The sequence below is a fragment of the Rhinopithecus roxellana genome, chromosome 19 (genome assembly GCF_007565055.1).
Source record: "Rhinopithecus roxellana isolate Shanxi Qingling chromosome 19, ASM756505v1, whole genome shotgun sequence".
Taxonomy (NCBI): Eukaryota; Metazoa; Chordata; class Mammalia; order Primates; family Cercopithecidae; genus Rhinopithecus; species Rhinopithecus roxellana.
In genome coordinates, this window is record NC_044567.1 from 46,007,027 (window position 1) to 46,145,007 (window position 137,981).

The window sequence follows — 137,981 nt, forward strand, 5'->3', positions numbered from 1 at the left end:
GCATATTTTTAGTCACTTTGCAGAATTTAAAATACACCTCGAAGGCGCCAAGAAACACCAGCTTGGGGATTAACTCCACTCACAAGAGACAGTGGGGGGGCGGGGGGTGCCTTGTGCTGCGTCACCTGTTGGCTGTGCCATGACTCACTGTGGCCGATAGTTTCATCAGATGCACCTGCCTGTGGACATGGGGTCCAGAAAAGCCTGTAGTGGGGAGTGAACTCCAGCCCTCGGGGATAATGCCAGAGCCCGGGGCAGCTCCGGCCCTGCCACAGGCTCACTGCCTGTTCGTAATGGGTCACATCTGTGCCCTAGGACTTGTCTGTGAAACACAGGGAATAATTAACTGGTTTCCGAGGGTCTGTCCAGTTCTAACATTCTGTCCTCTGCACTTTGTACAGGATTTTAATTTCAGTTAAAGCCCCAGGCAGGTGAATGGGGGAGGGAAGGGGAAGATCATCACAGGGCCACAGCCCCTGAGGAGGGGAGAAACCGTGATGAGACGTCAGGAACACAGAAGCTCCCCAACCACTCTCCGTAGGAGGCAGACCCCTGCCCCGTCCCACCAAGGGGAAGTGACCACCCATGGATTTCCAGACTGAATCCCATCCTGCCATCTGCCCCCAGATACAGAAACGGAGACCCAGAGAGTGGGTGTCATGTTCAGGCTCATGCCACACACCAGGGCACAGCTGAGCTGGGACTCAGCCTCCTGTCTGCCACTGGGGGCTTTGTACCCTCGCTAGCATGTACCTGGAAGTCTGAAGCTTGGAGATGTGGTCCCTCAGGAGAGAAGGGCACCTCTGAATATCCTGTTTCTTTTGGGCGCCGATCAGAGCCCTGGTTCTCCCTGGCAGGGGCTGCCGGCCACTCTGTGGGGCAAAGGTAGGGTCCTGGTGCCTACACAGGAATGGGTCGGGAGTAATTGGGGGCTGGATCTGGGTTGCCCTGGGGAGGTGGGCGACACAGCCCATCATGCCTGGTGGAGGTCTAGGTTCTGGGCCCTTCCTGAACTGTTTAAATCGGGACGTGTGAGCATCGGAGGAGCCACCGGCTCTCCAACCGGCGCCCCTGACTTTAGTTATCTGGGACTCCTCCCTCCAGTTCGCCCAAATACGCTAGGCTCAAGCCCTCAGCCCGGCTCCCAGAGCCTCCCCACGCAGTCCATGCCCGAGGCAGGGGTTGGTTGAAGGGTATTGAGTAGGTGCTGGGAGCCCCGTCACCAGCACCCCACCCTGCTCCCAGCTCCGTAGCCAGAGCAAACCTTCTCCCACTCCCCGCGCGCGTTCACGGCCGGGCGGCCCCGGCGTGACTGCGCCCCCGTTAGCGGGAGGGGCTCTGCCGCCCCAGCCTCTCGCCCCCGGGCCCCCATCCCTGGGGCAGCACGTGCAGGGCGGGGCTGTGGCCCGAGCCCGGAGCTGATTGGGCGCAGGCCCGGTGGGCGGGGCCGGGCCGCAGCTGTCAGAGCCGCGGCGGCGACGGCGGCGCATCGAGCTGAGCGGTGGCGGCGCCGCAGCCGGGGTCGGAGCGCAGGAGCCGACGGGGCCCGACCGGGATGGTGCAGCGGCGGCTCCGCGGCGCACACACGCGCTGAGCGGGCCCAAGCTGGGCCCCGCGCCCCCCGCGCCCCCCGCCGCCCCGATCCCGGCCGGCATGATGTGCCTGGAATGCTCCTCGGCGGCGGAGGGCGGCGCGGAGGAGGAGGAGGCAGACGCGGAGCGGCGGCGCCGGCGCCGGGGGGCGCAGCGAGGGGCTGGCGGTAGCGGTTGCTGCGGGGCGCGGGGCGCGGGCGGCGCTGGAGTCTCGGCCGCGGACGATGAGGTGCAGACGCTGTCGGGCAGCGTAAGGCGGGCCCCGACCGGACCCCCTGGCACCCCTGGCACCCCCGGCTGCGCAGCTGCTGCAAAGGGCCCCGGCGCACAGCAGCCCAAACCGGCCAGCTTGGGCCGCGGGCGGGGGGCAGCCGCCGCCATCCTCAGCTTGGGCAACGTGCTCAACTACCTGGACAGGTACACCGTGGCAGGTGAGCGAGGGCCCCACCCAGCCCGAGGACCAGGACCCCACCCCATCCCACCACCCGCCTCGAGGGAGGTACCCTAGAGAGCTTTTGGTCCCAGGCCTACTATCTCCAGGACCTACGTGAGGTTCCCTACGGACCCTGTGCTGAGGCACAACTGGGCAAGGAATGCCTCTGTGCCCCACGGGTACAATCCAGCTCCCCGCTCATACACACCCGGGGCCAAGGGTTAGAGGAGTCCCCACCCCTGAGCAGCCCGCGCGTCCTCGCCAGCCCTTGACGGCTCATCCGTTGTCCTCTTCTCCAACAGTCTCCTCTGCGTCTCTCTGCCTCCTTGTCTGTGCGCCCCCTCCGACCCCAGCTGCAGGTTCCCGGGCCTCCTTCCCTTCCCCCAGCCCAGGCCGTTTGTCCGTCCATGGCCCGTCAGTTCCTTCCTTTCTCTGCCGCCTCCACCCCGCTGTGTGCGTGCGGCGAGTGCGCGCGCCCCTTGCGGGTGTGGGCTAGGGAGACCGGGTGTGTGTGCGCGTGGCGGCGCGGTTGTGTGTGTGAGCGCGTGGCTGACAAAGGCTCCGGGCTGCGGGGAGCGGAGGGAGGGGCGGGGCGGGTCCGCGGCGCCTGGGGACCCAGGCTGCGGTTTGCAGCTGGCCCTGTACAGAGGCCTGAAGACGCCTCCCCCTGCTCTATGGTGCTTGGGGTGTAGGGTAGGGCGCAGGCCTCTGAAGCTAGAGACGTGGAGCCTCAACCTCAGGGAGCATCTCTGGGAATCAGCCTTGGGGACGGGATTGGGATCGATAGAACAACTGGGTTCTAGCCCCGGATTTGCTCCTAATGTGCTTGGTGTGTGACCTTGGGCCAGTCTTGGCGTGTGTTTAGGTCTGTTTGCTCGTTTGTGAGTTGATTGATCATTGGGCCTTTGGGGGACGCACGTGGTTCTGGAATTTCCTTCTGCTGTCTCCTCTCCCCAGCTCTTAGGGGTGGCTCTAGGGGTAAGAATTTGCCCTAGACTGAGCTGCTACTGGTTGGGAATGGTGGGGCCTTGAGAGGGAAAGACTTTGGCCAGACTGGCATAGGTAGGGGCTCCCTGCAGGAGGAGAGCAGTACTGTGTACCCGGCATGCTGGCCCAGAAACTGCCTAACTAGAGCTTAGTAAAATCTGGAGCTACCAAACACACACACAACAGGGAGAGAGAGAAGAGAGAGGGAAGGATTTATTTTGGACAGACTCTAAAGAGAACTTTGCCGCAGTTGAGAGAAGAGAGCCCGGGCATAAACCACACACCACCTGGTGCCTTTCTCCGGGCCTCAGTCTCCCCCTCTGTTGAATGGAGTTTTGTGTCAAATGGAAGGGAAGAATTCTGATGGGAGGGCAGAGGCTTCCCCCTTCCCCGATTCCTGCTTTCAAACCCCCTTGGCTCTCTGTCATTCCACTGGAGGAAGTTGGAAGTGGGTACCAGTGGCATCCGTTTCTGGGTCGAGCAGTCCCAAAGAGACACTTACTTTGGTCTAGAGAGCAGGAATATTGAGCACCTCCCAAGAACGCCAACTGCTGTTGTGCATACACCATGCTGCCAGGGACCTGGGAGCGTAAGTGCCACCCTTTGGGGGAGAAATCAGAGAATAGCTGGGACCTGTAGTCAATTCAAAAAAGGCTTCCAGGCCGGGCGCGGTGGCTCAAGCCTGTAATCCCAGCACTTTGGGAGGCCGAGACGGGCGGATCACGAGGTCAGGAGATCAAGACCATCCTGGCTAACATGGTGAAACCCCGTCTCTACTAAAAATACAAAAAAACTAGCCGGGCGACCTGGCGGGTGCCTGTAGTCCCAGCTACTTGGGAGGCTGAGGCAGGAGAATGGCGTGAACCCGGGAGGCGGAGCTTGCAGTGAGCTGAGATCCGGCCACTGCACTCCAGCCTGGGCGACAGAGCAAGACTGTCTCAAAAAAAAAAAAAAAAAAAAAAGGCTTCCATACATAGATGGGGGGACTAAGGTCCCTCTGTACAGCCCCCGTCCAAGATGGCCAGGAAAGTGACTGGCAAAGCTGGTGTTAGATCTAACAGAAAAGCTCTGCCTGGGAGGAGGTCTTCCCACCCTTTCTCAGCTGAAGAATGAATGGTACTACTTGTGGCACTGTAGCACTCTCCAACTTGTTTTTTTCCAGCCCCAGACCACCCCGTTTGACGTTCTTAGGGGAACTGCCTTTGCCAGGGGCAGAGCCAGAGAGGGTGGAATCAGGGCGGGCTGGCGCTTATCTGCTCCCACCTCTAAGCGGGTCTCAGAGTTAGATTGTCAGAACGGGGGAATGAGATAGGAAATTTGTGGTGAATTGGTAAAGGGAAGTGGGGAATGGTGGCTAAGAGGGGCGTGGGGCGGGCAGTTAGGGAGGAAGGCCCGGAAAGCCCTGTGCAAACACCGGCCTGGGCTGCGCCTCCCTCCCTCTCCTGGCCTGGGATGGGAGCTCACGCACCACCCCACCCCCAGCACACAACAGACACAGGCTTCCTCTCCGGATAAGCCTGGTTGCCCCTCTCTCTCTGGTAGATTTCCCCATCTCCACTTCCCCAAGTTCAGTTTTTAGGAATATTTATTATCTCTATGGTAACTACTATGGCTTGATGTGCTAGGGTCAGGGGAGTGCTCATCCCAGGCCTGAGTGCACCTGTTACTGGCTGGCCCGGCCAGAACAGAGGCGGGGATGTAGACACTCCATTGCTCGGTCTTTAATGTTTGTACCTACCTGGCCCCAGCTCCCCACCAGAGAATGAAGGGAGGTCCCACTCTCCTTCTTTAAATCTGTCCTTAAAATCTGTTTTTTCATAGTATAGATCAGCTTTGTCCAAAAGGAATATAATGTAAGCTACATATTCATGTCAAATTTTCTGGTAGCTGAATTAAAATAGTACAAGAAATAGGTGTGATTAATTCATAATATATTTTATTTAACTCAATATATCCAACATATTTCAACATGTAATCAATATAAAAGTTGTTAGGGCCGGGTGCCACCGGTGGCTCATGCCTGTAAACCCAGCACTTTGGGAGGCTGAGGCCGGTGGATCACCTGAGGTCGGAAGTTCGAGACCAGCCTGGTCAACATGGTGAAACCCCGTCTCTACTAAATACAAAAATTAGCTGGCATGGTGGTGCACACCTGTAGTCTCAGCTACTCAGGAGGCTGAGGCAGGAAAATCGCTTGAACCCAGGAGGTAGAGGTTGCAGTGAGCCAAGATCGCGCCCCTGCACTCCAGCCTGGGCAACAGAGTGAGACTCTGTCTCAAAAAAATAATATATATATGTGTATACACACACACACACACACACACATATGTGTTGTTAATGGGATATTTTGCCTCCTTTTTCATACTAAGTCTTTGAAACCCAGTATGTGTATTTTCCATTCACAGCACATGTCAATATCACGGTGGCCAGGGACCACTAGAGTGGACAGTGCAGGTCTAGAGTCTTTCCTGACCGAGTTCGAGGCAAGGCTCTTCAGCTTCCCAGCCGTGTGACCTTGAAGACATCACCTGAGCCTTCTGTGTGATCATTCCCCTCCCGCCCGCCTCCCGGGTTGCGTGGGATAAATGAGACTGTATCTCGAGCACCTGGGACGGGGCCAGGTTCCTAGGAGGGCTTCACGAGTGCCAGCTGCCTTCTCCTTCATGCCTCTGCTCAAGCTGGGCCCCTGGCCACGATGCCCTTCCTGTTTGATTTTTTGTTGTTGTTCTGTTTTTTTTGTTCTGTTTCTGACAGTCCTTTTCAGGACACCTTTGCGAACCCCTCCCTTCTCCACAGGGCTGGTTTCCGTCCTGGGAACTCTAGTAGCTTCTGCCTCTGCGCAAGCATTCCCAGCGCCACCCGGTGAATCTGCTAATTACGGCCTCTCCTCCTCCCCATGAGAACTCCCTGAGGGTAGCAGGCCTCAGCGGGTGAGAAGGGCCAGGCTCCTGTGCTTGCTCTTCTTACTGAGCGTTGCTTCAATTGGATGAAATCGAGGTAGCCCAGAAACCTCTTCTAATTCCTTCCTTGCACCTCCTTGTGCAGATGGGAACACAGCCGTCCAGAGAACAAAGACACTTAGCCAAGGTCACACGCGGGGTGGAGCCGGGCCATACCAGCCAGTGCAGCATCCTCTCCAGCCCCAGGAGCCCCGGGTGGAGGTAGGGGCATGACCCTTGCTTGTGGCCCGGGAACGCAGAGGCTCTGCTGGCTCAGGCAAGAGCCCTTTGGGTAGATGAATTTCAGTTTAATTGAGCCAAGGCAGTTTGAGCTACCCTAGGTCACATGGCTGCTGCTCCCATGGTCCCTACCAGCCTAGCAGCAACCCACTCTGCATTCTCAGCCCTCTCCTCACTGCCAGGTCAGGAGAAGGAAGTAGTCCCTCAGATGGGGGTCTCACGCCCCCTCTAACCAGCTCTGCTTCCTGGTGCCAGAGCCACCTCTGCCGCCCAGGCTGCCGTTCTTTCATCTGTGAAATGGAAGCAGAGCCGAGGGTGTAGGTGGCAGCATTTTGTTCCTAGAACCAGGCCCCGCAAGAGGGAGCTGGCCCCGGCCTTGTTTACGGTTGGTGAATGACTATTTGGGAACTGAGATCCTTCCCCAACTTCTGTGGGGTACCTGTTCTCTTCTCAAGACCTATTTTCTTTCCCTTTGATCCAGCCGGGGGCAGCCTGGGCACCTGGAGTTGGGTGGAGTGGGGGCTGTTGAGGAAAGGCAGAGCCTTGCCCTGGGGGAGTCCTTTTCTGCCAAAGAAGCTGAGACTGGTATCCATGGCAACTGCTCACTAACACAAACCCAGAAGGAGCGATGAGCATAGGGACCCAGCTGGGAACGCAAGCTGAGAGGGACTTGGGGGCTTTCCTGGAGCAGCTGAGCTGGGTGCAGGAGGAGGGGGCACCAGGCTGGGGCTCACTCTCCTATTGGCCTTCCCTTTTGGTCTGTCCTGTTAAGTCTATCCAGAATTGAAAGATGGGGAAACTGAGGCCCAGGGTCTTTTACAGGGTCACCTGGTGGGTAGCGTCTAAGCTAGGCCCTATCTTGTGGCTCTGTGGCTGTCTCTTTAGATAAGGATGGCTGCCTTAAGGATAAACGGTGCCCCTGCCTTGCCCTCTTAGGTGGCCCTGTCCTGGCCACTGCCACGTCTGCCCTGTGGGGAAACCCCAGCTAAGGTCTGAGGGGCAGGGCACCCGGAGTGTCTGACTGGCAGGCTCAGCACCCAGGTGAAGGGCCAGGTGGCCTAGAATACCAGCGCCCTTGTGACTCACTGCCTGCTGCCCACTTCCTTGCTCCTGCTTCCTCTTCAACGCACCTTCCAGCAGGCTCTGCCAGCCCCTCTGCTGTGTTGTTGATCGTCAGAGGAAGTGCCTTAAAACATAGTACCTTCATCTGGGGCCCTGGACCAGTGATGGCCCCGGCCTGTGCCTCTGTTTCTCATGGGGTGGACGAGGCAGGAAGGCTGCAGGTCTGCAGGTGACAGCCTGTTCTGCGAGGGAGGCTGCCCTGTTCAGAGCTGCCCAGAGGAGGAGCTCCTTGGTCCTTCCCGGGATCCTTCTGCAATAGGAAGTGGCTTTTGTTTCTGCCTGTAGGAGCCTGAAATCTTGAAGGTAGAAGGGGGATGAGAGGGAGGGAGGCCAGTAGGACACTGGCCTGACCCTTAGGCTTCTGAGGCTGGGCTCCCTGGTGGGTTCCAAATGTCTTCTGGGCTAAGCTTCCTGTTCCTGGCTCTGCCAGCCTTTGCCAGCTTTACTGTGTGACTGGAGGCAAATTCTGACTCTCTCTGATCCCTGAATCCATGAGAGATGATTTTTGTCCCTCTCTTGCTGTTGTCGGTGTCTTGCTCCCAAGGATGGTGTGGGGCACTTGGTCTCAGGAACTCTAGCCTGCTGGTCGCTGGCTCTGCCTGCGCCTTCCTTCTCCAGGACAACCAGATCTGCTTCCCAGGAGCTGCAGTAGCCAATCAAGCTTGCCCCTGGTGGGTCTCAGCAGTGTCCTCTTTCCAGGATGCCCTCTCCCGTGCTCTGGGCTGAACCGAGTGCCTAACTCCTGGTTTTGAACTGTAGTCTGCTCCGTCTCCATCATAGCACCTATCCCCATGGAGGCTCACCATCCCCCTCTAGCCATGAGGGGCAGAGCTGGGTCGCACCCGGGACCCCTGCATGCATAGGAGACTGCCCCAGGCTGGAACCCTGTTGACTGAGTCACAGACTCAGTTGACTGAGACTTGGGTTGACTCACACCTGCCTGACCCAAAGCACGTCCTTCTGGGCTGAAAGGGCACTGGTAGGTTTGGACAGATCAGGTGAGGGACCAGGCCCCTGTACTGACATCAGGGTTTCTCCGACAGTGGCTGGTGCTGTCTCTTTGTTCTGACCAGGGCTCACAATGAGCCTCAGGGCTTGAGTCTCCAGGAAGGAAATGGGAGGATGTAGTCAGCTGTAGTCCCTGTCTACCCAGTCCTCAGCCCTGACAATGAGGCCGCCCAACCCCCAAGCTGGGCAGAGCAGCTTTTCTACATTCAGGAGGGCACAGTGGCAGCTTTGCCCTGTCTCTTCTGCAGATAGGGCTGCCCCGGGTCACACAGTGAGGCCGTGTGAGGAAGGGCACCGGTCCGTTCTGGGCCTGGTCTTCGCCTGGTGGCTGGGAGGTTGGTGAGTAGGGCCATAAGGGAGGGAGATGAGGGTAGAGCATCGGCACTGGGGCAGGAAACAAACCTGGAAGGAGGCACTAGCCAGAGCTTGGAGGCTGGGGACAGGGTCCTGTCCTCCTGCCTCCGGCTTTCCTCTGCCTTCTTGGAGCACTTGCTAGGGTGTCCCCACTCCCACTCCTAGAGCCATGAGGTCTTCATGATTCCTTCACTGTCAGGCATGGGGTTCCTGAATGTGCTTCCGGGAGGCGAAGAGCAGGATGAGGCTTTGTAAACTGAAAAGGGCTGTGCCTGGGGAGGGGTGGGGCTACTTGGTCACACAGCTGTCTCTAGCACCCGTGTGAGGACAGCTGGTGTGGATGTTGAGGGGTGACTACTTGCAGCCTTTTTTTGGGGGGAGTTGTTGGGGTGCAGGTGGGGAACATAGGCCAGATGTGGGAGCCTGGGGCCCAGCTCGGCCTGGCTTCGGCAGCCTCTGTCCCATTCACCTTCTGCATCTCAGCTTCCATGTAAGGTGGGGAGCAGGAGTCCCTGGCCGCCTCGGCTACTGAAGCAGCACGTGGGGAGAAGGCTGAGGGTTTGTGGGCTTGAGGAGAACCATTCTGAGGTCTCTTATCTCTTCCCCACCCTCTTCCCCAGGCCCCTGCCTTATCCTGTGTCTGGCTGGCATATCGTGACCCACTGGCCACACCCCCTGTGGGTCATGATAAGGCTGTGGCCACCTTGTCCCTGGCCCCTGGTGGTCTTGGGAGCCCCTGGGCCAGGACAGGGCTGGGGAGGCTGAGTTGAGGAAGGAGTAGCTGTACAAAGCCCCCAAATTGCTAAGGCAGGGAGCCTGGTTCCAGTAAAGCTGGCCCCAAATGATAGACTAGAACCACAGGCCAGAGGCCCGGCAGCCCGGCCCCGCCCACTCTTGGCGTAGAGACACAGCAGGGAGGAGGGGCACGCTCTGGGCTCCGGGGTGGTGTCTCTCTAGGGCTAGCAGGGTCTGCTGGCAGAGGTCTTGAGTGGGGAGGGGTGTTTCTCTAAGGGGCCAAGGCTCTGGGCTGGGGGCCTCATCCTGCAGAGACGATCACTAAGCTGCTCTGCCATTAATGACCCAGATTTGCAGGGTGGCATGGGGGTAGGGGACCGGCACATGTAGAACAAACCCAGTTGAGATTCAGAAACGAACCCAGCAGGGATGTCTTGGGATTCTGGGCCACTTCTGCAATGGGCAGCCTGAGGCTCAGAGTAGGGGCGGGCTGCTCCTAAAGGTCACATAGCCTATCCCGGGCAGACAGGGCAGGATCTTGCCCTGTGGGATAAGTAGGATAAGTGATAAGTAGGAGTGAGTGTGCCTGAGTCCAGGGCACTGGCTCAGGGACTGCCTTGGCCCAGTCCCTCGGCTGGTGGGGTGCCGGCGGGGCTGGGCTGTGGGTTGCCAGCCTTAGCCATCCAGCGCCAGGCCAGCAGAGCCAGGTTCTCAGGGCCCTGTAATTACCGGGGTGGGAGCTTCAGCGGAGCCAGGGCAGGGGTAAGACTCCCAGCATAAGCCAGCCCTGAGGCCTCACATGGGGACCTGGATCCCTCTGAGAGGGACTGGTCAAGGGCATCAGGGCCCATCCTTTCAGATCCCTAGACCTTGTCTTTCCAGGCATCTGCCCCCATTTTGGATAAAAGAAAACCAAGGTGGGAATGCCCCATTGTTCTCAAGTCATAGCTGGGGCTGTGTCCTGTCCTACTAGTTAATGACCAATGATAACATTTATGACATTTGTTGAGTACCTACTATGTGCCAGGCACTGTTCTAAACACTGTATGTGGATTAACCTACTTAAACCTCACAACAACCATATGAAATGAAGCAGGTCTTCAAATTAAGCCGTATTACAGAGGAGGAAATTGGCACAGAGAGGTTATGCCATTTCCCCAAGGTCACACAGCAGAGAAAGTGGGAAAACCAGGATTTAAACCCAGATGCTCCAGTTCTGGAGCTCATGCTCTTGAGAATTTAAGCCGCCTGCTGCTCTGAGAGAGGCTCAGGCGAGGTGAACGTGGGCTGATACTGACTGTACTCGGGGAAAGCAGGGGGTATGTGGGGACAAGCTGGAGGTGCCCTGTCTGGGCTGCCTAGGAAGGAGGAGACCTCAGGACCACGCTGTTGGCATGTTGTATTTGAGGCTGGCCTGAGCTGAGGGCTCTCGAGGTCAGTGTGGGTTCTTCTTACACCTTGGCCTTTCGAGGATTCTGTGATGTCAGCAGATTGGGCCTGGCTGGAGGAAGGAGGAGGAGGCCAAGAGTCCTGGAATCGGGGCTTGAGTCCTCTGGGGTCTACTGAAGGACCAGCAGTGATGGGGAATCACTGTGAGTGTCTGGGACAAGCTGTTGAGTAAGTCAGGGCCAGAGTCCATCCAGTTCTGGGGGTGTCCTTGAGGTTATAGGCACCGCTCACCAAAAGCCTCAGAGGAGAGAGGCAGGCGTCCTGGTAGACGCGACCTTGGACCTGGGTCCTAGAGGTGAGGCCGGTCTTAATGGCTAGAAAGCGAGAGCCCAGGAAGAAGCACAGCGGTAACCAGGGCTGGGAGGCCTGCGGCCTGTGATGTGCGATTCCAGGGAGCTCGGAGCAGCCCGGCCAGTGGTTTCCAATCACCTGGGCACTGCGTTGATAGATTCTTGGGCCCCACATCTAGAAACGGTGACTCTGCAGGTTTGGGGAGGGCTCCAGGGAGCTGTATTTTAATAAGCACACCCTCCTTAAAGGTCATTGGGATTCTCAGGCGGGTTTGGGGACCGCTGATCTTCCCAGGAAGAAATCGGGGTCCAGGGAGGTGAAAAGTCAGGGCTGGCAGCATTCGCCTTTGCCTGGAGTCAGGGGCTGAATGTGTGTGTGGTGGGCACTGTGGTTGGGAGAAGAGCTGCCTTAGGGCCAGGTCATGGAGGCCTCAAATGCTAGAATTCTGGGCGGCAAAGGTGCCGCTAAGTGTGAGTGGGCAGCTGTACCCACCGGGCCGACACTCGTAGAACAGCGCCTGGCACAAAGTAGTTGGCCGATACATGTCAATAGGGGCACTGTCATTGTTGTTACTGGCACCATTACTGAGCCAGGGGTCTGGGCCAGTGGATCTTGAAGGACTGACGGACGATTCTCAGGCCAGAGGTAACCAGTGGGTCACAGCATTAGCTCCTTGAGTCCAGGAACTGTCTTGTGGTCTCTAGAGGCCCAGGCCAGGATCTAGAACTCAGTAGAAGATTCGTAAGAGCTTGTGAGATCAGGTAGCAGGAGGGATGCCAGCCGGCTGGCAGGGGCTGGAGGCAGGGAGCCCAGGGAGGAGGCTGGGCGATGAAGCAGATGGAGAATCACCGGGGCCCATTCATGAGGCAGAGGGAGCCGAAGGGGCATCCTGGCTGACTTCCAGGGTCCTGCAGTGTCCTGCAGGGTCCGCTCAGGGAATGGGGACCCAGTGGTGAGCTGAGGAATTGGAGTCAGGCGGCTGGAAAACAGGGATGAGAGTGTCTGGGAGTTGAGCCTCCAGCAGGTGGTTGGTTTCAGAGGAGGAAAGGAGGTGAGAATAGCGACTTGGGAAGGAAAAGAATTCTCAAGAACTTCTTAGCTGAGTGTGGTGGTACACGCCTGTGGTCCCAGCTGCTCAGGAGGCTGAGGCAGGAGGATGGCTGGAGCCCAAAAAGCTGAGGCTGCGGTGAGCTGTGCTTGTGGCACTGCACTTTAGCCTGGGTCAGAGAGCAAGACCCTGTCTCAAAACAACAAATGCTGTCACCTGTGAAAGGAGAGGAAAGAAGCAGCTGGTAGAGGGGACAAGTCAGAGCTGTCCTCACCACCAGGGTGAGTGAGGTGTGGGCGTGTTTGTGGGCTGCTGTCTGGGAGCTAGAAGCCAGGGAGAGGCTGAATGCACAGGCCCAAGCCAAGGACTGACCCAGCGCAGCCTCCCTGCCAGGCGAGAGACAGTTCGCCCAGAGGAGGGGATGGTGGCCTCAGACAAGAGGTGAGACCTCCCGGGTCTTGGAAGCTATGTAACTGTGTCAATGGATGTTGTTCCAGAATATTTTCTTGGGTGATGAGGACCCTGTGGCCAGGAGATGATTCTGGCTGTGGATTTGGGGCGCTGCCTGGAGAGGCCTGCATTGTGGCTGTGTTGGCTGGGGTCTGCATCTGGGGTAGGAACCCCACTTCGCATGTTCCAGGGCTGGTGGGGTGGGCTTGGCCCGAGCTGTGGGAGGCTGCTCCTGGGCGTGAGTCCCGTCCTGTGACCCACCAAACCTCAGCCTCCAGGAAAGAGGCTAAAAATAAGGCTGTGGTTAAGAAGGGAGGGCTGTGTGGGCCCGAGCCATGCTGGAGCCCAAAGGAAAATCTGAGGCGACCTGCCGAGCTGCTGTGACACACGCTTCCCGTGCCAGCGGCCAGTGGGATCTCGCCCTCCTGTGGCTGTGGCCGCTTCCAGGCCCGGAAGAGGGAAAGCAAGCCAGAAAGGCTCAGACAGGGTCCGACCTTGGGCCTCGCAGCCTGCAGGAAGCCCTGCTCCTTGGGAAGGTTCTCTCTGGTCTTATTCCTGGAGCTTGGCCTTGGACCCAAGGCTGAGCGCCGGGGGGTGGTGGGATGGGGGCAGGCCGTGTTATCCAAAGCTTCCTGTGTCCTGGGAACTGCCCAGGACTTCCCAGAGACCTTAGATGCCCAACTGGATGTGGAGGAGTGTTCTCCCTCTACCAGGAGCTCTATGTGGTAGGAAGTCAGGGAAGGCTTCCTGGAGGCAGAGGCAAATCCTGGACCTTGAAGTCATCGGAGGGGAAGTGTGCAGCTGGATGACTGGGATGTGCTGCCGGGAGGAAGCGAGAGTGCTTTGATTTGCCGTGAACACAGGATGTCATCATGATGGCTATTTTGATATGGTCTCCCTCCCAGAAACAGAACCTGCAGTTACTGCAGACCCATGTCCCTCCTCTGGACTATGGATGGGAACCTCCTGCCTCCTCCTGCCTCTGCCCATCCTCTTGTCCACCCAACACCAAAATCGCAACAGTCCCTGCTCTGGGTCCTGGAGATGACCCACCATGGCTCCTGCTTTGCTTGTGGTCTAGTGGAGGATGAAGCCACATTCGCCCACATATGAAGTCCCTGTGGGCCATGTGTGTGCTGCCCTGGAGGATACCAGCAAACCATGCAGAAGGCAGCGTGGCAGGAGAACAAGCTTTGGTTTTTGGCAATAGACCTGGTTTCAGATCTCACCTCCAAAACAGAATGTACTGTGTGACAAATTACTTCATGTCTCAGAGCCTGGGTTTCTTCCTATATAAAGTGGGATGAGAATCATAAATACCAGCACAGATAGTGAGGACAGCATCTGTACCATCTTCAAAGCATTCCTTGGAACTTAGCAGGAAGCAGTAACTAGTGACTCAGCTCAGGAGCTGCTCCCAGCTGGGCTTCTGTGTGCATTCCCTGTGCATTCCCACTCATCCTGGTGGGCCCAGCGTGAAACGAGTTTGGACGGGGGAGAGTGGGGACAACTAACTTACTGAGGGTGGTGGGAGGGGAGCAAGCGGGGGAGATATTCCAGAACAGGAGGCATCTGAACTGGCCTTGAAGAAGTGGCAGGAGTGAGCCTAGTTGACGAAGTCGTACCAGGATAGAAGAGGAAGTGTGAGGAGTCAGGGGGTCATGAGTAGCTTGGGGTGGCTAGTGGAGGGGTGGTGTCCTGAGAAGAGAGGCTGGAGGGCAGGGCTGGCAGGGCCAAACCTGCACCCTGTGGTCTCATGAAGGGCCTTGGATGTAGGGGAACCCCAGATGACTGACTATGCCACAGAGGGATAGGATCAAACCAACATGTCAGGAGGGGGAGCAGAGTCCTGACCCAGAAAGGAATGGGTTGTGGGGCTATGAGCCTCTGGGGCTGGGTCGGGGCACCTCAGAGGTCCCTCTTGCTGGCCCTGCCATTCACAGGCCTAGGACTGGCCCCGGCTTCTACCTCCAAGGCAAAGCCACAGCCTGCCTTGGTTATTAAGTCATTAACTGGGCCTCACACAGCCTCTTCATTACGGGTAATTATGGTCAGTCCACTCAGGACATTAACAAGGAGGAAGACAGCTTCTCTGGCTGTCAGGCTGCTAGGACATCCACCCGTCTGCTCCTGTATTCCGGGAAATTGCTCAGCATCCCAACCTGGGTCTCGGAAGGGATAGTGACATTCCAGACTCCCCACTCCTTCTGCACCCCCAGTCCCAGCTGCCAACGGGATCCTCATACAGGGCCTGGCGATTCCACTTTTTGCTACTTCCCCGTGGTGTGACTTGGAGCCCATGGCCTAACTTCCTATGCTCCAGTTTCCTCATCTGTCAACTTGGATCCTGGTACCAGCCTCCTAGGGCTGTGTGAGGATTAAACAGGCATTTAATGCTCAATTAGGCAAACCATCATCTGTTCAATGCTGCCATCATCATCGTCATCATGAAGAGCTCTGGAGTGCCCCAAAGGCCTCTGTCCTTGCCTATGGGGCCCCCAAAGGCAGGGTCATCTCCTCCTCCTCCTCCTCCCCCCCCAGTCCCTTCTCACTGCAGATGTGCTACGGTTGGGGGGCTCTGGCCTGTGGCCTGGGTCCTTCTGTCCTCAGAGATAATGCAGGCGGAGGCCCTGAGGCCTGAGGGGATGGGGGCTGTCTTTAATCAGGAACCCTGGCTGAGTGCTGCGAGGGGTAGAGGGTCCAAGATCCCGCCTGTCCCCCAGAAGCCATGGCTCTGCCAGTCTGCTGGAGCTGTGGGTGGTTTCTAGGTGGTCCGGCTGCTGCCCGCACCCCGCGACATGCAAAGCCCTAAAGTAGTTGGGCTTGGGAGCAGGTGCGGCCTCAAGAAATTCACTTCTCCCAAGAAAGCGGGCGGGCCTGGAGCCCTGCTTGCTTCCCTCTGTACCCCAGGCCTGAATCTGAAAATGGGGGGCCCAGTTATAATCCTGAGGGCAGCTGGGGTGAGCGCATGTGTGTGTGCGTGTGTGTGCGCACGTGTGTGGGTGTGCACGCGTGTGGGTATGTGTGTGCGCGTGTGTGTGCACGTGTGGGGGTGTGTGCGGATGTGTGTGCAGATTGTGTGTGTGCGAACGTGGTTGTGCACATGTGCAGGTGAACCAGAGTGAGTGTGGCTGCCCCTCCCAGGCCAGAGGGCTCCCTGCAGCTTTCAGGGCCCCCCACTGCTCTCTGGGACATGGGCTTTTGGTCCCCCTGAGGGAAAGGCCCATGTCTATTGCATTGCTCCATGGCCTGGGCCACAGGTAGGGAAGAGGCCCGAGCTGGCAGATAGGAGGGTGGTTGCCCATGGGGCAGAATGACCACAGAGGAGCCCTGCCTCTCCCTGCCCCTCAGGCCCTTGTGAGTGATGGGAACAGGCTGAGGACAGGAGGTCCCCGTGGAGGCAGGAGGGAAGCCTGGGAAACCTGGGCGGGGTAGAGGTCGCAGCAGAGCAGGAGTTCTGCAGATGCGGCCAGGCTGGGCCCTGCAAGGCGGGAAAGAGGCTGGTCTGGTCTGTGGGGACACCAGCATCGGACTGGGCCAGTGAGCACCCTCTGTCTTCCCTCCAGGCGTCCTCCTGGACATCCAGCAGCACTTTGGGGTCAAGGACCGAGGCGCCGGCCTGCTGCAGTCAGGTGAGGCCCACCTCCCACCTTCCCCCGCACCCAGGTGTTGGTGTCACGGGTCCTGTCCTGCTGCCCATCATCTGCCACCCGGTCTGTCTTCCCCTGTCCTGACTCCTGGAAAGAGAGTGGGCTTTGCATCCCTGTCCCACTACTGCAGCCCGCCGATGGCACTGCTTTTCTGAGCCTCTGCTGCTTTTCTTGTGTAACAAAATGAATAATACCTGCCCCGAGAGGCTATGGCAGGTAAAGGAGAGTGCAGGCAAAGGTTGCAGAGGTGACCTTTCTCTGGGTCCTGGGGCCTCGTCGGAACCCAGTGATGGATCCAGGTTTCTTCCTGAGGCTGGTGCAGGGAGCTTCTTAATTCAGTAAGTTGGGCAATGCCAACAGAGCCGTGGTGACCCTGTTTTTATCTCCTACCCTCCCCCACATTCCTTCTAATACCATCAACCCTGGGAATCACCTCTTAGGTGACAAGGCAGAAAACTCCACCTAGTCAGCCCCAGAGCGGTTCCCAAGCCTGGGGCAGGCGCCTGAGAATCTGGGCCCTGGACTGGATGTGGGCCTGAGGTTCCCTGGGGCCCAGGCTTCTGATGGGCTGCCAGAGCAGGGCCTGAGCCCCCAGGCTGCTGGAAGCTAGACTGGGCCAGTGTGGCAGGCTATTCACCACTTATGGCAGCCCACCAGCCCCTCCCTCAGGGGAACATGCCTCCCTTCTGCCTGCCCTCCCTGTGACATGGCCTTGTGGGAGCTGGGCCCTTGGCTCCCTGGCCTTCCCACTGGCTGAGGCCATATTGGCAATGCCCTTAGCAGCACCCCTCAGGCCCGGGCAGAGACTAAGGCCAGTGCTGCCACCCAGGGCTGGAGGCAGGAGTCCTGGTCCTGACTCTGCTCTAGTCGTGCTGTGTGGCCCCAGCCTGGGTTCTGCCTTTTCTGGGCCCTTAGCCCTGGAGTCCCTCTGGCTGTGAGCCCCAGTCAGATGCAGGATGAGGTCCCCATGGTCTGCATTCCATTCGGTGAACCCCTTCCCCTGCCTGGGCCCTCCTGGGAGGGAGGGGGTGGAGTGAGCTGGTTCTATCCAGGAACCTGCCTGACCTGTCTAAGTGGCATTCCAGTATGCACAATGCCTCCCAAGCTCGCAGAATGCCACAGCCCCTCCCCTCGCCCCCCTTCCTAGCTGTCTTTAGAGCCCAGACGGGGACTTTGGGGCTCAGAGAGAGGGGTTGCGATGGTTCTCGGGCTCAGGTGAGACTTGACTGTGCTAGGATGGGGCAAGGCTGTGTGGTCCAGTATCCCCTGTAGGTGGGCAGGTGCCTGCCCTGGCAGACATCATGCTTTCCCAGGCCATGAGTCCAACCCCTCCCCTACCCCTTCCTGGGTCTCCCTGGCTGGGCCAGAATAAGTCTGCCTGCCCTGCCACCTGAGACAGGTTCCTCTAGCCCCCTGGGCTGTGCGCACGCAGTGACCAAGCACTTCAGCCGGGAAATGGAGTTCCAGCCACATGGGCGCATGGGAAGGAGTGGGCTGCCAGGCTGGCAAGGAAAGGGTGGGAGAAGGCCTAGCTTCCCATCCCCCGCCCTGTGTGGCCCCTGACGCACTGGGGACCTGGCCTCAGCCTCATCCCCCTCCTGGTCCCGGCCTCACTGCCTCATCTGGAGCAAGGCTCTACCCCACACGTCCTCCATTTAGGGCCCACTGAGCATGGTCGGGGCCAGCACAGCCCAGGAAGAGGGGCAGGAGGTGCAGGGAATGGTGGGAGGGTCACGGGCCAGGCGGGGGGTTGGGGGTGGGGGGCTTGGCTCAAGGCAGGTGTGAAGGTTCCCTGGTTCTTTCCGCGGTTCTGTCCCAGGCTGGCTTCTGGAGCTCATGAAAGAGAAGTCACTCCATCCCTCCTCACCCTGGTGGCCTGGCTGGAGGCGGACAAAGCACAACAGGCACCATCTTGTTTGATTCTTCCAGCAACCCTACGGGCTCCGTTTGTCAGCTTCACTTACCAGATAGAGGGACGAAGGCCCAAGAGAGGGAAATGGCTTGCTGGAGGGCTGGCAGTGGAGAGTAGCTGGCCTGGAATAGGGACCTGGGCCTGGGTCTCTGCCTCTGCGGCCCATGGGCCTGGGAGGACCTAGATGCCTGGCATCTCAGTGTCCCCAGGGTGGGTGCCTCTGGGCCATGGTGAGAATTCCCAGCATTCTCAGGGACCCTCTAGTCTGTACACCATGGCCCTCACCTGTCACGTACCCCTGGCACAGCTGGGATGGCCCCCCTAGGGTGCCCTCACCCCCTTCGGCCACCTAAGCCAAGAAGCCAGGCGAGTAGACCAGGATGTGACTCAGTGGACAACTAGGAAAGTCACCTAATTGGCCTGTGTCCCAGGCACCTGTGCCTCCCCCAGGCCCGATAAGGTCGGAGCCAGGTGGAGGGCGCCAGCCAGGTGTTGGTGCCTGCCCAGATCAAAGGGCCGGGGCTGAGAGCTGGGCTGCCTGCTTATTTGTGGGCACCAGGGGCTGCTGGGCCGGGAGACAGGGAGTGGGGGGTGGCTGAGGGTTAGGCCTGGGCTTGCCCCTGCTGTTTCCCTCTTGGGACTGGCACAAAAACTGCTGAGGACGAGCCCACTTTCAGCAGCCCCTTTGCAGATTAGATGGCTGCTGGTTTGGACCTGGCCCCTGGCCCCCCGCAGGAGCCATCGCTCAGTCTCTGTGAAAGCCTACAGCAGAACTACAGCTCACAGGCCAGGCTCATGCCTGTAATCCCAGCACTTTGGGAGGCCGAGGTGGGTGGATCATCTGAGGTCAGGAGTTCGAGACCAGCCTGGTCAACATGGTGAAACCCCGTCTCTACTGAAAATACAAAAACTAGCCAGGTGTGGTGGCGGGCGCTTGTAATCCCTGCTACCCGGGAGGCTGAGGCAGGAGAATTGCTTGAAGCCAGGAGGTAGAGAGCAAGACTCTATCACACACACACACACACACACACACACACACACACAATTACAGCTCATAGGTTTTGCTGTTTTGGGAAATCAGGAACCCCCATGGCCTATACCTAAAGAAGCAGCTGCCACTGAACCTACTGCTTGGCAGGTTGTGTGCTGGGCTCTGCCCAGACTCAGTTCCTGTCCTCAGGTAGATTTGCTCTATCTATGGGGGCAGAAAATGTATCATCAAGTCATCACCCGGGTACACGGGGACTGTGGGAGCCTGGGTGGATGGCAGAGAGTGTGTACCTAGCTCTGGCTGGTGGCAGGTGGAGAGCACTTCCCTGAGGAGGAGGCGTTTGAATGGGGCTTTGAAGGATGAGTCAGAGTTTGTAGTCAGTGCATGAGATCGAGTAGATGTGTGAAGCCCTCCTCTCCCCTCCAAGCTAGATAAAATATGCCAAGAAAACATATTTAAATTACAAAGCTGAGCTTGACAGCTAAAGCTAGCAGGGAAATTCCCAGATGCCAGAAGTAGAGAGCTGAACTCAGAAACCGGAGTGGGAGCTAGAATTGAAGCCAAGTGATGCAGAGTGTTTAGGGACCAGATAAATGTCTTCGAAGCTTGTTACAGTATTTTTAATATAAACATTTTTATCATGAAAAATTTTAAACAGATATAAAAAGTAGTGAGAATAGCGCAGCAAACTTCCATGTAACACATCACCCAGATTCTTCAAAGGAACGCCCGCCTGGCTCAGTTTCCAGGCCTGGGGTTTCTTCATTCTAATCATGGGTGATTTTGTTTCCATTCAAGCTTCCTGATTCCAAGCTGTGTCCCCAGGCTGGTGGGTAGTTTTTCTGGTACAGTTCCATTTCAAGCATGGGCATTTCCCACGTGGCTCTGGCTTTATGCAGAAAGCCTAGTTCCAGCCCCTGCTCCGTACAGGCCTGGGGCTTCCACTGCCTTTCCCATAGAGGCCCCCTGTGTTTCCAGGGACCCCCAGCAGAAGCAAATCCCAAACCATTCCTTAGGGAATTCTTTTTTTTTTTTTTTTTTTTTTTTTGAAACAGAGTCTCGCTCAGTCACCCAGGCTGGAGTGCAGTGGCGCAATCTCGGCTCACCGCAAGCTCTGCCTCCCGGGTTCATGCCATTCTCCTGCCTCAGCCTCCCGAGTAGCTGGGACTACAGGCACCCACCACCACGCCCGGCTAATTTTTTGTAATTTTAGTAGAGACGGGGTTTCACCGTGTTAGCCAAGATGGTCTCGATCTCCTGACCTTGTGATCTGCCCTCCTCGGCCTCCCAAAGTGCTGGGATGACAGGCCTGAGCCACCGGGCCTGGCCAGTGAATTCTTCATGACCCAGAGCCTGCATGGGACACAGGGGACAATTTCCATTGAAGACAAACTCAAATTCAAAATTAATAGAGCAGGCCAGGCGCGGTGGCTCACACCTGTAATCCCAGCACTTTAGGAGGCCAAGGTGGGTGGATCACCTGAGGTCAGCAATTTGAGACCAGCCTGAACCAACATGGTGAACCCCGTCTCTACTAAAATACATAAGTTTTTTATGGCGTGGTGTGGGCACCTGTAATCTCAGCTACTCGGGAGGCTGAGGCAGGAGAATTGCTTGAACCCAAGAGGTGGAGGTTGCAGTGAACCAAGATCGCACCACTGCACTCCAGCCTGGGCGACAGAGCGAGACTCTGTCTCAAACCAAAACAAAACAAAAAGATGTGTGTCTCAGGATATTGATTCTGGGACCAAGTGTGGGAGGGGGCAGCAGAGGAAGCTGAAGGCTACTCCGGGCTGGGGTTTGTGGGCTCACGAGGAAGTGCCAGGATGGGGATGGGGGAACAGAGGGAGAGTGGGGACAGAGGAAGAGCCAGCTCAGACTGAAACCAGACAGTGCCTCTGCTTTGCGGGGTGAGTCTCCTTCTGGCCTTTCTCCCCTCCCCTCTTGAACCAGCCCAGTGGCTCCTGCTTCAGCAGACTTGGGTTCTGAAGGCACAGCTGGGCAGCCCCTGTGGCTGTTCCCCAAGGCCCTTCTATTTAAAGGGTAGCCCCAAAACCTCATTCACCCTGAGACCTGAGAGGCCAACACAGGGTTTACATCCTGAGCAGGGGATCGCGGAGCAGGTGGTTCCCGTCCTTCCACCGGGAAGTCTGAGTGTGGTGAGCTTTCAGGCGCTGACAGGGCCATCTGTCCTGAGCATTCTCCGTCAGCTTGGCCAGCCTAGGCCGTCCCTTGGATGGCAGAGCCTGGCCCCCGCCCCACCCATGCCTGCCTGAGCACCCTCCCTGCCCACAGGATGTGGAGGATGGCGAGTCTTCTCCAAATAACAGATCAGCCATGTAAAAATAGCCGTGGTTCAGCCCAGGCTGAGGCAAGGGCCGAATGCAGGCTCCAAGGCCGCAGAGTGGGGGCTCAGGGCTCCCCCAAGCCCAGACTTGCCCTCTCCTGCTCCAAAGCTGCCTTCTGGGGTCATACAGGCCATGTGTGCCATGGGGATGGCTCCCCTGACCATGGATAGGGGTCCTGGGGCTGCCCACCAGGACACCGAGTCCCCGTGGGGATTCTGAGCTCTGGGCTGCCATGAGAGGTGGACAGCACGCAGTCCACCCCTTCTGGCTTTCTGACGGCCTCCTGCCAGCCCGGCGAGGAGGAGGGAGTGAGGCCCTGGCCCAAGACCCCGAGGCAGGCGGGTTGCTCTAACTCCTCCCTCCCTGCTGTCATGGCCCTGCCCGCTCGGCCCTGGCTCCCTGCCCTGCCTCTCCATTGTCCCAGACCTGTGGGCTCAGCACACGTGAGCTGAGTGAGGGCTTCCCCACACCCTCCACAGGATGTCCCCGCGGGAGCTGCTGGGAAAGCCGCCCCTACCAAAACCAGGGGTGGGGCTGCCAGTCTGCCCAGAAAGCTCTCCTCAAACAAACAAAGACCACGGGATTGCGGGGTGGTGGGCAGGGGAAGCTTCTAGCTTGGAGGCCCAGCCCAGGCTGGTCTTTATTCTCAGCAGAGTTGCCTGCTGGCCTCTGTGTCCCCATCGGACACGGTTCACATGTGCAAGGCTTCGCCTATCCCGTCCCTTCTGCCAGGAACATTCTCTCAGCCCCCTCCCCGTCCCTACCCTGATCGCGTTCAGGCCCCTCCATAGCCTGTGACCTCCAGAGGGTCAGGAGGGGTCCTCCCTCCTGTCTGTCCTGAGCAGAGGGAGGGCGGCAGTGACGGATCTCACGTCCCTCCTGGCCCTGGACTGCCGTGTCCCAAGGGAAGGCACTGAGGGGCAGGCAGGTCCAGACCGTGCCTTCCTAATTTGGTCTGTCATCTCGGGCAACTTCCTCCACCTCTTGGGGCCTCAGTGACCCCAGCTGTAAGATGGGGGTGGACGTGGGGAGGATCAGGTGAGCTAAGGGCACGTAGGTGCTTGGGCAAGTTTATCAGACTGGGGCCGCTGGGTGGGGATGGGGCGTGCCAGCTTCTGCCAGGAGTCCACCCGCAGTCCTGGGGGCTTCTGCCCGTCTGAGTGAGCAGCCGGAAACCGAGGAGGGGTTGAAAGAGCTAGGAGGGGCCTGTGCTTCCTGCTCCACTGCGGGCAAGAGGGGAGAACGGAGCATGATGGCCGGGGTCTGGCGAAGGTCTGGGTCACGTCTCTCCAGCCCTTCTTCACCCCCCTGGGGAGGGGGTGTTTTCAAGGGTCCCGCCATAGTGTTGGGGGGCGGGGTGGAGAGAGCGCGCTGTGGTTCTCTTGTCACCTTCTAAACACCAAATCCTGTCCTGGTTTTGAGCCCAGTCTTCCCTCCACAGCCTGGTCTCTCGCTACTTCCTCTTCAGCATCCTCAGGCCATGGCCTGACCTGTCTCCTTGCTGTCCTCAACAGGCCCTGAACTTTCCCTGACCTTGGGAACATCAGCTGGGACCTTCCCCCTTCCCAGCATGGCAGTCTGTGGAGTGATTTAGAGCAAGGACTCTGGAGTCTGCCAAATTGGGGTTTAAATTCTGGCTCAGCCGCGCACTGGCTGTGTGACATCACTTCTTTTGGCCTCTATTGTCTCCTCTGTAAAATGAAGAGAACAGAATCCAATGAGATCATCTGTGCATATGTCAGGTTTGCATCCTGGGCCTTGCCTATAATAAGTGCTCCATGATACTAACTGCGGTTATTATGAACACTAAGCATCAGATGCCTCATGAGCCATTATATAATATTGCTGGTAAGATCCGAAGTTTGTATTTCAGTGTGTATTATTGATGTTAAGTATTATTGTAACAGTAAACTTCTATGCACGTTTCAGTGCCCAGCTTTGACGCCACCACCTCGAGGAAGCCTGTCTTCATTATCCTGGCAGGATCTGGAGCTCCTTGTTGGTTCCCTAGCATAGGTTGTCCTTTAAACAGAGCGACCTGTGAACAGGATCTGCCACTGACCGGACAGGGGGCAACTTCTCTTCTGATTCTTTCTGTCCACTCCCCACCTAGCACAGACAAGCACAGAGAAGACAATTCCTCCTCCTCCTAACGTGTCAGTCCGGATGCAACTGGAAATCTCCCTCCTGCCACGTTCTGATCTGATCTCGGGCAGGTCCTTGGAGGCAGGCCCAGCAGGAAACATTCCTTTTCTAGATGTGAGGAAATCATTTCTGCCTTGACTAATTGAAACAAGGACCCAGTGTTGACCAAGGCCGGCCCGCTCTGGGCAGGGTGTGGCGTTAAGCACCTTGCACGTGCTATCCAGCACCCAGACCCACCCGCCCTGGAGGGCTGCTATTTTTATCTTCATTTTACAGACGAGGATGTTGGCATGTTGGCGCTGGCTTGGGCCGGCTCATGAGAGTCCATTGTTAACATTTCAGGAATGGTGTGTGAGCTGGTCGTAAAATACAACCATTGTTAAAAACTAAATGATATCAGCTTACAATTAATCAGAAACAAAGGTAATAACTACTCAAAAGTCCTCACTTCCTAATTATTTTGCTGTGTTTAGGTATTATCTGTGTTCCTATGGTGAGTGGCGTCTATTCTATTTGTGTGGTAGAAACACTGGACAATGGCATGTTTCTGCACATCCCTTTCCAACGCCCAGCAGGGACATGATGTGGGCAGCTTGAACTCAGCCAGGGCGGAGTGTTTACACCACAGAAATGAGCAAACACAGCCGGACGCAGTGGCTCACGCCTGTCATCCCAGCACTTTGGGAGGCTGAGGCAGGAGGATCACCTGAGGTCAGGTGTTTGAGACCAGCCTGGCCAACATGGCAAAACCCCGTCTCTACTAAAAATACAAAAATTAGCCGGGTGTGGTGGCAGGCATCTATAATCCCAGCTACTCAGGAAGCTGAGGCAAGAGAATCGCTTGAACCCGGGAGGCAGAGGTTGCAGTGAGCCGAGATGGTGCCACGGCACTCCAGCCTGGCGACAAGAGCAGAACTCCATCTCAAAAAAAAAAAAAAGCAAACATGCCACATCAGGGCTCCCCTGGCCCCTTTTTCAGAGCCAGTTAAACATTTATCAGCACACCACTGAAGGTGAGACCCAGAAAGGTGGTGGCCTGACTGAGGTCACTGGCTGGGAGGGAGCAGAGGTGAATTTGAGCCCAGGGAGTGTGTCTCATGCCCGGATTTGTGCACCCGCATGCCGATTCTACCCAAGGCCTCTGGAATTAACAGGTCTGCTTGTACACCCACCACCCATGCACACTCACTGACCTGCTCTTGCTCGTGTAAGAGAGCGGTGGTCACTCCTCCAGCCAGGTTCAGGGGAGCTCTGCCCAGCCCTCTCACCTCTCCTTCACCTCTCTCTTTTCCTCCTCCCTCCCTCCCTCTTTCTCTTCTCTCAGGTCCCATCTCAGCCAGGGTCTCAGGCCCATGGAGGAGCAGCCGGGGCTACACACACATTCAGCCTGGCGGTCAGAGGCCAACTGGCTGCCATGTCTGCCACTCCCAGCCTTTGTCTGGCCATCTGCCCATCAGCTATGGGACTGCTTTCTAGGGGGAGGAATGGGGGGCCACCTCGCTGTGTGACCTAGGGTCTACCCTGCCTTCCTCTGGGCCTCTTCATCCCACCTGGGACCTCCAAGGCCCCTCCCATCCCTGGCAGTGGCCTCCCTGTGGAGTCTTCTAAACTCTCTTGTTCTGGAAGAACAAAGCCAGGTCACGGCCTTTGCTCAGCATCCTCTCATGTCTTCCTTTCTCACCCATGGACGTCACAGTCATCACAGTGGGCTCCAGGGCCCCACCCCAGCCTCTTTCCTGTTCCTCCGACATGCTAAGTAAGCTGCTGCCCCAGGGCATAGGCACTTGCTGTTCTTGCCCCAATAATTACATGATTTGTTTCCTTACCTCATCCAGGTCCTGGCTGAAATATCCCCTTCTCTGACTGCTCTATTTAAAATCGTGGTGGCCGCGTGCAGTGGCTCACGCCTGTAATCCCAGCACTTTGGGAGGCCGAGGCAGGTAGATCACTTGAGGTCAGGAGTTCGAGACCAGGCTGGCCAACATGGAGAAACCCTCTCTCTACTAAAAATACAAAAATTAGCTGGGCATGGTGGCAGGTGCCTGTAATCCCAGCTGCTCAAGAGGCTGAGGCAGGAGAATTGCTTGAACCTGGGAGGCAGAGGTTGCAGTGAGCGGAGATCGCACCACTGCACTCCAGCAGCCCGGGCAGCAGAGCAAGACGCCGTCTCACAAACAAAACACCAGCTAAGCTATCTATATCAATAAATTTCTCTCAGCCAGGCGCGGTGGCTCACACCTGTAGTCCCAGCACTTTGGGAGGTCGAGGCAGGCAGATCACCTGAGGTCAGGACTTGGAGACCAGCCTGGCCAACATGGTGAAACCCCATCTCTACTAAAAATACAGAAATTAGCAGAGCACGGTGGCACATGCCTGTAATCCCAGCTACTCGTGAGGCTGAGGCAGAAGAATCACTTGAATCCGGGAGGCGGAGGTTGCAGTGAGCTGAGATTGTGCCACTGCACTCCAGCCTGGGTGATAGAGTGAGACTCTTGTTTCAAAAAATGTAAAATTGTGGCATCCACTTGCTCTCACATACACCCTTCCAAGCTCCTGTTTCAGCCCCTCCCACCGTCCGACAAGCTGTGTTATTGATTTATTTCTTTATTGTCTGTTTCTCCTCACTCGAGTGAAAGCTCCATGGGGTAGGGGTTTTTGTCTCTTATTCATTGATGTATCCCAAACACCTAAAACGGTTCCTGGTGCCTTGTAGGTACAAAAAAATTGTTGTTGTTGAATGACAGGATGGAAGGATGGACGGATGGATGACGGTGTTTTCAGCCATTAGGAAAGGCCCTGCAGTGCGCTGGGAGCGAGGGCAGCTGTATGGTCTGGCAGGTGTGAAATCTGGAGTTCCGGGCCCAGTTCTGCCCTGATTTGCTGTGTGACCTTACGTAGATCCCTTCCCCTCTCTGACCTTTGTTCCCAAGTAGAATAAGAAGTGCAGTGTGGTCAAGTATAAGGAACACAGGCTCTGGAGTCAGGCAACTGGGGTCAGATCCCCACTGGAACATATTGCCTGGGGGGTCTTGGGCAAGTCGCTGTCCCTCTGAGTGTGTCTCCACATCTGTGAGGTGGGAGGGGGCTGGAAAGGTACGTGATACATGAGATATGGCCCGGCGCACGGGCTCACACCTGTAATCCCAGCACTTTGGGAGGCCGAAGTGGGTGGATCACTTGAGCCCAGGAGTTGGAGACCAGCCTGGCCAACATGGCAAAACCCCATCTCTAGTAAAATACAAAGATTAGCCAAGCGTGGTGGCCCATGTCTGTAATGCCAGCTACTCAGAAGGCTGAGATATAGGAATCGCTTGAACCCAGGAGATGGAGGTTGCAGTGAGCCAAGATTATGCTACTGCACTCCAGCCTGGGTGACACAGCAAGACCCTGTCTCAAAACAATACAAATTTAAAAAAATTTTTTTTAAAGGTAAGTGAGATATGACATGGTAAGTCCCTAGCATAGTGTCTGGCATGTAGAAAACATTCAATAAATAGATCTTTGCTCTTTTAAAAAGTACCCAGGCTGGGCGTGGTGGCTCAAGCCTGTAGTCCCAGCACTTTGGGAGGCCGAGATGGGCGGATCACGAGCTCAGGAGATCGAGACCATCCTGGCTAACACGGTGAAACCCCGTTTCTACTAAAAAAAATATACAAAAAACTAGCCGGGCGAGGTGGTGGGCGCCTGTAGTCCCAGCTACTCGGGAGGCTGAGGCAGGAGAATGGCATAAACCCGGGAGGCGGAGCTTGCAGTGAGCTGAGATCCGGCCACTGCACTCCAGCCCAGGCGACAGAGCGAGACTCCATCTCAAAAAAAAAAAAAAAAAGTACCCAAAGGGCTCACCCAAACCTGGACAAACTGGGCGAACTGGACCTACATGGGAGAGGATGGCGTCATGGATGTGACTGACCTCGTAAGGCCTTTCCCACCTTCCTGAGGTGCAGCTCGGGCTGGGGTTGCCTCTCTGGGCTGCTTCCTTGGTCCCTTTGCTGCACAGACTCTTGGCCTCGAGCTGGCGTGAAATGGGCCGGGAGGCTGGGGTGCAGGGACCTGGGCTGGCCCTCAAGCTCTCCTCTCCCTGCAGTGTTCATCTGTAGCTTCATGGTGGCTGCCCCCATCTTTGGCTACCTGGGCGACCGCTTCAACAGGAAGGTGATTCTCAGCTGTGGCATTTTCTTCTGGTCGGCCGTCACCTTCTCCAGCTCCTTCATTCCCCAGCAGGTGAGGCCCGCCCAGGCTTCTCCCCCCAACCGGTGTCCTGCTCCCTCCGGCGAGTGGCTAGTCTTACTGGCTTGTGTTAATCCAGCCCGGGGCTTCCAGCTCCTCTGCTTGAACCCCACTGACTTCCCGGTGCAGAAGGATGAGGTGGCCTTCGGGTACTTTGGTAAGCCAGCCCTGCAGCTGGGGCCTTCCCCACACTGGCCTCTGACCTGAGAGCCTTCCAGCCCACGTGGCCTCCTGACTCTTTCTGAATGGCCCTCTGATTTGGGATGGATGCAAAGAACAAGTCTGGCCTAGGAGTGAGGGCCTTGTGTCCTAGTCCTGGCTCTGCCATTACCTGGCTGTGTGACCCTGGGGGAGTCACTACCCCTCTCTGGTTCTTGCTTGGTTTGTACTTGGTCTGATGACCAGCTAACTTCTTGGGTCGACGTCCCAGAGGAGCAAACATCAATTCAACACAATCAAGAGTCTTCTCATTTAGCTCCCACAGGCCTGGGCTTGAATATCCCGACTTTGTTGCCTACTCAGCTTTGTGACCTGGAAGAATGTACTCTTAATCTCTCTGAGTCTCAGTTTCCTCATCTTTAAAATGGGGATAATACTTCCCAACTCGAAGGTTTCCCATGAGAAGCAGCTGAGCTGCGAAGGTCCAGACCCTGGAACAGGTCGAGTGCCCGGCGAGTCATTGTTTCTGTTCCTCCTTCCAGAGATGAGACTGTTGCCTTGTTAGGTAGTGAGTTTCCCATCTCGAGGCATATTCAAGCAGACAGTGGCAATCACATGATGACTGCTGTAGAGAAAGATGAAGGAAGAAGGGGAGAGCATGATCTGTTTTCAAGGAGCTTTCAGGATAGCCCTGTCCTTGGGAGCACCCAGGCTTTGAGGTAGGGAGATTTGATAGGAACACCTGTGCTCAGAGCCTTCAAGTGGTGCAGAAAAAGTGCTGAGAGTCCTCACTAAAGAGACAGCAGTCTCTTGAAATCCATGGGGTCAGGGAAGGCTTCCTGGAGGAGGTGGCATTTGCACTGGGCAGGCGGGACTGTGAGATTAGACCTTTTGGTGAAGGTTGCATGGGCAGAGGGAGTCAACCCACAGATGCAGAAATGGTGGAGTATGTTGAAAGGCTGAGGATTGGGCCAGGTGCAATGGCTCCTGCCTGTAATCCCAGCACTTTGGGAGGCCGAAGCGGGTGGATCCTCTGAGGTCAGGAGTTCGAGACCAGCCTGGCCAACGTGGAAAAACCCCATATCTATTAAAAATACAAAAATTAGCCAGGCATGGTGGTGCATGCCTATAATCCCAGCTACTTGGGAGGCTGAGGCAGGAGAATCGCTTGAACCCGGAAGGTGGAGGTTGCAGTGAGCAGAGATCGTGCCACTGCACTCCAGCCTGGGTGACAAGAGCAAAACTCCATCTCAAAAAAAAAAAAGAAAGATTGAGGATTGCATTCTCACTGGAAAGAAAGCAGGGACTGGGTCATGGAGAACCTTGAATGCCAGGCTAGAGGGCCTGGGCTTCCTTCTGTGGCAGTGCTGAGCTCTGGAAAAGTCTGAAGAACAATGGCGGGTTCAGATATGGGTTGATGGTAGGGACACTGGAGGGAGGGCAGAGAGAATCAGCAGGTTTGCCAAGGACATCCTTGCTTCATGGGCAGCTTCACGGAGGAGAGTCAGGTCAGGTAAAGCTCCAGGCCCAGGATGGCAAGCAGAGCCTGGCGGCCACAGTCAAAAGTCAGGACTGGACCAGAGGCCTCTAGGGCCCCTCAGGGCCTCATCTTGCTCCTGGCCAGGCCCCTGGTTACCAACCTCTGAGGCTGCTCCTGGGACTGACCAGTAAGTCTAGGACCAGTAAGTCTAGGACCACCATGCCAGGTCTGGGTCCATCTCTGGGTGTGTGGAAGGGGAGAGAAGATAAGCAAAGGCAGAGGGAGAAACAGGTCACCTCCAGTGACACCATAAATTCATTGCAATCACAGTTTGCATCCCATGGGGGTTTCTGGTAGACCTTGGCAATGTGATTCTGAAGTTAATTTGGCAGAGAAAATGCTCAGGAATAGCCAAGAACATTGTGGAAAAAATAACAGTGAAAGGGGATTTGCCTCTCAGTTATCAAAATACAGCGATTCTAACTAAAACAGCAGAGGGATGGACTAAGATCAGTGAGCCAGAGTCCTCATTTCTACGGGGACTTAGTATAGGATGAAAGTTGCATCTCAGATGAGTGGTTTGGGAAGAACTGTGTATCCAGCTGGATTGAAAGAAAAGTTTGGCCTGTGTTTCAAACCGTCCTGCAGAATAAAGTCCCAAAAGGCGAAAGTAAAGCAAAAAGCATGCTCTTAAAATCTAGAACTATAAACTGGGTGCGGTGGCTCATGCCTGTAATCCCAGCACTCTGGGAGGCTGAGACGGGTGGATCACGAGGTCAGGAGATCAAGACCATCCTGGCTAACAGGGTGAAATCCCATCTCTACTAAAAATCCAAAAAAAAAAAAAAAAAAAAAAAAGCCGGGTGTGGTGGTGGGAGCCTGTAATCCCAGCTACTCTGGAGGCTGAGGCAGGAGAATGGTGTGAACCCGGGAGGCGGAGCTTGCAGTGAGCCAAGATCATACCACTGCACTCCAGCCTGGGCGACAGAGCGAGACTCTGTCTCAAAAAAAAAAAAAATCTAGAACTATGAATCAACAAGAAAAAGACAAATAACTCAGTAGAAAAATGGGCAAGGGATAGCTACAGTTTCAGGAGAAAATACCCAAATGGCCAGTACATGTAAGAAGAAACAGTGCTCAGCTTCCCTAGTAATCAGGGAAATGCAAATGAGAACAACAATGAGATCCCATTTCACACCCGTCAGATTGGCAACAATTAAAAAGGCTGACAGTACCAAGTGTGATCAAAGCTGTGGGGAATCGGGGACTCCAGCCCTACTGGTGGGAGTGTAAATTGGTAGAACCTCTTTGGGGAGCGAAATGGCAGGATATTGTAAAACTCCATGTATCTCCCATGGCCCAGCCTTCTGCTTGGGGTATACACCCAAGAGAGAAACTCCAGCTTGTAGATACATGCATGTAAGAAGAACAGTAATAGAAAAAAAAAAAAAAAAAAAAAAAAGAAAAAGAAAGCAATCTAAACGACCATCACTGGTGTGCACAGTTTAATGGTATATATGACTCTTTCCAAGACAGAGTTTTGCTCTTGTTGCCCAGGCTGAAGTGCAATGGCACAATCTCGGCTCACTGCAACCTCCACCTCCCAGGTTCAAGCGATTCTCCTGCCTCAACCTCCCAAGTAGCTGGGATTACAGGCACCCACCACCACACCTGGCTAATTTTTGTATTTTTAACAGAGATGGGGTTTCACCATGTTGACCAGGCTAGTCTCGAACTCCTGACCTCAGGTGATCCTACCACCTCAGCCTCCTAAAATGCTGGAATTACAGGCGTGAGCCACTGTGCCCGGCCCTGTGAGACTCAATAGGAAAAGAATGAACTAGATCTTAATTAACCAGCATAAATGGATTTCAAAAAAATAAGAATGAGGGGGCAAAAGCAAGTTACAGGATAAGATGCGTGGAGGGTTTCCTTTCATGTTCATTTTATTTTTAAATGTTTTGAGACAGAGTTTCGCTCTTTTGCCCAGGATGGAGTGCGATGGCGCAATCTTGGCTCACTGCAACCTCTGCCACCTTCTCCCCCACCACCAGGTTCAAGCAATTCTCCTGCCTCAGCCTCCTGTGTAGCTGCGATTATAGGCACCTGCCACCATGCCTGGATAATTTTGTATTTTTAGTAGAGACGGGGTTTCGCCATGTTGACCAGGCTGGTCTCGAACTCCTGACCTCAGGTGATCCACTCGCCTTGATTTCCCAAACTGCTGGGATTACAGGTGTGAGCCCACCACACCCAGCCTTAAAGGTGTTTTTGAGACCAGGTCTCGCTCTGTCACCTAGGCTGGGATGCAGTGGTGTGATCATAACTCACTGCAGGCTTGACTTCCTGGGCTCAATTGATCCTCCTGTCTCAGTCTCCTAAGTAGCTAGGATGCACCATGATGTCCTGCTGACATACATATAAAAATACATATATTGAATATATATTTATATTATATATTTATATAATATATTGAAATGGAGTCTGTCACCCAGGCTGGAGTGTAGTGGTGCAATCTTGGCTCACTGCAACCTCTACCTCCTGGGTTCAAGCAACTCTCTGCCTCAGCCTCCCCAGTAGCTGGGATCACAGGTACCCGCCGCCACGCCCGGCTAATTTTTGTATTTTTAGTAGAGATGGGACTTCACCGTCTTGACCAGGCTGGTCTTGAACTCTTGGCCTTCCAAAGTACTGGGATTACAGGCGTGAGCCACCGTGCCTGGCCTGATTTTTATCTTATTTTCAATTTTTTTGTAGAGACAAGAGCTTGCTATGTTACCCAGGCTGGTCTCAAACTCCTGGCTTCAAGCAGTCCTCCTGCCGCAGCTTCCTAAAGTGCTGGGATTATAGGCATGAGCCACCGTGCCCAGCCTCATGTTTGTTCTTTAAAAGCACACAGAGGGCCGGATGTGGTGGCTCACGCCTGTAATCTCAGCACTTTGGGAGGCAGAGGCAGGCAGATCAAGAGCATCCTGGCCAACATGGCGAAACCCTGTCTCTACAAAAATTCAAACATTAGCTAGGTGTGGTGCTGGGTGCTTATAATCCCACCTCCTCAGGAGGCTGAGGCAAGAGAATCACTTGAACCTGGGGGACAGAGGTTGCAGTAAGTGAGATGGCGCCACTGCACTCCAGCCTGAGCGACAGAGCAAGACTCCGTCTCAAAAAAAAAAAAAAAAAAAAAAAAAAAAAAAAAAAAAAAAAATCAATGCAAAAGAGACAAATGACCCAACAGAAAAACAGGCCAAGGACTGTAGGCAGGTGATTGCCAGGAAGAGAAACAGAGGCAAGGAGCTAAGGGCGAATAGGGAGATGGGGAGAGGGAGGAGGAGGAGAGAAGCATGAAGGGGTCAGAGATGGGTCAACCCAGGCAGCACCTGCAGGCACAGTAGCCAGGAGCGAGGTGAGCAGATGGAGGGAAGTCAGGGAGACCCGGGGGAGGGCTGGACGTGGGCGATGCTGGCCAGATGGGTGGCCAGGGTGGGGCTGGGGAAAGATGACCAGGCTGGGTTCTCAGGCCCCGGGCAGCTGGGGCACGGAGGGAGCAGGTCCACATCAAAGGGGTCATGCTACCAGCAGCTGGCAGGGCCCCACCCTTCCCCGCTCAGCCAGGCTTTGCCCTTTGATGTGTTCAGGGGGAGGGGTTCTGGGTCCCCTGGGCTTCCCTGCCAACTCCCCACTCCCCACTGGGCCCTCAGTGCTGCCAGGGCTGGCCCAGCCACCCAGCTTGGGAGGGGGACAGAGTGGAGGGTAGTGGCTTGAGGCTCCCGAAGTGGAGTCAGAACCAGGGAGGAGGTCTCCCAGTTGGTGGAGTAGTGGAGACATAGGCTTGTGTCCCCAGTGCCTATGAGGACAGAGGGGCCTGCCAGGCTATCCCACTCTCAAGCTGGGATAGTCCTGGCCCCGTCAGACCCACTATACAGAGGGGCAAACTGAGGCCCAGAGTGGCCGGGGGAGGTGGTCTTCACGAGGTGCAGCCCACCAGCACCCTCACCCTTCTCTCTCCTGGCTCCTGGGCCCTGCAGGGGGAGAGAGCAAAGTGGGAACAAGGGATGAGAGGCAGACAATGGGTAGCTGGTCCCCCAGCATCCTCCACCCCTCCCCACAGTACTTCTGGCTGTTGGTCCTGTCCCGGGGACTGGTGGGCATCGGTGAGGCCAGCTACTCCACCATCGCCCCCACTATCATTGGCGACCTCTTCACCAAGAACACGCGTACGCTCATGCTGTCCGTCTTCTACTTCGCCATCCCACTGGGCAGGTGAGAGCCGGAGATGCCAGGGGCTGGGTGAGGATCTGGGCAAGGTTCCCTTGGACTTTTGAGTGCTCCCACTCCCTGGGGTTCTGGCCCAGGTGGGCGCCCTCAGAGAACTCAACATGTAGGTGATCAGCCTTTGAGAAATGCCTGGACCTGCTCCCTGGCCAGCTGGCTGGGTGGGGAGGGTGGGCAGCTTGCCTTGCAGACCAGCAGGCACTCCCTGTCCCCAGCCCCTGTCTCTGCTCAGCCTGACGTGTGTCTTTTCTCTGCAGTGGCCTGGGCTACATCACTGGCTCCAGCGTGAAGCAGGCAGCCGGAGACTGGCACTGGGCGTTGCGGGTAAGGCCTACGTCCCTTCCCACGAGGACACTCTTCAGTCCAGACCTCGCCCCAGGGTTGCCCAGAGTTGTATCCCAGGCTAGGACACAGGCTTCCAGGATTCCTCCCCCAGCTGCCTGGACTCTGAAATCCCTGCCCTTCCAGATGAGTCCAGATTGAGGTGTCAGAGCGCTCAGGTGTCCAGATTGAGGTGTCAGAGCCAGACACAGCCCTGCCACCCTCAAGGACCCCAGGCTGAGGGTTGGAATCTCCCGCCCGGGAGTCCCAGGTTGAGAGAATCAAGGATTCTCCCACCACGTCAGGAAATTCCAGGTCCATGGCGGAGCTTCCTGCTTCCAGCCCTGGCACTGTGCTAGGGTAAGGCTGGGACAAGACCTCTGTGTGGGGCCCCAGGATCTGGAGCCACTTCCTGTCTCGCTGGGTTTGGGGCAAGTTACCAAGGCCCCAGGACAGTGCAATCGGAGGAAACAGAGATCCCCAGTCTCTCGGAGGAGCGGAAGCTTAAGACAAAGTGTTTTTTCCTAAAAGCAGGAAGGAAGTGGCCTCCGTGGAATTTCTTAGTGTGGGTGGGGGACAGGTGGGGGGGAGGGCGAGAGGGAGGCGGCAGGCAGAGGAACTCCCCAACCCAGGGGCTCCCAGTCCCGGGGGCATGAGGGAGATTGTTCTGTGGGGCTGGTGAGATGGAATCCAGGCTGCCAGGATGTCACCCTCCCATCCGGAGAGAAGCCTGGGGCTTTGGAAGTTCTGTTCTGGAAAATGGGCTGGACACAGGGAAGATCCAAAAGGGTTTATGAGCCTCTGTGGGGCCTGCATGGGCCCCCCACCAAATGCCAGCCCACCTGATCTGTCAGACCAACATTTCATATCCAGACAGCACCTTCCCAGGGCCCCGCGACTGAGGAACCTACATGGGGAACTTTCTCCAGGAATTATCTCCTCCCTTGAAGTCATCATCCCATCTGGCTATCTACTTATCTCCCATTCGTCTGTCCATCCATCCGTCCGTCCCTCCCTCCCTCTCTCTGTCCATCTCTCCATCCACCTCTTTAGCCATCTCTTCTCCATCCATCCATCCACCGCTCCACTCACCCACCCCTCCTTCTTCCTTCAGTCTGCCCGGCTTCCCTGTACCCTCCCCATTCTGGTCCTGCCCCTGGTCTGGACAGTCCATCTCAAGCCTCCAGTCTCTTGACTGATCTCAGCCCCAGCTTTTCTCAGCAGCCCAGTTAGGAAGACTGGGCAGATACCAGCTCAGCGGGGAGACCCCTAGGGCCTAGAGAAGGCACGCCTTGCCTGAGTCCCTCCTTCTGCAGCAGGGATGAGGCTCACTGGGCCCTGGTGTCTTAACTTCCTGCTCCCTGGCAGGTGTCCCCTGTCCTGGGCATGATCACAGGAACACTCATCCTCATCCTGGTCCCAGCCACTAAAAGGGGCCATGCCGACCAACTCGGGGACCAGCTCAAGACCCGGACCTCATGGCTCCGAGATATGAAGGCCCTGATTCGAAAGTGAGGACCGTGGGAAGGGGTCTGGTGGGAAGAGGGAAGGGTGCTGATGAGAGGGCCTCTCCCTGCAGGGCACCCCACCATCTCTGCTGTCTCAGTGCTAGGAGGGACATTTTGGCCCCTAGAATCTATTATTCCTGCAGCCTGAACCCTCACCCCTGGAGCCTGTAAGACGAGGCATTTGGGGCCTCCTGTTCCCCAGTGCATGGGGCTGCTATGGGGGCTGAAGGAGGTCCCTGAGCTCAGTGTCACTGCCTGGCCTCTCCCCAGCCGCAGCTACGTCTTCTCCTCCCTGGCCACGTCGGCTGTCTCCTTCGCCACAGGGGCCCTGGGCATGTGGATCCCGCTCTACCTGCACCGTGCCCAAGTTGTGCAGAAGACAGCAGAGACGTGCAACAGCCCGCCCTGTGGAGCCAAGGACAGGTGGGGCCCCGTGGGGTGGGCCTGGAGCTGGTGAGGAACCTCGGAAGGGAGAGCCCCTCAGCCTCAGCCCCCTCAACTCATGCCCCACTGTCCTCTGTCCCCACAGTCTCATCTTTGGGGCCATCACCTGCTTTACGGGCTTTCTGGGTGTGGTCACGGGTGCGGGAGCCACACGCTGGTGCCGCCTGAAGACGCAGCGGGCTGACCCACTGGTGTGTGCCGTGGGCATGCTGGGCTCTGCCATCTTCATCTGCCTGATCTTCGTGGCTGCCAAGAGCAGCATCGTAGGGGCCTATGTGAGTGCAGTGGGGGTGGGGGCAAGGGTGCGGGGAAGCTGGACCTGGGCCACAGGAGGGTCTGGAACAGGACATTCAGTCTGACTTGCTGCACTTTCCCTTCCCTCGGGGAGGCTCCTGGTCTCTGGCTGCCCCTGCTCATCCTCAGCCTGGCCACAGCCTGTTCAGGGCCTCTGGGTGCCTCAGGGCCGTGGGGATGGCCTGAAGTCTCTGCTTAGCCCATGAATGGATGTGGGCCTGGGAGGGGTGAGGATTTGTGGGCTCCCTGCCAGCAGCCAGTGTGTAGGGAGCAGGCTGCAGCTGCTGTGGATGGAGGCACCCCTGATGGTGGCTTTGCATTCTCCTGGGCAGATCTGTATCTTCGTCGGGGAGACACTGCTGTTCTCTAACTGGGCCATCACTGCAGACATCCTCATGGTGAGCTAGGCAGGCCGAGGTCACCCTATGCTGTGGATCCAGGCCTCTTAACCTCACAGGGGTGGCTGGGGGGTGCCGGTGAAGGGGTGGGAGAGCTGGTAGGTGGTGGTGGGGAAGGCAGGCCTGCCAGGAATATGAACCCAGAGGCAAGGAGGGGATCAGAGTTTGGGGCCTGCCTCTGGACAGAGCAGAACAGGGTTGGGCAGGCAGGCAGAGCGAGATGCGGGGACCAAGTGGGAGAGGATGTCTGAAGGCTCAGGTTAGTGTCTGGGAGGCTGGCAGTGCCAGGCTGGCACTGAGGTGGTGCTGCCTACCAGCACTCCCCCCACCCCCTGGGTCTGAGCATCCATGGGCTCTGCCCTCCCTGCTCAGCCTGGCTCCCAGGCGTGCCTGCGGCTGGGGCCGGGTGGACAGAGGCTGTCTTCACAGGGCCAACAATGGGCTCTAGACCAGCCAGCCAGGGACAAAGGGCTGTCTGAGTAGCCAGCAGGGCCTTGGGTCCCTGGGTGGGGATGGGAGCACCCTGGGAGGAGCCAGGAGTGGGGCTAGGGATTTGTGGCCATCTGGGGGTGGCAGGGGTGTGACACTTGGTCCCGTGGCCAGGGGAGAGTATCTGGGAGGTGTCAGGGCAGGCTTTGGGGCAAAGAGGAAGGACTCAGCAGTGGACTCTCGGGGTGCTTGGGCTTGGGCACCCCAGCATGGGATAGCCCCAGAGATGAGTCTGCCAGGCACTGCGGCCCCTGCTGGCTCCTGCACTTCAGGAAGCCTGCCTCACCCCACCCCAAGCCTCCCAGCATATCCGCTACCCCCTGGGGTGTCACTCTGTGTCCTCCTGAGTGCATGGGCTGGGGCGGTGGCAGGGGTGTGCCAGGGTCACTGCACAGGCCCAGCATGAAGGGAAGAGTGAGTCTGCAGATCAGGTGCTGTTGGTGCTGGGCAGGACCCCTCCCCTGCCTCCACCACCAGGGAGCCCCTGACAACTGCCGGCAGGGTCAGGGTCCCAGGGATCATGTCACAGTTTATTCGGGGCCACACGTTTCATCAGGCTCAGACCTTTTTCTACCCGCCCCCAACTCCCGCAACAGGAATGCCCCGTGGGTGCTGGCTGCTTGCACACAATGCCCACTGAGGCTGGTGCTCCGAGGAGGCAAGGCAGCCGGAGTTCGGGGCACAGGGGCTGCCTGGGGACCCACAGAGCTGGCTATGCCTATTCTACCTCCACCCCAGCCCCTCCTGACTGACTCTGGCCTGCCCAGCTTTGAAGCAAAGCTCCTGTGGGTCGGGGCCTACTTTGTCTGATGAGGGTCTGGGGCCCACCACCGGCCTGGCATTCAGTGCTGAGGGTGCCCACGGGTGCGAGCAGAGGCTCTTCCAGGCAGGGGCCTGCCTCCCCAGCTCCCGTCCCAGGCCCGTCGAGGCCTCACTTGGTCTTCAGGAAGGGGAAGGAACCAAGATGGGTCTTTAGCTTGTTGGGAGGTGAGGACAAATGGCCATGGCTGGGGTTCGGGTTCCCTCAGGAACATGTGCCTCTCTGGACCTCAGTGTCCCCATGACCCAGGACCAAGGGCAGAAGCCAAGGCACGCCGGTCTCAGGAATGGAGCAGGAGCCACGTCAGGAAGGCGGCGGCATGGCCATTCCTGATGTCTCCAGTACTCCGAGGCTTGGAGGGCTCTGGGCTAATGGCCTCTAGTGACTGGCACCTGCACAACCCCCAAAGTATCCTCCCTTGACCGCATGTAGCTGGGAGGGGAGGGAGGTGAAGATGGTCATTTCTGAGGGGTGTCCTGGGGGCGCAGCAGGTTTGAGGCCAGTGATGCTTTCAGTCTGGGGCAGGCTGCAGTGGTCTGGGTTGGAGGTGTGGAAGGCCCTGGGGCTGAGGGGGTGACTGCAGCTGTGTGTGGGTGGGAGGGGCTCAAGGAGAAGAGGGGGTGACTGGGGGGAGAGGTGTGAAAACCCAGGACAGGAGTGAGTCTGAGGGTGTGGGAGCTTTAGAAGCGCCATGGCCCGGGGCTGGGGCCAGGCGGGTGGGCCTGGCTCCTCTGGCCACTGACCTGCCTGCCTGTTCTGCAGTACGTGGTCATCCCCACCCGGCGGGCCACTGCTGTGGCCTTGCAGAGCTTCACCTCCCACCTGCTGGGGGACGCCGGGAGCCCCTACCTCATTGGCTTTGTGAGTAACCCCGGGGTGGGGCTGGCCTGGGGAGGTTGGGGGGCTTCAGGAGGGCTCTACCCTGACATTCACCCCCAAATCCTCAGATCTCAGACCTAATCCGCCAGAGCACCAAGGACTCTCCGCTCTGGGAGTTCCTGAGCCTGGGCTACGCGCTCATGCTCTGCCCCTTCGTCGTGGTCCTGGGTGGCATGTTCTTCCTCGCCACTGCTCTCTTCTTCCTCAGCGACCGCGCCAAGGCTGAGCAGCAGTGAGTGGGGGTGAGGGAAGGCCTGCTGTGCCTGCTGGGAAGCAGGGACCATGATGGCCCCCATGAGCCCTGCCCGGGGATGGGTGGGGGAGGGTACAGACCTCCCATGCACCGGTGGGTGACCTGGTTGCTGGGGCCCAGCCCCTGGGCCTTCCTGTGCCTCTGGGTCATCCTGGAGCTGTGGGGGGGCCACAGGGGTGGCCGGTGGGTCCAGACTTGGGTTTGGCTGTGGACTTAGTGGTTTTCAAAGCTGGGACCCCCTCCCCTTCCTCTTCCTCTCACTTTCTGACTTTTCTCCTTTCCTCTTTACTCCTGTCTCTCTCTCCTCTCCCCACCCCTGGGCTCTCCCACCTCCCCCTGGGGCTGACGAGGTCCCTGCCCAGCGCCTCCGGTCAGCTGGCCCCCAGGACGCGATGTGCCAGAGCAGTGCCCGGGCCCGGCCCCCGCTGATGCGCCGCCCTGACCCCCGCCCGTCTCTCCCCCAGGGTGAACCAGCTGGTGATGCCGCCCGCATCTGTGAAAGTCTGAGGTGGTGAGTGCAGGCCGGGATGCTCGCGGGGGCTCCCTGCGGAAGGGGGAAGGCCAGGGTGAGGCAACAGGGAGCACTTTTCCTCCGGAGTCCTGCCCCAGCACATCCCACCAACCCCGGGCTTGGTCTCTGAAGATGTTGCCAGAATTTACTGATGGAGCCATGGGTGGGACAGCAGGCTCCTTCTTCCAGTAAATGAGCTCCCCTTTCCTTCCTTCCAAGGGCTGGGTGGGGCCTCACACAGGTCAGGGCCAGGACTGGCCAGGAACTGCCCACTCGGTCCGGACTTCTGTTCTCCCAGATTCTCCTCCATGTACCAGGGCCTGACTCCTTGGACCTTCCCTCTGGGAGCTATAGCTTCCCAGCAGCACCAGACCCAGGGTCACAGCCCCAAGTCCAGGGGAAGGCCTGCGTCTCCAAACAGCAAGAAAAGGGAAGGAGGGAGGGCAGCCGTGGAATGGGCCTCACTAAGCCCCACTTCTGACCTAACACCCCTTTCCCCAGGTGCCATTGGGACAATGAAGAACTCACATTCCCACCTCGTCTGGGAGATGTCCTACAGCGTCCGGGACCGGCTGGGCTGCCCCAAAGCTTTCTGTGTGATCCACGGCTAGGCATCCACCCTCTCTGGCCTGGGCCTGCTGAGTGGCCCTGGCATCAAGAAGAGGCTGTGTCCTCAGTTACCCTGGAAGGATGTGTGTGTTGGAGCCACATGGTTGGACAGATTCCCAGCCCTAGGTTTGGGCTGCAGGGCCCCTGGGGCCAAGGAAGAAGACAGCCCCAAGTGGGTGTCCGGGGAGAGCCTGGCCTGCCACCAGCTTATGTGATCTTGGGCAAGTCCCTGCCCTCCCTAGAACGAAGGGCCAGGGGGCTGGACTTTCCCACACAACTTGCTGGGCAAAGCAGGATCTGCAGCTTTGAACATTCAACAGACCCTGGACCTTACAGAGAGCAGGTGGCCCAGGCCTCAGGGCGGCAGTCCCGGCTTTGAGGCTCACGTGAGGGCCTGGTGTGCAGGGACCACTGCTTCTCAGCTGGGCCTCGGACCTTGGGGGTATTGGACTCAACCTGGCAACTGAAGCTGGGCACCCAAGTCGCTGGGTACTCCCTGGCCTGGCTGGTCTCTCTGGAGGACACTGACTATCTCGGGTTGGCTCCTAGCCTGGAGGTCCCAGATGGGGACTGTTCGGACAAGCTGGCATCACCAGGGGTGAAGGCCCTGGCTGCAGCTGTACACCACCTGTGCCCCCAGGCTCGAGGTCTCTAGGAGGTACACACCAGCCCACCTCTGCAGGGCTCCTCTCCCTGCCACCACCCCCCAAGCCAGGAACCCACTCCCTCCCTGAGGCTGAGCCAAGCCTTTTCCAGGGGCAGGGCCCAGGAGACCATTCCCAGAATCCATGGGGCAGTAGCCAGGGCTCTGGCTGCTGGAGGAAGCAGCTATCCACAGAGCTTCCTGCCCCAGAGCTGAGGCCGAGGCCCCTGGGAGACGCCAGCCCCTACCCGCTGGTATTCCACCAAATGACCCCGGGGGCCAGGCCTTCGATCACCCATGTCCCATCCGTGCACACACCAGGATGCAGCTGCCGCCACCACACCAGCCCCAACCCGCTTTGGGGGAGCTTACCTCCTGCGTCACACACTCCCTGCACATCTGCTGCAATCAAGGTGGTTCTGGTGCGGGGGGCCCTTGTGGCCAACAGGAGACCCCAAGAGCCGGCTTGGACAATGCTCTTCTTGCCCCTTCGTTACTGGCTGGCTGTGGCTTCAGTGGTGTGTAAGCTAGTGGAATACCCACCCACCAAGCACTGGGGTACCCTGGGGGTCTGACAGGAGGATGGGGTGGGGGTGGTATCCCCCAAAGACCAGCCTCCACCCCCACTCCAGCCTCAGCCTCAGCGGGGCCCCAGCGATGTTTTCTTGTTGTACAAGAACCAGGTCCGAGTGTTGCCTCCTCTTCCTTCCGGAAGCCAAACTGCTCCTTTATTTTTTAGGGCTGCTGATTGTGAATCTCAGAGTCTTAAGAGAGAAGCCAAATATATTCCTCTTGTAAATGAAGAAATAAACCTATTTAAATCACCCCCTGGTGGCTCCCTCCCAGCAGAAAGGCCTGGGGGCAGGGGGGTGGCAGGCAGGAGTGATGGTCACCCCCATACCTAGCCTGCAGCCAGTGCATCGACCTGCACCCACCCAGGCGAACACCAGAGCCCTGGACATGGCCCCGGAGCCAAGGTCCCAGCCCAGAACCGGGGGTGGGGAGGTCTCTGCACCCTGGGACCCCTGCAGGAATCCCAGTGCTGTGGAATGGCTTCGGCTGTGCTTGCCTAGGCAGGTGGCAACAGACACCCTCCCCAGTGGCAGAGCCAGTGCCATAGAAGCAGCTTGCCTATTAAATCATGGTTTAAAAAAAAAAAGAGTCTCAGACAGATGGAGGCAGGGGCCGAGGGTGGCCTGTGCCTGTGCTCAGGACTTCCCCGCCTTCCTCAGCTGCGCTTTCTTCTTCTTGGCCCCACTCTGAAGCAAGCTGGGACTCCTGATGACCAAAGACAGCCTTGCCTTTTTCCGCGCCAGTGCAGACCGTGGTGATTTGCCCAAGACCCCCTTTTTGGGAAGAGCCTTCTGAGGCTGCTTTTGGCCTGCAGGTTCCACGGGGGACCTGGGAGCTCCATTCACCTGGGACGGCTTCTGGTTTTTCTTCTGCAGTTCTGGGGATTTGGCAGGGGTGCTGGGGCTCAGGGTGGGGGTTCCAGGGGCTGGACTCTTGGCGGCAGGCGTCCCGTTTGCCTGGGCCGGGACCTTGGCCTTTGTCCTTTTCCTCTTCTTCCTTCCCATGCTGGGGGGCTGGCTCCCGCCGGTGGCTGCAGGCGTGCCATCCTCTGCTAACGTGCCATCCTCTGACTTGCGTTTCTTGCGCTTCTTTGTCTCTGGCAAGAATCCCTTTTTCTTCCGCTTCTTGCTGATGGGGCTCTGGGTGGCACTGGGGACCTCCTTGGCACCCTTCTTTTCCAACTTGGGGCGCCTGAAGGGAAGTGAGCAAGGGAAGAAGGTGCCCAGTGAGGGCAGCAGCCACCGCCACCTGGGTCCTGTGGGGCCCGAGAGGCCTACGGCTCCCGCATCTGAGCATGCGCTTGAGCGAGTACATGTGCAGCAGCGTGAGGGTGTTCCCAGCCCCCGCCCCAGGTATGCGTCCCCCTCCCAGAACCTACTGGACTCCCAGGGTTTTCATGGCCTGCCAGTAGAGGTCGTGTAGGCGGCTGGAGCCGGTGGAGTGTGCCCCCTGCTGTAGGCTCTGCTGCTGCCCCTGCAGCACGCCCAGGAGCACCGTCAGGTCTAAGGTCAGCTTCTGCAGAGGGTGGGAAGGCAGAGCTATGGGCAGGGCCTCTCCCGGGCTCCCAGTCTTCCCACCTTTGCCCTGCTGCTGCCTCACCAGTGACCCCTGCCCCTTTCCGGACCTTAGCCTCTCCTTCTGCCTGTTAAGTCGTCCGTGTCTCTCTCCCAGGGAGGAAACACGCACCCCAGGTGTTGGTTCTCCTCCTTCCCAGAGCCGAAGGCCTGGTCTCAGAGTCTGTGTCCTCCCCTCCAGCAGTGGCCCTAGCCCGCCCACCTCCAAGAGGGCCACTCCCCATCACTCCATCACTACAGGGCTGCCAAAGCCCTTCCCCACCCACCCCTGCCACCTTCCTGCACATCCTGAATGGGTTATTGTTGGAATCCGCTGGCTTCCAGGAGCCCTGCCCTCCCCACTTCCTCACCGTCACCCAGTGTTGTAAGTCCCCGTCCTGGGCCCCGCCTCTGCCTGCCGGCACACCGTTGGCAAGCTCTCCCTCCACAAGGGCTGACTCGCACCGATGCTTAAGACTCCCAAACCCTGCCCTCTGGGCCAGACCAGGGGACCCAGATGGCCACCTCCAGCTGCCTCCTGGCCCTGCCCTCATGGCCACCCACACCCCTGTGCCAGGCCTGGAAACCTGGCTGCCCACCCTGGATGTTCTCCAACCCTTCCACAGTCTCCAGCCCTACCAGCCCCTTCTCAGCTTTCTCAATGGATGTGACAGCACCACACCCTCTCACCCCGCCCTGCAGGAGGAGGACAGGGTGGCACAGTCCCTTCCCAAGCCACTCACCCATCCATGGTTCGGTAACTGCCCAAATGACAATCCAGAGCCCTGGCCCAGGCGTTCCGAAGTTTCCCCACATGACCCCCATCCCCACAGTCCAGCCTGGGCATGGCACTGCTGCCCAGGAGGCCCCGAGGCCCCCAAGAGGAACCCCAACACGATCCCAGACTGGGCTCCTGCCTCACCTCCTGTTTGCAAGTCCTGAAGAGAACGTTGAGCAGCTCCAGGGAGGACAGTGCCTGCTGGTGTTCCGCCTTGGTCTGCGCCTCCCCCAGCACGCGCAGGTTCTAGGGGAGGGTGGCCAGGCTGAGGCACTCTGGAGAGCTGCTCAAAGCCTGTTTCCCAGCCGGGACTAGGGCCCAGAGGCAGGGACCGTCTCCTGGGACAACCCCAGTTCCCCCCACTCCGGACTCGGGCTCCAATCCTCACTTCTCTCCCAGAGATCGGAGAACTCTCTCAGAGAACTGATTCTGAGGGGGTAGGGAAAGGGGCGCCCCCCGGCTGTTACCTCGGTGACCTTTGCTAGGACCTGGCCCATCAGCTGCTTCCACTCGGGGTCCTCAAAGCACGACCTCACCTCCCGCATGGACAGGGTCTTCTGGAGCAGCAGGCAGGCCTATGGTTGGGCAAAGGTGGGTGGCCGGAGCCTCGGCACATTGGGCGCACACAGCTCAGGATGCATGAGGGCTCGGGGGCCTGCCGGGCGCTGCCATGGGCAGTGTGCGAGGCTGCCTGCTGCTCTGGGCTCTGTGGCCACCTGCTCCCATGCCTTCGTGTGCAGGTGGGGACCCCAAGACCTCCCAGCTGGACAGAGGTGGGACCTCAGGTTGGGACAATTCCTGCCCATTACTGGCTTAATGCCATCTTCCTCCAGCCTGCCCCCGACAGCCCTGGCACCTGAGCAGATGCTACCAAGGACGTCCTCTGTGTGGCAGGACGGGCAGCAGTGGCTGCGGGAATGAGGTCGGCCCTGCCCCCTCTGCTCCTCTGTGTTCAAGGTGTGGCAGGGGCCAGGGCATGGCCACCCCCATCAGAGAGCGTGTACCACAGTCAAGCCAGTGGGGCAGGGACGGCTGTGCCCGTGCTCACCAGGGCAGCGCTCTGGGGCCTCACAATATCCAGTCAGAAGAGGGTTAAGCGGGTTAATTCAGACAGGCCCGGGGCTGGGAGCTGGGAAGTCTCTTACCTGATGGCGGGGCCGTACTGGGCCTGTGACATGCTGGACCAGGATGGGGAGAAGGCTCTTACAGAGAAGCTGGTGGGGAGTGACAAGGGCTGTAAGGTGCAGGCTGGGCTGAGCAGGGACCCCGAGTAAGCAGGGCAGGCCCCAACACTCACCGGGTGCCGGGAGAAGAGGCTGAGAAACATGGGAACTGTGAGGGGACTGTTGCGCTTGGTCAGGAAGGAGCTCAGCGCTGATGAGTACACCCGGGTCACCAGGTTCAAGTCCAAGCAGCTGGCAGCCTAGGCCAGGCGAGAGAGGGCTGGGTGAGGCCAGGAGAGGGGTCCTTGGGACGGGACCAGAGCCTGGCCTCCCTCCAGAAGGCTGAGGGTTGGGTCCTGGGAAAGTCCCGGCCTCCCCTCCCTGGCTGTGAAATGCCTGCGGCTGCTCCTGGGCCAGGCCCTGCTCACCTGCGGGCCCGTGGGCATGGCGCTGGGGTCAGTGCCGGCTTTCTGCTTCTCCCGTGTCTCACGCACGCAGCCCTCGGCAGTGTTGCCCTTCAAGACCCGGAGCAGGTAGAGAGAGGCGTTGAAGTGGTAGAGGGCGGTGGGGGAGTCGGGCTGGCGGCCAGCCTGCTGCACCAACCGCTCTACCTGGGCATGCAGTGCCTCTGCGCGCTCACCCAAGTCGTGGCAGTAGCGCCGGGCACGGCACAGGTGGTGCCTGTGGGTGGTGAGGACGAGAGCTGGTCACAACATTCTCGGTCCACCCTGCTCCACCAAGCAGAGGCAGCCTAAGTCCCACTTTACAGGTGGGGAAACAGGCCTAGAAGACAGAGGCGACCCAGGCCACAGAGAAAGGCCCAGGGCCGCCTGCAGGCTGCTTGGAAGCTGTGTGGGCTCAGCGTGCTTGGGTGAGCGGAGCACCCCAGGGGAGAACAGAACAGCTCCCTGGGCGGAGGCTGCACCAAGGGCCACCCACCCGCCTGGGGCACCCCTCCCGCCCACACTTGTCTCTCGTGGGGCCGTGGCCTCCAGGCCTTGTGTAAAGACAGACAAGGGTTCATGTGCTCAGAACCCTATGTGGCCCTGCAGGGCTGGGGACACAATGGGGCAAGAGGCAGGATGGTCAACGAACACTGTCCACGCACACTGGCAGAACTATCTGAGAAGGCGTGGCCTGGGCGGGCCTGGGGCTGTGAAGAATGCACTGCCAGTCACACTCCCCGCCCTCCAGACTATCCATGCAGCGCCCAGGTCCCAGGCCTTCACCTCCCCAGCACCTGAGCTCTGAAGGCAGGTCTACCTGGCACCTGCCTGTCTCCCCCATGCCTGCCCCTGCCTCCAGCACGGCACCTCCCAAACCCTTCTCTGCGCTGCCAGCCATTTCTGAAAAGGGAAACCAGACCCAGACCCTTCCCCACACCAATGTTCTTGCTGATAATGCCTCCACGGCCCCCAGCACCGCTAGGGTCAGGGCCTGCGAGGGTGCAGGGGCCCGTGGCCTCGCTGCTCACCTGACCTTCCAGCTGCGTGTCTGACCGGCTCCCGTCAGGATGCTCTTCCTCCCTTTCTGCCCTGCCCAAGGCCTCCCAGCCTGCCAAACTGTCACCCACGCTACACCTCTGACGACTGGGTTGGGTGTCCCCTGCCACAGGTGCTCTCACTGTCCCCCTCCGACCCCAGCACCGCCCCACTCGAGACTGTCAAGGGTAGGGATGGCCCCCAGCTCCAGGGCACTGCTGGCACTGTGTCGGGAGAATGCGGGGATGAAGCGAGGACTGCGATTCACTGAGTGACGTGTGCCTCTAGGGCTGAGCGGGGAGCCTGCAAGCTGAGGGCCCAGGCTGGAAGCTTGGCTCTCTCCTTCCTGTGCAGATAGCAAGCCTAGAGCTCTGGCCCTCCTGTGCCTGGAGGCTGCCGGCCGCACCTGCCCGCCCTGCCCCACTGTGCTCACGTGAAGATGCGCGCCGTCTTGTGCAGCAGGTCCTGCTCCTGTTTGGAGCTGCTGCTGCGCAGGCTGCGCCGGATGATGCTCAGCAGCGGCTCCAGCAGCTCCAGGACCAGGGCATTCTCAGGCTGCTTGGTCACTAGCACCTCCACCAGGTCCAGCACCTGTGGCCGGCAGGGCAGGTCAGCAACACGGGGGCGGGTGCCTGGGGAGGCGGGGGCCGGTAAACGGGGAGGCAGCGGGGCGCGGTCCGCCCCAGGCTCACCCGGATCTGGAAGTCGCGCCGAAGCGCCTTCTCCTTCTGCAGCTTGTTCTTCTCATCTCGCCGGGCCTGGACACGCAGCTTCTGCTCGGCAAAGAGGCTGGCAAGGCTCTGGTCCAGGGCCATCATGGCCTCGTCCCCCAGCTCCTCCTCATCCTCACTGTCCTCTCCACCCTGAGGGACAGGCCCAGCGGTCAGCCTGGCCTCGGGCGGGCACACAACACAGGGACACCTGAGCCCTTCTCGGCCCCCCGCTCACCAGTGCCTTCCCAGCCTGCAGCACGGACATCAGCTGCTCCCGGAAGCCCTGGTCCACGTCGCCATCGCGCTCCTCCTCCTCGCTCTCCTCCCCCTCACTCTCCTCTTCACTCTCCGAGCTTCTGTTGTCCTTGCCGTCCTCGCTCTTGTCCTGGGTGGTAGGGGCAGGCACATCACACACCTCTCCGACTGTCCCACTCCCTGCTGCCCCCACCCGGCCCACGCTGGCAGCACCTCTGCACCCTTCAGCCGCCGCTCATCAGAATCGTCTGTCACCACCACGTGGTCCTCATCCTCACTGGTCTCGGGGTTCAGCACCTAGGGAGGGGTCCCAGCCGCTGACCCATCTGCGGCCCCCAGCCCTCCCCTCGAGGCCCGGCCCAGCATTGGCCAAAGGCCCCCATTTCCCAGAAGAAAACGGAGCCTAGGAGAGGTGGCCAGGCCAGAGCCTCACCGAGACCTCTCCCACCGGCCGCAGGCTCCCAGCGGGGAGGCGGGGACACGGGAGGCTGGAGCAGCGACCCCGGTGCAGCTCGCTGCTCGGTGAGCCCACGGTCCATTCCCAAAGATCCGAACTCACATCCAGAATTAGCTGCAGGGCACGCGGGGTCAGGTGGGAGCAGATGTGGCCAAACACGCTCCGGGCCATCTGGCGCATGAGGTGGCTGGGCTGGGCCAACAGGGCCAGCAGGATCTCCACCAGCACCTCTACCCATGGGGGCTCCTGGGGGTCTGCAAGAGGGAGGGGTTGAGCCCGGGCAGGGGACCACTGGCCCCGCTGCACCACTCCAGCCCCTCTCGTGACCAAGGACCCACCGATGGCCTTGGTGCGGCTCCGGCGGGGCTTCTCTCCCAGGCTCTTCCTGATGCAGGTCTGGATGTCGCCCAGCAGGTCACAGCTCTCTGCAGGGGACTGTGGGCAGGACAGGACACACACTGGGGCCAGGCCCTGTCCCTAGCCCTTCTAAGCCAGGCGAGGGGCTGGCCAAATGGGAGCAGTGGCATCAGAAGCCTTCAACACCCCAACCCCTGGCCCGCCCTAGCCAGTCACCCCTACAATCCAGGATGGAAGCCTCCAGCTGGACCCCAGGACACCCCGAAAGCTGAGGGCTTTTTTTTTTGAGATGGGGTCTTGCTCTATTGCCCAGGCTGGAGTGCAGTGGTGTGATCACCACAACCCCCGCCTCCCGGGTTCAAGTGATTCTCCTGCCTCAGCCTCCCAAGTAGCTGGGATTACAGGCATGTGCCACCCCGCCCGGCTAATTTTTATATTTTGGGGTTTCACCATGTTGGCCAGGCTGGTCTTGAACTCCTAACTTCGCAATCCACTCGCCTCCACCTCCCAAAGTCCTAGGATTACAGGCGTGAGCCACCACGCCTGGCTAGTTAAGGGCCTTTTTACACCTAATATGCAGTTACGGGATCCAAAAGCCTGCAGGGGACAAGGCGTCCAACTCCTGCTCTGACACTCGAGAGAGGCAGAGCCTGACAAGGATGGTCAGGGTCCCAGAGAAGCCAGCAAGCCCCAGCCCCCAGTTCATAATTCTAGATTATTCCCTCCATGCTTGGCTTGGCATGAGAGACTGAATTGAAAGTCATTCGTTTTAACTAATTACGTTGAACTCATCTGACTGCGGATAACCCTGGACTCGAGTGAGGAGGTGTGGTGTGCGCATGTGCATGTGCAGTAGGCACTCTTGAAAACCGTGTGATCTTTGGCACCTAAAAGACAGACGTGCCCCTCATAATGCAGTGGGCAGTTTGAACATTCAGGCCAGGGTGGGACAAAGCAGCCCAAAGCCCCTGTCATTGCTCTCCGGCTCCCAGGCTGTGTGCCCAGGCAGGGCCCTGTCCTTCTCTGGGCTGCGCCTTTTTATTTTTTTCTAAGACAGAATCTTGCTCTGTCACCCAGGCTGGAGTGCGGTGGCGCCATCTCAGTTCACTGCAACCTATGCCTCCCAGGTTCAAGCAATTCTCCCGCCTCACCCTCCCGAGTAGCTGGGATTACAGGCACCTGCTACCACGCCCGGCTAATTTTTGTAATTACCCGCCTCGGCCTCCCAAAGTGCTGGGATTACAGGTGTAAGCCACCACACCCAGCCAGAGCTGCACATTTTATCTAAAGGTCCGACACAGCAAACTGCAGCCTCCTCTGTCCAAGTCAAGTTCAGAGACCCCAAGGTTGAGGACAGGCTGCACATGTCTCCCAGAATCACCAGGATTCTGCTGCTATCAAAGGCCTGACGCCAAGAATCAGAAGGGGCATCGTGGCCAACCTTTCCCCAAACAGCTCATCCACATGCTGGGCTCAGAATAACCAAAGCTGGCAAGTAAGACAACCACAGTCAAGTGGCCAGACGGGAGCGAGTGAGAGACCCACCTACTCAGGCTACAGAAGACGCGAAACAGCCCCGGGAAGAGCCTCCTATGTTATGAGAAGAAAACTCTCAAAAGAAATCAGGGTACTAAGCCTCGAATGTGGTCAGGGCTTCCTGATGGGAAGAACCGAGAGGGAGACTCCGTGGTTCTAGAGAGCCCGTCGCCAGAAAGTGTTCCCACAGCTGGGGGTACAGGGCAAGTGACTTTGCCTCTGAGTCAGAGTCTCAGTTTCTCCACGTCGAACATGGAGAGGAGGTGGCCGCCTCAAAGCTGTGGGGATGACAAGAGATCCTGCGTGGAGAGCCTAGGACACCGGCTAATGCCGCTAAATGGCCAGAGGGAGGTTTCCCCCTGTGACGAGGCTGGCTTCAAACACCTCCCAACTTAACTCCCCCAGAGCCTTTCCTGGCCACCCCCACAGCCCTCAGGCCTCTCATTAGGGGGCCCATTGCGCCACAGAACCCCAGGCTCACGGCCCCTCCCTCCCAGGCCCCGGTACCTTGAGAAGGTGGATGCCCACGAGGAGCAGAAGGTGCTGGAAGGCAGCAGCCCTGGCCTCTGAGGAGTGGGCCTCCAGCTCCTTCAGAGTCTGCAGCATCCTGTGGGGAGACAGGCGGATTCCCAGGCTCCTGCGCCAGACTCCAGCGTCCTGCCCATCCCCTGGAAATCCCGCGTGCTCACCGGTCCCAGGCCTGGCGCTGCTGCGCACTGAAGGGTGTCACGGTGGTCACGTTGTGGCTGTGATTCAACAGCAGGTCTGCGAACTGCACCAGGTGGTAGGTCCAGGGCTGCCCACCCCGAGTCTGGTCCGGTGCCTGCTTCAACTGCGTGCTGAGGGTCTGCAGCAGACTGGGCGAGGGGTGGGGCTTGGGGTCACCAGACCGGACAAGTGAATGTAGCTGCCTCCCTCCGCCCTCCCCAGGGCTCAGTCTCCCACCTCTACAGGACCTACTAGAACTCCTGAGACCTCTGCTGTTGTTCCCAGCTTGGGGGACCTGGAGGGAGCAGGCGCCCTCAAGGCCTTCCCATCCTCGGGCCTCTCCTGGGCTGCCCAAGACTCACCTGAAGAAGGCACTGCTGGCAGCCTCTCGGGCCTGGCTTTCCAAAGGGAAGGAGAATGGCTGCTTTGTCTCGGGGATCTGGGATGTGGGCTTCTTCGTGACAAAGAATGCGTGGAACAAACAAAACCTAAGGAGGGTGGGAGAGCGGCCGTCACCATTCACTGCCATTGGTTTTACAGGCTCCCCTCCTTGGATGGCACCCCCGAGCGTACAAGGCCAGGAGGAGGAGGGGGAGCCCTTCTGCTCTGGGTACAGCCCTCAGGGGCCTGACAGGCAAGGCTGGAGGGGGCTGGGCTAGGATGGGAAGGGGCCGTTTCTCTGGTCTGGATCCCCAGCTGAACGCGGCTTAACCCAAGCTGGAGAGAGAGAATCAGTGCCCCTCCCAAGAAACCAAGCGATGGGAGGCTGTGTGGTCATGGCCAAGTCACATCACTGCTCCCACAGACACGGGGCCGGTGCAGCCCCCTCTTGCAACCGTGAATGTTGAGGGTGACATGAACACCCGGCTCTGCACAGGCACAGACGAGGCAGGTGTGGGCAGAGGCGTCCCTGACAGCTCCCACGTGCAAAAGCTGCCTGCAGGGCGCGCAGAGCACACCTGAACCTTTTAGGCCCTTGCAGCTGGGATGCCTCCTGGGCCCCTTCCCTTCACGGGTTCCTAAGGAATTCCCAAGTCCCCTTGCGCCTGTTCCCCACTGATGACTCAACCCAAAGGCTTCTGGCTCCAGGGGATGCAAACTAGGATGAGTTAAGGGGCCCCATTCCTTGGCCACACGCCCATGGGAAGCTGGGGCTCCAGCACATCTCGTACGTACCTGGCTACCTGTGCAGTCAAGGCCTCCTCCATCTCCAGGTGCAGGCTGTCCACGATGCTCACCAATCGAAAGATGATCCATTTCCTCAGCCGGGACACAGCTCGCTCAGGCCTAGCAGGGCAGGAGGTGAGGTCATGAGAGCCACTTAGAACTGGCAAAAACAGGCTGGGACCAGTGGCTCACACCTACAATCCCAGTACTTTGGGAGGCCAAGGCAGGTGGATCACTTGAGGTCAGGAGTTCGAGACCAGCCTGGCCAACACGGTGAAACCCCGTCTCTACTAAAAATAGAAAAATGAGCTGGGTGTGGTGGCGGGTGCCTGTAGTCCCAGCTACCGGAGGCTGCGGCAGAGAATCACTTGATCACTTGAACCTGGGAGGCAGAAATTGCAGTGAGCTGAGATCACATGCCACTGCATTCCAGCTTGGGCCACACAGTGAGACTCTGTCTCAAAAGAACTGGCAAAAACAGGACATTCCTTTGCCTGATCTCAGGAATCCAAGATCTCCCCATCCCAATCACCAGTGTGCGACCACACAAGCAAACTGAAGCCTCACATGAGAGCTAAGGCTCTTCCCCTCTCTCCTTTCACAGTTTAGAGCCAGGACACTGTGGAGGGAGGGCTCGGGTTGCTGGGCTCTGCAGGCCTAGGAAGCTAACTCCTAAATTAGGGGTCCTTCCCCAAGGTCCACTCACACGTGGAGTGACGCATCCTGGGCTTTCTTCTGGTTGTTGGTGCTGAAGTCAACCAAGGAGTCCAGGTCTGGCTGGAGAAACATGTCCCGCAGCCAGGCCACATAGCCCTGCAGGGCCAGAGGGCTCAGGAACCGCACGACCCGCCAGAAAGTAGGCGCGACAGGGAGGCCTTGGTTGGTGACGGATGAGAAGGCCACTAGCACGGCCAGCTGCCGCTCAGGGTCATCCTGGCACCCCTCTAGGAAGGTGCCCACGTAATCCTCCATCTCTGGGGCAAACTTGAACTGCTTTGGGAGCTGCAAGAAGTTAAGCATGGAGCTGAGCCCACCAGCCCAGAGGGCAGGCAGTCAATAACCCAACAGCCCACCAGGCTTGCACCCGCTACGGGTTAAACCAAGGCCCGGAAACCTTGCATCGTACACAGCTAGGCTGAGCCTGAACTTGCAACAGTTCCCTGTCACCCCAGTGCTTCTGTCTGGCGTCAAGGGCTCTCTGGGTCTGACTGCCCCAGCTTCACCACCTCCGGCCCCAGAAGGCCCCTTTATCTGCCTTGCTGGATGGGGATGGTCTGTTTTCCTGGCTTGACGCAGGGCAGAGTGGTAGTTGAGGTGAGACTGACCGGGGTTCAAAGGCCATGCTGCTAATTCCATGCCATGTTCGGTTTTGGTCATCTTCGGGACCAAAAACCAGCACCTCATGCGCTTCCTCAGCGCCAGGACCCCCACACCCCGCGTTTTTGTGTGGCAGCTTAGCATTTTAGCAACCCTTTGCAGTCGACCAATATTATCATTGTGTAGGTGAATAAAGTGAGACACAAAAACACCTAGAAGGAACTTCTCAGGGTCAGAGGCTCCCAGTGGGTAATGTCTGGCTTTACGGCCCAAGCTGTTTTCAGTTTTTTAGAATTGTGCCCCCCACAAAGTGTGGTGCCACGATCAGGGCTCACTGCAGCCTCAAAATCCTGGGTTCAAGGGATCCTCCCACCTCAGCTTCCCGAGTAACTGGGATTCCAGGTGTGCACCACCGTCCAACCCAAACTCTTAACCACTGCCTGATACTTCAAGTCTGCCCCCTCACCCAGAATGACAGCTCTCTGAAACTTGTTGCAAATGAGCTGGTGAGAACAGTGAACCCAGTAGCACTTACTGGGCACCAGGCTCACTGGTGCCCAAACACTGTCATGACGACTGTTCTCATCACTGCAGCATGGGTTGGAGCGGAGGAGGGCTGAACAGCCCACTGGCTATCCACGCCCATGAGGGGCCTGACCCTATCAAAACCGTCAGAAGGAAGCCGGGCGTGGCGGCTCACGTCTGTCATCCCAGCACTTTGGGAGGCCGAGGCGAGTGGATCACCTAAGGTCAGGAGTTCAAGACCAGCCTGGCCAACATGGCAAAACCCCGTCTCTACCGAAAATACAAAAATTAGCTGGGCGTGGTAGTGGGCATCTGTAATCCCAGCTACTCAGGAGGCTGTCAGGAGAAACGCTTGAACCTGGGAGGCAGAGGTTGCAGTGAGCCCAGATCACACCACTGCACTCCAGCATGGCCGACAAGAGCGAAACTCCAACTCAAAAAATCAAATCTGTCCGAGGGGAAGGGGTTCAGGCAGCTCACTAACCAGACGGAGGGGACACCCGTGGCCAAGCGCCCGAGGTGCCCTGCTCCCCTTCTTGGCAAGGAGAGCTCCCTGTCTAGCCTTTCTGGCAGTGTCGAGCTGCACGGGCGTTACCCACCTTCGCAGTGCACACGTGCTCCCCATAATGGCGGATCACGTCTCCCCGCAACACCAGCTGCAGCTGCTCCTTGGTCAGCAGGGGCAGGGCTGCGCCCAGCAGGCGGAAACACAGGTAGCTAAGGGGGTGCGGGACAGAGCCTGGTCAGAGCCCTTGGGACCCCTGGCGGGGACCTCAGGACTGGTGGCCCAGACCCACTTCACAGACAGGGAAGGTGGCCGAGAGAGGACACGCCCCGCAAGCACCTGGCTGGCCAGAACTGCATCTTCAGCAACCCTTGTTCCACCACCTCCTTCCAGAACTGTGGGAACTTGTCTTCCTTGAGCGCTAGGCGGAGCAGGTCCAGAGCAATGGCGGGCAGCTTGCGGTCCTTCTTCACGGAGGAGGCAGCCATCTTCAGCACGTTCACCAGCCTGCGGAGAGCAAGGGACTGAGAGAACACTCGCCTCACGGGCAAGGGCCAGGGTGCCAAGAGCAGCCGGGACACCCCCAGGCCACATGGCAAATCTGGGCCTGGCCAGATGCAGCCCCACAGCCCCAGGGAGGGCAAATCCGCCCACCTCCGTCACACCTGGGAACATTCTCATTCGAGAATAGGTTCACGGATCCCACCAGCTTCTTGAGCTTGGAGGGCACCTTCTGCTGGGCCAGGAGGAAGAGCTCCAGCTGTTCGGGGGAGCTGAGTATTGTATTCAAGTCGGCTTTAAGGACCTCTGGCAGGATCTCCTGCAATGTAGCCACTGAGACCTAAGGATGGAGAGATAAGAAATTGTGGCTTCCTCTGCGTGGTGAGCCCGGGTGGCTCCTGTTCTACCTGCCAGGCTCCTGACACAGGGCCACCTGGTGAGGCACCAGAGTCATCAGAGGGTATTTGCTAACAAAACTCAAATTCCCGGGCAGCTGGGTTTTTGACAAGCATCCCACTGATGCTAACTGGCCCGGAGGTAGCTGCTTTTTTCTTTTTTTTTTTTTTTTTGCGACAGAGTCTTGCTTTGCCGCCCAGGCTGAGTGCAGTGGTGTGATCTTGGCTCACTGCAACCTCCTCCTCCCAGGTTCAAGCAATTCTCTTGCCTCAGCTGGGATTAAAGGTGTGCACCATCACACCGAGCTAATTCTTGTATTTTTAGTAGAGATGGGATTTCACCATGTTGGCCAGGCTGGTCTCGAACTCCTGACCTCAAGTGATCTGCCCACCTTGGCCTCCCAAAGTTCTGCGATTACAGGCATGGTCAGGGCTACCCTTTTAATTATTCCTTTTTTTTTTTTGGTATTTCAGAGGACTAGCTCATTTCATACACAAGGAGCCCTGGGTGGAGAGCTGGGATTCAAATTCAGGTCCTTCTGGCTCTGAGGTCAAGACTGCACAGAAAGCCCTGGCCTGGGACCTGCCAGCCCCTGCCTTTCTCTTCAGTGGCAAAAGGGCCTAGGTGCTACCTTCTCAAGTCGGGAGGTGGAGGCCCACAAGGGGCCAGCCTTGACCAGGATAACAAGGCAAACGTTTTCTATATTCGCGACGTGCCAGGCACAGTTCTAGAGTTGCACTGCCCAATACAGTAGTCACAGCCACACAGGGCTGCTGAGCGCTTCAAAGGTGGCCAATCTGAACAGGGATGTGCCTAAGTGTAAAATACATACTGGATTTTGGAGACGACCTGACAAAAAGTGTGTAATAGGCCGGGCGCGGTGGCTCAAGCCTGTAATCCCAGCACTTTGGAAGGCCGAGACGGGCGGATCACGAGGTCAGGAGATCGAGACCATCCTGGCTAACACGGTGAAACCCTGTCTCTACTAAAATACAAAAAAAATTAGCCGGGCGAGGTGGCGGGAGCCTGTAGTCCCAGCTACTCGGGAGGCTGAGGCAGGAGAATGGCGTGAACCTGGGAGGCGGAGCTTGCAGTGAGCTGAGATCCGGCCACTGCACTCCAGCCTGGGTGACAGAGTGAGACTCTGTCTCAAAAAAAAAAACGCGTGTAAGATACCTCAACAGTTTAGACCAATGCATATTTCAATAATATTTTAGATATACCAGACGAAGTAAAATGTTACTAAATGACACCTGTTTCTTTTTACCTTTTCGACAGTCACTGAAACACTTCAAATTATATATCTCTGTATTTCTATGGAACAGTGCTGTTCCAGATTTTCATTCAAGCCCCCTTGATGTCTCTGTAACGGGAAGTGTTGGCCGAGCCCACACAGCTGGTGAGCTCATACCTCGGAGAGGATGTCCACCAGGGCCTTCCGGGGCTGCTCCTGCAAGTGGTTTTGGTATTGGGCCAGGGCCTGCAGCAGTTTCACCGACTTCATTAGTGCCTCCTGGTCCTGGTCCCCACAGAAGGACAGAGGGTATGAGCAGGGCACACTACTGTCCCCTACCCATTCCAAGCCAGCCCACATTCCCCCAGTCCCTCCAAAGTTCTTACCTTCACCAGCCGGCCTGACTGAAAGAGGGCGAGTACTCCGAACAGGTTTGCAAAGAGAGCAGGTCTCAGCATTGTCTAGAGAAGGATTCCAGGCACAGGCATGAGGGACCCTGGGACTCCCTGTTTCCCAAGCCTCCCACCCCTGGAGCTGCTGACGTCCCCAGATCCACTCTTACCTTCTTCACCTGATGCAGGTCATATTTTTCTTGTATCTGCTGCAGGATGCTGCACAAGGGGAGGTCTTCAAAAGACTGTAACAGCTGCCAGCAGTTGTGTGGCAGGAGGAAGAGGGGTTCAGGAGAGTGGCCCAGCTACATCTTCACAAACCTTAACCTCCTTTCCCCTTTCAACTTCTCCCAAGAAGCCTCAGGTCCCTAGTCCCACCCCAAGGACGCCTCTGGAGCTGCTCACATGGAACCAAATCTCATTCCCCTGCTCTGTCTCCACCAGGGCTTCTGAAAGTACTTTATGAGATGAAGTCTCGCTGTCGCCCAGGCTGGAGTGCAGTGGTGCGATCTCGGTTCACTGCAACCTCCACCTCCTGGGTTCAAGCAATTCTGTTTCAGCCTCCTGAGTAGCTGGGATTACAGACACCCACCACTACGCCCAGCTAATTTTTGTTTTTTTTTCTTTTTTTTTTTTTTTGAGATGGAGTGTTGCCCTGTCGCCCAGGCTGGAGTACGGTGGCGTGATCTGGGCTCACTGCAGCCTCTGCCTCCTGGGTTCCAGTGATTCTGCTACCTCAGCCTCCTGGATAGCTGGGCTTACAGGCGCCCGCCACCACGTCCAGCTAATTTTTGTATTTGTAGTAGAGACGGGGCTTCACCATGTTGGCCAGGCTGGTCTTGTACTCCTGACCTCAGGTGATCCGCTCACCTCGGCCTCCCAAAGTGCTGAGATTACAAGCATGAGCCACAATGCCCAGCACAAAAGTACCTTCTATAGCCCCTAGATTGCTCGTCTGAAATTCTCCGCCACTCAGTCTTCTCTCCACACCTGGTCTGAGCTCCCCTCAGGCTGATCCTGCAGGCCTGGGTCTTTATTGCTCTTCCCCTTGTCAAGGTTCCTCAGAGAGTGGTCTACTGCAATCAGCTGAATGCCTTTGCAGGCCTAAGGGAGCCCACCCAGCGCGCACCGCTCCCAGCAAGCGTACCTAAGCGGCCGGGCAACCCAAGCACCAAAGAGAAAACCTGGCCAGGCCTTGCTCACACTTTCTCCACCTTCATGTGAGGTAGACCTCCCTCAGGTTGGCCTCCAATCAACTCTGCCACTCCCTACCTCTCTCTCGGGCTGCCCCTCCGCCGCAGCTGACGCACCACACCTGCCCTCCTCACACCCCACCGTTGACCTGGATGGCTGGGATCCTGCCAGGAGCACCACCTCACCTGTGCCAGGGCCAAACTGTAGCAAGGCCGGGCTGTTTCTCGCGCAACCCCGAGTCCCGTGATTAGGCGCTTCAGGGCATATTTCATCTCGGACCCCTGCAGAACCAAGCGCACCCTCGTGTTCAATGGTGAAACAAGGTGCACGCCCCCGCGCACCTTGGCATCCAGGTTCGCGACCACGTGCCCCCCGTCCCAAATCCCTGGCCCGCCGCCGCTTCCTTGCCGGGATATGCGCGGCCCCTGCCCCAGACCCCGCCACTCCACCTTCGGCCTGCCGCGCAGATACTCCAGCAGCTTCTCCGTGGCCGCAAGTCGCGTCTCCTGCTCAGGCTTCGCAATGTCCCAGAAGAAGTCTAAGAACTCGCGGCTGTGCTTCAATAGGCCATGGCGGTCGGCAGGCCGGGCGCCACTCTGCGTCGCCTCTCCAGGAGACATCCGCTCGGCGAGTTCCCTGCTCCCCATCTCCGCCACACTCACCGAAACACAAAACACGTGTGCCCCGGGCCCAGCAGCTTCCAGGTCAGGGCATGGCGCATGCGCACCGGTAGTGTCGGCGCGGAGGCGGAAGAACCTGGAGGGGCGGGGGAACCAATAGGGGCGGGGCCGGGCCGATGCCCCCCCAGGAAGGCGGGGCAGGGGCGGGGCCAGGGAAAGCCGCATTTCCGCCTTAGCTCTGAGCGGAAGTACCTAGCTGAGCGGCGCCGGTCTTTCCCCGCCTTCTGCTCACACCCGTAGTTCCCTGGCGGCTGTGACATGTACCCCTTTGGAGCCCCGTGGGGGCATTTCTGAGGGCCCATCTCGGAAACAAACCGAGGTGTAGCACATCGAGCCGCCTCGTCCCAGATCGGCCCCTGCGCTCCGAACGTTGAGCCATTCAACAATTACTGGGCTCCTGCTGCGTTCCGTGCTAGGCGATTGGAACAAAGCCGCTGCTCTCGTGGAGGAACACGGAGCCAAATGCATTAAAAAGAAGCATAATTATGAAGAGAATTAGAAATGCAATTCTAATTGCAGAAGGAGCTTTTTAAACGCTGGAACGTGAATACATCACCCGTTAAAAACACAGCTAATTACTATTAAATAGGGTCTACAATAATGATTTGAGGGATTAGTCAAGGGAGGCCTCTGTGAGGAAGGGTGGCATTTGGGATGAGAGCTGAGTGACAAGAAGGGCCCCCCTTCCCCGCACTCCTGCAAGGATCTAAGGGGATGAAATCCCAAGCCTTGCGACTTAACAAAGGTCCAGGGCTGGAGGGGCTGAGGCTGGCCAGAAGCAAGCTTGCATGAGCCCCGGGCTAGGATTTCATTCTGAGGGTGATGGGAAATCACTGGTGAGTTTAATGCAGGGTCAGGCCTGGATCCGATTTACATGTTAACAAGATGATGCTGGCTGCTGTGTGGGGGATGGACTGTAGGTCTGCGTAGGTGGAAGCACGGGAAGACCATTTAGAAACTGGTGAACTGGACCCAGGGAAAATGAGAACAGGTCAGATTTGGGCTGATGTGGAGCAGATGGGGTGGGTGATGCATTTGGTGGGTGATGTCGGGGAAGAGGAAATGAGAGGGATGCCAGGTTTGGGACCTAAATAACTGGGTACATTGTGGTGCCGTTATGGAGAAGAATTTTCTTGGGAGTGGGTGGTGGAGGTGGTGGGACCAAACGGTCTATTAAATCAGAGAAGCCTTTTACAATGGCAAGGGAGGGGAAGTGCTACTGGTCACCGTTGCTTCTTGGTTTGAGAAGCTGTGTATAGAGGGCTGTGGTCCAGAGAGGACCTAACCCTGGGGGCAGGTCAGGGCTAACCTTCACCTTGAATTTCCACATGCTCAACTCCAACCCCTTTGTACCCAAGCCCCTGGGGCACCTTCTCACCCTCTCAACCGCTTCTCTGCTTTGCTGTCTGTTCTAGAAAGTGAAATGAAAACATTCATCTTGCACATCTGGTGCCCCAGGAGGCAGGAGGTGAACGGAGCAGGGGGAAGCTGAACGATGTCAACCCAGGCTCTCCCCTCTCTGGTTGTTGGTCACCTGTGCTGCCCATCAGGGAAGCCCTGACTCCAGTTGGTTCAAAAGCTGATGGAAAATTAACCAAGAAGCAGGAATGGCGCTTGATTTCCAGGAGACTTGATCTTTATTTTGTACCCAGTCTGGTTGAGGAAGATAGGTAAGGGGTGTCCTGAAGGGAAGGACAGAGATGCCAACAGTACCCTGGGCTCTGCCTGTCCTGCTCCGTGGGGCCCAGAGCCTAGGCAGAGGCTCTGCACTCTCCACTGTCCTCCTGAAAGCTGGATCTGAACTCAGTGCTACCCCCAGGCCCTACTGCTTTTTCCTTATTACCCTGATGTTCTTAGCTGATAAAACAGCTAGAGATTCCATCCAGTGTGGGTGATCTGAAGAATGATTGTGTTAGCTCTGGATGCCAGAACTCAAGTCTAGGTAACTGAAAAGGCCAGAGGTTGGGGCCTGAGCCAGCAGTGAGCACATAATAGATACACACTCTTTTTTTTAGACAGGGTTTCGCTCTTGTTGCCCAGGTGGGGTTGCAATGGTGCGATCTCGGCTCACTGCAACCTCCACCTCCCGGGTTCAAGTGATTCTCCTGCCTCAGCCTCCCAAGTAGCTGGGATTACAAGTGCACGCCACCTCACCCAGCTAATTTTTTGTATTTTTAGTAGAGACGGGGTTTCACCATGTTGCCCAGGCCTGGTCTCGAACTCCTAGCCTCAGGTGATCCACCTGCCTCGGCCTCCCGAAGTGCTGCGATTACAGGCGTGAGCCACTGCATCCAGCTATTATTATTATTATTATTACTATTATTATTATTATTATTAAAGACAGGGTCTCACTCTGTTGTCCAGGCTGGAATGCAGTGGTGTGACCCTAGCTTTCTATAGCCTTGAACTCCTGAGCTCAAGCAAGCTTCCTGCCTCAGCCTCCCAAGCAGCTAGGACAACAGGCATGTGCCACCGCCCCGGCAAATTTTTAAATTTTTAGTACAGACGAAAGTTCTTGCTCTGTTGTTTAGGCTGGTTTCAAACTCCTGGCCTCAAGGCGTCTTCCTGCCTTGTCTACCCAAAGAGCTGAGATTACAGATGTGAGCCACCACACCCTGTGGGTGCACACTCGACTGCTGCTGGATCTGCTCTGCTCCTGCCCCCCTGCTTCAGATAACTCTGTCTTCTGCCAGACCCACTTCCATCCTGTTAGAACCCCTGGAAGGGGCAGCAGTCATGGGGGACACTGGAGACATGGGCGTGCTCTGCGTGGGCTGCCACCTGGAGCAGGGTCCCTCGGCCACAAGTGTTGGGATGCTGTGTTGGTTCCTGCTGCCCCTGGTGCTGGGCCTGGGTTGGGGGTCCTGCCGCCAGATGCCTGAGTATGGTGTGAGTCATGGCCCTGGCCACATCAGGGGTCCCTGAAGCCACGAGCCCCAACACATCGGCCTCTGTGTCATCCAGGCTGCCACGGAGGATGAGGGGGCAGGCCCAGGCACTAGCAGTAGACTTGGCCACCAGGTTGCTGAGCAGAACCCCAGTGCTTGGGGACAGGTGTGCAGAGCCAAAGGAGCAGTTGAGCGAGGAGGTGAGAAGGAGCACAGAGCCGCTGCTGTCCACGGCAGCCAGGGCGCTGCTCTCGGGGCTCACAGCAGTCTGCAGGAATGGTGGGCAGGGGTCAGGGATGGGCACCCCGGAGTGCAGGGCTGCCTCCAACAGTGCCAGCAGTTCTGGGCCAGCTGAGGGACTGGGGGTGGTGAACAGGATGCCCTGGGGCACAGGTAGCTGCTGTGCTGGTTCCAAAGTGGGCCTGGGTCCAGCTGAGGGCACCTGCAGCCCCAGGTCTCCCGCCAGCCGACTCAGTAGAGCATCCCCAGCAAGGTCTGAGGTGGGAGCAAGGGATGCCCTGCGAAGCACAGCTGCCAGTTGTGGGTTGGTGGCTCGGGCCCCAGCGTCCAGGGGCGTCCCATCAGCATGGCAAAGTAGTGGACAGAGGCCTTCTGTGCCCCGGGCCGCCAGAGCCCTTGCCAGGGCTGTGTCCACCAGGAAGCCCTCCTGAGCCAGCGTGGTGGGGCCCACTAGCAGGCGCGGCCAGGGCAGGCGACCAAAGCGTGCATGCAGTAGGTGCAGGGTGGGCAGAGCCGTGGGCAGCCCCAGGCCGGGGGCCAGGGTCTGTGCTGGGCCTGATGTCAGGGCCGTGGAATTGCCCGAGGAGCTATCGTGGAAGAGGCCCCAAAACGTGGCACCTGCAGGAGACAGAGGGGTCACTCAGCAGCCGCAGGTCAAGATTCACTGACTTGTTTCAGTCAAAATCCCTTGACTGAGCCTGGGATCAGAAGTTACTGACCAGGCCTGAGGTCAAGGTTTCACGGACCTGAGCTCAAGGGTCATAGCCTGGGGTTGGGACTGCCGCCCAAACCCTAGGTCCTGTTCAGTAAGCAGCCTTGAGGTCAGGGCTACTGACTCCCTAAGTTCCAGGTCACTGATCAGGCTGTGGGTTGGGTTGCAGTCTGGGGTCAGGGGTCACTGACCTAGCCCTGTGGCGTGAGGATGCACCACTGCCAGGCACAATGCGGCTGCAACTCCAGCATCCACGACGTTGCCCCCGGCAACAAGCAGCTCTCGGCCTAGGTGGGAGCATGTGACTGCAGCAAGGAAGGCACTGTCATGCAGCAAGGAGGGGAGCTGGGCTGGTGACCCCCGACCCTCCCCTCCCCCAAGCTGCCCCCAGTACTGACTGACCTGCAGGGCTGATGATGGCACCGTGGTGGTATACGCCAGGGCCGTGGGAGTGTCCGCCGGGTGGAGGGGCCACAGAGCCCAAGCTTCCTGTCGAGCTGCCCGGATTCTGGAGCTGCCTCACAGCCAGGGAGCAGCCAACAGCCAGCAGCAGCAGGGCCGCCATTACACGGGCCCACGTTCCAGACAGCCCACCAGCCTTGTTCCTGTGGCGGGGGGTGTCCTGAGCCAGGACTGGGACAGAGGGATGCCCACGAACCCCAAGAGACCCCAGGGAATGTTTCCCAAAAGGTTTGATTTAACAAGAGGAGTACAAGTCTGCCAAGGAGAAAGGGCGTCTTGGTAGTTGGCACAGCTTGGGCAAAGCCATGGAGGTGGGAAAGCACTTGGGGAAACAGGCTAGCTGGGGAGGGATCCTCTGGAGGGGAGATTGGAGGGGCAGAGTCCAATCAGGTGGGAGGGAGGCCCAGTGGGGTGTGGCAGGCAGGAGAGAAGCGGCTGGGGAGCAGGCCCAGCCAGGCATAGCCAGGCCCCAACCTGCCCAGCAGGTGCCTCCTGCACCAGGGCTTGCGGGCTGGGGACCTTTGACAGAGCAGCAGATGGGACAGAAGCCGGCTTGGAACAAATGTCCCTCCAGGTACATAGACTTTTGATTGGGTCAGGCCAAGTCTGGGGCTACAGCCTAGGTTTTCCCCCAAATCCATCGGACAGTGCCTAGAGCTAAGCCCAGCGGGGAGTTGCCTGGTCCTCCTGAGGGGCTCAGAGACAGAGACTTGCCAACCTCAAGCCTGGGGAGCCTGGTGCTCAGACCCCTCCCTTACCTACCTGGAAGAGTCCTGGTGCCTCCAGGGGTTTGGAACCAGCACTTCTGATGTCTCCTCCTCCTCCTCTTCCTCCTCCTCCAACTCCAAGCTTGGCTCCCAGGGCAGCAGCTTCTGATAGACTACAGGCTCTGCTGCCAGCTCCATGGCCCCCCAGTGCTCACCCCAGCCCTCCTGCCTGCCAGCCTTCCCGGCTGTGTCTCAGAGGCCCTGCCCAAGCCTGGCAGGTGGGAGGTGGCAGCGACCTTGGGGAAGGGTGGGGGTGGAATCCAGAACAGGTCTGGGCAGGGCACGGAGCCAAGGAGGCTGCATCAGAGCCTGCCCCATTAGGACACAAGGCCCGAGGAGCTCTAGCGACAGGGCTCCCAGGTGACTGCCTGTAAGGGGTCACAGCTCAGTGAGGTCGACGAGGAGTTCACCCCTAATGCCACAACCTTGACACCCAGGCACCTGCTGGGCTCCTCCCCTTGGAGGATGTAGCCCATGGATGCCCCCAGGACTGTAGTTTAGGGACTGTGGACTTGAATTAGAGCTACAGTTACATGGTGGCTTGGGTCGGAGCTCCCATGTGCTTGAGTCAGCACGTGACTAGGTTCTGGCGTAGGGGTGTCTGGTCTCTGGCTGGGGTCAAGGCTCAGCCTGTGGCTACTCTGGGTCTGGGTTTCTTTGGGGAGCAACTTGGTTCATAACTCCCTGTGCGTGTTTTGCGACTTTTGTCCAGAAGGTAGCGCCACAGCCTGGAAACCAACATTTCTAAGTTCATTTTGGGATTCCCATCAAGGACTTGTTGCAAAACAGTGCTGTTTGTAACGGCCCCAAATTGGAAAGTGCCCAAATGCCCATTATCGCTAGAATGAATGATGTAAGTCACAACGGACCACTCTGCAGCAATGAGAATGAGCAATCTGCAATCATATGCAATAGTGTACACAAGTCTGACAAACATAAGGACGAAGGAAAGCAGCCAGGCAGGAGACAGCACGCGCTACATGCTTTCATTTACACAAAGTACACACACAGGCAACAACAGTCTGCCCTTAGAAGTTAGATAGTGACTGGAGCAGGGACCGGGGGGCTTCTGGGATGCTGGAGATGTCCTTTCTTTCCTCTCTTTTCCTTCCTTTCCTTTCCTTTCTTTTCTTCCCTTTCTTTTCTTTCTTTCTTGACAGAATTTTCGTTCTTGCTGCCCAGGCTGGAGTGCAATGGTGCAATCTCAGCTCACTGCAACTTCCACCTCCCGAGTTCAAGCAATTCTCCTGCCTCAGCCTCCCAAGTGGCTGGGATTACAGGCACGTGCCACCATGCCTGGCTAATTTTTTGTGTTTTTAGTAGAGACATGTTGGCCAGGCTGGTCTTGAACTCTTGACCTCGGGTAATCCACCCGCCTCGGCCTCCCAAAGTACTGGAATTACAGGTGTGAGCCACCACGCCCAGCCAAGATGTTGCTTCTTAATCTGAGTGCTGGTGACACAAGTGCCCTGAGTGTGAAAATGTATCAAGTTGGGCAATGATGACGTGTACTTTTCTGTATGAATATTGTCTTTCAATAAAAAAGTAAAAATGAAAAAGCTCATGTATTTTCTACATTAAAACAACCACCATGAAAATCATCCTTCAAATCATCCATCATCCCATCTGGTTCTCCAGCTGCTTCCCTTTCTCGCGGCCTCTTCACAAGCAAGTACAGGGGTTCTTTAAGGCTGGTGTGCGTCACGATCACCTGGGCAGCTTGTTAAGTCAGATCGCTGGGCTCCCCTCCCAGAAAGTCTGGCTCCAGGTGTAGGGTCTAGAACATGCTTTCCTAACTGCCAGTCCTGGAACCACACCTCCAATCTAAAACAAAAGTGTACACCTGCTGTCTTCACCTCTTTCTCTCCTGTTTCTTCCCTGAGCTGGTTTCTGTCTCTCATTCCCCAGAGAAACCTTTGGTTTCCTTTTTTTTTTTTTTCTTGGACCAATAAAAAACCAACCAACCAACCAAACAGAGCAGCCTAGGGTTGCCACCTTCTTATTTTGCCAGTGGTTGGGAGATGGGAATCAAAATGACCATTTTTATGATTTTATGACATGTATGTCATAAAATAATTCAGTTTCACTTTCTGTTAACATGGTGTAAGAAGGTTAGAATTTCAGAATGAAGGTCCGTCCTTCCTTCCTGAGAAAAGGCATCTGAGAGCCTTACGGCTCTGTGCTGCCCACATCTCCTGCCCCAGCCTCAGTCTGGCCTTTGGACTCCTAGCATTGCTCCTTTTGTCCAGCAGGCAGAATTATTTTTGGCCCCCACCCTGCCCAGCCAACATTCCTCTGCTCTTAGAGCTAGGTCCTGACAAGCTCTTTGGGACAAGACCTCCACTGGTTGGGTTCTGGGAACATTTCTTAGTGTGGCCTTTCTCATTCCTGTAGCTCTGGACCTATCAGCTAAGCTCCAATTAGATGCAGATGGGTTCTGGGGATAAAATGCTCAGGCCAAAGTAGCTCCAGGGGTAGATGGACTCGGTCATTTTAGGGCTCAGGGTAGGGGTGGGTGTTGACAATGGCTTCAGGAGAACTGGGTCTAGTCCTATGTCTGCTAATAACTGAATATATGACTGCAGGAGAGACATTTAACCTCTGGGAGTCTTGATTTCACTTCTGTAAAATGAGGATAACAATATTTATCTTCCTAGGGCTGTTTTGAGGATTACACAAAATATATTTAAAGTGGCCAGGCGTGGGGGCTCATGCCTGTAATCCCAGCACTTTGGGAGGCCAAGACAGGTGGATCACGAGGTCAGTAGATCGAGACCATCCTGGCTAACATGGTGAAACCCCCGTCTCTACTAAAAATACAAAAATATTAGCTGGGTGTGGTGGTGGGCACCTGTAGTCCCAGCTACTCGGGAGGCTGAGGCAGGAGAATGGCGTGAACCCAGGAGGTAGAGCTTGTAGTTAACTGAGATCGTGCCACAACACTCCAGCCTGGGCGACAGAGCAAGAAAAAAAAAAAAAGAAAATATATTTAAAGCATCTAGACCAGTGCTTAGTACAGAGCAGTCCCTCCAAAAGCATGAATTCCTTTCTCTCTGCTCTGTGAGCCTCAGTCTCCCCAGTGATTATTACGGATAATCTACATACGCATGTGTGCGTGCACACACACAAAGGGTGGCTTGAAGTCTGAAGCGTAAGACTGTAGATTCATTAATTTCTCCATTCATTTCCTCATTTGTCCTCTTATCCTAATGGTTCTCAACCTTGGATACATGTTACAATTACCTGGCAAGCTTTGGAAAATTCTAATACCTATGCAGACCAGTTAAATAACGAAATCAGGATCTCTAGATTGTAGCTTCATCAGTTTTTTTTTTTTTTTTTTGAGACGGAGCCTCGCTCTGTCGCCCGGGCTGGAGTGCAGTGGCCGGATCTCAGCTCACTGCAAGCTCCACCTCCCGGGTTTACGCCATTCTCCTGCCTCAGCCTCCCGAGTAGCTGGGACTACAGGCGCCCGCCACCGCGCCTGGCTAATTTTTTGTATTTTTTTTAGTAGAGACAGGGTTTCACCATGTTAGCCAGGATGGTCTCGATCTCCTGACCTCGTGATCCGCCCGTCTCAGCCTCCCAAAGTGCTGGGATTACAGGCTTGAGCCACCGCGCCCGGCCGCTTCATCAGTTTTTGAAGCTTCCCAGGTGTTTTCAATGTGCAGGCAAGGTTGAGAACCACCGCTTTAGCTAGTGATTTCTGCAATTCGAATCACCTGTAGCAATTGGACGACACCCAAACACCAATATCCTCGCCCTTCCCTTTCTCCCACTCCCACGCCAATTGAATCAGCTTCTCTGAAAGTGAGTCTCAGTCATGATGATGTTTTTTGTTTTGTTTTGTTTTTTAAGATGGAGTTTCGTTCTTGTTGCCCAGGCTGGAGTGCAATGGCACGATCTCAGCTCATCGCAACCTCTGCCTCCCAGGTTCAAGTGATTCTCCTGCCTCAGCCTCCCAAGTAGCTGGGATTACAGGCACCCACCACCACAACCGGCTAATTTTTATATTTTTTAGTAGAGACAGGGTTTCACCATGTTGACCAGGTTGGTCTCAAACTCCTGGCCTCAGATTGATCTGTCTGCCTTGGCCTCCCAAAGTACTGGGATTGCAGGCTTGAGCCACTACACCTGGCCTCTGGCTGCCCCTTCTAACCAAGAAAGGACCCTGAGACGAGAAACAAGGAAGAGTATGGGCCCCATGCGTGTGTAAGCCTTTCCCCAGATTGACTTTATAATCGGCCCTCTTGGACATGCTGGGATTTGACTCTATAGAATAGAGACAATGAAGTATGTGTATGTGGCAGGGTTGGGGGTGGGGATGAAAGTGGCTTTTCCTTGCAAGATAGCTCTCTCTGTGCAATGTGACCAAAATACCAGAATATCGTTAAAGTACTTTAAAAAATTGTTCCAGGTGATTCCTGTTGCAATACAATGGCATTCAGAAATTCTTAACTCAGAGTCAGCATCCAATAGTCCGTGAAAGACGTAGGTATTCCCATTTCCTGAGTTTACAATTACCCTGGTAAATGGCAAATCCTCATTCTTTTTTTTTTCCAGATGGAGTCTTGCTCTGTTGCCCAGGCTGGAGTGCAGTAGCGCGATCTCGCCTCACTGCGACCTCCACCTGCTGGGTTCAAGAGGGAAGAAGAGGGAAACTCTGTCTCAAAAAAAAAAAAAGATAGTGATTCCTATCATACTTGAGTTTAATTTAGGGGCTTGTACAAGGCAGAAGACAGATGGGCCTTGGAAAATAACAGTAGATATAGTTAAAAAAAAAAAAAAAAAAAAGAGTCACTCAAATTGTAGCTGCTGTTCTAGGTGTTTCTTTCTTTTTTTTTTTTTTTTTTTTTTTTTGAGACAGAGTCTTGCTCTGTTGCCCAGGCTGGATTGCAGTGGTGCGATCTCGACTCACTGCAACCTCCGTCTCCTGGGTTCAAGCAATTCTTCTACCTCAGCCTCCCAACTAGCTGGGATTACAGGTGCCTGCCATCACACCTGGCTAATTTTTGCATTTTTAGTAGAGACAGGGTTTCACCATGTTGGCCAGGCTGGTCTTGAACTCCTGACCTTAGGTGATCTACCCATGTCAGCCTCCCAAAGGGCTGGGATTACAGGCATGAGCCACCATGCCCAGCCTTTACGTGTTTCTTTATGGGGAAAATCAACATAGCTCCTGGAAAATGCTTTCTTCTTTTGTTTTGTTTTTTTGTTTTTTTTTGAGATGGAGTTTATCTCTGTCACCCCGGCTGGAGCACAGTGGCGTAATCTCAGCTCACTGCAAACTCCACCACCCAGGTTCAAGCAATTCTCCTGTCTCAGCCTCCTGAGCAGCTGGGATTACAGGTGCCCACCACCACACCCAGCTAATTTTTGCATTTTTAGTAGAGACAGGGTTTCGCCACATTGGCTGAGCTGGTCTTGAACTCCTGACCTCAGGTGACCCACCCGCCTCGGCCTCCCAAAGTGCTGGGATTACAGGCGTGAGCCACCATGCCCAGCCTCTAGGTGTTTCTTTACGGGGAAAATCAACATAGCTCCTGGAAAATGCTTTCTTCTTTTTTTATTTTATTTTTTATTTTATTTATTTATTTATGTTTTGAGATGAAGTTCGTCTCTGTCACCCAGGCTAGAGCATAGTGGCACAATCTCGGCTCACTGCAACCTCTACCTCCTAGGTTCAAGCGATTCTCCTGTCTCAGCCTCCCGAGTAGCTGGGATTACAGGCGTGTGCCACCATGCCTGGGTAATTTTTGTATTTTTAGTAGAGATGGGGTTTTACCACGTTGGCCAGGCTGATCTCGAGCTCCTGACCTCAGGTGATCTGCCTGCCTTGGCCTCCCAAAGTGCTGCGATTACAGGCATGAGCCACTGCCCCTGGCCAAATGTTTTGTTCTTTATTCCAATAACCAAAGAATCCCGAAGTCATTTGCTTTTACCTGGTAGGGACAGCAGTGCACCTTTACAATCTTGCCTCAGAGTTGTGGCAACACAGTATCTAATGGTCAAGGTCAGGGATATAAACCATGGCAGCTGGTGCTCAAATGAGGTGGAGACAGTGGTGCCTTCCCCAGACATTTCTGCAACGTGATTTTGAGCATTGGTCTTGGCTGCATAGCCTCTGAGCTAGCTCTCCAACATCTCTACCCCCCATCCACTTTCTGTGCCCACCGATTTTTCATAAATTTATTTTCTATTTAACTCAGGCAGAAGTATGTCTTTCGTTTACAATTAATAACACTGACTGATGCATATCCTTCTAGGAGTCCCTAGAGGGCAGCAAACAGCATCTGCAGCTTGAAGCGGGAGCCGGGAGGCAGAAGCAGCACTGGATCACATTGGACCCTGGCTCAAAGACTCTGCAAAGGTAAAGAGGGCATTTGTGCTTTCCTGACCTGTTGGCTCTCAGGAAGAGTGTGTCTTAGACCTGGACTAAGGAGGAAGACTCAGACTAAGGAAGTTCAATTCCAGTAGGAGGCCATTGCTTTGTAAATTTTTTTTCTTAATATTTCTAAAGCAGAAGGGATGAATTATGAGGCGCTTGGGGTGTCTCTTTCCTGGTTGCATCTACTTCTTTATTCACTGCTTTTACAGCTTGTCAAAAGTATTCTAGCTGCCTTTCGGCCTCAGCCTTTGTCTTGTGCCGAGAGTCTTGTTTATCTTAGACATTACCTGCGTGCCACCACAACCAGGTTCCTGGCTGCCTACCCTCTATTCTTCTCCTTAATAGCATCCAGATTTTCTTTTTCTTTTTCTTTCTTTCTTTTTTTTTTTTTTGAGACAGAGTCTCGCTCTGTGTGCAGTGGCATGATCTCAGCTCACTGCAATCTCTGTGTCCCAGGTTCAAGCGATTCTCCTGCCTCAGCCTCCCAAGTAGCTGGGATTACAGGCATGCACCACCACGCCTGGCTCATTTTTGTATTTTTTTAGTAGAGACAGGGTTTCTCCATACTGGTCACGCTGGTCTTGAACTCCCAACCTCAGGTGATCTGCCCACCTTGACCTCCCAAAGAGCTGGGATTACAGATGTGAGCCACCACGCCTAGTCCAGATTTTTCTTTTTTTTTTCTTTTTCTTTCTTTCTTTTTTTCTTTCTTTCTTTCTTTCTTTCTTTCTTTCTTTCTTTCTTTCTTTCTTTCTTTCCTTCTTTCTTTTCTTTTCTTTTCTTTTCTTTTCTATTCTTTTTTTTTTTGACAGAGTTTTCCTCTCCCAAGTTGCTGGGATTACAAGCATGCCCCACCATGCCCAGTAACTTTGTATTTTTTTTTAGTAGAGATGGGGTTTCTCCGTGTTGGTCAGGCTGGTTTCAAACTCCCGACTTCAGGTGATCCGCCCACCTTGGCCTCCCAAAGTGCTGGGATTACAGGCGTGAGCCACCGTGCCCAGCCCAGATTTTCTAATAGGGAATTATTCCTTGCTACTGTGTGTTGAATCCTGGGGAGAGAAGTTGAGGTCATTAACAGTCCTAGGGTTTGGGGCTGACCTAGAGGAAAATGACCACGAGATGGCAGTAGCATGCAATGAGCTTTACTGGGGCGGCTCTGAGACAGGGTTACTTGTGAGGGGAAGTCCCCCATAGCGGGAGTCCTTCTAAGGATAGTGATGTGGGGCCACCATCCAGAAAGAGAAGACAAGAGAGCTTCTGGGGAGAGGGGTATCAGGGAGGCGGTTTACATGTCTAGATGAGGAGGGGTGTCTCTGGGTCAGAGAACTGCAAAGGGCAGCCCTGGCTTGGGCTCTGTTGTAACCCCAGGGTTTATCCTCTCTATGGCCAGCACTTGTGGGGTGCAGTCTGGCAGGGTACATAAAGCAAGCAGGCTCTAAGTGGCTAGAAATACATTTATTTGGGCTATTTAATTAAAAGCAACTGGATGTGTAAAAAACTGAGTTTAGCTCTTATGGGTTTTTGTGCTAGCAGTCCTGTCCTGAAGAAGTAAACAGCGTAGAGCTCAAGGTTCGGCTCATTTATTTAACAGGGTGAATAACAGTGCCTGCCTCCCCCACTCTCTTCCACTACAGAAGCTGAGGGAGCAGATCCTTCCTCAATCTTCCCTGCTCGTATAGCCAAGGGCAAACATGGTGCCTAAGCTCAGCCAGTTCGAGAATTGTCTCCAGGTCTTTAAAATTTTATTTATTTATGTATTTATTTTTGACACAGGGTCTTGCTCTGTTACCCACGCTGGAGTGCAGTGGTGCAATCGTGGCTCACTGCAGCCTTGATTTTCTAGGTTCAAGTGGTCCTCCTGCCTCAGCCTTTTGAGTAGCTGGGATCACAGGTATGTACCACCAGGCCCAGCTAATGTTTAAATTTTCTGTAGAGATAGGATCTTGCTGTGTTGCCCAGGCTGGTCTCAAACTCCTGGCTTCAAAAGATCCTCCTTCCTTCCAAAGTGTTAAGATTACAGGTGTGAGCCCACCCCATACCTCTCACTTTTTTTTCGTGAGACAGCATGTTACTCTGTCTCCCAGGCTGGAGGGCAGTGGTTCAATCTCAGCTCACTGCAACGTCTGCCTCCTGGGTTCACGTGATCCTCCCACCTCAGCCTCCCAAGTAGTTGGGACTACTGGCCTGAGCTACCATGTCCAACCTTTTTTTTTTTTTTTTTTTTTAGTAGAGATGAGTTTTCACTATGTTGCCTAGACTGGTCTCAAACTCCTGGGCTCAACCAATCTGCCCACCACCTCCCAAAGCATCTAGATTTTCTTTTTCCTTTTTTCTTTTCTTTTCTTTTCTTTCTTTCTTTTTTTTTTTTTTTTTTTTTTTGAGATAAAGTCTTACTCTGTTACCCAGGCTGGAATGCAGTGGTGCGATCTGGGCTCACTGCAACCTCTCCCTCCCAGGTTCAAGCGATTCTCCCACCTTAGCCTCCCGAGTAGCTGGGACTACAAGTGTGTACCACCACACCTAGCTAATGATTTTTTTTGTATTTTAGTAGAGATGGGGTTTCACCATGTTGCCCAGGCTGGCCTCGAACTCCTGAGCTCAGGCACTCCGCCCACCTTGGCCTCCCAAAGTGCTAAGATTACAGGTGTGAGCCGCCGCGCCTGGCCGAGATTTTCTAACTGGGAATTATTAAATAGGCTGGGTTTCAGCCACTGCATCCAGCCCTCCCCAGGCCTTTTCATACGTGTGTATGACTTCAGTATTCGGAGATTTGGAGATGAGAATCATTGGCCAGTCTGGCCCTATCGAGAGACTCTGCCGTGCCGCTTCTCTATTTATTTATTTATTTATTTATTTATTTATTTATTTATTTATTTATTTATTTTAAGACGGAGTCTAACTCTGTCATCCAGGCTGGAATGCAGTGGCACGATCTCAGCTCACTGCAACCCCCACCTCCTGGGTTCAAGCGATTCTCCTGCCTCGGCCTCCTGAGTAGCTGGGATTACAGGAGCGTGCCACCACAAGCAGCTGATTTTTGCATTTTTTAGTAGAGACAGGTTTCACCAAGTTGGCCAGGCTGGTTTCAAACTCCTGACCTCAGGTGACCCACCCGTCTCGGCCTCCCAAAGTGCTGGGATGAACGCGTGAGCTACTGAGCCCACCACTTCTCGTTTCTTGATCCTTTCGAGCAGGCTTTGTCAACCAGGTCCCTCCTCTGAACCACAGAACACAGGAATGATTTCCCCAATTCTCCAAAGAACCTTTGCCCTTTCCCTTTCTTCCTGCTGGAATTCCGACTCTAGTCCTGGGCCCTGGGGACAGCACGGCTGCGCTAAGGACCGTGCGGCAGGCAGCTAAACGGAGGCTGGGCCTTACTCACCTCTCAACCAGTGATTTCTGCCCTGGACTCTAGATCTTTACATTTCTTGTCACACGGGCGAAATAAATCTCTCCTTTGTGTAGCTGTGAGGTTGAACAAATAGGACTCGCAGTCTGCCTTTATTTTAATCTCCTAATCTCCATTCAAATCTGTTTTGTGGGGATGGCCCCTCACCGTTCTTTTGAATGGAACATAGAGCAGGCCCATGTCTTTTTGGGACACTCTCCTTTGGTAAAAAGTTTTTGGGTCACTTCAAGTTATAAAAGTTTCATTTCAGCCAGGCGCAGTGGCTCACGCCTGTAATCCCAGCACTTTGGGAGGCCGAGGTGGGTGGACCGCCTGAGGTCAGGAGTTTGAGACCAGCCTGGCCAACATGGTGAAACCCCATCTCTACTAAAAATACAAAATTAGCCAGTTATGGGGGCGGGCGCCTGTAATCCCAGCTACTCGGGAGGCTGAGGCAGGAGAATCGCTTGAACCTGGGAGGCAGAGGTTGCAATGAGCTGAGATCGCACCACTGTACTCTGGCCTGGGTGACAGAGTGAGACCCTGTCTCAAAAAAAAAAAGTTTCATTTCAATAATTGCGATTAAAAAAATAAGTGTGGTCCCTTTCATGGAGCTGGAGGGTAGAGCAGTGGTTGCCAGGGGCGGGGGGAGGTGAGCTGGGATTGTTGTTTAGTGTGTGGGGTTCCGTCTGGGATGATGAACAGCTTCTGCAGATGGCTGCGCAATAGCCTGAGCACATTTGGGGCCACTGAAATGATTCATATACATGTAAATTGGTTAAAATGGTAAATTTTGTGTTGTGTATATTGTATCACAATGAAAAAATGCAAAAAAGGTATAAGCCAAAAAACCCCAAAACACCCCACAGCCCCTCCCCCAAATGTGAAAGTCCATTTAAAGTTAAAAACTCCCTTGCACCTTCTCGGTCTGTTTTGGGCAAGCAGCATGCAAGAGGAAAAGTGTGTGTGTGTGTGTGTGTGTGTGTGTGTGTGTGTGTGTGTGTGTGTAAGAAAGGGTATGGTGAGGAGAGAGACTCTAATGAACTTCTCAATGTACCCCCAACCCCTACCTGCTCCTATGCCCTGGGATTCTCCTCCTCACTCACTTGGCTGCTTTTGTACCCCCGGGGTTGACATGGCCAGGGAAGAGGAAGAAAGGGGCAGGAAATATCTGATTTTGTATTGTACCAGCTGGTATAGAAGCTTTTTGGACTTTGTGTATAGCTGACTCTTTATCTATTGGGGGACTTCTTTAAGTCCTTCCAAGACCTCCAGCCGACCCCATTATTGGGGTCTCACCTCCAGTTCCCTGGGTATAGCTGAACTCTTCTTGGCTCACATGCGGCTCAGGCCTCAGTTTCTTGCTGCTGGGGCCGCATCTTTCTCTCCAGGTGGCGCTCCTGGGCAGGTTTTATTCCTTGTGTTTTGTTTTGTTTTGCTTTGTTTTTAATAGCTCTTGCTCAAGGTTAGGCAGGTTTCAATGTGGCATGATGCTGGTTCTCCCTCCTGCATAGCTCACATCTGGCCCATAGGAAACAATCACACATCCTTTTCCTGCGATAGATTTCAGGGGTACCAGTTTCCAATGCAGCTAACTCTCTTCAATGTATGATCAAAACCACTATCAGCTACCACATCTCTCATGCACTGAATTAATCATTTTTTTGTGTGATTGCTTCGGCAGCACATATACTAATTTTTTTTTTTTTTTTTTTTTTTTTGTAGAGATGGGGTCTTGTCATGTTCACTAGGCTGGTTTTGAACTCCTAGGCTTGAGCAATCTTCCCACTTCGGCCTTCCAAAATGCTGGGATTACAGGCATAGCCACTGTTTCAGGACTTGGATTTTAAAAATCAGTTTTATTGAGGTATATATATATATATACATATATATATATATATATTTTTTTTTTTTTTTTTTTTTTTTTTGAGACGGGGTCTTGCTCTGTCACCCAGGCTGGAGTGCAGTGGCACGATCTCGGCTCACCGCAACCTCTGCCTCCCAGGTTCAAGCGATTCTCCTGCCTCAGCCTCCCAGGTAGCTGAGAATACAGGCGCCCACTGCCAAGCCCGCTCCCAGGTAGCTGGGACTACAGGTACCCGCTGCCAAGCCCAGGTAACTTTTGTATTTTTAGTAGAGATGGGATTTCACCATATTGGTCAGGCTGGTCTCGAACTCCTGACCTCGTGATCCACCCACCTCAGCCTCCCAAAGTACTGAGATTACAGGCATGAGCCGCCGTGCCCAGCTGAGGTATAATTTACATAAAGTAAAAGTCACCAATTTTTGTGTATATTGCCAGCAACTGACACCACAATTAAGACAACAAAGGAACCGATCACTCCCGCAGCCAACACTATAGTTCACCGTGGAGGACCCCGTGGACAGCTCCAAGCCTCCCTCTGCATGACCATTTCCTGGGCGGAAGTCCTTTGAGCTAAGTGGGAAATTTGGACAGTACCCAACCTATGTGGAGGAACCATGTCCTGGCACTGGGGAAGTGGGAGAGTTAGAGCACCAAATCGAGGCTCGATCCAACCCATTGATCACACCTCACCCCATCACAGCAAGTTAGGTGTTTCCCTGCTTTTGGTTTGAGGCGTTACGTGAGAATCTCTTATCTCTGTAGGACTCTCCAGGGAGTGGTGTGTTGCGATTCCAGTAGTGGAAAGAACAAAATCAAAACACTGTATGGTGAAATCCTCAAAGGGAAGGACCCGGAACTCACATCCTTCGAGATATCATCTGTACCTCGGCACTGTTGTGACCGGGTGGGCAACGTAGCAGCAGAGTCAAGGGACACAATGTGTGTTAATAGTCTCCAGGCTCAAAAATGATTCAAGACCCTGATGGTGTCTCTCCAAAGACCAACACACGGGGATGGTACCAACCTGTCACTCAATTACAACGCAGGGCTGGCGACTAACTGGTTTAATTAATTCGAGACCGTGGGTGGGATCACTGGTCTTTGCTTTGACAACAGAATTCGAGTCCCCGGAGAAAGAGCTACTCGACCAGGTTATAGACTAGTGGCTGGTAGAGTGCGAATGACAACATGTTGTACCATCAGGATGTTCTTAGATCAGTGTATGGACCGATCTATTGCACTGCCGTCGGTGTAACCAAGATTGTTGTATTCGAGGAGAAAGAGACGCTTGCCCGGAAAACACATGGACAGTTTTTTGAGTATGGGGGAGCCCTGCACCAACCCATTATGATTTGAGGTCTCTCCTTGGATGCTCCCAAATCTGGCAATGGTGGCAAACTATTGGGCTAAAAGACTCAATCCAGCAAATTCTGGATTTAAGGCTCCTGATATAATACCTGGAGCAAATGTCACACTTCCACTTACTCAGATGGCTGCTCACTGAGTGTCAAGAGGAACAGGGACAGGCATGTGGTCACTCCAACTTTGAACATCCTAAAGAATTATGGGGTAACAGGCTACAAATGAAAACGGTCATTTCCTATTTAAAAAGAAAAAAAAAAAAAGACAGCCGCTCATCAGACCTCAGCAGCCAAGATGGTGAAGCAGGTCAAGAGCGAGGCTGCTTTTTAGGAAGCCTTGGATGCCGCAGGCGATAAACTTGTAGTAGATGACTTCTCAGCCACGTGGTATGGGCCTTGCAGAATGATCAAGCCTTTCTTTATCCCCTCTCTGGAAAGTATTTCAATGTGGTATTCCTTGAAGCAGATGTGGATGACTGTCAGGATGTTGCTTCAGAGTGTGAAGTCAAATGCATGCCAACATTCCAGTTTTTTTAAGAAGGGACACAAAGTGGGTGAACTTTCTGGAGCTCATAAGGAAAAACTTGAAGCCACCATGAATGAATTAGTCTAATCGTGTTTTCTGAAAACATCACCAGCCATTGGCTATTTAAAACTTGTAATTTTTTTTTTTTTTTTTTTTTTTTTTGAGACGGAGTCTCGCTCTGCCGCCCAGGCTGGAGTGCAGTGGCCGGATCTCAGCTCACTGCAAGCTCCGCCTCCCGGGTTTATGCCATTCTCCTGCCTCAGCCTCCTGAGTAGCTGGGACTACAAGCGCCCGCCACCTGGCCCGGCTAGTTTTTTGTATTTTTTAGTAGAGACGGGGTTTCACCGTGTTAGCCAGGATGGTCTCAATCTCCTGACCTCGTGATCCGCCCGTCTCGGCCTCCCAAAGTGGTGGGATTACAGGCTTGAGCCACCATGCCCGGCCAATTTTTTTAATTTACAAAAAAAAAACAAACAAACAAAGTATGAAGACTATAAACCCAAATGCCATCTGGATGACAATAAAACATTCATTCTAACACCTGAAAAAAAAAAAAGACAAAGAACATTTCCAACAACTGAGCATTTTCCTAGTCCCCCTTTGCTCCACCCCTTACCTCTGCTCCTTGACAACCACTCATCTGATTTTGATCCGTATATGTTGGTCTTTACCTAAGAAATCATGTTTTGAGGACTTATATATTGTAAATGGAATCATACAAGATGTACTTGTTCATTTCTTCTTTCACTTAGCATGAAGCCTTTGAGAAGCATCCATGTCATTCCGTGCATCTGTTTTTTCTTTTGATTGCTGAGTAGTGTTTATTGTATCTATGTACCACAATGTATCGATTCACCCGTTAATGTAGACTGGATTGTTTCCAATTGTTTACTATAGTGAATATAGGCATTATAAGCATTTGTGTACAAGCCTTTTTGGGGACGTATGTTTTCATTCTTCTTGGATAAATATCTGAGTGAGATTGCCGGGTCATATGGTAAGTATATGGTTAACTCAGCAAGAAATCCACCAATTTATTTTCCAAAATAACTCTACCATTTTGCTTTCCCACCAGCATGGGATGAACATTCCAGTTGCTCTGTATTCTTGGCAACACTTAAGTATTGTCGGTTTTTTTTTTTTTTTTTTTTTTGAGACGGAGTCTCGCTCTGTCGCCCAGGCTGGAGTGCAGTGGCGCGATCTCGGCTCACTGCAAGCTCCGCCTCCCGGGTTCACGCCATTCTCCTGCCTCAGCCTCCTGAGTAGCTGGGACTACAGGCGCCCGCCACCGCGCCCGGCTAATTTTTTGTATTTTTAGTAGAGACGGGGTTTCACCATGGTCTCGATCTCCTGACCTTGTGATCCGCCCGTCTCGGCCTCCCAAAGTGCTGGGATTACAGGCGTGAGCCACCGCGCCCAGCCTGTATTGTCGGTTTTTAAGGTATGTGTGTGTGTGTGTGTGTGTGTGTGTGTGTGTGTGTAGTGGTATCTCATTATAGTTTTAATTTCCATTTCCCTCATGTCTAATGATATTGGACATCATTTTATTCATTTATTGCTACTCATATATCTTCTTTGCTGAAATGTCTGTTGAAATCTTTTTCCCATTAAAAAAATCAGGTGATTTTATTTTATTACTGAGGTGGTGGTGGTGTTTTTTGACAGAGTCTCACTCTTGTCACCCAGATTGGAGTGCATTGGTGCAACCTCGGCTCACTGCAGCCTCTGCCTCCCAGGTTCAAGCGATTCTCCTGCTTCAGCCTCCCGAGTAGCTGGGATTACAGGTGCCTGCCACCATGCCCAGCTAATTTTTATATTTTTAGTAGAGATGGGTTTTCACCATGTTGGCCAGGTTGGTCTTGAACTCCTGACCTCAGGTGATCCACCCACCTCAGCCTCCCAAAGTTCTGTGATTGCAGGCATAACCCACTGTGCCCGGCCTACTACTGAATTTTAAGAGTTCCCTGCACATGCTGGATACAAGTCCTTTATCAGATAAATTATTATTTTTTAAATTTATTTTTAAAATTTATTTTTAGCAACCCTGTTAACTGTATAGTTAAACAAATTTTCCGTGTATGTTTTCTCTCAATCTGCGGTTTGCCTTTTCATGTTCTTAAAAGCATCTTTAAAGGTCAGAACTTTAAAATTTTGGTAACGTTCTATTTATCATTTTGCTTTTGTTTCCCATTGAAGGAATCTTTGCCTAACTCAAGATCACAAAGATTTTGTCCTGTGTTTTATTCTAGAAGTATTATGGTTTTAGCTCTTATATTTAGGTCTATGATTTATTTCAAATTCATTTTAGGGTATGGAGTCTCACTCTGTCACCCAGGCTGGAGTGCAGTGGCCGGATCTCAGCTTACTGCAAGCTCCGCCTCCTGGGTTTACGCCATTCTCCTGCCTCAGCCTCCAGAGTAGCTGGGACTACAGGCGCCCGCCACCTCGCCGGCTAGTTTTTTGTATTTTTTTTTTTTTTAAGTAGAGACGGGGTTTCACCGTGTTAGCCAGGATGGTCTCGATCTCCTGACCTCATGATCTGCCCATCTCGGCCTCCCAAAGTGCTGGGATTATAGGCTTGAGCCACCGTGCCCGGCAAGGTCAAGGTTTTTTAAATTTAATTTTGGCATACAGGTAATCTAATTATTCTGGCACTATGTATATGAAATACTATCCTTTTCCCACTGAGTTACCATTGGATAAAATCAGCTGACTGTTTGTGAGCCTATTTCTGGACTCTATTCTGTTCCATTGATATCCCTGTTTATCCTTCCAGTGAGAGAACACTATCTGCTTTATAATACATCTCAAAATTGAATAGTTTTGTCCTCCTTTTTTCTTTCTGCTCTTTTTTTTTTTTTTTTTTAGACAGAGTCTTGCTCTGTCACCCAGTCTGGAGTGTAGTGCCACAATCTCAGCTCACTGCAACCTCCACCTCCTGGGTTCAAGCAATTCTCCTGTCTCAGCCTCCCAAGGAGCAGGGATTACAGGCACCTGCCACCATGAATGGCTAACTTTTTGTATTTTTAGTATAGATGGGGTTTCACCACATTGGCCAGGCTGGTCTTGAACTCCTGACCTCCAGACCTCAAGTGATCCACCCTCCTCGGCCTCCCAAAGTGCTGGGATTACGGGTATAAACCAACACGCCTGGCCCATATTTCTTATTTAAAAAAATTTTTAGGTAAATTTTAGCATTAACTAGTCTGTTTTTAAGAATGAGTGCCTACAGAAATTTTGATTGGGATAGTGATACTCTATAGATAAATTTGAGGAGAACTGGCAATGTTGAGTCTTAAGGTCCATGAATATGGTATATCTCCCCATTTCTTTAGGTCTTCTTTAATTTATCTCAGCAGTATTTTGCAGTCTTCCTGCTCCCTTTCTCTTTTCCTCATATCAGGACCACCCATAATTTTTTTTTTTTTTTTTGAGATGGAGTCTCACTCTGTCACCCAAGCTGGAGTGCTGTGGCCGGATCTCAGCTCACTGCAAGCTCCGCCTCCCGGGTTCACGCCATTCTCCTGCCTCAGCCTCCCGAGTAGCTGGGACTACAGGCGCCGCCACCTCACCCGGCTAGTTTTTTGTATTTTTTAGTAGAGACAGGGTTTCACCGTGTTAGCCAGGATGGTCTCGATCTCCTGACCTCGTGATCCACCCGTCTCGGCCTCCCAAAGTGGTGGGATTACAGGCTTGAGCCACCGCGCCCGGCCTTTTTTTTTTTTTGAAGTGGAGTCTTGCTCTGTTGCATAGGCTGGAGTGCTGTGGCATGATCTCGGCTTACTGCAACCTCCACCTCACCTCCTGGGTTCAAGTGATTCTCCTGCCTCAGCCTCCCAAGTAGCTGGGATTGCAAGTGTGTGCCACTGTGCCCAGCTAATTTTTGTATTTTTAGTACAGATGGGGTTTCACCATGTTAGCCAGGTTGGTCTTGAACTCCTGACCTCCAGTGATCCACCTGCCTCGGCCTCCCAAAGTGCTGGGATTACAGGTGTGAGTCACTGCACCGGGCCCATATTTTCTATCTTTTAGTGCTGGATTATGTTTTCCCCCATCTGTATTTGATCAGATATTCAACCTGCCTTTTAAGGTTTAATTTTACTGTAATTTTAATTCTCTAGATTTCTAATGGAATCTTTGTCATTTGTCCTATTCTTATTTCATGACTACCTTTTTTTAAGCAGTTTATTTATTATTTATTTATTTATTTATTATTATATGTTAAGTTCTAGGGTACATGTGCACAGCGTGCAGGTTTGTTACATATGTATACATGTGCCATGTTGGTGAGCTGCACCCGTTAACTCGTCACTTACATTAGGTATATCTCCTAATGCTATCCCTCCCCTCTGCCCCCTCCCCACAATAGGCCCCGGTGTGTGATGTTCCCCACCCTGTGTCCAAGTGATCTCATTGTTCAATTCCCACCTACGAGTGAGCCTGACTTCCTTTTCTTGTTTCATGGTTGCTGCACCCTTTTTATTTCTCTGAGGACTTTAAAGATACTTTCTTAAGGCCAGGCGTGGTGGCTCATGCCTGTAAACCTAGCATTTTGAGAGGCCATGGCGGGTGGATCACTTGAGGTCCAGAGTTTGAGACCAACCTGACCAACATGGCGAAACCCCACCTCTACTAAAAATACAAAAATTAGTCAGGTGTGGTGGCACACACCTTTAGTCCCAGCTGCTTGGGAGGCTGAGGCAGGAGAATCACTTAAATCTGGGAGGCAGAGGTTGCAGTGAGCTGAGATCTTGCCATTGCACTCCAGCAGCAATAAGAATGAAACCTCATCTCAAAATAAAATAAAATGTAAAAAAAGATACTTTCTTTAAAGTGGTTTTAAGGAAGCTCCAAAACCATTTTCTCAGTGATCAGTTCCCCTGTTTGCTGAGTTTGTTTGCTTTCATGAGGTTGGTCTTCCTTAGTGCTCTCAGGTTGTGAGGTTATCTGGAGAGTCTGTAAAAACCAAGGCCATCTGTTAGTGGCCTCAGCTTGGTTGATATTGGGCTGGGCTCCAGACAGAGGTTTCCTCAGAAATGTCTGCTGTGGGTCTCCACTTCATGTGAGTGATGCATTTCTGGGAAAGTCCCTGGGAGCTTGGTGGCTCTGCTGAGCCACAGGCACATGGCTTGGTCTTTGCCATGACCTTGGAGAGGAGGTGTAGCCACTCTGGCTGATGCTCACTAACTGGCAGCGTGGGTCCCAGTGCCAGCCAGGCTCAGGACCCAGTCCTGCTGGGCATCTACACCGTGGCCCATCCCCTCCAACTTCAGCCCTGCTGTCGTCCCCGCCCCCAGAGACTGCCAGTCTCCCCTGCCGGCTCCTGTCTCCTTTCTCTTAAGGAGAAGTCTCCATTTTTGGTTTACAAAACTGTCTATCTTTTGTTATTGATCATGTTTGTGTCATTAGGAGAAGTCTCCATTTTTGGTCTACAAAACTGTCTTTTGTTATTGATCGTGTTTGTGTCATTATTAACTTTTTTTTTTCTTTTTTTTTTTTTTTTTTTTTTTTTTTGAGACGGAGTCTTGCTCTGTCGCCCGGGCTGGAGTGCAGTGGCCGGTTCTCAGCTCACTGCAAGCTCCGCCTCCTGGGTTTATGCCATTCTCCTGCCTCAGCCTCCGAGTAGCTGGGACTACAGGCGCCCGCCACCTCACCCGGCTAGTTTTTTGTATTTTTTAGTAGAGACGGGGGTTTCACCGTGTTAGCCAGGATGGTCTCGATCTCCTGACCTCGTGATCCGCCCGTCTCGGCCTCCCAAAGTGCTGGGATTACAGGCTTGAGCCACCGCGCCCGGCCCATTATTAACTTTTTAAGAGATCACGTGTCTATATGTTTGAAGCAGAAGGAAATGGTTTCCACGATCTCAATCAGAAGCATTGTGACTTATCTACGTGTGTGATACAGCTGCTGTTAACTAAATTTTGTTCCACAAGCAGATCTGCAGAAATGCACATACCCTAGAGCTGTGTGTTATTCTTCAGCTTGCATAACAACGACTCACATCAAGCCTGTTTGGACCTGTTGGTGATCAAGGTCCAGCTCAGCCTGGGGCAACAGGACAAAGGTGAAAGCAACCTCTAGTTTTTATTAAAAGTCCATTTTAAACATATATGCATATTCATTAATTTTCATGTGTGTGTGTATGTGTGTGATCACTATGTATCAGACATAAGGGCCTTTGTAAGGGACTTACAAACATGAACTGATTTATGATGCCCATTTTACAGATAAGGAAACTGAGGCCCAAAGAGTGGTGAGCCGTGACTGGGATCCAGAGTCCTGCGGATCTCTCTGCTGTGTGTGCTCAAGCGTGCCCTCGTGCCTGAGCTTGCACACAAGGGTGGGGGGCATGAAGTCCATGCTCCCTCTGACAGTGGCGTGCTTTTCCACAGCCAAGAGTGGAAGGGGAAAGGACCGGAGAGTGGCAGACTCAGGGCCTTGCTTGGGGACACCAGCCCTCTGACCCAGACATGCTCTGCCCACTTCCCCCCTGCCTACTCACTAGACTCAGACGCAAGAGTCTGAGACTGCCAAGGAGGCCTGGCTGCAGCAGGGGCAATGGGGTCTCTCTCCCACTCTCTCCCATCCCCAGCCCACCATCAGGAGCGATCTGTTCCCTGCAGGCTGTAGGGACCAGGGCCTGGAGAGGAGGGAGATACGTGAAGACAGCTACCTCCTTAGAGGAGAGGGCTACCATGCCACCTCACTGCAGTTCTTTCTGTCTAGAGACATAGCAAGATAGAGAGAGAGAACAAGGGATACAGGACCCAGGAGAGAACAAATAATTCAGAGGAATACAGAAATACCGGCTGGGCGTGGTGGCTCACGCCTGTAATCCCAGCAGTTTGGGAAGCCGAGGTGGGTGGATCACTTGAGGTCAGAAGTTCAAGACCAGCCTGGCCAACATGGCGAAACTCATCTCTACAAAAAACACATGGAAAGAAGAGAGAAAAGAAGAGAAGAGAAAAGAAAAAGAAAGAAAAATTAGCCAGGTGGGATGGTGGGCACTTGTAGTCCCAAGCTACTCAGGAGGCTGATTCAGGAGAACTGCTTGAACCCGGGAGGCGGAGGTTGCAGCGAGCAGAGATTGTGCCACTACACTCCAGCCCAGGCGACAGAGCGAGACTCTGTCTTCAAAAAAATAAAAATAAAGAAAGTGAAAAAAGAAATACGGAGAGCCAAGACAGAGAGGCGCAAAGACAGAGAAACAGAGACTGGGAGGTGGAGGGAATACCTGGAGGGCATCTGAAAGTGAGGCTTCAGGAGGTGGAGTTGGGGTGAGTCAACGTTGGTACAGGAGGTGGCAGGAGGTGGCCGTGCAGGGAACGAGTCCCGGGCCATGGGGGATCAGAGCTCTGGGGAGTCCATGTCAAAAAGACCTGGAGCCAGGGGTTCCTCCCACTACCCGTGCGGCCCTGTATTGGCTGGGACTGGGCTGGGGCTGGAGTAAGCGTGCCTATTGTATCCAGTCCCTCCTGGCTGCTGGCCTGGTGTCCCTGGATCTGGGGACAGGCGCCCGGCCTCACGGTGCCCTCCTCCTGCATGGGCCAGTTGGCTCCACCCTCCCGGTGCCAGTGTCAGGTTCCAGGCTGTTCCCTGGGGGAACTTTGATCTGGAAAGAATGAGGGTGACCGATCTGGCTGCTGCCCAGGGCCGAGCCATGTCACCGAGACCTGGCCTGAGCTGCCCCTGCCGCCTTCCCGCCCACTGGGACACCACGCGGTTACCCTGGGCTCAGGAGACACAAACGGGGTCTTTCCTGCTTCCCTTCCCTCCCTTCTCCTCTTCGTCATCCATTGTTTATTCAGTAGTTCACTCATTCACTCCTTCATCAAGCATTGGCTGATGCAGTGCGGGTGAGGGATGGGGACAGACGGACAAGGAGGTGGGTCCTGCCCTTTAGGGAGCCCCTCGCCTGATGGGGGGCAGGTGGCCCACACAGACACACGCTAAACAGAGACCACTGCTTGAGAAACACAAGCTCTGTTTTGGAGGAGGAAGACGGGGAGTGCGAGGACGGATGTGTCCTCGTGGACACCATGCGGGGTTAGTGGAGGTAAAGAGGTAAGGACAGGCTTTATCAGGGAGGGCTTCCCAGAGGAGGGAGTGGTTAAGCTGGACCCTGATCTGGAGAATGAGCAGGAATGTGTCCATTTGAGAAGTACAAGGCCAGGCACAATCACAGAAGTGCGAAAGAGTTTTGTGTTTGTGCGTTTGTGGGCGGCAGCGGCTGAGAAAGGGGGATTGGAGAGGTGGGTGGGGGGCTGGTTAGGAAGGGCCTTGAATGGCCCCTTCAGGCATTACCCTGTTGGCGAGGGGACCCATGAGTCAGGGTTAGGGGTCCTAGCTGGAACAGATTATCAAATCAAGATACAGCTGGGGGCTATAGGGGAAGCGGCAGTTTGATGGCACCTCCAGGCCTTGCTGAGGAGGGGTTGGTGCCTCCGAGACCTCCCCTGCCAGCCCCAGCCCCAGTTAGTCTCCACAATGCTTTTGAGGAAGCCCAGCTGGTCTATGGGCTGCAGCGGCTCCAGTGGGCTCCAGGCCCAGGGCTCAGCCCAGCCCCCTGCCTTGGCCTGGCCTCCCCACCCCCACTGCCCACTGTGACTGACGCAGCCTTTTGCTGAGCTGAAAGCGGACACTGCCTGGCCTGTGAGGCCCCTGGGGAAGGCCCAGGGAGCAGAGCCCTGGAGCTCGGGCTCCTCTTGTCCTGAAGGCTGCTGAGCCAGGGCCTATAAATAACCCCTCTCCCGGCCCCGTCTCTGGGAAGGGGGAGGGGAGGAAGGCCCAGGCCAGACTGAAGGCACCAGGTCTTTTGGTGGGAAGCCGTGGAGGGGGTGAGGGAAGAAGGGGACAGGGCCCACGGTTGGAGGCCCAGTTCTGTCCCCGGACAATGACGGCTTGTCCCTGGAGTCTCGGGGTCCTCTGGCCTGGAGCAGCCAAGCTCCACAGGGAAAGAGTGCGTGCAGGGACTGTTGTTGTAAGAGGAGCGGCCAGTCCTCTTTCCTCCCATCTCTGGGTGGGTTTCCGGAGGTCCAAGAGTCCGGATATGAGCTCCGAGGGCCACCCAGGCTGGGCCTGGCCTGCCCCAGGGACCCCTTCTTCAATTCCCAATGGCCCGGGACAAACGTGTCCCTGCTTGCCTGAGACCTTAAACATGTGCCTGTTCTTCCTGGAGTCAGTCTCCCCTCCTGGCTCTGCAGTTTTCGGGGTAGGGGTAAGGAGCTGAGTGAGTCAGTGTAGAGCCCTCTCCAGGCCATGGGGCCAGGGCTTAGGGGCTGGGACCCAAGGGGGAGGATCCTGGAAATGGAAAATCTGAGCCCGACAGCCTTATCTGGGCTGGAAGCAGCTGTCTTCACCCCACACCCTGCGCAGCCCCCGCCTCTTAGGGGAGGACAGCGGCCCCTCTGTGCAGGAATACGTGGTGTTTGCTCTCCGGGTAGCCTGGGCCTCCACAGAGGCCTATGGGAAATTCTTCCTTATTGGGGTCAGGAGGGCCCAAGGTTGGCGCAGGAGGGCAAGAAACTCTGCTCGCTCTCTTCTTTCCCCACATCACAGCCACCCTGATTTTTTTTTTTTTTTTTTTTTTTTTTTTGAGATGGAGTCTGGATCTGTCATCCAGGCTGGAGTGCACTGCAACCTCCACTTCCCCAGTTCAAACAATTCACGTGCCTCAGCCTCCTGAGTAGCTGGGATTGCAGGCACATGCCACCACGCCCAGCTAATTTTTTGCATTTTTAGTAGAGATGGAGTTTCTTTTCTTTCTTTTTTTTTTTTGAGATGGAGTTTTGCTCTGTTGCCCAGGCTGGAGTGCAGTGGCGTGATCTCTGCTCACTGCAACCTCTGCTTCCTGGGTTCAAGCTATTTTCCTGTCTTAGCCTCCTGAGTAGCTGGGATTACAGGCACATGCCACCATGCCTGGCTAAATTTTGAATTTTTAGCAGAGACAGGGTTTCAGCATGTTGGCCAAGCTGGTCTCAAGCTCCTGACCTCAGGTGATCCACCTGCCTCGGCCTCCCAAAGTGCTAGGATTACAGGCATGAGCCACCGCGCCCGGCCATACGCTTAGAATTTTAGCAGACCCCACAGCAGCCAGGATCTGCATCTTCTAGAGACCTACTTCTGATTAGAGTGAGCCAGAACTGGGGCATGTGATATACATGTTCAAACTCATGCTCATACACATTATACATGCAAACATTTAATACATGGAAGCATGTGTACACATGTGACACATGTACAAGCACGTGGACAGTAAAGGCTGCATAGGACACATCCTGATGTCTACATTGACACATGTACTGGAGGCATACATATGTATGTGTGTATATAAACACATTCCTCACCTACAAGCAAGAGCATTGAAAACCCTCCTGTAAACATGGGTGCTTACAAATGTGCACATACCCCACACACCACCTATCCGTGCCAGTAAGGAGTATAGATGCCTGAACTCCCAGCGCTTTCCTCTACTCAGACACACTCACACATGCACATGCAAGCACCATGCATACCCAGACGCATCCTCAGATACACAGGAAAGAGATGAACATTTAAAAGTACACGTGTGTCTGGCAGAATGTCTGCTGGGACGGAGGGATGACGTTTAAAGGAGGGTTTGGTGGAGCAGAGTTGAAGTTATCCAGAGGGCAGGAGGGTCCCAGGATCAGCCCCTATGGCTCCGCTTCAGGCAGGCAGAGCTGTGGGACTAGGGCAGAGACCCATGCGTCCCTCTCCTGGGCACTGCCCTGGGACCCAGCTGAAGATAAGACTTGGAGGCTCCAAGACGTGCCCAGCATGGGGCCCCCACTCCTGCACAGCCTTCACCAAGTTTTCTACCTCCCTCTTTATCACTCTTCTTGGCTCCTGAATCTAGCAACCTGGCAGGAAAAGATAAATCTAAGCCCTGTGTTCCCACCCCTATGGATCTCATAACAAGGCAACAGTTTCCAGGGCAGAGGCTGGATTTCAGGATTTGGGAGGAGGAGGGGGAATGGCGTGTTTGCCAGGGGTGGTGGGGTCCAGTCCCGGAGTGCACGTCTCCTCTGAGGCCTCATTAGCTTGCTCCCTGTGGGTGCCTGCAGCTGCAGACCATGACGAGTCAGAGGGTACGGCAGGATGCACACACCTTTCTGACTGTGACCCTGATGGCCAGGCCGGCTAGCTGCCCCAGCCAGCGAGACCTCTGTGGGGGTGTGGCAGGGCCAAGAAGGGCCCGACCCTCCAACCTGAGTCCTTCCTGGTGGAGGGGCTTGGAGGAATCCCCAGTGAGGTGTGCAGCTGCCTTTGACCCAGTGAGGAGGCTGATGTGAGCTTGTAGACAGGCCGAGGAGACCCACAGATCGCTATCCCACTAACACACCTTCTATGTGACCCATTTTATTTTATTATTTTATTTTATTTTGAGACGGAGTCTCACTCTGTCACCAGGCTGGAGTGCAGTGGCATGATCTCAGCTCACTGCAACCTCTGCCTCCCGGGTTCAAGCAGTTCTCCTGCCTCAGCCTCCTGAGTAGCTGTGACTACAGGCACCTGCCACCATGCCCAGCTAATTTTTATATTTTTAGTAGAAACGGGGTTTTGCCATGTTGGCCAGGCTGGTCTCAAACTCCTGACCTCAGGTGATCCGCCTGCCTCGGCCTCCCAAAAGACGGATCCACGCCTGGGATTACAGGTGTGAGCCACTACATCCGGCCTCTGTGACCCATTCTGATGAATGGTACCCCCATAACTCCAAGTCAGAATTTGGGAGCCATCCTTGCCTCTCTCCCCCTTCCCTCATTCTCCATTGTCCATGTATATAGCATCCTATTGGTTCCACTGACTCTCCAATGATTCCCCTTTTCCCAGAGGACCCAACCACCACGTTTATTGAGCCATTAGTAAAGCCAGCGGCTGCCCCAGGTGTGGGGACAGCCTAACGGCTGAGACAGCTCCTGTGATCCAGGGATGGAGTCCAATGTGTGACCACGTGTGTGTGTGTGCACACCATGCATGTGGACCTGGGTGCAGAGGGCTGGAGGGGTGGCACCAGGCAGGTGGACAGAGCCCACTCCCACCTCAGGTGGGGGATTCAGCCGTCCCACTCCTTCTGTCCTTTCCCCACGCTATAAGCCCTACTTGTGTTCCCTCAGGATGTGAGGGGTCTGGAGAGCGTGTGAGACCTTCAGGGGAGAGGCTCGGGCAGGCAGAGAAATGGCAGTCCTCAGCACTGAGGTGGCAAGCACCCCGCAGGTGTGGGGGTGAGTGAGGTCACTCAGGCAGGTGTGCAGGTGACAGGGAGGAGGCCCATCTCAGAGCCCTGGGGACCACCTCGGTGAAGGGATGAGCAGAAGCACAGTCAGGAAGGTCGCTGGGGAGGGAAAGAGGAGAATCAGGTGAGTGAGGAGGAGGAGAGGAGTGGTCCTGGGGGGTCCCAAGGGCCATGGGGGGCACTGGAGACCTCTGAGGAGCAATTTCAGGGGAGTGGGGCCTGCGGCCAATCCGGGGAGCAGAGAGGAGCTGCCCTGACCTTGTGGAACGTGACTACTGTCCTGGGAGGTGAGCTGGGACTGGCGTGCAGGAAAGAGGGCATTGCACCTCAGGTCTGGGGGCAGGGCCCGGGTTCCAGTCCTGTCTCCGCATGCCTTGCTGTGTGGCCTTGGACCAGGCCCTGCCCCTCTTAGGGCCTCGGTTTCCCCGTCTCAGGCCCAAAGATGCTAACTTCCCTAACTTTGTGGTTTTGGCCTGGCGAGGATTTGATTTTGTGAGACATTGGCAAGGACGCTGGGGAAAGCTTGTCCTGCATCCTGCATCCAGCCCAGAGCCAGAGCAGAGCAGGAGGCCGGCGGGCAGCAGTGGGGCAGAGCCAGGAGACTGGAGCGGGAAGGGCAGGCGCCAGGGCCCCCAGGCCTTGGTGGGAGTTTAGCCTCCACTTGCTTGCTGACATCAGGGCTGGTGAATGTGCAGGGAGTTCAGCCAGGTTCACGGGCCCTCACCTCCCTCACAGCCTGGTACTGGGCAGGAGCAGAGTTGGAGGAGAGTGGGGGAGGGGCCTGCAGGGAAGGCTCACAGGAGCCCCTGGGCCTGGGAGCAGAGCTGCAGCCTCAGTCCATCTGTCACGAAGCCAGGTCGGAGGGTGGTGCTGACCCTCCGTCCCGTCCCCTTCCTGCCCCAGAATCACTCTCTTTCTTGTGCTCCTGGCTCTTCTCTCCTCTCCTAGGTGTATGTCCAGCTACTGACTCGGGGGGTCTGACTGCTGAGAAAAAGGAGCCAACGAGAACAAGACCAAGGAACAAGGTCTTGTTCCATCTGCCTTCCCAGAACCCACAGTGAACCCCCATCTCTGCCCTTGACAGAGTCCCTCCTTCGGCCCCAGAAACAGCCATGCTCCGTCCCCAAGAAGTTCCTCCTAGATATTCCCATGTGGCTCAGGAGGGGCCAGATAACTAACCTGAGGTTGGAGAGTGTAGATGGATCCCAGGCAGCCGGGCTCTACAATCTGTCACCTCCTCCTCCCTGCCAGGCTTCCCACCCATGGCCCAGCCAGCCTGCCTTCTCCTGGAGGATGGAGAGAAGGCTGGAGACCAACCTGTCCAGTCCCTCTCAAGGCTTCTCCACACGGTCCTTCCTTGGATCTTACAAGGGAAGGGACTGGGCTTCTGTGGCTGAGACCAGGGTTTTTGAACTCCAGGTTCTTGTACTGAGACCTGGAGGGGCTATGAGTGCTGTCTGCGGCGAGAGCAGCCGCAGCGTCTCTGGAGGCTGCTATTGAAGATTGCACCTGGAGAAAGCATTCGGGGAGCAGTTTGGCTTACCCCGTCCAGATGGCTACTTGAAACGCACACACATGCTCACACATACATGCAGCATGCATGCCTTTTGGCATTTGACTTTTTCATGAAATAATTGCTGGAAGGCTCCTTGGATTAGGTAACCCAGCGTTTCTTCCTGTCCCCTTGGGGCTGGAGGCGGGGGAGGGAACCAGCATTTAGCATCTGTCAGGCTGCTCCAGTTCCTTTGGGGCAATGATGGCCAGTCCAGGAGGGTTTGTGGGCTCCAAACATCCTTGGGAGCTGAACACGATATGAACAAGCCTTTCAGACTTCTCCTTCCTGCAGGTCAGCTGGCTGTGCCTGCCCAGCCTCTGGGCCTCTTTCAGGCAGGCCAGGCTTGGGAAAAAGGCCAATTAGGAAGGGTTTTTTGCACAAAGGAGCATATGTTCCCATTTTTATTTTAAATCAGCTTTATGGTACAGTGAAAACTTAGAGTTAGCTTTGCCCATCATCCCATCGTCCTAAAGCAACACCTGTTTCCCTTCTTCCATTTCTGGTGATGGTTGGGGGTGTGCATTTGGCAGGGGGAACTATCTGGGTTCAGCCATGAAGAGTATTGACAAGGAATAGGGGTAGGACCCCTGGCCTGCGGGTAGACGCTAGTGACTGAGACTCTCATTGAGGGAGGGGGCGATTAGGGGGCGATTAGTCGCAAAGCCGCCCATTCCAGGATTTGGAGATTCAGCTGCAGCACACCTTTCTTTCCCTGTCTGCCCTTAGCCTCTCCAGGATTTCCTAACGGAGGTCCCTTGGTGGGGCGGGAGCCTCTACTGACCACTAGTGGGAAGGCCACGAAGATCTTGCTATACAGAGTAGGACTGGGAGGGGAGAGCGCATAGTTGCAGAGTCGCGGGGAGGGGGGGGGGAGACCTCACCACCTGTCTCCTCCCTGACGTCTTAGAACAGGTGCAAGAAATTCCAGGCGAAGGTCCCACAGGTGAGCGTGTGCCTGCGAGAGAGCCTTGCCCGCTGCGTAGGGAGGGCACCGCGGGGGAGGGCGGCAGCTCTGGAAGGTGCAGGTGTCCCCAGCAGCGGGAATCTTGGCTCCCGGCAGAATCTGGGCCTTGCGGGTGACAGCTACGAGCGAACGCGTCAGCCCGGGTGTGCTCTCCCGGGTCCACGGGGGACCAGGGCCTTCTTAAGGTGGGCCCGCCGCCCCTCCCGCAGGCCGCACGCCGCTCCTGTGGGGTCACAGGGCTCAGTCAGGAGCCGGGGAGAGGGGAGGCTGGGCGAGCTCTCCCTCCGCACCGTCCTGCGGGTCTCCAGGGCTGGGGGGGTGTCCCCGAGTCAGCCCCGGCCCCGCCCCCGAGGCCCCGCCCCGCGCCCGCCTCCCCGGCCGCCCCTCGGAAGAAGCCAGCAGCGGACGGCCAGTCGCGGCCATCAGGCTGATCCTCTCCCCGCCCGGCCCGCTCTCGACCCACGCGCTCCTCTGGGCCATGGAGCCGGCCCCCGACGCCCAGGAGGCGCGCACTGTGCGCGAGGCGCTGGGCCGCTACGAGGCGGCGCTGGAGGGAGCGGTGCGCGCGCTGCACGAGGACATGCAGGGGCTGCAGCGCGGCGTGGAGCGGCGGGTGGCAGAGGCGGTGCGCCTGGCCGGCCCCCTGGCGCGCACGGTGGCCGACCTGCAGCGGGACAACCAGCGGCTGCAGGCGCAGCTCGAGCGCCTGACGCGCCAGGTGGATGCGCTGGGCTTGGCCAGCGGGATGTCCCCGGCGCCCGGCACTCCCTGCACGCCCAGCCCCCCGCCCGCGCCCGGGGTTCCCGACCGCGCGCCCCGCCTGGGCAGCGCACGCTTCGCCAGCCACGCCACCTTCTCGCTGTCCGGCCGCGGCCAGGTGAGCCCGGGGGAGCGCGCGCCCTGGCGCCAGGGAGTGGGGCTCCCAGCCGGGTGCTGCTCCTTCGCCCCAGCTGCCTGTGTCCGTCCGCGTCTGCGGGGTTGGGTCCTTTACGGGCCGCTCGGACTAGGTGATGGGGTCCTGCCGGCCCTCCGGAGTTGGAGAGGGCGGGGGGAGGACCACTTAGCCTGTCAGCTGCACCTGTCTTGGTCCCCCTCCCTTTTTTGGAGCCAGACTCTGTTTGCTCAGAGTCCTGTCTCCCTCTCTCCTCTGTCCCATGACACCAAGGGCTTGGGCTCCGAAGTCCGGCCCCTGACTGTTCGGCACTGCCTGGGGCCACGCGGGGCGTGTTGGAATGGTCAACACCCCTGCCTGCCCCCCACCCTCCATTCACGCTCCTGCTCCCCTGCGTTGCCGCTTCACTGAGGCCTGACGGCTCCGGTTATTGATTAACCCAGACTGAAAACTCAGGCCCCTGGATGGGTGGGGAGGGGAGCCGAGGGGGAAGCGATCAGCAGCGGTGTTTAGGAACTCTGCATCGCAGGGGGCAAATCCCTTACCGTAAGGGAGAGAGGTGGAAACCAGCCTTGAGCCGTGCTAGATTCCTGGGGTCAGTGACTAGCCAGAGGCCCACACCAAGTGGGGATGGGGCGGAGGCCGACGTGGACCAGTCACCACCTTGCGCACGGGCCACCCAGAGCGGTTAGAATGTTTCCATGGTGTGTGCAGTGGCCCTTGGGTGAGATTTTCCATCCTGATCAGACATGTGCTCTGGGATTGGGTTCCCAGGATCTGCGGCTTTGTAGCCTGCACCTGCTCCCTCCTTGGTGCAATCCGTGGAGCACTCAGATTTCCTGCTGTGGGCTGGGCTGGACCTCAGGGGTCCCGGAGGAGAGTATCAGTTTGGGTCTTCCCCCTGGAGGTCCCATCTAGGCTGGGAGATGGTCCCATACCAAGTTTGGGCAGCCAGAGATATTTTGCTCCAAACACAGTAGTTAGTCCCCTCTCAGTGGCTATCCCAGCAAGGCTTTGTGCTGGGGGCCTGGGGCTTGCTGCTACTGGTGCAGATGGGGATGGGGTGGGGGCTATGCACAAAGCCTCAGAAAGGCGGAAAGTACTCACTGGTGAGCGTGCAGCCTCGAGGTATGCGAGTGGAGTGGACAGTGGCAAATGCCCCTAGTGTGCTGAGCAGAGGTGCTGGGCTTTGTCCAGCCTGTAAGAAGTTCTTAAACATGCCCTGATGGCAGAACCCGGGAGCGTCCCAGTGCTCCGTGTGAAGTGTCTGGAAGTGTGGATACACTTAAGTCTGTCTTATGAACATGACACTCTACATGACCATGGTCTAAAATCACCAGTGTGAGCTCACACGTGCCTCATCAACTGTGTCATCGGTTGTTTTTGAGGTTTTATTTGAACATGCATTTGCTGTTTGTCTGCTCATAGGAGCAGCTGTCCAAATTTAAAAAAATAATAATGTCAGAGTCACATATACATGTAGATGTGTGTGTATATGTGCATACACACACACACACACACACACACACACAGAAAGAGGATTCTCTCTAGTCGTGATTTTTGTCAATGGAGATTAGCCATTGTTCACTAACACCAAGCTAGTCCTCTTGGTCAGGGGTTGGTGGGCAAAGCTCGGGATAAGAGTCTTCTTTGTGTCTGGCAAGCCTTCTTAGGGGCGGATGGAAGGTGGAGGGTGGCTGAAGATGGGTAACTTAATTGTGATGGTGGCTGGAGATGGGTAACTTAATTGTGATGGTCCAAGGAGAAAGAAAGGGTCTGAGCTGGGCCATGGCCGTGGTGTGTAGCGGGGCTGCCTTGGACAGGGTTTCGGAGGGGGAATGAGCAGATGGGGTAGTCTCAGAGGGGAGTCCTGACTTGGGGGACTGCTGGCTCACTGATCTGGGCGGACATGCTGGGTTCCACCCAGGTCATGCTGAACATGAGGGGACTATGGGAACTCCCGGTGAAGCTGTCCCAGAGCAGGTGGATTCATGGATCTGGTGCCCCAGAGAGCGAGCAAGCCTGGAGATTAGAGAGCTCTCTGGGCAGAGGCAAAGAGTCTGAAGGAAATAAAAACCAGACCACGGAACTGCCAGGGAGTGAGGAGGACCTGAGAGCCCACTCTCAGCAAACCGGAGAGGGAGCCCTCCTGGAAGAAGAGGCTGAGGTCAGCGAGGACGCATCAGCCTGTTGGGGAGTGAGGATGGAGACCCAGGCACCCAGGGGCGTGAGCAGCAAGGGTAGCTGAGCACTGTGGGTGGAGCATGGCTGCAGTCGTCAGTTGGGTTAGAGGCTCTGCACCCCTTGAGCCCTGGCTCCCAGGGCCTGAGGCAGGTGCGGCCGGGCTGACCCCAGAAGCACCAATCCCCATCTCGCTTGCTGTCTTCCATCTCGGAAGCATTGTCACAGCCTCTAGGCCAGTGTCCGGCATTGAGAGGAGGGACTGCGTGGAGCCATCCACATGCTCTACCTCGTGTGCTGTGACCAACACTACGTGATCAAGAGGTTGGTCACACATAAGGAGCCAGGGCTCAGGGTGAGACTGGAGTGTGGACCACGGACACAGAGTCACAGCTGCACGCCCGGCTGCTGGGTGTCTGACCTCTCAGACTTTGTGTCTGTGTAGTGGGGGTCTGGGTGGGGCAGTCTCATCCCATTCACATGAGCCAGGGATGGCTGCACTACCTGGCATTGTAGAGGTTGGAGTCATGCCGTTCCTCTGTAACAAATGATAACATTTACAGACTGAGTTGCTTTCAAACTGGGGACTGAAGGATTGGAGGTAGATTGTCTCCAGTACATAAATGCACCCTGAACTCAGTGTAGGAAGGCTTGATCAAGTAATCCTGTCTGGCTAGGAGCAGGGAGCCGGGAGTCAGCTTGGGGCCTGGGGTGGATGGTGGCAGCCTGAGGCCAGGCCCAGGCCCCAGCAGGTTGGGCCAGAGTTGTGGCCTGGAAATGTCATCCTCAGCTGAGCTGGAGCCACTGGGTCCCCGTGCCCGAGGCAGCGGAGGCCCCAGGAACAGCTGCCAGGAGCCCCGTGTCAGAGGCCCGACCATGAAAGAAACCAGACTCGCCTTATCTGCCTTCCTTTCCCAGACACACTGTGCGATAAGAGGGGTAAATGCTTTAGGGAGAAGTTTGAATCAAGTCCTTTCAAACGGTGGCGTGAGTGGAGGAGGGCCGGGTCAGCAGTGTGAATTGTGTCAGGATGGGGCTTTGGTCCTGCATGAGCCTCGTCCCCATGGATGGGCCCGTGCAGGTCAGGCAGCCCCCAGAAGTTCTGAAATAGTCTTCCTTCCCCCACAAAAATGTCTAAAAGCTTTTCCAATAAGAAGGTCCCTGAAATCAGACTTAGCTCATCACCCTTCCGCCTTTGCCGTAAGTCTCCCAGGCCTGGGCTCCCTCACGGGGGACCTCCCCTTCTCAAAACAAAGCCGAGGTGGGGAATCTTGGGCGGAGGTACCAGGCCAGCTCAACAGGACTTGTCCCCAGCCTCAGGGCTCTCCAGCGATTTCTACCCCGGTCCCAGGGTACGGAGGCCCCTCCCTGGTTTCCTTCCGCAGGACCGCGGCAGGCTGCCCCCACCAAAGGACAGCAGTAGCCCACCGGGGACTCTGCAGGAACAGCTCGTTCCAGCCCAGCCCTTTGGTTGAAGAGCTCTGAGTTCTGTGAAGGTCCCCTGGGGGGTGACCCCAGTCCCCTGACTTTTCCTCACCCTCATTGGCTAAGACAGATCCCGCGGGGCCGGGGCTGCTACTGACCCAGGTCCTAGAAGACAAGTTTGCCCTGAGTTGTCCTCTCTGGCCCCTAGAAGGCCAGAGCGCTTTGTGGACAGAGCCCTGGATTGGGTTAGGAGACCTGAGCCCCATACTTTGGCTCTGCCACTACCTTTAGCCATGGTGTGGGTTTAGGGGCTCCCCCCACTGCCCCGCCTCACCTTGGCTTGCTTTCCCCGTCTGTGTGATGACGGGCTGGAGGGTGGTCTCAGAATAGCCCCTTGCCCCTTGACCTAAGGCATGGGCAGAGCCCTCTCCCCAGGTGAGGAATGCTTCGAGTCTCGGGGCAGGGGAGCTTGGGAGTCCGGGCTCAGCCCCGCACCCCAGCCTGCATTAGCCCAGCCACTTTCCCTCCTCCCTTTGCCGGAGAACCTTTAGCGGGGATCTAACCAGCAGAGAAATTACTTCCCGGTCTGGTATAGCGCCTGGTCCCCTGGGGCATCGTGGGGGTTGTTGAGGGGGCTGCAACGTGCAGGGGCAGGCATCTGTGGAGGCCCCCCCCACCCCCATAGAGATACATATTTCCTGGGAAAATAGTTTCACCCTCAGTCTTTCCCCCTCAGGGCCCTGCCTGGACCTGTGGAACCTGTCAGACAGGAGCAGGGTGGGTAGGGGAGCATGGAGACCCCAGAGCCTGGTGACCTTGGGGGCTGGGGTTCCAGCTGGACTGGCTGGTTCTCCTCCCTCTGCCAACATGGTCCACACGGCCACAGCGGCCACAGCGTGGCTCTAGGGGCACCCACTCTGCCCTACGTGCTGGGCGATGCCCCGTGCTTTTCTTGCGTTCCTGAGAACGGGCCTGGGCTCTCCTCCTCCCACTCTTGAATCAAGAGCTGAGGGATCACCTCCTCTCCAAGGCTGGCTCTTCCCAGGCTCTGGGTCCTGTCTGCTCTGAGCTCCCCAGTGACCCCACCCTGCAGATGGTCCCGTCACCTTTCTCAACCTATAAATGTGGTCTTGCCTCTTCCTTCTGGAAAAACCCCTCAGACCCCTTCCCCTGGCCCCGCTCAGGGCTAAAGTTACTGTGCTGTCTTCATTTCTCTGGGACCTCTCCCCTAGGCCATCTCCTGTCCCCTGCCCCCCGTCCCCCGCCCCATGCTTCTGATCACCCATGACCTCTTCTTTTGCTGAACCCAATGGATGCCTGGTTGGATTTCCTCTTCACCTTTTCCTCGACCCCAGGTTGCCTTTGGACGCACCTGGCTTCTTTTTTTTTTTTTTTTTTTTTTGAGCCAGAGTCTCCCTCTGTTGCCCAGGCTGGAGTGCAGTGGTGCAATCTTGGCTCACTGCAACCTCCATCTCCTGGGTTTAAGCGATTCTCGCCGGGCGCGGTGGCTCACGCCTGTAATCCCAGCTCTCAGGGAGGCAGAGGCGGGAGGATAGCTTGAGCCCAGGAGTTCAAGACCTGCCTGGGTAATACAGCGAGACCCCGTTCTCCACAAAAAGGAAAAAAAAAAAAAAAAAGACAAAAAAAAAAAAATAAGCGATTCTCGTGCTTCAGCCTCCCTAGTAGTTGGGACTACAGGCACCCACCACCGTGCCCAGCTAATTTTTGTATTTTTAGTAGAGATGGGGTTTCACCACGTTGGTCAGGCTGGTCTTGAACTTGTGTCCTCAGGTGATCCACCCACCTTGGCCTCCCAAAGTGCTGGCATTCCAGGCGTGAGCTGCCGCGCCCAGCCCCGTGGCTGGCTTCTTGATTCCCTTCCTTCCTGGCCCTGGTTTTCTCACCATTCTTCAGGGGCTCCTCCTACCTGTCTGGCTGCTCCTCATCCTCCGCAGACTGCTCTTCTGCTTCCTGAAATGTGGGGGCCTCATCCCAGGGGCCCCAAGCTGCTCTTCCTCTGCTGGGCTTCCAGGAGCCCAGTGGATGCCCTGACTCCTGTTTTTCCATGCTCATCCTTCTTTTCTCTTAAACTCCAGACTCAAAAATCCAGCTACCTCCTCAGCTCCCTGATGCTCCAGGTGCCCCAGGCACTAAACATGTCCCAACGGAAACTCTCATTTACCCCCTAACCCTGCCCTGACCCACCACGCCTGGACTTGGGAGAGGCTTGGCACCCTTCCTCTCCCACGTCCACCCAGTCTCCCGGCCGGATCCCTTTTCCCCCAAAGCTCTGAGTCCTTCTTGCCTGTGGCCCTCCCAGTGCCCCATCTCCCTTCCCCAGGTTCCTGCCCAGGACTGGTGAAGTGTCTTGCCATCTGGTCTCCACTCTCTGGCATCCCCTAAAGGGTGTTCCTGAAACACAGAGCTGAGGACCTTGCGCTCCTTCTTGTCTAAGGCGCCAAGTACCCAGGGCAGGCAGCTTGGGCAGCATGGCACTTCTCCATCTGCCTGAGTCCTGGACGGGCGTGATCAGGATACCTGTGCTTTCGATGTCTCTCTGCAAAAGCAGACACTAATCACTCTTCTGGCCATGCCCTCCCTTGCTTATCCACTGGGCTCACTCTGGATGTGGCTCAGGCACCCCTGCCTCTGAGAAGCCCTCCTTGCCCCACTGGGTCAGATGAACCCTGCGTGAGGCATCCTTATTCTGGCACGGCCCCCTGTGTTCACCAGCCTGGCTCCCCTACCAGACTGATTCCCCCTCGCAGGGTGGCACCTCCCGCATTGGTTGCAAAGGGAGCTGAGCCATCTGGGTCCAGGGAGGCATCATTATTGCCTGGGAACCTGTAGACCAGGAGGCATCTGGGAGAGGCACAGCCGACCTCTCAAGCCGCTCGTCCTGGGCTCATGGTGGCGCCCCCACCAGCCCCACAGACACTCTCAGCCCTTCACACGCCCTCACTGGGAGGAGGGCAGGACCAAGGTTGAGGACTTCTCCCCTGGCCACACGTCCCAGCTGTTTTTTGCTGTATCAGTGTGGCCAAGGCACATGCCCTCTCAGAGTCCTCAGGTCCCATCTGTCAAATGGCTCTGGCAGCACCTACCCGGGAGGACAGTTGCTCTAAGCGGTGTGCCCAGAAAAAGGGCTGGATGTTTGGTAGATGCCATGTGGCACTTGCCTGGCCTGGTCCCGTTTCTCAAACAGGGAAGCTGAGACCCCGAGGGGAACTGATGTGGCCCAGGTCACATGGGTGGGTGGCAGCACAGCCTGGATCCCAGTCTCTCAGAGCCCAGTGGCTCTTGGCCTTGGCCGTCTTGTCTGCCTCTACCTGCCCCACCCACTACTACCGCCCAGCTGGGATGGATGAGTCGCACGGAGCTGGTCAGGGCTTTGCACTGTGCACAGCTGGGTGAATCTTGTGTCCCTGCCTCCCAGGCAAAGGCCTCAGCGTGATCGGGGCTCTGTGGTGCATTGTTGGCCCCGAAGGACCTGGTGCCACTGGTTCCTGCTGCCCCTGCATGGGCAACCAGGCTGGCCTGGCCCAGCTGAGAGGGGCGGGGGGCCAGGCACTCCTGATTCCACCGTCTGGGCCAGCCTGGGGGAAAGGGTGAGGTGACCTAACGTCATTGGAACCCTGAATCTTGACTTCTGTCTTCAGCTTTCTGGGACTCTGGGAGGAGCCCGGTGGAGACGTTTCCCTCCCAGGGTCTCAGGGGCTCAGCAGTTAGAGTGGGGCCATCCCAGCTTCTGCTGTGTGGCTTGCCCATCATTTGCTCCCTGGGGGCTGTTTTCTCTCAACATGATTGGTGTTTTGCCAGAACAAGAAGGGGTCTGGCCCTAGCTGATGGGGTCTCGGTGATGTTTGTGTCTCTGTAGAGTTTGGATCATGATGAGGCCAGCGAGTCGGAGATGAGAAAGACCTCAAGCTCGTGCATCATGGAAAATGGGCACCAGCCGGGGGCAGGTAGGGGTAGGGCTGTGGGCAGAGGAGGGATGGCTGGGTAGGTTTGGGGGTTAAGTAAGGCCCTGGTCAGGTATCTTCTGTGCCAGGCCAGCCCTTGGCCTGAGTTGGGACGCACTCTATCCTGAACCCCAGCAGGGAGAGAGGCTGCCGGGAGAGCAGTGTCATTCAGTAGAACCTGTGACACACAGAGGGAAGTTGGGAGATCTCAGGAGGTAGTGAGCTCTCCCGTGTCTCCAGGAAAGCAAGTAGAGGCTGAGGAACTTTTCTAAGCACTGAGTAGGGTAGAGAGTGGGCTGATGAGCCAACTAGTATTTATTAAGCTGGCCATGAGGGGAAGCTGGGAAAAATCAACTCTGGTTGGAGCAGTAAGATATCCCTGAAACGGGAGGTCAGGGAGGCTGGAGCAGTCAGGGAGGCCTTCCTACAGGAGGTGGGAGGAGGGTCCAGGGAGGCTAGAGCCTTTCTGGGAGGTCTCAGAACTCCGAGGCTGCCACGGCTGACCACCCACCCATACTGGTCACATGTTACAGGTCCAGGCGACGGATCCCCCGAGGTCGTCCAAACCTTCTCGGCACCAGATCCCCCCAGGCCTCGCCCTGTGAGCCTCTCCTTGCGGCTGCCCCACCAGCCAGTCACGGCCAGTCACCCGAGTCTCTGACAGGTTCTCTGGGGAGACTTCAGCAGCAGCTCTGTCACCTACGTCTGCTGCCACCCTCGGGGGCCTCAACCCAAGCCCCAGCGAGACCACCACACCCTGGACTCCCAGTCCTGGCGGTATGAGCAGGACAGCGTGGCCTTGGGGCAGACCTCCCCTTGGGATGGGAGAGGGAGGGCCGGGGCTAGGGAGGGGGAATCGGTGGGTGACTTGGAAAACGAGGAGCCAAGCCCAGCCCTGCCTCTGCCTGCCATGTCTGCCCCTTCCTTTAGCCCATCCTCCTGGGCTCCTGCCCAGAGAGGCTGTGAAATAGCATTCTGGTGCTATTTGCCAGAAAGTCACAATTCTCCTTTTATTATTAAAGAAAAAAAAAAGCCAAGCCTGCTACCCTACCCCTACCCCCAATCACAGTCCTGCTGGCTGGGGCGGGAGGCCTGCCCCACAGGGAAGGCCCCGCTCACCTGCCCCTGCCCGCAGCCCTACCCCCTGGTGGGGTGACCATGGCTTTTATTACAGGTGGAGGCCACAGTTGGAAGGTGGCCTCTTGCCCTGCAGGTTGGGCACCGTCCCCTCCCTCCCTCAAGGCCCCAGGCCCGACTTGGGCCTGTGGCCAGGTCTCCATGACATGTCCTGGGGGAAGCCGTGTGGGCCTCTATAGGGAGGGTTTGGGAGCAGTGTTCGCTGGATACACGGCTCGGGCCCTGGGCTCTGTGCTCTCAAGAGCAGGACAGTTGAAAAGACCTCTTTGATGTTGTTGCTGTGTGTCCCCATCCTCCTTTCTCCTCCACTGTCCACTGGGGCAGGGCCGGCTTAGCCCAGAGGGTTAGCTCATCCTTGCCGTGATGCCGGGAAAACGAGGCAGAGCCGGATCAGAGGAAGGGAGGCTGTGGCGCGCCCTGCCTGGGGCCAGGGTTTGTTACTTCTCTCCCTCTCTCTGTTCCGCAGAGAATAATTCCTCCTTCGCGCGGTCTGTGTCGAGCTCTGGCTACGGGGCAGTGACAGCAAGCAAACACAGCAACAGGTGAGCCAGGGCCCGTGTTCCTGTGGGGTCGCTGCACCCAGGTGTCTTCTCTGCTTTGGACGCAGGCTGCCCAGGGTCGGCTCTGGGGTTGGCGTCTCCACGGAAGGCTCAGGGCTGGATCTCTGGAGCACTGGGTGGCAGGGTTGGGGGTAAGGTCTGAGCAGGGGGAGTGAGGCAGTGGGCCTCGGTGGAGAGCTTCATTTGGAGAAATAGGGCCACAGGCTGGTTTCTTTGTGGACCCTTCAAGTCAGTCAAAAGATTGGAGGAGGGGTTGGGCGCGGTGGCTCATACCTATAATTCCAGCACTTTGGGAGGCCGAGGCGGGCAGATCACCCGAGGTCAAGAGTTCAAGACCAGCCTGGCCAACATGGCAAAACCCCGTCTCTACTAAAAATACAAAAATTAGCCGGGCATGGTGGCAGGCGCCTGTAATCCCAGCTACTTGGGAGGTTGAGGCAGGAGAATCACTTGAACCCGGGAAGTGGAGGTTGCCATGAGCCGAGATAGTGCCACTGCACTCCAGCCTAGGCAACGGAATAAGACTCTGTCTCAAAAAAAAAAAAAAAAAAAAAAGATTGGAGGAGGCAGGAGGGGGAGGACAGGAGCTTTGTCTTCTTCTATCCCAGCCAGCTAGGGTCCCTCGGAACTTCCTGCCCATGGGCTGTGGGCAGGGGCAGGTGAGCGGGGCCTTCCCTGTGGGGCAGGCCTCCTGCCCCAGCCAGCGGGACTGTGATTGGGGGTAGGGGTAGGGTAGCAGGCTTGGCTTTTTTTTTTCTTTAATAATAAAAGGAGAATTGTGACTTTCTGGCAAACTGTTCTGGGGAAAACAAAGGTGGTCTTTTCTCATGGTGGTGAAGGCTGGAGGCCTGGTCCCTCCAGGGCTGGTTCTGAGCACACCTCCTGCCTGTGGAGGGGGTCTCCTTGTCCTCCCCAGGCATTGACACCTGCAGAGGGGTGTTTATGTCCAGATCGGGGGCCCAGTGTCTCTCCTGAGTTGGGCCTATTGGCCAGGCCCTCCAGGCAGCACAATTCAGAAAACCTGCTAAACCAGCTGGGGACCAGAGCAAGGACGCCTCCTCTCTGAGCACCCATCACGGTGCAGGCTGCCTTGTCCACACTCAGTGCGATGGAGACCCAGGGGCCTGGTGAGCTAGTGATGCCTGCTGGGCCCAGGTCCCAACTCGGCGATTCTCTCCTCAGCCCACCGCTGGTGACACCACCCCAGTCGCCCGTGTCCCCGCAGCCACCAGCCACAACTCAGGTCCATCGGCAAGGGGAGCGTCGCAGGGAGCTCGTGAGGTCGCAGACGCTGCCCCGCACCTCAGGGGCACAGGCCCGGAAGGCATTATTTGAGAAGTGGGAGCAGGAAACAGCGGCGGGCAAGTACGATGCTCCCTCACAGACTCACAGATAGGCCGGGCCCCCACACTGTGCCCAGACCCAGACAGGGGTGGAGTGGGTGCAGCAGAGCAAGTTTCAGCCCTGTCCTGTTCCCCAGGGTGCTGTTGCCCAAGACAAGATCTCTTGGGCAAGGCACAAAGTTAGGGCTGGACCACAGGGCAGGTTGGGGGGACACGGGGCCCCAGTTGTTGGGGGAAGACAGCTATGAGGCAGGGAACCAGGAAGGCCTGGTGAGAGCCCCTCTCTCCTCCTCCATTCCCGAGGCCCCCTGTCCTGTCGCTGGTGCCCCCAGGCTGCCCTCATACCCACGTTCCCCACGGGTTGTGGCTTCTTTAGTTTCTGGGCATGACCGGGAACTGGGTGGCGACTGGGATTCCTGGCCAGAGCTGGGAGGCCCAGCGCGGGGTTGGTCTTGCCTGCGGACTGAAGGTGATGCTATGGGGCCAAGCGGCCTCCAGCCCGCTACTAGGTCTTGAGAGACCTCGGGTCTTGAGAGATTCTCGGGCTCCAGCCCACCTTTGCATATTCAGCCAGTCCTCGTGTCAGTGCATGGTATTGATGCCTGCTGTGTGCAGAGTGTGATCGAAGCATGGTATTGATGCCTGCTGTGTGCAGGGTGTGGCCCAAGCATGGTACGGATGCCTGCTGTGTGCAAGGTGTGGCCCAGGCCTTGTGGGATAATGAAGATAACAGCCAGTCCCTGCTCCACTCTAGTGAGGGAGACCGACCCAGGACGTGTCCCCACTTGCCCCAAACAACCTGGTCTAGGCCATTAGGGACTGTCCTTGAGGCCCAGAAGAGGAAATCATCCCTCCTGGTGAGGAAAGAGCCATCAGGGAAGGAGGCCCCCCATTAAGAGGGGGGCTCAGAAGGAGGGGTGGGAGGAAGGAACTGGGAGAGGTGTTCCAGGCAGAAGGCAGGGGCCTAGGGCCATGTGGGCCAAGGTCTTCTGTCTCAGGATTCCCAAGTGTCCCCTGCTTCCTGGGTGGGGAATAAACGGGACCTGGAGGGCTGTAGGGGTGTGGATGGTCCTGCCACATACCATCAAAGGAGACTGTGTCGCTGGTATATGGGGCCGTGCCGTGGACATGGGCACAGCTGAGCCTGTGTGCTGCCAGCGTCTCCCCTGGGTGAGCAGAGCAGGTGGGAGCATCCTCCCTGGTGGTGCAGGGATGGCCTTCCCTGCCCCAGACCCGCACGGGGAGATGGTAGCTGGAGGGCACCCACAGCAGGCCTGCCATCTCTCTGCAGGGGGAAAGGCGAGGCCCGGGCCAGGCTGAAGCGGTCGCAGAGCTTCGGTGTGGCCAGCGCCAGCAGCATCAAGCAGATCCTGCTCGAGTGGTGCCGCAGCAAGACGCTGGGCTACCAGGTGAGCCCTGGCTCCCCTCCAGCTGCTGGGACCCCCAGCCAAAGACCTGACCAAGCATTGCCATTGTTCTTATTCTCCCGCCTGGGCAGGAACCCGCTGAGGTTGGGGTTAAGGGGTAGGAACCACAGTAATTACGCCTTCCGAGTGGGTGCCTAGCTGCCCATGGCGTGTGCTGAGAAGCTCCAGGAATCCGGTGTCTAGGCCCCTGCACTGACCCCACTCACCCTGTTGCAGCACGTGGACCTGCAGAACTTCTCCTCCAGCTGGAGCGATGGCATGGCCTTCTGCGCCCTGGTACACTCCTTCTTCCCCGACGCCTTTGACTACAACTCCCTGAGCCCCACGCAGCGGCAGAAGAACTTTGAGCTGGCTTTCACCATGGCTGAGTGAGTCCCAGCCCAGTCCCTGAGCCCAACTTCTTCCCCAGGTGGGGCATGGGGGTGAGTGGGATGTGGCGCCGCTGTCTGCAAAGCTGAAGGACCCTGGGGCCATGTGGTCTGTGTACCTCTTGTGCAGATGGGAAGACTGAGACCTGGAGAGGGATTTTCCCAGAGTCACGCAGCACTCAGTGGTGGAGGGGGACTCTGTTCCTGGGGACCTGCCCTCTTTGCTGGGTGCCCAGCTTCCGAGGTGCACTCTGGGAGACCAGCCACAGAGCAGGCATGAAGGGCAGCGGGACAGGGTCCCCCAGAGCTCTGAATCTGTCCTCTCTGGACTGATGGAGAGATGCCATTGCTTGCATGAGCCACAGCTGCCAGTTAGCGAGAAACTGGATACGATCTGGGCCACTTACAAGGAGATTTTTGCTTCCAATAAGATTTTCCTTCCCTAGGCCAGGCACAGTGGCTCAAGCCTGTAATCCCAGCACTTTGGGAGGCTGAGACGGGCGGATCATGAGGTCAGGAGATCGAGACCATCCTGGCTAACACGGTGAAACCCCATCTCTACTAAAAAATACAAAAAACTAGCCGGGCGATGTGGCGGGCACCTGTAGTCCCAGCTACTCCGGAGGCTGAGGCAGGAGAATGGCGTAAACCCAGGAGGCGGAGCTTGCAGTGAGCTGAGATCCGGCCACTGCACTCCAGCCTTGGCGACAGAGTGAGACTCCGTCTCAAAAAAAAAAAAAAAAAAAAAAGATTTTCCTTCCCTAAATGGTGTTCTAGCATTTACTGTGAAAATGCCTAGCTCCTTAGGTCCCACCCCTAGGGTGAAGACTTGGGGTTGGCTCTGGGGTCAGGAGGCACCTGGAAAGCCAATTTGGGATTTGGTTTTTGGCCGAGGGCCTCAGGAGAGTTGGCAGAGTCAGGTCTGTCAGCCAGGGCTCCAGCGAGGGACAGGCGCACAGTCAAAAACTAGGCGAGGAGAGTTTAACAAAGGGACTCTTTACAAAGGTGTGGGCAGGAATGAGGTCGTAGGCCAGGCTCCATGCAGCAGCCTCGGGATAACAGCAGTGCAGCGGATACCAGCCCGTGGCCTGGGTCTGGAGGATTGTCTGATAAGAGCTGCGCTTTGGGCAAATGGTTGCAGTCAGCTCCCTGCGACCTGGCAGGGAGGGAGCTGTGGATAAATGTCCCAACCTCACTCCCCTCCTGCCTCACGCCAGGGCCTCTTGGTGACTGAACCCCATCTGAAGACAGAGGGCCAGGAGCGGTATCTGTGGTTCTTCTTGGCCCCCAGGGCAGGGAGCAGGGCACCACTCAGGAACATGAGTGGTGTTCGGGGCTGCCGGATGCTAAGCTCTCTGAAACGCAGAGAGGTAAGGCCGTCCCCAAAGCCGAGTCTTCCGGAGGGCGAGTTTGTTACTCTTTCCCTGCCTTTGTGCCTTGTGTAGTCAGCCTCTGACGCCGGTCTGCAACTGACTCTATTTGTTTCTGGTCTGAGTCCTCAGTGCCCACATTTAAGAGTAGTCCTTGACCAGGCGCAGTGGCTCACGCCTGTAATCCTAGCACTTTGGGAGGCTGCGGCGGGTGGATCGCCTGAGCTCAGGAGTTCGAGACCAGCCTGGCCAACACGGTGAAACCCTGTCTCTACTAAAATACAAAAAATTAGCCAGGCATGGTGGCGGGCGCATGGAGTCCCAGCTACTCAGGAGGACTGAGGCAGGAGAATTGCTAGAACCCAAGAGGTGGAGGTTGCAGTGAGCCGAGATTGTACCACTGCACTCCAGCCTGGCTGGCAGAGTGAGACTCCGTCTCTAAAAAAAAAAAAAAAAAAAAAAAGAAGAAAAAAAAGGTAGTCTTCACAGTCTTGTTGGGTTGAAGGAGCCTCACCCCAGGCCTTACCCGCCTCCCTCACTCCTTTCCCAGCCCAACCACCAACCACCTGACCCCGGCCCCAGCCCCGGCCCTAGCCCACCACCCCGGCCCCTGGGCCTGGCCAGGGAAAGAAGCAGAGCCAGCGGGTCTTGTATATCGTAAGGCTTGCTTTGACCTGAGTCAGCCGCCCCTCACTGGGGCAGCAACTCTCTCTGTGACGGCAGAATCGACACTGGCTCTGAGCTCCTCAGCCTGAGTTTTTGGAATATCAGTGTCAGTCCAGTTATGTTGCCTTGGATGACGCGCTTGGACTCAGCCCCCTGGGGTCACAAGAACTCCTTGTATACTTTAAAAGCCTTTCTGTCTTGGCTGCTTGGGGTTAGCTGTCATCCTAATTGCAGAAACAGCCCTGGACGCGCGTGTTGTGCAACTGGATCCAGACGATGATGAGGTGGAGCCAAGGGGAATGGGTGGTGCAGGGAGTGGGCAGCTCCTGAGGATGGGGTCCAGCTGCCGAAGCCCAGACGTGGCAACCGTCAATCAGACTGTCAGAGGACACAGGGTCGCGGTATCGGGGTGGATACCCCAGCACCCACCCCAGCAGCGAGGTCACCCCAGCACCCACCCCAGCGGCGAGGTCACACTGTCTTGCAGGGTTCTTTGTTGTCTAAGTCCAGTGGTGTCTGCTTATGCCCTGGTCACCTTGGTCACCCTCCACCCTGGACCAGACTAGGCTGTGGCAGAGAGAGGGTCGCCCCAGGCCATGGGGTGGTGGCCCCGTGCCCCAGCCTGCAGGGAACGCAGCTCCCTTTGGCAGCCAGGGCCAGAGGGATCCCAGGCTGTGCTTCCCCAGCACGAGGTTTGAGTTCAGGGAGCCTCTAGACTCCAACCAGATGTTTCTTCTATTCCCAGCTTGGTGGGGTGAGGGGGAGGCAGCGGCGGAGGCTGGTCCAGGTTTTGCCTCCTGCCTTCCTGGAGCACACAAGCAGGGTAAAACCATGGGCCCCGCCTCCCGGTGGCCTGAGCCTGCTCCAACTGTGGAGGGGGCAGGGGGGATGGGTCTGATGAAGCCGCTGAGATGAGTTATTGCTTTTCTGCTGACTCGATGGGGTGGGGAGGGGCGTCCACCACAGGCCTGCCGTGCGGGGACCAGAGGGGGGGCAGTTTGCTCAGAGCCTGGGAAGAGGCCTCCCCTCATGACTCATCCATAAGATTATCTCCCCGGTACTATGGGGAGAGGGCTGGGAAGACTGGCTCGCCTGCCTGGGGCCTCTGGGGAGGACAACAGCTTTGATCGCCTCCTTTCTTGGACAATAGGCTGGTTAGAAGAGCTGGCGAGAAAGCGCAGGGACACCTGTCTGAGGATACTGGCTGTCAGTGTCCTCACCAATATCCCTGAGGTTTGTGGCAAAGGCTGTCAGTTTTGCGATCTTCCTGAGGTTTGTGGCAAAGGCTGTCTGTCAGTTTTGCGATCTTCCTGAGGTTTGCGGGAAAGGCTGTCAGTTTTGTGATCTTCCTGAGGTTTGCGGCAAAGGCTGAGCAGACACGCGTGCTGCTGAAAGCCACCCAGGGTCGTACGGGCAGCAGGACCACAGGGCAGCCTGGGGGCAGGTAGGGCGGGATGAGAGGAGCCTGGGGTCTGACAAAGACAACTTCTGGAAGGGAAAGGAGGACACAGGTCCCCAAACCATGGGTTCACCTTTCATGTGGAATGAAACATTTCCACGAGCAAGTGCCTTAAAGGCACGAGGATGCACCAGGGACCTTTGGAGTAAAAGTGGTGTGTGCTGCCCTCCCCCAACCCCCACCTGATAGTTTATGGTCCCAGAGATTCCCAGTGGCCTAATCTGTGTGAGTGATGCGGTGTTGACAGCACAGCGAGCTTCCCTTGCCTGACAGGTGTTCAGGGTCTGGAACGAGGGAGGACCAGCCCCTTTTATGGAACGGGCTGAGTCGGGCGGACGCCTGACCCCTCTACACCCGTCCTCTCCACCTCTGCAGAGGCCGAGTGCAGGACGTGCAGCCCCAGGCTTCCCGCTTGCCCTGCGGGGAATGTGTCCCGCTCTCAGGTTACGCTGGAGCAGAAGGGGTTTCCAGGCTATTTGTAGTGCCCATGTGTCTCTGTCTAAAACCAGATAGGAGGTAGTAGTCCCAGTCCTGGCATCCTGGTCTGCATTTAGAGCAGGCTTAAAAAAATAAAAATAACCCGCAAACCCCTCCTCCAGCTCCCTTACAGGCCAGCCCTTGTGGTAGCTGAAGCTCACAGTAGACAGGAGTGGGAGAAAACCCTTTCAGCCTTTTCCTCACTCCACTGATGTGAGGCGCAAGCAAAGGCTCTTTAAAAATGGTGGTCGGGATTGGCCAGGCACAGCGGCGCATGCCTGTGTTCCAATCCCAGCACTTTGGGAGGCCAAGGTGGGTAGATTCCTCGAGCTTAAGAGTTTGAGACCAGCTCGGGCAATGTGGCAAGACCTCACCTTTATAGAAAATACAAAAAAGAAATAGCTGGGTGTGGTGGTGCGCACCTGTGTCCCAGCTACTTGGGAGGCTGAAGTGGGAGGATCACTTGAGCCCAGAAGGCAGAGATTGCAGTGAACCCAGATGGTGCCACTGCACTCCAGCCTGGGCAAAAGAGTGAGACCTCATTTCAAAAAAAAAAAAAAATGTTGTCAGCCCATGTTAACTGTGGTTCTTGCTATGGAATGGCATTTAAAGTGATTTGTACTTTCTCCTTTGAACTTTGATTGATTGATTGATTGATTGACACAGGGTCACCCTTTGTCTCCCAGGCTGGAATACAGTGGTGCAATCACAGCTCCCTGTGGCCTCAGACTCCCAAGCTCAAGTGATCCTCCTGCCTCAGCCTCCCAAGTAGCTGGGACTACAGGCACACACGCCCATATCTGGCTTTTTTTTTTTTTTTTTTTTAGAGATGTGGTTTCACTATGTTGGCCAGGCTGGTCTCAAAGTCCTGGCCTCAAGTCCTCCCGTCTCAGCCTCCTGAAGTGCTGGGATTACAGGCATGAGCCACCGCACTTGGCTTGTTTCAATCTTTTTTTTTTTTTTTTTTTTTTTTGAGACAGGAGTCTCGCTCTGTTGCCCAGGCTGGAGTGCAGTGGCACAATCTCGGCTCACTGCAACCTCGGTCTCTCGGGTTCACACCATTCTCCTGCCTCAGCCTCCCAAGTAGCTGGGACTACAGGCGCCCGCCACCTCGCCCGGCTAGTTTTTTGTATTTTTTAGTAGAGACCGGGTTTCACCGTGTTAGCCAGGATGGTCTCGATCTCCTGACCTTGTGATCCGCCCGTCTCAGCCTCCCAAAGTTCTGGGATTACAGGCGTGAGCCACCGCGCCCGGCCGTTTCAATCATTTAAAACAAACCTGTATCATTTTTACAAAAGGAGGTTTTTTTTTTTTTAATTTAAAAGGAAATTGGAACCTCTAATATGTGAAGACCTAAATATTTTTTATACAAGTCAACACTGATCATCACTTCCTTTTCCTCCTGTCTCCCGAGTTTTGTCCAGCCTGTGTCTGCCATTTCTAGGAATCTTGCCATCACAGGTCAAATATCCCTTATCCAAAATGGCCTGGGACCAGAAGTGTTTTGGAGTTTCGATTTTGGAAGATTTGCATTATATAATACTTACTGGTTGAGCATCCCAAATTATAAAAAATCCAAAGGCTCTAAAATCGGAACCTTTCTGAGTGCCAGACATGATGCTCAAAGGAAATGCTCATAGGAGCATTTTGGATGTGGTATGGTGAACCTGTGCCATTGAAGCTGGCTCTGGTGTTTCTTTTTTTTTTTTTTTTTCTTTTTTTTTGAGATGGAGTTTCGCTCTTGTTGCCCAGGCTAGAGAGCAATGGAGTAATCTCAGCTCACTGAAACTTCCACTTCCTGGATTCAAGCGATTTTCCTGCCTCAGCCTCCCAAGTAGCTGGGATTACAGGCCTGACTAATTCTTTTTTTATTTCTAGTAGAGACAGAGTTTCACCATGTTGGTCAGGCTGGTCTCAAACTCCTGACCTCAGGTGATCCACCCACCTTGGCCTCCCAAAGTGCTGGGATTATAGGCATGAGCCACTGCGCCCAGCTAATTTTTGTATTTTTAGTGGAGACTGGGTTTTGCCATGTTGCCCAGGCTGGTCGCGAACTCATGACCTCAGGTGATCCGTGGAAGGCAGGTGCTCTTGAGGGTCTGGTGTGAACTGTGCCTCAAAGACAGAGAATGCTCTCTGCCTATGGGAGGGGGAATTTGGAGCTCCCGAGGAAAAGCAGTGGATGAAGAGCAAAGGTGGCAGGTGGAGAAGAAAAGAGGGAGCCAGGAGATGGTGGTTGCATGCTGCATGTTGTGACCCCTCCCTGCTCCCCTAGGAACTCCTACACTCTTACGTTCTCAACTTAGAAATAACAACGGTGGGGAACAGATAGATCATGGCTCAGTGCCTTGGTTGCCTGCTGGGGAAGCCAGTGATCTGGACAGTGGAGGATGACACAGGGCATGGCATCCGCTCCCATCCTGACTGTCACCCTGGACTGGAAGACTTGCCACCAGGACAGGGGCCAGGGGTCATTATCAGAGGGTAAATGCAGCCTCTAGAATGAAGAGGGGGTCAGCTTGCTGTCTTCTGCGGGGGGTGGACCACACCTCAGCAATTCTGAGGGCCTCCTATGAAGTGGGTTAGAGAGCGGCAAGACCTAGTTCAGAGGGGTGGGTCCTAGGTATCCTCTGTGGGGACAGTTACGAAACCAGAGCTATTTAGTTCAGATAAAGAGACATGGAAGGACGGTTTTCTTCTGGTATATGAAGAGTTCTTTCATGGAGGAAAAAATTAGACTGAGAATAAATAGCCTTGTGGGGTCAGTAGGTAGAAAGTACACACAGGCACAAATAGCATAAGAAATGTCAGAAGAACTTTCTCGTGGTCAGAGCATCTGCAGAGGGTTCTAAGCTGTCCTTGGAGGAAATTGGGTCCCCTTTCCCTGGACCCCGAGATGAACAAGCCGAGGCAGGGCCTTTATAGAGGTGACTGGTGCTTCTGACGGGGGTATTTAGATGGGCGGAGGTCCTAGAGTCCTCATGCTGTCCCTGCTTCACATGTGGCACCACCGAGGCCACCACTGTGGCCACCGCTGTCAGTGCTGATAACCTGGGCATGTGCGGAGCCTATTCCCACACACCTGGGATCCTCCAAGTAGCAGGTGTGGGAGTGGAGGTGCCCCAGCTGTGTGGCAGGTGGAAAGGAGGGCACCAGATGTGAAATGATGGCTCAGGAAGGTGAACTCAGGTTCCCAGCCTCTCTGAACTCAGATCTTTTCTTTTTTCTTTTCTTTTCTTTCCTTTTGTCTTTTCTCTTCTCTTCTCTTTTCCTTTTCTCTCTTCTCTCTTCTCTTCTCTTTTTTCTTTTCTTTTCTTTTCTTTTCTTTTCTTTTCTTGAGATGGAGTCTTGCTCTGTCGCCCAGGCTGCAGTGCAGTGGCATGATCTTGGCTCAATGCAATCTCTGCCTCCCGGGTTCAAATGATTCTCCTGCCTCAGCCTCCCGAGTAGCTGGGATTACAGGCATGCGCCACCACGCCCAGCTAATTTTTGTATTTTTAGTAGAGACGAGGTTTCACCATGTTGGCCAGGCTGGTCTCCAACTCCTGACCTCAAATGATCTGCCTACCTCAGCCTCTTAAAATGCTGGGATTACAGGCGTGAGCCACCGTACCCGGCCTGAACTCAGATTTTCAATCCTTAATCGTCGACAAAGCACCTTTACATGCCTGCTCGCGTCAGAGGGCCTACTTCCCTGATAACGAGCCCTGCCCTGGCCTGTCCCAGGGAGAAAGGGTGCCCGCTCGTTGGACCAAACCCACTCATCACCCCACAAAGCCTGTTGGATTCACTTACAGGCCACCTGCTACAACCCCAAGCAGGAGGTGGGGAAGGGGATCCAGGACAGATGTCTCCATTTTGCCTTGACATTTGGTTTCTGATGGGAGGCCTGGCGTCCAGCCAGCACAGCAGAGCAGGGTCTGCGGGTAATGTTACAGTCTTTGCCTCTGGAGCACACAGCCGCATGAGTCCTGGTAGAAAGTGCTGAGTGCGTCGTGCCAAACTGGGATGGGTCAGAGGAGTCCTGCTCCTCACTGGGGTCTCCCCTCTGGCTGGGCTCTCTGGGGAACAAGATGCATAAAGACACATTGTGGAATCACAGCCTCACAACAGGCCCACTGGGAGGGACAGCAGAGGTGGTATTCTGATTTTCTTTTTCTTTTCTTTTTTTTTTTTTTTGAGACGGAGTCTGGCTCCGTCACCAGGCTGGAGTGCAGTAGCACGATCTCGGCTCACTGAAACCTCCACTTCCTGAGTTCAAGCGATTCTCCAGCCTCAGTCTCCCGAGTAGTGGGGATTTCAGGCGTGCACCACCACGCCTGGCTAATTTTGTATTTTTAGTAGAGACAGGGTTTTGTCGTGTTGGTCGGGCTGGTTTGGAACTCCTGGCCTCAGGTGATCCGCCCACCTCGGCCTCCCAAAGTGCTGGGATTACAGGCGTGAGCCACCGTGCCTGGTCAGTATTCCGATTTTCTGCTAAGGAAGTGGGCACAGAACGGTGAAGCAATTGGAGGAGTCGGGGTTTGAACTCGACTATTTCAATTTCACATTCAGGCCTCTTCTCTGTGATCCACCCTGCTTCTTAAAGCGAGGCGTGATCCTCAAAATGGCAGCAAGAATAATCTCTGACTTTTTTGTTTGTTTTGGTTTTGGTTTTCTTGAGACAGGGTCTGGCTCTGTCACCCAGGCTGGAGTGCAGTGGTGCAATCTGGGCTCACTGCAGCCTCCACCTCCTGGCCTCAAGCCTCGAGTAGCTGGGACTACAGGTGCACACCACCGTGCCTGGCTAGTTTTTAAAATTTTTTATAGAGACGGGATTTTGCTGTGTTTTCCAGGCTGGTCTGAAACTCCTGGGCTCAAGTGATCCTCCTGCCTCGGTCTTCCAAAGTGCTGGGATGACAGGCATGAGCCACTGTGCCCGGCCTAATCTTTAATGTTTATTAGCTCTTTCGACGTGCCCTTTGCTGTTCCACCTGATTGGCATGGGTTTATAATTTTCATACCACTCTTTCAAGGTGGATATAACTCACAGCTGGAGAAACTGAGGCCTGGATAAATGAAGTGTGTTGCCCACAGATAAATAGCTCGGAAGAGATGGAGCTGGGATTTGAACCCTGACAGCTATGCGCTTATTGGTGGAAAAAAAAAACACACACAAAAGACTGGGGACCCCCGGAACTACAAAAGTACACACAGCTGCTGAAAGAAGGCACTGACCGTCAGGCCAAGTGCAATCGTTTTTGTCTTTTTGGTTCTGCCTAATAATATCAAGCCGGCTCCATCTGGTACCCAGGCACCCCAGGCCTGCTGTGAGCAGAGTCAGAGGAGGCAGGGGCGCAGGGCTGGGCATTCCAGAGGCTGGCTGTTGTTATTTCAGGACTCGGTGCCGAGATGCGCAGGGTGATGTGTCTTGACTGTTGATGTTCCTCCTCCCATGTCCACGAGGCCTTCAGCCTCCCTCTGAGCCCCAGTGAAAGTCCACAGTGTACATACGAGTCTAACCAGTGAGCCAGAAGTTAAACCAGTATCTCCCAGGGCAGGAGGCAGAGGGCCCTGGGAGGCTGGGGGTGGGGCGGCAATTATTTTAAGCAATCTTTTTTTTTTGAGACCCAGCCTCGTTCTGTCTCCCAGACTGGAGTGCAGTGGTGTGATCTCGGCTCACTGCAACCTCCGCCTCCCGCATTCAAGCGATTCTCCTACCTCAGCCTCCTGAGTAGCTGGGACCATAGGCGCCCGCCACCACACCTGGCTAATTTTTTGTATTTTTAGTAGAGACAGGGTTTCACTATGTTGGCCAGGATGGCCTCAATTTCTTGACCTTGTGGTCTGCCCTCCTCAGCCTCCCAAAGTGCTGGGATTACAGGCGTGATAAGCAATCTTTTAAACTGCCAGATATGACTCATTAGTAGACTGTAAAATCAATTTAGTGCTTCATGAGCAGCATTTTTTTTTTTTTTCGAGATGAAGTCTCACTCTTGTCCCCCAGGCTGGAGCACAATGAGGCAATCTTGGCTCACTGCAACCTCCGCCTCCTGGGTTTAAGCAATTCTCCTGCCTCAGCCTCCCGAGTAGCTGGGATTACAGGTGCCTGCCACCACGCCCGGCTAATTTTTGTATTTTTAGTAGAGACAGGGTTTCACATATTGGCCAGGCTGGTCTCGAACTCCTGACCTCAGGTGATCTGCCCGCCTCGGCCTCCGAATGTGCTGGGATTACAGGTGTGAGCCACCACGCCTGGCCATGACCAGCATTTTAAAGAGGTAGGGTTGGGGAGGGGCAGGGGAGAGAATAAACATGAAATATCACTGAGAAAATACAGGTAGTGGTAAAGAAGTATTTCTGTGAAACTGTATTTCCACATACATGTAAGCATGTGCTGAATCATGATAAAAATATCTTCCTTACTATGGGTCACAGTAAAAAAAAAAAAAAAAAAAAAAGTCTAAAAGCATTTTTAGGAAGTAAATGGGTAAATTTATTTTTTGCTTTATTAGTTTTACATTTATTTTAATAACTCAGCGTTACATATACTATTGATATTTACTTTTTTTTTTTTTTTTTTTCGAGACAGAGTTTCACTCTATCGCCCAGGCTGCAGTGCAGTGGGGCGATACCTTCACCTCTTGGGTTCACGCAATTTTCCTGTCTCAGCCTCCTGGGACTACAGGCGCTCACCACCACGCCCAGCTAATTTTTGCATTTTTAGTAGAGATGGAGTTTCACCATATTGGTCAGCCTAGTCTCAAACTCCTGACCTCAGGTGACCCACCCACCTTGACCTCTTAAAATGCTGGGATTACAGGTGTGAACCACCATATCCAGCCTACTTTTTTTAAAAAAACTTAAATATAGTTTCAATTCAAATTTAAATACAATATGCCAGGTACTGTGGGTCGCCTGTGCCTGTAATCCCAGCTACTCAGGAGGCTGAGGTGGGAAGATCGCTTGAGGAGGCATTTGAGACCAGTCTGGGTCACATAGTGAGACCCCATTTCTTTTTTTTTGAGACCGAGTCTCGCTCTGTCACCCAGGCTGGAGTGCAGTGGCCGGTCTCGGCTCACTGCAAGCTCCGCCTCCTGGGTTTACGCCACTCTCCTGCCTCAGCCTCCCGAGTAGCTGGGACTACAGGCGCCTGCCACCTCGCCCGGCTAGTTTTTTTGTATTTTTTTTAGGAGAGACGGGGTTTCACTGTGTTAGCCAGGATGGGTGAGACCCCATTTCTACAAAACTAGTTTTAAAAAATTAGCTGGGCCGGGCGTGGTAGCTCATGCCTGTAATCTCAGCACTTTGGGAGGCCAAGGCAGGTGGATCACCTGAGATCACGAGTTCAAGACCAGCCTGGCCAACATGGTGAAACCTTGTCTCTACTAAAAATACACAACAAAATTAGCCAGGCATGGTGGCGAACACCTGTAATCCCAGCTACTCGGGAGGCTGAGGCAGGAGAATCACTGGAACCCAGGAGGCAGAGGTTGTAGTGAGCCAAGATTGTGCCACTGCATACAGCCTGGGCGACAAGAGTGAAACTCTGTCTCAAAAAAAAAAAAAAAAAAAACTAGTTAGGGATCACTTGGGCCCAGAAGATCAATGCTGCAGTAAGCTAGGATCGTGCCACTGTACTTATGCCTGGGCAATAGAGCAAGCCCCTGCCTCTAAACAAACAACAACAACAAAAAAACAAATTAAATAAAGTAAACCTATTTAAAGGAAACTATGAATTGTATAGGTGGCTCACAAATCTGGGAGTTTGGGAAACACTGCATTGGAGTCAGTGACTCCAAGGGTTCTGCCAGGGTTATCTGAATTCCCTGCTGGTGGGTCCTTGGGAACCTCTGGCTGCAGGCTGAGAGGCTGAGCTCTGTTCCCGGGATGGAGATCCCGGCCCTGTCGCGGCTGTGGGGCTGGCTGATGGCTGGGACCGCCATTCTGACGGGGCTTGTGTGTTTCAGGAATCTGGCCAACTGTGAACGCCTCATCGAAGTGGAGGACATGATGGTGATGGGCCGCAAGCCGGACCCCATGTGTGTCTTCACCTACGTCCAGTCGCTGTACAACCACCTACGTCGCTTTGAGTAAAGCCCCTGAGCCTGGAGTGCCAAAGAGCAGCCCCAGGAAGAGGCTGGGGGTCCGCGTGCGAATCCCCAGCCAGGATGCCCCCAGGAGCCTTGGCGTTTGGTGTGAGGGCGCTGTTTGTTCTGTGGCGTGTGACCGCACTCCCCTTCGAGCCCAGCTGTGTTACTGATTAAAAGTACTGCTGAGCTGTGGTCTGACAGCGCTGATCACGGCCAAGGGTTCGGAGGAAAAGGAAAAATTATGAGTTAGAGAGAGAGAGAGAGACATTGGTGCTAAGTAATGATCTTCCTAAAGAAATGCTTGCGTTTATAGATTCCAGAATGCTAACGTACGATTTTCCCTCTGGTGAATTCGATACATCGGCTTTACAGGGTTACAGTGATTGCCAAGTGTTTTTTTATCAAAATACCCAGAGTTTTTTTACTTCCTCACGCGATTGTAGGTTCCTCTCCTCCCTCCCTCTGGGTCACTGCCAGGAAACAGGGACTGCTTAATCAGCAGCTTGACAAAGAAGACCGCAAGTCTTGGGAAGAAACAGTTTAATCACTCCCAAGTCCTGGGCAACAGATGACCTTCAAGTCACCTCTGCTCTCCGGGGAGATGGGAAGGCTCTCGCCTTGGTCCCAAAGCGCTGCTGTTCTTCCCAGGAGGCCCCACAAGTGTTTGGCTAAGCACAGGCTCTCGGGAATTTAACACTTTCGGGGAAGGATAGGCCCTTTGTGCTGAGACAGAGTTTTTATTACATCTTTTTTAGGGGATTTGCTGCAGATATTTATAAAAAGCAGCTCCCTCTGTACCAGCGACCCATTTGTACATAAAAAAGATGTGTTGAACTTTACTTGGGGTTTGTTATTTCTGTTTGGGAGATGGGAGTTCTGTGAATAAGAGACTTTACACACCTTCCAAGTGAATAGCCACTAAATTCCCACCCCTGTTCCTGCACTTAAATCACTGGCCTAGAAAGTTGAAGATGGCATTTGCTGTCACCTCTGAGCGTGCCTGTCTCCCGTCTCCATGCTGTGGAAGGAGCGTCAACAGAAAGTTCCCCTTGAGATCCGTCCTCTGGATGTAGACTGCAGTGTTTGTGATAAACAGTGGCCCAAGACAGCAGGGTTTGGGGTGGTCCTGCACTTGGAGGAAGCCTATCAAGGAACATTGGTTTATTTTCACAGCTGTTTGGTGGTAGGATTTGCATCGAAAAATCTTGAGATTCTATAGAGCTCCAGCCATTAGCTTATTCTTATTCTCAGCCAAGAATCGTTGTATAATTGGGTTGGATTGTAGCCATGCACTTCTAAACCTTCCCTATAAAGAGCGAATCTGTGTCTTCATCTCATGCAGCGGGCTCTCCACACCAGTGCCTGTGTGTCTTTGTGGGGTCCCATGTGTCCCTTGGGTGGTATATTGGGGGTGGGCAGGAGATCCCTGGGGGTCTCAGGAGGAACATGGCAGAGCCTGCAGGTGGGTGAGCAGTATTCTCCGTGGACTGGTTGGTCCAGGCTGCAGTCTTGCCCTCTCTCTCAGATTCTCCCACACTGGAAACCATTCCCTTGCTAGCTCTCTCCTCTCTTGTAGGCTTGGGAAGGAGAGCCCTACTGTTAGCAGAGACACATACCTGAAGCTTAGGGTTTCAAACCTGAGGCCAATCTGGGAGCACAAGGGCTCTGTGAAAAGCATGCCTGTATGTTACTGAGTCCTCACATACATTACATAGAGACCTGCCAACCTGCCCACATGGCCATACGCTCTGCACGTGAAGCAGAGCAGATCCTGCCAGAATACAGAACAATTTCTTTTAAACTTTAGGAACGGTGTCCCTCATGCCTCACATTCAGAATGGGACAGACTCGACATTTGTTGTTGTCGTTGTTTTTTCAGATGGAGTCTCGCTCTGTCACCCAGGCTGGAGTGAGTGGTGCCATCTTGGCTCACTGCAAGCTCCGCCTCCTGGGTTCCCGCCATTCTCCTGCCTCAGCCTCCCGAGTAGCTGGGACTACAGGCGCCGCCACCATGCCCGGCTCATTTTTTTAAAAATATTTTTAGTAGAGACGGGGTTTCACCGTGTTAGCCAGGATGGTCTGGATCTCCTGGCCTCGTGATCCGCCCACCTCGGCCTCCCAAAGTGCTGGGATGACAAGCGTGAGCCACCGCGCCCAGCCCAGACTCGAGATTTTAAAGTTGGTTTCATGATGTTCTTGTCTGTGGTCTTTGTTGGGGGTGAGGGGTGAGGGATCATAAGAGAGTTGATGAGTTTTAAACTTGATTTTACCTCTAAGACAAAGCATGACAAGAAAATCCGTCTGGGTCTCACAATCCTGAGCTATTTGGAAGCCGAAATTTTAGATCTGGGTTCCACGAAAGCTCCCCGTTTGTGAGACCCAATTTCATCTTGCTTTCCACCCTGGTAGGCAGGATTTCACATCTTTTTCCCCCTTTCCCGAGAGAATTTTTTCTTGGAGCTGCTCATAAGAGTCTTCTGTTTTTCCAGATAGATTCCTTCACCTGGATTTTGTTAAAATTTATGAAGTCAGATCAAATTGGCTTGTGTGTTTCCCTGAAGTGAACGTTTCACCAGAGCCACGATGGGTTTGAGCCTTGCTGAGAGCTGATGGAGATTTTTCAAGGCGAGCGAGAGCCTATAAGCACTTTCTGAATATGACAAAGCACATGCTGGTGAGGGGAGACCGTACAGGCCAGGTGTTTGCAGAACAGTTTGTTAAAGCCAATGAATTTCGCAAATGTGCTAGACGATGAAAAGTTCTCAGCTTTCCCAGTTGCAGTGATCAGGACTCTGTAACTGGAGACTGGTGTGAGAGAAGATTTTATTCTCTGCCATCATGACCGGGCCTATATGACTGCAGGCAATTGCACAGAAGACTAGAAATGCTGATTCAGTTGGTCAGTTTGGGATGGGACATCTTACCAGTCTGGCAGAACCAACTCAGGCTTGGGTTTCTCCAGCTAGTGATGGGTGACCAACTCATTCTGATGAGTTGATTACGCCTGTGGACATGGCCCACTTGATTTATTTTTTCTCCCTCTGTTAGCTGTGCTCTCCCAACCACATGATAAATGGACCCAGTATGATTATTTCTGAGCCATCTTATCTCTCTTTTAAAGATTGGACTGGGTTTGCTTTTAGAGCTTTTAATCTCTTATCTCTTGTTGCTTGGACTTGCTTTGACACCAAACAGCCCTCATAGTCTTTTGAAAGAGCACCTTAAAAATTCCTAGGCTGGGCGCGGTGGCTCATGCCTGTAGTCCTCGCCCTTTAGGAGGCCGAGGCAGGACAACTATTTGAATTTGTGGAGTTTGAGACCAGCCTGGGCAACATAGTGAGACCCTGTCTCTACAGAAAGTTTTAAAATTAGCCAGGTGTGGTGGTACAGGCTTGTAGTCCCAGTCACTTGGAAGGCCAAGGCGGGAGGATGGCTTGAGCCTGGGAGATCAAGGCATTAGTGAGCGATGGCTGTGCCACTGCCTGGATGATAGAGCAAGACCTTGCCTCGGAAGGAAGGAGGGAGGAGAGGGGAGGGAGGGAGGGAGGGAGGAAGGAAGGATCCATACCTAAGACCTGTCTATTCCCTAGAAAGCACCAAATAAGGAAAAGCACCAGGGAAGAATGAAAGTAAGAAGGTTGTGCTCTCTGAGGCACCCAGACAGCCTTCACTGGAGGGGCAAGGTCCAGGCAGGTGGGATAACAAACTGGAAGGGGCCCTGAACCAGGGGCAGGTGATACGGATGGCAACCAGAGAGACACCAGACGGTGTTACTGTAGGTCCTGACCGTCACCTTCATCCCCGAAGCTGATCCAGCTTTCTTACTGTCACGTAAGTGGATGTAAAATCGATCTTTAGGGATCTGATTTTTTGTTTGGTTTTGTTTTTTTGAGATGGAGTCTCACTCTGTCGCCCAGGCTGGGGTACAGTGGCGTGATTTTGCCTCACTGCAACCTCCACCTCCGGGGTTCAAGTGATTCTTGTGCCTCAGCCTCCTGAGTAGCTGGGATTGCAGGTGTATGCCACCATGCCTGGCTAATTTTTGTATTTTTAGTACAGATGGGGTTTCACCATGTTGGTCAGGCTGGTCTCGAACTCCTGACCTCAAGTGATCCGCCAGCTTCAGCCTCCCAAAGTGCTGGGATTACAGGTGTGAGCCACTGTGCCCGGCCGGGGGATCTGAATTTTAATCACTCCCAGTAGCAAGCGTCCTTACCTGGTTTGCAGACTGAGTGTCGTTTGCGCTGCCTGGGCTCTTCCTGGCTTGCCTGCCCCTCTGGCTGTTGCTTTCCCTCCTCTGTTCATTACAGCCTCCTCTCTTCGGCTTGTTGCTCCTGTATGCTGCGTCCTAAGCTCTGTGCTTCTTCCTCTACATTAGGGTTCGTAGCCCAGGGCTTTGGGGAGACTGTGGATGTCCAGATTGAGTGGTTTACCTGAATTTGGTTGAGGTTGCAGTAAGCCAAGATTGAGCCATCGCACACCAGCCTGGGCAACAAGAGTGAAATTCTGTCTCAAAAATTGCATCATTTCTTTGATGTTTACTGGCTAGCATTCTTCTGTAAAGAAGGTCTTTCCCTCCCTCTAACTCAGTTTTTGAGTATTCCTGGAGGCCCATGGATTCTTTTGTTTTTTGTTTTTTAATTTAATTCAATGTGTTGTAATCCCTTACTGTTGTAATTTTTTTTGATGCTCAAACTGTTCAGAGGGAGAAGACAACACTTGTGTATTTTTGCCATATCCCCATGGTTCTTTGACCACTTTATTTTATTTTATTTTATTTCATATTTTTGAGACCGAGTCTCACTCTGTTGCCCAGGCTGGAGTGCAGTGGCGTGATCTCAGCTCACTGCAACCTCCACCTCCCAGGTTCAAGCGATTCTCGTGCCTCAGCCTCCTGAGTAGCTGGGACTACAGGCATAAGCCACCATGACCGGTGAATTTTTATATTTTTAGTAGAGATGGGTTTCACCATGTTAGCCAGGCTGGTCTTGAACTCATGAGCTCAGGTGATCTGCCTGCCTCGGCCTTCCGAAGTGCTGGGATTACAGGCGTGAGCCACCATGCCCGGCCTTTGAGCACGTTCTTGCTTTCTGGCACAAGGCACTCCAGACTGACCTTTTACTTTCCTTGCCCCAGCTGTGGAATCATTTATTCAAATCCTGGTCTCTTGTGGTGGATAATTTTTTTTTTTTTGAAAGATAGAAAATTTTATTTCACAGAAGCTGAAACATGCATGGGTGGTAAATAAATAGATATTAAACCTCACTAAGTAGGCAGAGAAGTGAGATATTTCACATCCATCAGATTAACAAAAATTAAAAAGTATTTTAATGCTAAGTATTGGCAAGAACACTGAATGAGACAGAACCTGCTGGTGGGAATGTCATTTGACTCGATATTGGGAAATAAATGGATAATAAAGAGAAGAAGCGAATATGCATTTATACCACGACTCACCAGCTCCACTTTGAGGATATGCTCTAGAGAAGTTCTTGTACATGGGCACAAAAAGATATGCACAAGAATGTTCACACTAGCAATGTTCATAATGGTCAAAAATAATAGGTAGGCTAAATGTCCTTTCCCAGGAAATTCATAAGTAGATGGTGGTATAACCATGCAATACAATAACATAGAAGGTGAAAATTAGTGACTGAGAGCTCCAGGTGTAGATCGCTGTAAGACACAAAATGTTGACAGAAAAAAAGCAATTTTCATAAGCATACACACGGATAATAACATTTCTATAAAGTGTTTAAAAATGGATATTAGTCCGGCGCGGTGGCTCACGCCTGTAATCCTAGCACTTTGGGAGGCCAAGGTGGTTGGATCACAAGGTCAGGAGATCGAGACCATCCTGGCAAACACGGTGAAACCCCGTCTCTACTAAAAATACAAAAAAATTAGCCGGGCATGGTGGCGGGCGCCTATAGTCCAAGCTTCTCAGGAGGCTGAGGCAGGAGAATGGCGTGAACCCAGGGAGGTGGCAGAGCTTGCAGTGAGCCGAGATTGTGCCACTGCACTCCAGCCTGGGCAACAAAATGAGACTCTGTCTCAAAAAAAAAAAAGGATATTAATACTATATATTGCTTAAAGATACAATACATATATAGTAAAATATACAAAAGTACCTGGAAATGATAAAATGCTAGATTCCCTCATCTAGCGGATTGGAAGGAGGCTGCAGTTAGGGAAGGGGACACACAGACAGCTTCAATTTGATTGCTAATGTCTAATTTCTTTTTGTGTGTGTGTGTATGTGGTGGAGAATTTTTATGTCCCAATGAAGGTCCAGGAACTCGTTGTGCTCATTTTGCTGGGTGTCATGCTTCTAGACCCTCTCAGTGAACACAGCTAAGATGTTTTAGAGGAACCTCCCAGTGTACTGAAACCTCCAGCTTAAATTCAGCTCCACAGGCCTCGTCTGTGCTTTAGTCCATATGTTTCCTTTTCTCAAACCATCCTGATTCCCAACAATTTCAATATGCTTACAAATTTCTTCTGTACTGCAATACCCGAATCTGAAACAATCATTTCCGGATTTTTAAACTCATGTCACTGCCAACAACAAACCCACCAAGCAAGGTTTGAGATTTCTCTTCAGCCCCTTTCCCCACCTTTGGGTATATTCCCTAAGGGTGCACAGGGTAGTGGATTCAAAAGTTACTTGAGGCCAGGTGCGGTGGCTCACGCCTGTAATCCCAGCACTCTGGGAGGCTGAGGCGGATGGATCACTTGAGGCCAGGAGTTCAAGACCAGCCTGGCCAACATGGTGAAACTCCGTCTCTACTAAAAAGACAAAAATTAGCTGGGCATGGTGGCGCATGCCTGTAATCCCAGCTACTAGGGAGGCTGAGGCAGGAGAATTGCTTGAACCAGGACCTGGGAGGTGGAGGTTGCAGTGAGCCAAAGCTGCGCCACTGCACTCCAGCACGCGGAGTGACAGAGTGAGATCCTGTCTCAAAAAAAAAAAGAAAAAAATGTTACTTGAATTATTTCTGTTTGTATTCGATTGAAGGTTTGTTTCCATGATTTTTATTTTCTTTTTTTGACTGGTAAATTCTTTACCTAGGTCAAAAATCAAAACTATACAAATAGGTATAATCACATTCCCATTCCTCCATCTGTTCCCACCCTTAGTCTCTGTTTTCTCCTCCTTGCCTGTCTTCTCCTTTTCCTCCTTTCCTTTTTGCCTTCCTTCCACAACAATAAGCAGGTACATACCTATGTTATTCTTTTCTTTGCTTCCACAAAAGATAGCATAGTCCATACTCGCTGGTGTACCTTGCTTTTTAATTTTTATTTTCATTAACAGGTGAAATCATCTCATAGAGCTCCTCCTCATCTTTTTTTTTTTTTTTTTTTTTTTTTTTTTTTTTTGAGACAAAGTCTTGCTCCAGGATGCAGTGGTGCAGTCTCAGCTCACTGCAACCTCCACCTCCTGGGTTCAAGCGATTCTCCTGCCTCGGCCTCCCAAGTAGCTGGGACCACAGACACCCGCCACCACAGCCAGCTAATTTTTGTATTTTTAATAGAGACGGAGTTTCACCGTGTTAGCCAGGCTGGTCTCAAACTCCTGACCTCAGATGGTCCACCCACCTCAGCCTCCCAAAGTGCTGAGTTTACAGGCGTGAGCCACTGTGCCTGCCTGATCCTCCTCATCTTAAAAAAATGCCTGCATAGGCTGGGCACGGTGGCTCATGCCTGTAATCCTAGCACTTTCGGAGGCCGAGGCAGGTGGATTCCCTGAGCTCGGGAGTTGGAGACCAGCCTGGGCAACATGGTGAAACCCCATCTCTACTAAAATACAAAAAATTAGCCAGGCATGGCGGTGTGCGCCTGTAAACCCAGCTACTCGGGAGGCTGAGACAGGAGAATCATTTGAACCCGGGAGGCGGAGGTTGTAGTGAGCTGAGATAGCACCACTGTACTCCAGTCTGGGCAACAGAGCAAGACTCTATCTCAAAACAAAAAAAAAAAAAATGCCTGTATAGTTACCCACTGTGCTAGCTGATCATTTGTCCAACCTGTCTCCTATGCAGGGATATCTTGGATATCTCGGGGTTTTTTTTCCAGTATTTTGCTATTACAAGCAGGACTGCGGCGAGCAGCCTTGGGTGTATGCTGTTTTGCATTTGTGGGGGTGGATCTTCAGGGTTAGTTCCCAGGATTGAGATTGCTGGGTTCAAGGGTAAATAGATATTTTGTCAGACATTGCCAAAATCTTCTCTGTTTTGCACTCCCATCAGAAACATGAGAATGCTTGCTTTACCCTCAACGGCAAGTGCCGTCAGGTTTTAGAATTTTTAGGTGACAGATGGTGTCAGTGTGGCGTCAATTTGTGTTTCTCTTATGAGTGAAGATGAGCATATTTTCATGTTGATGGGAGCCTTGTATATCTTGTTCTATGAACTCTTCTGTCTTTATTCATTTTTCTATTTTTTCACTTGATTTTATTTATTTATTTATTTATTTTAATTTATTTATTTATTTTTTTTTTGAGACAAAGTTTCACTCTCGTCACCCAGGCTGGAGTGCAATGGCACAATCTTGGCTCACGGCAACCTCCGCCTCCCGGGTTCAAGGGATTCTCTTGCCTCAGCCTCCTGCGTAGCTGGGATTGCAGGCATATGCCACCACACCCGGCTAATTTCGTACTTTTTTGGTAGAGATGGGGTTTCTCCATGTTGGCCAGGCTGATCTCGAACTGTCAACCTCAGGTGATCTACCTGCCTCAACCTCCCAAAGTTCTGGGATTACAGGCATGAGCCACCATTTCCAGCTTTTTCACTTGATTTTCAAGAATGTGTGTGTGTGTGTATGTGTGTCAGAGTCTCACTCCCATTGCCCAGGCTGGAGTGCAATGGCATGATCTTGGCTCTCAACAGCCTCTGCCTCCTGGATTCAAGTGGTTCTCCTGCCTCAGCCTCCTGAATAGCTGGGACTACAGGTGTGCACCACCACACCTGGCTAATGTTTGTATTTTCTGTAGAGACGGGGTTTCACCATGTTGGCCAGGCTGATCTCAAATTCCTGACCTCAAGTGATCTGCCTGCCTCAGCCTCCTAAAGTGTTGGGATTGTAGGTGTGAGCCACCGTGCCTGGCCAAGAACTTTTTATATATCAGAAAGATTTCTGAGCTGAGTACAGTGACTCACATCTGCAGTCTCAGCAATTTGAGAGGCCAAGCTTGGAGGATTGCTTGAGTCCAGGAGTTCAAGACCAGCCTGGGCAACATAGTGAGACCCCATCTCTACAAAAGGTTTAAAACTTAGCCAGGCATGGTGGCACACACCTGTAGTCCCAGCTACTCGGGAGGCTGAGGCAGAAGGATTACTTGAGCCCAGGAGGGCGAGGCTGCAGTGAGCTGTAATCGTGCCATTGTACTCCAGTCTGGATAACAAAGTGAGACCCTGTCTCTAAAAAAAAAAATACATAAAAGATTTCTGTATCTCTCCATCCCAGCTCTTTCTACCCACTCTGCCTGTAACCTGATCTAGCTCATGTCCAAGGCTTGGATTTTTCCATGTAAGTGTTGAGTTGTGGTAATCAAAATGTAATGGTTATTAGTAGTAGGGCTAGCAGGGTGTTGATTGTTAAGGCTAACATTAGGTTAATTACTCTTTTTCGAATGTTGTCGAAACTAGTTGATTGGAACTCAACCGTACTGTCTATATTTGGGTTAGAACTACTAGCTCCTAAAACTGGTTTCCAGGCCTCACTCTCATCCTTCTCTAATCCATTTCCATCTTGGAACTAGAATGATCTTAAAATGCACATCTGATCATGTCACCACCTCCAGTGACTGGATTCCTTTCGTCCTTGGGATAAGCAGTTTCTTAGCGGGGCATGGGGGACCACCTCCCCTGGCCTGTGTGCTCTGTCCTCTTTTGTCTTCAAAGCATCTTTTCCATGAGCTGTATGTGGTCACAGAACGAGGGGCTTTGTGAAATTATGCTGGCAGCAGAAATGAGCAGACCTGGCTGCTTAGGTTGGCTACATTGTCTCATGGTCTAAACACCATTTCCTTGGTGAGGCCTTCATCAACACCCCTCCATCATCTCTGTTCCCAGAGCACCGTGAACTTCATCCTGTCACTCACAGCTCCTGTTTGATCACTAGACTGTAAGCTCCCCGAGGGCAGAGCATGCACCTGCTTCCCTACTGGATCTAGCAGGCGCTCCATCAGTATTTCTTTTTTGAGACAGAGTCTCGCTCTTGTCGCCCAGGCTGGGGTGCAGTAACGCGATCTTGGCTCACTGCAAGTTCCGCCTCCCGGGTTCACGCCATTCTCCTGCCTCAGCCTCCCGAGTAGCTGGGACTACAGGCGCCCGCCACCACGCCTGGCTAATTTTTTGTATTTTTAGTAGAGATAGGGTTTCACCGTGTTAGCTAGGATGGTCTCGATCTCCTGACCTCATGATCCACCCGCCTTGGCCTCCCAGAGTGCTGGGATTACAGGCGTGAGCCACCGCACCTGGCCTCCATCAGTATTTCTCAATGGATGGCTTGTACTGCTGAGTCGACAGGTTGTTTGGTGCCAGGGAAATACAGGAGGAGTGGAATGAAAGAGTGAGTGGTTCGGCCCAAACTCCTGAGGGTTAAGTGCTTTTACTTTCAGAATTAATCAGGTGCCATTGAATTTCTTTCCAGTGGGACCTTCTTACCCAAGATGGCTTCAATTCCAATCACCAGAGAGTTTTGAGAACCAGTGGGAGGGGTTCCTGGGCAGCAGGGCTCTGGTCCCATCGGGATTTGTTTATTCAGCTGATATTAATAAATGAAGCTGAAGGTAACAAGCTGTCACTTAGCCTCTCCAGGCTGGACCAGAACTGCCATTGGTTAAGTTTCAGATTTCAGCCCCAAAGTACAGTGTCACCACCTTGGATGAAGGATATTAATTAGTGTCCTGAGGGAGATCACAGTCTCATTCCCTTCCATCACTAGCACGAGGCTGAAAAAAAAAAGAAAATCAAATTCAGTTAGAACAGAGACGTGCTGAGAAGCTGGGCCAGTGACCCTGCGGGGAACCTGCCGTTGTTTGTCAAAAAACGAGGCCAACGAGGAAGAAGCTAACCACGCCTCCCACTCCACTCGCTTTGGAACCCACAGAATGTTCAACAGGGCAGCACCTTTCAATTAGTAAGACACTCAGGTTCCAGCCTGGTGCAGTTAAGCGAACTGGATTAACCACGCGGCACGTGGCAGAGCCACGGTGCAAACCACGGCTCCTGCTGCCGAGGAAAATGCAGACTCCTTGGCCTCTCGGGGCTGTGTGTCTGACGTGAGCAGCCTCGGGGCAGAGACAGATTCTGTTCATGTCCGTCTGCTCTGCCAGTCCCAGGCCTCAGAGGCTTCTGTTCACCTGACCATGGCAGGGTTGTTCTGCCTGCCCGTGAAAACCACTCCAACCATCGTGGTTACCACTGCATTGCACGTTGTCAAATTTGGGGAACATCACCTTCCAGGCCACTTAAAGCACTCTAATAAGGGCTTTGACAAAACACAAGCGTTATTATGAATATAATAATTATCAGGGCTAGTTGACTGTCCTGGCGGTTTCTGGTCTGCAGAGGGTTAACAATGATGACAATAATGTTGCCCGCTGGGTTGGGTTTCTCATCTGCTCTATCAGGCCCACCCCCTACTCGGGACTGATTCTCCACATCCCAGATTCCTGTCCCCCACCCCCACCGCACCAAAGGCAAGAGAAAAACCCGAAGTTCTTCTCAGAACCTTGTCCCCTGCCCCCTACTCCCCTCACTGCAGTTTTCCTGTTAGCCAAGGAATTTCATTCCACAGATCTGTTTGCTGCTTTCTGTTGCTTTAGCCAGCAGGCTTACCCTGACCTGAGGAGGGTGACTAAGGGGAAACAGAGTATTTTCAGCCAGGGGCCATCACAGTTGCTGTATCAAGTATCTTTTCCAGGCAGTGGATTTCATGACAGGCGTGTCTTTATTCGGGAAAATTAACGCACTTAATTTAGAGGGATGGACTTCCCTACCAGGAACGTTGCCCCCCCATCTGTCCCCCATGCCACCTGCCAGATCATCTACAGTGACAGCAACCACCATTTTTATCCTGGAGAGACCATGAAAGCTAAGCCAGGAGGTCTGGCTTCTAGTCTGCACTCCACCTTGTAATGAACATGAGACCTCACAAAGCCAGTTTGCTCCTTTGCAGTGGGCATGAGCCCGGGAGGATGGGGGAGGGGGTTAGTGAGCATCTGAGACTCAGGGAGCTGCAGTCGTCCTTGGTGGGAGATCACAAGGTGAATTGATCATGTGAGTCCGAGCACGCTCTGGGGCCAGAGGCACCAAGGAGAAGGCACAGAGGGGAAAGAGGACTGGGTGGGGTATTTCCTAAAATCGCACTTGCCAGGCTGGGTGCAGTGGCTCACGCCTGTAATCCAAGCACTTTGGGAGGCTGAGGCTGGCAGATCACGAGGTCAGGAGTTCAAGACCAGCCTGGTCAACGTGGTGAAACCCCGTCTCAACTAAAAGTACAAAAAAATTAGCCGGGCGTGGTGGTGCATGCCTATAATCCCAGCTACTCAGGAGGCTGAGGCAGGAAAAAGGCTTGAACCCAGGAGGCAGAGGTTGCACTGAGGTGAGACCGCACCATTGCACTCTAGCCTGGGTGACAAAAGCAAAACTCTGTCACACACACACACACAAATTGCACTTGCTATAGGGATGGGGCTATTTTTTATTTTTTAACTTTTTAAATTTTTGTGGGTTTTTTTTTTTTTTTTTTGAGATGGAGTTCTGCTCTTGTCACCCAGGCTGGAGTGCAATGACACAACCTAGGCTCACTGCAACCTCCGCCTCCCGGGTTCAAGCACTTCTCCTGCCTCAGTCTCCTGAGTAGCTGGGATTACAGGCACCCATAACCAAACCCGGCTAATTTTTTTGTATTTTTAGTGGAGATGAGGTTTCACCATGTTGGCCAGGCTGGTCTCCAACTCCTGACCTCAGATGAGCCAGACTTTGAGATGACTCTAGCCCCAACCACCAAGTAAGACCTGCCTGTCTGAGCGCAGTCAACTGCCAGGCTCACCAGAGCTGATAATAATCAATGATTGTTGTTTTATGTCTGTAAGTTGAGGTTGGTTCAGCAACAGGTGATGGGAACATTGTTCCAACTGTGGTCTCCTCATCTCATTTGACTGCAGCTTCATCCCTCTGGTTGCTCAGGCCATCTTTGATTTATCTCTTTCTTTCATACCTCACATTCTATATGTCAAGGAATATTTGGCTCTGCTTTCTAAATATCCAGAATCCAATTGCTTCTCACCACCTGCAGTGCTTCCACCCTGGTCCAAGCCACCATCATCCAATGGGGCCATCCGTATGGTCTTTCCCCTGGATCACTGCGGTGACCTTCCGACTGCAGTAGCATCCTACTTCTACCTAGTCCCTCCTACCATTTCTTCTCAACACATAGGCAGAATTATCTTGCCAACACATAAGTCAGATCATGTCACTCTTTGGCACAAAACACGGCAGCAGCTCCCATCTTGCTCAGAGTCAATGCCTCAGTCCTTACAATGTCCTGGCCCTTCACGTCCTGACCCTTCTTGTCTCTCTGACCTTACTGTCTCGTCTTCTCCCTGCTCCAGTTCTGCTGCAGCCCCACTCTCCTTGCTAGTCCCTGAATGCATCGGCTCACTTCTACTTCAGGCCCTTTGCGTGAGCTATGCTCTTTATTTATTTCCTGGAATTTATCATTACTTTTTCTTTGTCATTTGCCTACTATTCTATGTGGCAATTGCTCATTTTTTTCCCCAAGTGCTTTCATGTTTCTGGATACTGTTTTCCATATCCTGAAACATGCCATTTTCTTTGATTCCTTGGGTGCCTCACTCCTGCTGCCTGCCATCCTGCTCCGCTCTGGACTGGTAACTCTCTATATAATTCTCTATTCACTATCATCCTGGCGTTTCTCTTCACTGCTGTTCAGCATTGAATCCCATGACTTCTAGTTCCACGTTATTTTTCTGAGTTTAAGTCCTCGTTTTGTTGGTGCACATCCTGCAGTAGCTACTTAAGAGAGGACGTACATGTGAGGTAAAATTTGAGTCCTTGCATGCCTGAGATGCTTTTATTCCACCTTCCTATTTCATTGATCATCTGGTTACAAGTATTCTCAGCTGAAAATCATTTTCACACAGACGCTTGAAGGCATTGTTTTCTTTCAGTGTGGCTATTTAGAAGTCCAAGACTGACACCTGATCTTCTGTATTTTTTTTTTTTTTCTCTCAGGGAGCTTTAAAAATCTTTATTCTGGGTATTCTGAAATCTGTGATGATCTTGGGGTGGGCGTTTAGTCAGTCCTCTCAATCTGGAGACTCACATCTTTCAATTTTGTGAAGTGGTATTATTTTTACTCTCACTCTCTCTCCTCTATTTTCTCCTTAGAGAATTCTTATTAGCTGGAAGTTGGACTTCCTAGAGTGGTCCTCATTCTTAGATTTTTTCAATTATCATTCTTTTTAAATCTCTGTTTATTTTTGTTCTACTTTACCTTCCACCAAACTTGCTTTTGAATATGTTAATCTTACCCTTCTTTGGAACAATTTCCAAAATTTCATTTTTGTTTTTTCATTAATTCCTTTAAAAGTGACATTCAAAATAGAGAATAAAGCATCTAACTCTTGTTTAATGGATATAACATCTTATTTTGCTTTTCTGAAGAAATTACTTATCAAGTTTTTTTCACTTTTTTCTCCTTCCATCATCTCTGCTTTCCCCAAATTTCTTTTTCCTATTTGTCTGGATCCCTCTCTTCCAAGTTGGAGGCTTTCTTTAAACATTTGGTGATCCTGGGCTGCCTGTTCTTGTCTAAGTGTGACTCACTAAAGACATGAATGGGAACTCTGAGGGAGTGGGTGAGGCTTGTCCATAGAAGGACTTACAACAGGGTCGTCGGACAGCAAACTGCTTCCTTCCTTCCTTCCTTCTTTCCTTCCTTCCTTCCTTCCTTCCTTCCTTCCTTCCTTCCTCCCTCCCTCCCTCCCTCCCTCCCTCCCTCCCTTCCTTCCTTCCTTCCTTCCTTCCTTCCTTCCTTCCTTCCTTCCTCTTTCTTTTCTTTTCTTTTCTTTCTTTTGACGGAGTTTCGCTCTTGTTGCCCAGGCTGGAGTGCAATGGCTCCATCTCTCACTGCAACCTCTGCCTTCCCAATTCAAGTGATTCTCCTGCCTCAGCCTCCCGAGTAGCTGGGATTACAGACGTGTCCCACCACTCCAGGCTAATTTTTTTTTTTTTTTTTTTAGTAGAGATGGGGCTTCACCATGTTGGTCAGGCTGGTCTCGAAGTCATGACCTCAGGTGATCCACCTGCCTTGGCCTCCCAAAGTGCTGGGATTCCAGGCGTGAGCCACTGAGCCCGGCCCAAACTGGCTTTCAAATTGGGGCGAGACTCCAAGATGTCAGAATGTGAAGGTCTTTTCTCTGGAGCCATTCGGTTATCCAGAGAGAACGTGTCAAATCTTTTACTGGCAGTGAGGGTGGGGAGGTGTGCAACGGGTGGCTGGAGAGAGCTGGGGTGTGCCTGCTGTAAGAGGAGGAAGGGGGTCCATCCTCCCTCTACACAGGCCACATAACCCCCCTGTTTTTAGTCCCATGCCTCATGCCCGCCTTCTGTAGATTTGGATCTCCCGGTCGTCAGCACCTAGAGTTCTACAAAACCACCCCCTTTCTGCTTGTTAGTTTCCTCGTCTGCAGGGAGCCAGGTAGTGATCTCCAGCTCTGCCAAGTCAGCTCCTGCTCCTCTCCCTCTTCCAGATATTTGCGGGACTGTCTCATCCATGTTCGTCTCTTCCCTCACTTTATCCCATTATGAGTTGATATATTCTTGATTCCTTTATTGCCATTTCAGTGGAGTTTTGGAAGGGAGAAGTGAGCAATCTGCCTCGCTGACTCAGAAGTGGGCTGCATTTTAAAAACAAAATCACCTGCATTGCTCAAAGATGAGGGTTTAGGAAAATCAATTTGTGTGCAAGATGTACTTTTTCACAGATATACGTATGCATGCCTTACGTGATGAAACTCCTGTGAGAGGGGCCAGCCTGTGAAATTCCCAGATGGTGAACATAGGACCCACCTCAATGAGTTGCTGTGAGGATGAAATGAGCTAATACAAGTAAAATGCTTAGCACAGGGCCTGGCATTTGAGTTCTCAAGGAGTTCTCAAGGGATAGCAGTGATGATTATTCTGATAGCTTCAGGATGAACTTGACTAAGGGCTGTGGGGATTTAGGGGAACTTCTGTCCATCCTCTTCTCTGCCCTGAAGGAGGAAACACCTTCTGCAGGCTTCTCCTGGGAACCCCACCAGCCTGTGGATCTCAGAGCTCTTTGGAGTTTGCGAAGGCAGCGGGGAAATCCCTCTGGTCTTGGCCACTCTGACACTGCATAATCGGCATAACTGGGGCATCCCAGCTCAGCCTGGAATGTTCTTGTTTCTTGGCGTGAACCTGTCTTTTTGCAAACACAGTCTCTTTGTGTCTGTCCCATCAGCCCTCTTCCAAAGGTTTCTTCTACCCAGTCCCACCAAACACACCGTTTTCAACATTAAAGTCACTCTTTAATTTGTAACAAAGAGATATGGGTTCTAGTTCTGTCTTTGCCACCAATTGCCTAGAAATAGCTCAAACTTGGGATCTAGATTTGATCTGCCCCGTTTGAATCCCGACTTTGCCATCGATGAGCCGTGTCCCACGGGCAAGCCCTCAGTCCTCTACGGGCCTGGTTTCCTCGTCTGTCAAATGAAGATAATAATAGTTCCTAACTCATGGAGCTACCATGGGGCTGAAAGAAAGAACCCATGTAACACGCCTAGCCTGGTACTCAGAGTTCAGATAAAGCTAGCTATAAAGATGACTATCTTTCCCAATTTAAACTCTCCCGCAAACTTCATAGCTCCAGGCACAACTGGAGGTGAGGACTCAGGCATATGAAGATTTTCCAGGGGCTGAGGCAGAGGAAATGTGATCTCCTGGATTTCGTGTGTAGCTTCTACTAGACCACATAGCAACCGGCCAACATAGCAACAAACGAAAGCAATGCCATTTAGTTCCAAGTCAAGCAACTTACTTTTTCAAAAGTATGTCATTCCGACCTGAAAAAACCAATCTCCTTAGTAGTTTTCATGTCATAGAGACAAACATTTTATGGTAAAAATGCTATTTGATTTTGTTTCTGCTCAAAGCAGTTCTCATCACAATTTTTTTTTCTTTTTTTTGACAGAGTTTTGCTCTTGTTGCCCAGGCTGGAGTGCAATAGCGCGATCTCGGCTCACTGCAACCTCCGCCTCCCGGGTTCAAGGGATTCTCCTGCCTCAGTCTCCTGAGTAACTGTGATTACAGGCGTGCGCCATGTCCCACTAATTTTTTTGTATTTTTAGTAGAGACAGGGTTTCTCTATATTGGTCAGGCTGGTCTCGAACTCCCAACCTCAGGTGATCCGCCCACCTTAGCCTCCCGAAGTGCTGGGGTTACAGGCGTGAGCCACCGTGCCGGGTGCTCATCACAAATTTTAAAACTGATCACAAATTTTTTCCTCTGCTCTTCCGAGCCTACTGTTTTATAAACGAATTACTATACTGCCCTCTCGTGGAACATAATGATTTCTTTGAGTCAAAGACCTTGCTTAGATTTTTTTTTCTTTCTGTTTGAGACTGAGTCTCACACTCTGTCACCCAGGCTGGAGTGCAGTGGTACGATCTCAGCTCACTGCAACCTCCGCCTCCCAGGTTCAAGCAATTCTTCTGCCTCAGCCTCCTGAGTAGCTGGGATTACAGGCACCTGCCGCCACACCCAACTAATTTATGTATTTTTAGTAGAGACGGGGGTTTCACCAAGTTGGCCAGGCTGGTCTCGAACTCCTGACCTCAAGTGATCTGCCCGCCTCGGCCTCCCAAAGTGCTGGGATTACAGGCAAGAGCCACTGCACCTAGGCATCCTTGCTTAGATTTGAAATAAGACTCCCATTTATAATTTATTATTGATAGTATTAAGTTCATTGGAAAGTATGCTTTATCCACATGTTTCACACAACTCTTTTAAAAGTGAATTATTCTTTCATTTTCAATTGTTTGAACTTGGAGGCTTAATGTTCACCGATTCTATCTTCCTACAGCGATTCTACCCAGGGGGTATGTCAATCCTGCTCCTCGAGCTTCCCCTGGGTTCAGAGGGCTACTCATAAATTAGTCCACAGCAATTGAGGCATAGTGGGGAGAGCAGGACACAGGCCACAGGCCAATTGTTCTGTGGGGGTTGCAGTTAGAACTCAAGAAAACTGCCTGAAAGCCTCCTTTGCGCCTGTCCCCGTCCAGCCTCACCCCAGCTGGAGGTGCTGATGATCCTAAAGAGGATCAGAACATGCCACCCCCAAAATATGCTACCTGGGAAGAAAGACATTTCGAGCTGTAGGCAACGAAGAAACAACAGATGTAATAAAAGTTCTCCGCCCACCCTTATCTGCCTAAATGCAGGACCTAAATTTTGCTTTGAGGAAGATGCCCGTCTGTACCCGGAAGAAGGAGAGTGACATCACCGGTGACGGGAGCTGCGTTGAGAAGAGTCTGCATAAACCAACAAATAGAAGAGAGATAACTCTTCTCATCCATTAATTTCTCCCATATATTCCTAAACACTTTCTCACAGTTTATTACCCCGGAAGCCCAAACATTCTTTTCTTTATCCGGTCACTTCTCTAGAACCTATCACCCTTTGCTCAAATCGTATATAATTTCTCAAGTCTAAACGCTTATTGGAGTTTTCTGCTTCTTTTTGTGAAGCTCCTGTGCCTAAAATCTTAACATCAATAACATTTGTATACTTTTTCTCTTGTTAATCTGTGTTCTGTCAGTTTCATTTGCAGATCCCCAGCAATAGAACCTATGACAGTATGGGACAAATGTTTCCTCCCCTCTAATCCCAGGTGTGGAGTTGGTCGGCGGAGGGGCAGGACGTGGGTCAGCAGCCTTCGTGCCCTTTTCCCAGAGAGCTTCTTGCAGTTGATTTGGCTCTTGAACGTTACTCACCCGCTTCAGCAACCGCAGCTGCTGTGCCCGACAAATGGCAAAAGACAAGACACCGACCACACAAAGATCCCAGTGCGCACGTTCCCTGCCTCATCTTGACTTTCAGGTGGCTTTATGTGCCTATGCAATGTTGCAATGTTAATCCTCAAGGGCGAAATCCAAGCTGGTTTATCCGCAGAGCTACCAGGGCCCGTGGTGATGGTGAGCAATGAGGCACTCAATTTCTTCTCCTACAATACAAAGGATCTGTTCAACACACTCGCAGTCACAGTACAAACAGCTATTCTGTATTAGATCAGCAAAGGAAACCAGTCCCAGTGCAAAGACAATTTTAGATCTATGTCCCGTTTCCTGTGGAAACGCGAAACCAAAGGGGAGCCCAGTGGTAGGACAGAGCAAGCACCCGTGAAGGTGCAGCCTGTTTTAAACTTAAGTTCTGATCCAGCAGGTTTGCGGCAGGTCCTGTGAATCCATCTGTTAACAAGCATCCCCTGCAGGAGGGGTTCTGATGCAGAGTGTAGGAGGGCTGCCTGTATTCTGAGAAACACTGGATGGTGTCTGCCAAGATTCAATAGCAGACATTATTACAATTATTGGGAGACACAGGCTGTGCCAAATAGTAAAATAAAAATAAATATATTTACATGTTCCAGGGTTTGGCCCAATCAGACTGCTTGGCTTACATAAATCCCAGTGCATAGGCATTTGCAAACAATAAGCATATGTTTAGCATCCTAAACTCTACTTTTAAAGAAAACATTAAGGAATAGTCATGATTTATGCAATTAGTAAGTCCACAATGAACACTGAAGACTATTAACAATAAATAACACATAATTTTTACTATGTAATACTAATTTTAAAATACCATTCACAACTCAAGGTATCTGGCAGTTTTTCAAATTTTTCTAGAAGGCCTGGCTTACACCAGCATCCATGACCATCTTCCTTTCTTGGAAACTGGACCTTCAGATCTTATTCACGTGTTTGATAATTTCATCATAAAGAACAAAGACAACTGCGATGTGCAGACATACTCTGCCATAGCATAGAATTATTCTTTGTAAAAGTTTGTTCAATACAAACTTTATATGAAAAAAAATTGCCCTTCAAGGAAAAAAAAAAAAAAAAAAACCTCAAAAGCTTTGCGTAGAAGTCCCTGGCATTTGTATTGGGAAATACGAACCAGGTGAAACATACGTTTTTAATTTTTTTGCTCATTAATTTAAAAAAAAAAGATTACTGAGTGCTTGTTTTGTTTCAGGTACTCTTCCCAGTATTGGCCTAGCACCAGCCTTAAAGCAACCTTCGGGGAACATAATATATACTGATTATATATTACATACTTCCTTATTGACTAATATAATTAATGGAATAGTTCATTTCAAAAGAAATGATTTTCCTGGGCATCATTTTAGCAGAAGTTCTGCTTCCTTTTCTTTCATGCATAGAAAATGTGTTTTCTCCTAATGCAGAGGGGCGGGGATGCTTTTTCTGCCCCAGTGAGTGGCCAGGAGAAAACTGCTTTCTCTTTGTATATGAACTCAAGGGCCAACATTATTCAAGCAACAGTAGGACAGGTGGCAAAAGTGTTCTTATGTCCTAGTTGCTGCCACTAGAAAGTTCAGGCAACTGGAAAGTTGCCTAAAATCATGGCCTGCAAGTTATATACCTCACAAATTGAGGCACTGGAGAGAGAGCCAAAAATTCCCAATCAAAAATACACAAGCTAGGTGC

General features: G+C 54.2%; 4 protein-coding genes and 1 pseudogene across 10 annotated transcripts; 3 read left to right on the forward strand and 2 right to left on the reverse strand.

Annotated features, from left to right (window-relative positions):
* Window positions 1–1,449: 1,449 nt before the first annotated feature.
* SPNS2 (sphingolipid transporter 2) lies at window positions 1,450–41,825 on the forward strand. Of its 5 annotated transcripts, none has more exons than XM_010382180.2 (13): window positions 1,450–2,023; window positions 16,215–16,280; window positions 27,779–27,915; window positions 33,669–33,820; window positions 34,090–34,156; window positions 35,522–35,664; window positions 35,932–36,084; window positions 36,191–36,380; window positions 36,732–36,797; window positions 38,869–38,967; window positions 39,054–39,217; window positions 39,703–39,749; window positions 40,251–41,825. In XM_010382180.2, the coding sequence occupies exons 1-12, from the start codon at window positions 1,654–1,656 to the stop codon at window positions 39,743–39,745; spliced, it is 1,650 nt and encodes a 549-aa protein (XP_010380482.2). In that variant the 5' UTR covers window positions 1,450–1,653; the 3' UTR covers window positions 39,746–39,749; window positions 40,251–41,825. The 5 variants fall into 5 exon arrangements, 4 of the variants coding, with proteins under 4 accessions (XP_010380482.2, XP_030778796.1, XP_030778795.1 ...); XR_004054941.1 differs by having other exon boundaries at window positions 1,497–2,023; window positions 39,054–39,227; XM_030922936.1 differs by lacking the exon at window positions 40,251–41,825 and having other exon boundaries at window positions 39,589–39,723.
* MYBBP1A (MYB binding protein 1a) lies at window positions 41,694–58,513 on the reverse strand. 3 transcript variants are annotated; one of them, XM_010382183.2, is made up of 26 exons: window positions 58,256–58,513; window positions 57,992–58,087; window positions 56,783–56,866; window positions 56,607–56,681; window positions 56,398–56,505; window positions 54,755–54,930; window positions 54,429–54,596; window positions 54,184–54,301; window positions 52,449–52,744; window positions 51,752–51,862; window positions 50,938–51,063; window positions 50,557–50,724; window positions 50,375–50,474; window positions 48,313–48,409; window positions 48,077–48,228; window positions 47,731–47,814; window positions 47,498–47,647; window positions 47,242–47,322; window positions 46,983–47,140; window positions 45,497–45,749; window positions 45,203–45,328; window positions 45,051–45,119; window positions 44,373–44,480; window positions 44,050–44,151; window positions 42,953–43,089; window positions 41,694–42,765 (listed from the first exon to the last, which is right to left on the reverse strand). In XM_010382183.2, the coding sequence occupies exons 1-26, from the start codon at window positions 58,451–58,453 to the stop codon at window positions 42,210–42,212; spliced, it is 3,897 nt and encodes a 1,298-aa protein (XP_010380485.1). In that variant the 5' UTR covers window positions 58,454–58,513; the 3' UTR covers window positions 41,694–42,209. The 3 variants fall into 3 exon arrangements, with proteins under 3 accessions (XP_010380485.1, XP_010380484.1, XP_030778793.1); XM_010382182.2 differs by having other exon boundaries at window positions 47,242–47,412; XM_030922933.1 differs by lacking the exons at window positions 56,398–56,505; window positions 56,607–56,681; window positions 56,783–56,866; window positions 57,992–58,087; window positions 58,256–58,513 and having other exon boundaries at window positions 47,242–47,412; window positions 54,744–54,880.
* Window positions 58,514–60,100: 1,587 nt separating this feature from the next.
* Window positions 60,101–63,768, reverse strand: GGT6 (gamma-glutamyltransferase 6). The gene is made up of 4 exons (XM_010382177.2): window positions 63,551–63,768; window positions 62,729–62,931; window positions 62,518–62,631; window positions 60,101–62,232 (listed from the first exon to the last, which is right to left on the reverse strand). Exons 1-4 carry the CDS (start codon window positions 63,691–63,693, stop codon window positions 61,196–61,198), a joined length of 1,497 nt encoding a protein of 498 aa, XP_010380479.1. The 5' UTR covers window positions 63,694–63,768; the 3' UTR covers window positions 60,101–61,195.
* Window positions 63,769–76,854: 13,086 nt separating this feature from the next.
* LOC104677214 lies at window positions 76,855–77,172 on the forward strand (annotated as a pseudogene).
* Window positions 77,173–92,258: 15,086 nt separating this feature from the next.
* On the forward strand, window positions 92,259–118,035 carry SMTNL2 (smoothelin like 2). Its single transcript, XM_030922516.1, is given in 9 exon segments — window positions 92,259–92,734; window positions 100,233–100,320; window positions 100,851–100,960; window positions 100,962–101,094; window positions 101,921–101,996; window positions 103,197–103,379; window positions 104,649–104,766; window positions 105,001–105,152; window positions 117,074–118,035. Coding segments are annotated over 9 exon segments (1,386 nt in total). The 5' UTR covers window positions 92,259–92,335; the 3' UTR covers window positions 117,201–118,035.
* The last annotated feature ends 19,946 nt before the right edge of the window (window positions 118,036–137,981 follow it).

Coding starts and splice junctions, on each gene's coding strand:
- SPNS2 (XM_030922936.1), top strand. CDS start 1,654: ATGATGTGCCTGGAATGCTCCTCGGCGGCGGAGGGCGGCGCGGAGGAG. Junction 16,281..27,778: donor CGCCGGCCTGCTGCAGTCAG/GTGAGGCCCACC, acceptor CTCTCCCTGCAG/TGTTCATCTGTAGCTTCATG. Junction 27,916..33,668: donor GCTCCTTCATTCCCCAGCAG/GTGAGGCCCGCC, acceptor CCCTCCCCACAG/TACTTCTGGCTGTTGGTCCT.
- MYBBP1A (XM_010382182.2), bottom strand. CDS start 58,453: ATGGGGAGCAGGGAACTCGCCGAGCGGATGTCTCCTGGAGAGGCGACG. Junction 56,682..56,782: donor ACCTGCATCAGGTGAAGAAG/GTAAGAGTGGAT, acceptor ATCCTTCTCTAG/ACAATGCTGAGACCTGCTCT. Junction 44,152..44,372: donor TCCTAGCAAAGGTCACCGAG/GTAACAGCCGGG, acceptor ACCCTCCCCTAG/AACCTGCGCGTGCTGGGGGA.
- GGT6 (XM_010382177.2), bottom strand. CDS start 63,693: ATGGAGCTGGCAGCAGAGCCTGTAGTCTATCAGAAGCTGCTGCCCTGG. Junction 62,932..63,550: donor AGGCACCAGGACTCTTCCAG/GTAGGTAAGGGA, acceptor CCCCCGCCACAG/GAACAAGGCTGGTGGGCTGT. Junction 62,233..62,517: donor TCCTCACGCCACAGGGCTAG/GTCAGTGACCCC, acceptor TGTCTCCTGCAG/GTGCCACGTTTTGGGGCCTC.